The sequence below is a fragment of the Manihot esculenta genome, chromosome 3 (genome assembly GCF_001659605.2).
Source record: "Manihot esculenta cultivar AM560-2 chromosome 3, M.esculenta_v8, whole genome shotgun sequence".
Lineage (NCBI taxonomy): Eukaryota > Viridiplantae > Streptophyta > Magnoliopsida > Malpighiales > Euphorbiaceae > Manihot > Manihot esculenta.
The window spans coordinates 3,304,797-3,446,722 of NC_035163.2; the positions used below are offsets into that span (position 1 = coordinate 3,304,797).

General features: G+C 35.2%; 16 protein-coding genes, 1 long non-coding RNA gene and 1 other non-coding gene across 26 annotated transcripts; 11 read left to right on the forward strand and 7 right to left on the reverse strand.

Annotated features, from left to right (window-relative positions):
- Positions 1–6,631: 6,631 nt before the first annotated feature.
- Positions 6,632–10,962, forward strand: LOC110612414 (protein PLASTID MOVEMENT IMPAIRED 1-RELATED 1). Its single transcript, XM_021753195.2, has 3 exons — positions 6,632–6,868; positions 7,143–9,424; positions 9,528–10,962. The coding sequence occupies exons 2-3, from the start codon at positions 7,146–7,148 to the stop codon at positions 10,597–10,599; spliced, it is 3,351 nt and encodes a 1,116-aa protein (XP_021608887.1). The 5' UTR covers positions 6,632–6,868; positions 7,143–7,145; the 3' UTR covers positions 10,600–10,962.
- A 284-nt stretch (positions 10,963–11,246) lies between these two features.
- Positions 11,247–13,188, reverse strand: LOC122723338. The gene is made up of 2 exons (XR_006350280.1): positions 12,175–13,188; positions 11,247–11,799 (listed from the first exon to the last, which is right to left on the reverse strand). It is a non-coding gene; the product is annotated as an uncharacterized LOC122723338 (long non-coding RNA).
- Positions 13,189–16,841: 3,653 nt separating this feature from the next.
- LOC110610259 (alpha/beta hydrolase domain-containing protein WAV2) lies at positions 16,842–22,364 on the reverse strand. Its single transcript, XM_021750099.2, has 8 exons — positions 21,959–22,364; positions 21,090–21,125; positions 20,866–20,944; positions 20,703–20,757; positions 20,489–20,605; positions 18,779–18,943; positions 17,963–18,206; positions 16,842–17,227 (listed from the first exon to the last, which is right to left on the reverse strand). The coding sequence occupies exons 1-8, from the start codon at positions 22,194–22,196 to the stop codon at positions 17,211–17,213; spliced, it is 951 nt and encodes a 316-aa protein (XP_021605791.1). The 5' UTR covers positions 22,197–22,364; the 3' UTR covers positions 16,842–17,210.
- A 3,148-nt stretch (positions 22,365–25,512) lies between these two features.
- LOC110612221 (phospholipid:diacylglycerol acyltransferase 1) lies at positions 25,513–31,862 on the reverse strand. 3 transcript variants are annotated; one of them, XM_043955374.1, is made up of 8 exons: positions 31,138–31,263; positions 30,798–30,963; positions 28,986–29,208; positions 28,541–28,824; positions 27,991–28,315; positions 27,119–27,372; positions 26,309–26,800; positions 25,513–26,089 (listed from the first exon to the last, which is right to left on the reverse strand). In XM_043955374.1, the coding sequence occupies exons 3-7, from the start codon at positions 29,184–29,186 to the stop codon at positions 26,317–26,319; spliced, it is 1,548 nt and encodes a 515-aa protein (XP_043811309.1). In that variant the 5' UTR covers positions 29,187–29,208; positions 30,798–30,963; positions 31,138–31,263; the 3' UTR covers positions 25,513–26,089; positions 26,309–26,316. The 3 variants fall into 3 exon arrangements, with proteins under 3 accessions (XP_043811309.1, XP_021608625.1, XP_021608623.1); XM_021752933.2 differs by lacking the exon at positions 30,798–30,963 and having other exon boundaries at positions 25,513–26,115; positions 31,138–31,862; XM_021752931.2 differs by lacking the exon at positions 30,798–30,963 and having other exon boundaries at positions 31,138–31,861.
- A 6,156-nt stretch (positions 31,863–38,018) lies between these two features.
- Positions 38,019–45,156, forward strand: LOC110612104 (protein Brevis radix-like 4). Of its 5 annotated transcripts, XM_021752769.2 has the most exons (7): positions 38,020–38,328; positions 38,545–38,679; positions 38,768–39,162; positions 42,410–42,545; positions 42,880–43,274; positions 44,441–44,562; positions 44,943–45,156. In XM_021752769.2, the coding sequence occupies exons 2-6, from the start codon at positions 38,554–38,556 to the stop codon at positions 44,517–44,519; spliced, it is 1,131 nt and encodes a 376-aa protein (XP_021608461.1). In that variant the 5' UTR covers positions 38,020–38,328; positions 38,545–38,553; the 3' UTR covers positions 44,520–44,562; positions 44,943–45,156. The 5 variants fall into 5 exon arrangements, with proteins under 5 accessions (XP_021608464.1, XP_021608462.1, XP_021608461.1 ...); XM_021752772.2 differs by lacking the exons at positions 44,441–44,562; positions 44,943–45,156 and adding an exon at positions 43,741–44,294 and having other exon boundaries at positions 38,019–38,328; XM_021752770.2 differs by lacking the exons at positions 44,441–44,562; positions 44,943–45,156 and adding an exon at positions 43,921–44,294 and having other exon boundaries at positions 38,019–38,328.
- Positions 45,157–46,193: 1,037 nt separating this feature from the next.
- Positions 46,194–47,927, forward strand: LOC110611194 (protein BIG GRAIN 1-like A). Its single transcript, XM_021751357.2, has one exon. It carries the CDS (start codon positions 46,559–46,561, stop codon positions 47,666–47,668), a length of 1,110 nt encoding a protein of 369 aa, XP_021607049.1. The 5' UTR covers positions 46,194–46,558; the 3' UTR covers positions 47,669–47,927.
- Positions 47,928–51,764: 3,837 nt separating this feature from the next.
- Positions 51,765–54,616, forward strand: LOC110610519 (vacuolar protein sorting-associated protein 2 homolog 1). The gene is made up of 5 exons (XM_021750467.2): positions 51,765–51,967; positions 52,327–52,457; positions 53,162–53,266; positions 53,973–54,233; positions 54,330–54,616. The coding sequence occupies exons 1-5, from the start codon at positions 51,931–51,933 to the stop codon at positions 54,465–54,467; spliced, it is 672 nt and encodes a 223-aa protein (XP_021606159.1). The 5' UTR covers positions 51,765–51,930; the 3' UTR covers positions 54,468–54,616.
- Positions 54,617–55,077: 461 nt separating this feature from the next.
- Positions 55,078–56,167, reverse strand: LOC110612102 (RING-H2 finger protein ATL1). Its single transcript, XM_021752766.2, has one exon. It carries the CDS (start codon positions 56,007–56,009, stop codon positions 55,515–55,517), a length of 495 nt encoding a protein of 164 aa, XP_021608458.1. The 5' UTR covers positions 56,010–56,167; the 3' UTR covers positions 55,078–55,514.
- A 5,575-nt stretch (positions 56,168–61,742) lies between these two features.
- Positions 61,743–64,560, forward strand: LOC110610463 (mechanosensitive ion channel protein 10). Of its 3 annotated transcripts, none has more exons than XM_021750392.2 (7): positions 61,743–61,875; positions 61,963–62,948; positions 62,997–63,172; positions 63,262–63,421; positions 63,529–63,822; positions 63,897–64,099; positions 64,174–64,560. In XM_021750392.2, exons 1-7 carry the CDS (start codon positions 61,857–61,859, stop codon positions 64,457–64,459), a joined length of 2,124 nt encoding a protein of 707 aa, XP_021606084.1. In that variant the 5' UTR covers positions 61,743–61,856; the 3' UTR covers positions 64,460–64,560. The 3 variants fall into 3 exon arrangements, with proteins under 3 accessions (XP_021606084.1, XP_021606086.1, XP_021606083.1); XM_021750394.2 differs by having other exon boundaries at positions 61,963–62,852; XM_021750391.2 differs by having other exon boundaries at positions 61,963–63,172.
- A 6,284-nt stretch (positions 64,561–70,844) lies between these two features.
- LOC110610465 (mechanosensitive ion channel protein 10) lies at positions 70,845–73,352 on the forward strand. The gene is made up of 5 exons (XM_021750395.2): positions 70,845–71,856; positions 71,945–72,104; positions 72,196–72,489; positions 72,575–72,777; positions 72,872–73,352. The coding sequence occupies exons 1-5, from the start codon at positions 70,985–70,987 to the stop codon at positions 73,155–73,157; spliced, it is 1,815 nt and encodes a 604-aa protein (XP_021606087.1). The 5' UTR covers positions 70,845–70,984; the 3' UTR covers positions 73,158–73,352.
- Positions 73,353–77,366: 4,014 nt separating this feature from the next.
- On the forward strand, positions 77,367–78,051 carry LOC110611809. Its single transcript, XM_021752298.2, has one exon. It carries the CDS (start codon positions 77,497–77,499, stop codon positions 77,869–77,871), a length of 375 nt encoding a protein of 124 aa, XP_021607990.1. The 5' UTR covers positions 77,367–77,496; the 3' UTR covers positions 77,872–78,051.
- A 324-nt stretch (positions 78,052–78,375) lies between these two features.
- On the reverse strand, positions 78,376–81,778 carry LOC110611807 (replication protein A 70 kDa DNA-binding subunit A). The gene is made up of 2 exons (XM_021752296.2): positions 80,980–81,778; positions 78,376–80,420 (listed from the first exon to the last, which is right to left on the reverse strand). Exons 1-2 carry the CDS (start codon positions 81,237–81,239, stop codon positions 78,674–78,676), a joined length of 2,007 nt encoding a protein of 668 aa, XP_021607988.1. The 5' UTR covers positions 81,240–81,778; the 3' UTR covers positions 78,376–78,673.
- Positions 81,779–83,175: 1,397 nt separating this feature from the next.
- Positions 83,176–84,426, forward strand: LOC110611038. The gene is made up of 2 exons (XM_021751144.1): positions 83,176–83,868; positions 84,061–84,426. The coding sequence occupies exons 1-2, from the start codon at positions 83,176–83,178 to the stop codon at positions 84,424–84,426; spliced, it is 1,059 nt and encodes a 352-aa protein (XP_021606836.1).
- Positions 84,427–97,153: 12,727 nt separating this feature from the next.
- LOC110611870 (40S ribosomal protein S3-3) lies at positions 97,154–99,790 on the reverse strand. The gene is made up of 6 exons (XM_021752403.2): positions 99,631–99,790; positions 99,376–99,523; positions 99,116–99,287; positions 97,853–97,907; positions 97,620–97,751; positions 97,154–97,530 (listed from the first exon to the last, which is right to left on the reverse strand). Exons 1-6 carry the CDS (start codon positions 99,658–99,660, stop codon positions 97,354–97,356), a joined length of 714 nt encoding a protein of 237 aa, XP_021608095.1. The 5' UTR covers positions 99,661–99,790; the 3' UTR covers positions 97,154–97,353.
- Positions 99,791–106,400: 6,610 nt separating this feature from the next.
- On the reverse strand, positions 106,401–108,346 carry LOC110610799 (protein ELF4-LIKE 3). The gene is made up of 2 exons (XM_021750876.2): positions 108,077–108,346; positions 106,401–107,020 (listed from the first exon to the last, which is right to left on the reverse strand). Exon 2 carries the CDS (start codon positions 106,984–106,986, stop codon positions 106,642–106,644), a length of 345 nt encoding a protein of 114 aa, XP_021606568.1. The 5' UTR covers positions 106,987–107,020; positions 108,077–108,346; the 3' UTR covers positions 106,401–106,641.
- A 26,360-nt stretch (positions 108,347–134,706) lies between these two features.
- Positions 134,707–134,841, forward strand: LOC122723391. Its single transcript, XR_006350340.1, has one exon. It is a non-coding gene; the product is annotated as a small nucleolar RNA snoR86 (small nucleolar RNA).
- Positions 134,842–135,213: 372 nt separating this feature from the next.
- On the forward strand, positions 135,214–135,636 carry LOC110611042 (peptidyl-prolyl cis-trans isomerase CYP19-3-like). Its single transcript, XM_021751153.1, has 2 exons — positions 135,214–135,309; positions 135,424–135,636. Exons 1-2 carry the CDS (start codon positions 135,214–135,216, stop codon positions 135,634–135,636), a joined length of 309 nt encoding a protein of 102 aa, XP_021606845.1.
- A 4,692-nt stretch (positions 135,637–140,328) lies between these two features.
- On the forward strand, positions 140,329–141,380 carry LOC110610947 (stress-response A/B barrel domain-containing protein UP3). The gene has a single exon (XM_021751029.2). It carries the CDS (start codon positions 140,459–140,461, stop codon positions 141,245–141,247), a length of 789 nt encoding a protein of 262 aa, XP_021606721.1. The 5' UTR covers positions 140,329–140,458; the 3' UTR covers positions 141,248–141,380.
- Positions 141,381–141,926: the final 546 nt, after the last annotated feature.

The window sequence follows — 141,926 nt, forward strand, 5'->3', positions numbered from 1 at the left end:
AAGGGTGGCGGTTTCCGGGCTGTTACACAACTACAGTACGAGAAGCTCCCTTGGGCAAAGGTCTGTCGTCCTCCCCATAAAGCACCTCCTCACCATCAGAGTCTTCCTCCTTAGCTCGGAGTTCAGACAGCGGAGTAGAGGGAGCGTATCTGGCTGTCCTCAAACCTCTATTATACCTAGAGGCGAACATATGAAAGCCCTTATTCCATATGGCAACTTTCATTTCATCAGAGCCTTGGAACTCTGCAAGTCGTTTCTCACAGGCCTCAGCTATCTTGGCTTTAAATTCAGAAGAACTTTTATAATCCCGGAGGCAAGCATCACAGGCCTGCTCGATCTCTTTTTTCAGCTCAGGAGACTCTTTATATTCCATCAGACGCCTCTCACACTCCAGCTGGACCCTGTTTTCAGCAAGTCTGGCATCCTCGAGCAGGGTTGAGCATCTATGCTCCAAAGTCTCAACCTCGTTACAAAGTTGTTGATTAAGAAGTTTAGATTCCTCTACCGCCGAGGCCAGATCTCTGATGCGATCTGAACTCTTACTCAACTCCTGCTCGAGGACCTCGACCCGAGCTAGGGCCCCCTCTTTCTGGGCCTTCATCTTGTCAAGACAAGCTTGAGCTCCTTCAAGATCGGCCTTCATGGCATCGCACTGATGCTGGACCTCGTCCTTCTGGCTTATAGCCTCATCCCTCTCACGAAGGATCTCTACCATGGAGGACAGCTGCTTCAAGACTTCTTCACAGCGGACCTCAGCGGCAGCTGCCCTCTCGTTAGACTCCTCGAGAACCCTTCGAGCGTGAGATAACTCCTCTTCCAAGGACTTGACATGCTCCTGCGCCTCGGCAGTCTTCCCGTCAGCCCTTTTTAAGGCCTCCAGTGCTGTATGTAGCTCTATCTGGAGGGAACTGGCATGCTCCCAAGCTGCCGCAAGGTTGGCCCTAGCATCGCTGGTTGCAAACAGATTCTCCTCCAGGCACGCCTCCTCAATTCGGCGGTCTACAAATTCCTGGAGAGAGTGGTCACGAGCATCCACCTCTATAAAGAGGCCCATCACCTGATACAAAAAGACAACCATCACGATAAAGAGTTCAAGAGAGCTCACGCGAAAATAAAAAGGGGAGTAACTTACCATTAAGAGCATTTCCCTGATTGTATCTCCAAGCTCCCCCCGAGGTCGAGACCGGAATGCAACTTGCTCCCTAGTAGAACTGGCAAGCGTGGGTCTGAAGCCTCTGTGACACCGCCAAACATCCGCTCCTTAATGATTTCGGCAACAACACTCGCAGGAGACTGGTGAGTGATGTCCTCAGCGTTCAAAATGTCGTTGTCAGGAGCAGACAACAGGGGTACCACAAGAATATCTTTCTCCTTTAGAGAGGGGAAAGCAGGAGCTAATCCCTCAGAAGCTTCCTTCTCCTTTCCAATCGGAGGAAGAGCTGGAACTGATCCCTTGGAGGCCCTAGATTTCTTCCGAGTAGGAGCTGGGGCAGACGTGTCGGGGAGGGTAGGACATATGTCCCCAACCATTTCTGTGACTCCCCCGTCATTAGCAGGACCAGATCCAACATCCCCAGTAGGGGCCTCCTGAACATCTTCATCAATGAGAATGACCTCCTTGCTCTTCCCTGGAACTTCCCCCTCAATAATGGGGACCTCAAGCCCCACCTTGGGAACTCCCTCCTTAGCAACAGTAGGGACTCCCAGCCCCATATCAGAAGCATCCACAGGAGGAATGGCGGGATCCGCCCTCGCCGGCCCAGCGTCCACGGCCACTTCAGAAATAATCCTCGGAGTCTCTTCCGCCCTCTTAGTAGAACGTCGAGGTTGGGGGGCAGGAGAGGACGAGAGAGCCGAGCTCGATCTGCTGCAACTAGAAGGCCGAGACGACTTACTACGTCGGGAGCTTGGTCTAGGAGCTTGTGAGGAAACCGGAGGAAGAGGAGGTCGGGTAATCGTTCTAGAAGAAATAACCTCGGCCACCCTCTGTGTAGCCTCCCTTACAGATTGCCTAGCCAAGAGGGCATCAAGAGCAATGTCCATGCTCTCCCGAGACAGTACGAGATTCTTGGGAGGTTTAATCTGATCCATCTTCACCTCGGAGGCTACAAAATTAAAAATCAAAGCAAATCAGAACAGTTCTGAGCAAAGGTCACGTAAGCAAAAACTAACGCAAGCAGAAAGAATAAGATACTCGCGTCCTTAATATCCCTAAGGTTGGACGCGAACAAGCACTTTTCGACGTCATACTTTCTATCCACAGAAGTCAGTCGAAGGAACCTGACCTGCTCAGTAAGGCCCAACTGGGGCAGGTCATTGCAACCCAGGGAGACATTCTCCCAGTCAAGATTGAGCTCCCAAGCCAACCCCGTATTCTTCTTCAACTCCACCACCAAAAACCCTTCTACCCAACCCAGGGGCAAAGTAATAAAATTTCTGGCTCGCTTTGACTAGTCTGAAGAAACTGACGAATAGGTGAACCGTGGGTGTAAATCCCTAGCTCAGACACGCAGACTCAAAGCAAGACATGAAAAGAACGGAGTTGGGGGTTAACATCCGAGGAGTAATCTCGAAATATTGAAAGACCTCCTTGAAGAAAGACGAAAAAGGAAAGGACAGACCGTACTCTCTCTGTTTGATAAAGAAGACCAAACTGACGTCCTTTTGAGGGTCGATTAAGCCAGGGGGAGAAGGATCAGGGAGAATAATCCTCTCATTCTGGTAAGGAGTCCGGATGTGGTAAAGAGGGGTATCCAAGTATTCCCTAGAGATGAAACTCCTAATGTTAGACGGGGTGATGCTAGACTCCTGGTGGACGACATCGGGGAGACTAGAGCTATCCATGGCAAAAGAAGAGGCGTACCTGGAAAGTGATTAGGGCAAATGAGCAGAGAAAAGCAAAGAGAGCGGTAGAACATAGAAGAGCCAACGTTCTGGGGAGACTGACGGGAAGTGAAATCTGAAACAATAAAAAGCCGAAAAGATATTCCGAACAGTTTTGTCCTTAGGCAGCGCGGTCATGATGACTCTCGGTATTTACCCCCTCATCAGCTGGGCAATAACTGACGAGAAGGTAAAGGGGCAATTGATGACCGCTGGGTTTCTTCATCCCGGTCTAAGGCCAAGCCCATTAGGGCAGCTCATAATCTGAAGGCTTCTAAGCCCCCTCCAAGAATCAGGTCCAGTCCATTCAGTTCAAAGACCGGGCTCCAGTCCGTTTCTTCAAACAGGCCAGTGTAGCTCTGCCGGCCCGTTGGACAGAACCCCTCCGGGCCTAGTCTTAACCTCATCCTCCGGCCCAGCTCAGAACCAGGAAGGAGTTCAGCCCCTTCGCCTTGTGGGACCATCCGCATGCGCGCTCGGGGAGAATCAGGGGCCGTTACACATGGGGCAGAGATCTGATTCCCTTGTACGTCCGTATCAACGTGGCAGGGACAGGTGGCCCAATGACACACGTTCTGTTACACGTCGCTAGCGGACAAAAGAAAACATATAAAAGGAGAAGTACTCTCCTCTAGGTCTAGATTTTTTCTAGTTTTACAGAACCCATTGTAAAACCCTATTTTCTGGATCTCAGTTCATCAAAATTGGTTATATTTATATTAAAATATTTATTTTATGTAATATTTTATATTTATATTATATATATAGTATTTTTATAATAAAAATAATTTAATATAAATCATATATTTAAATAAAAATAATAATAATATATGAATAATTAATAATAATATATTAATAAATTTTATATAAAAAATTTAATTAAAATCATATAATTTAAATAGAAACTTCTTCAAATTCTCTCTCCCTTATTTATATATAAATTTATATATTTATTATATATACCTCAATTAATTTTGCATAAACTGTAATATAAATATTTAAATGAATGATTATTAAATTTAATATTATATTATGGATTTTATATTAAATACACTTTAAAATATAATAATTGGTATTTAAACAATAAATAATATTTAATGTTATAAATAAATATCAAAATATTAAATCTAAATAATAAAAAATAAAAGGATTTAAAAAAAAAAATTGCTAAGATTTGAACTAAAACCTTAAGAAATCAATAGTTAGTTAACCACTAAACCAGAAATCAACTTCAATCTATTTATAAATTATTTACCTAATCGAATATTTATAGTGATGGAAAATGAAACTCCACTATTTTAACGTGAATAACAATTCATTTTGGGTAAGATAAATAAATTATTTATAAACACAAACAATAACAAGTTTACAGGTGAAATCAGATTTTAAAAACACAGCAAATAAGACAAACCACATAGTAAATATAAAGCTCGCAGCTAACCCAACTCCACTGCCATGCCCAATTTTCCAACTTTCCAGTCATTCAATCCAAAATCTAAGAAAAAAATCATCCAATTTAAAGCTCATATTATAATTCCTCTCATCGGTTAAAGAAGCCATTTTCATGGCTTAGATTGCTTCCACCTCTTATCACTGTAATTCTGTAAATGTTTTTAAAAGCCATTATTGTTATAGTTTTGCGTTGCTTCTTGGTCCGATTCTTCATGCAACCTTTCATTTATATATTATATAAGATTAATCAAAGAGTGGGATTCAAAGAGAAAGTTGGGGGCGGTGACGTGATGGGACGGAATTGGCCAAAATAACTTATTTTGGATGGTTGTAAAATTTAGAAATATAAATATTTAATTTTAAAAATATTATTTATTAATTATGTTAAAATTTAAATATTAAAATATAATTTATTATTTATATATATATAATTTCTCTTCTAGTACATTCCAGCATCATCTCTAACAATTATCATTTCCATTTTTTATTATTTTTTTAATTATGCATTTTAAATTACGTTTTTCATTTTTTACGTGTCTACAACTTTTCTTTGCTTAAAAAATTTTAAGCACCTGGCATAGCAAGTGAATCCCTGGTGGCAGGCGCTATCCTGGATTTCCAGTTTTGCATGCCCCACCAATTGCATAATATTTTAAGTGAAATTTGAAATTTCAAACTCTCAAATGATGACGTGTACGAGTATTCAAATTGAATGATTATATTAGAGCTAATCATGCCATGATTGTGTGGTTAGCAATTTTTTTAATTATAATAATTAATTTATATGTGACAGTAAAAAATGAAATAATATTATAATTATGGAAAAATAGAATATACATTAAATCACAATACTTAATTTAAAAATGTCTTAAACCTAAAAAAAATCCTAAAATTGAGGAATGCATTGTTGTAAGAATAATGATAATTCATAAATTAAATAAAAGATGATGAAATTGATGCTTTTGTAATGAAAAATACTAAAAATTAAGGAATGTATGTATAAAGTGAATTTTGCAAAAGGCAAAAATCACAATTTTTCAAATAATTAAAATCCTAAAGCCATGGACGTGTGTTTACAGCAAGCAAAGTATTTGTTTTGAAGAGAGAGAGAGAAAGCAAGTGGGGCAGCTAAGTCTTGTACGTTTCTCAACGCTCCCAAGTGCGAACACGAGACAGACGTATCTTATTTTAGCTTTTTTTATCTTTCATCCACAATATTTTGGTATATTACTCACTGTCCACACTATTTTTGAATTATTCCACCCTCACCACGAAAACATTGGAATATTGAAAAAAGCTGACCTTTGAAAATTAATTTAGCCTCCCATTCTCAGCTCTATACCATATTAGCGAATTCAGATTAAAACCGATTCGAATTAAATAAATTAAAAGTTATAATAAATAAAAAAAATATATTAAATTAAATTAATTTAATTAATTTTTTTAATTTAAATAGAAAGAATAATTTAATTAATTAGGATACATTAATCATTCAATTTTTGTTTAAATTGTTTTTCTTATTAATTTTTCTCATGTTTTTATTGTATCATTTATTTTTGAATTAAATTGAGAAAGAAAAGAAAGAAAGAAAATAAAAGAAAATAAAATAAAAGCAATTACAAAAACAAAAAAAAGACATTAATAATATGATTAATTAGGACATAATGGAGTAATTAACAAGGCAAAGTATAAAAATAATTATTTTTCCACACGCTTAAATCACGCTAACCTTTGTATAAAAAAATTATTATATAATTTTTAAAATTTAGCAAAATTTACAATTTAATTCTTATTATTTTGATAATAAATAATTTAGTCTCTCATTTTAATGATAAAAAAAATTTAATTCTAAAATTTTATTTCGTTAACAAAATAACTTATCTATTAAAATTATCTTGCTAAATTATAATAATTTAATTTTAAATTTCACTTTTTATATCAGTTTAGTCTTTTTAATCTACAAAATTTATAATAGTTTAAATTTTATAATTTTAAAATTTATAATAATTTAATCTTTTTAATTATATTTATTAACAATTAACTAATAATAAATTCAACACAAAAATGATGTTATTAATAAAATAAAAATTCAGAATAAATTGTCTAATATTAAAAAAAATTTGTAGATTTTACTAAACTCTAGAAAGTATATTGTAAATCATTCATAAAACTATTAGGTACAAAAAGATAATTTCCAAAAGACATGGGCAAAAATGCCAAATACCATTTAAAGCGCTTAGTGTTGCTTCTTGCTTGGTAGTTGGCTTGAAACTTGGAATCAAAGGAGGCAACGGCAATTCTGAGAGAGAGAGAGAGAGAGAGAGAGAAAGAGAGAGAGAGAGCGAGAAGAGGAGAAACACTGGCAGAGCAGACGCTGTTCGTACACCGTGGCTCTCTTCCTCTAAGATGCTATTCTCCCATCTTGCTCTGTGTTCTTCCTAATACTTCTTTGGGTCTCTCTGTTACATCGAAGATTTTTGAATTTGAGATTGAGAGACGCTGTCCTTAATGTTTTAGGGTTCGCTTGGAAAAGGTAAGTTCTTCTGGGCTTTACGTGATAAATGTATTATTCAGTTTTTTGCATTCTTACATTTGAATTATTGGGTATTTTTCGGTTTTATTTAGTTGTGTTGGGTTTTCTGTAAATGTTGAAGATTGCTTTTGAATCTGAAGGCCTGAGATTTTGTTTATCATGTGAAGTTATGGATGTTATGTTTTTATAATAGTAGGTTTTGATTGTCTATCTGATTTTTGTTTTTTAAACTCTTATTTTCCCCTCTTATTTTTAAATTTTGAATTTATGGAAGGTGATGATGTCCAAAGCCGCGGTTAGAAAAAAGACTGTAGAGAATTCAGGTGATGTGAAGTTGTTAAACGAGATAGAAAACATAAGCAAAGCCCTATACTTGGAGAAAAACCCTTCCAGGGCTTCAATTTCTGCGCCTGGTAATCGATCAAAACCAACTAGAAAATCCCAGTTACTTGATCCTAAATCCAAGATAAAGCGTGGAAATGAAGATTCATCACAAAAGGATAAAAAGTCCTTTTGGAATTGGAAACCATTAAAAGCCCTTTCAAATGTTAGGAACCGTAAGTTCAATTGTTGCTTCTCTCTCCTAGTCCACTCCATTGAAGGGTTTCCCTTAAGTTTTGAAAATATTAGCGTTTGTGTCCACTGGAAGAGACGGGACGGGGAGCTGGTTACACGTCCTGTGAAGGTATTTGAGGGTATAGCTGAGTTTGAGGAGAAGTTGACACTTACATGCTTGGTCTATGGGAGTAGGAGTGGACCTCACCACTCAGCAAAGTATGAGGCGAAACATTTCTTGCTTTATGCATCTGTGATTGGCGTCCCGGAACTTGATTTGGGGAAGCATAGGGTTGATCTCACAAGGCTGCTTCCTCTCACATTGGAGGAATTGGAGGAGGAAAAGAGCTCGGGAAAGTGGACTACAAGTTTTAAGCTGTCAGGTGAAGCAAAGGGTGCCATGATGAATGTTAGTTTTGGGTATACTGTGGTTGGGGATGGTCAAATTCCACTTGGAAATAACCAGAATTTTCCAGACTCCATTAATTTGAACCAGAATAATGCAAGAGCAGTGAAACCCATTCCTAAATTTGGTCAAGGTGATGGGAAGAGCACAATTCGTCACGCCGGAAGTCTTCCTGGTGCTTTGAAACACCAGCGACATGCCTCATCTGGATCTGTAAAAGATATAAAAGAGCTTCACGAGGTCTTGCCAACATCAAAGTCGGAACTTGCCTGTCAGGTACTTATGCTGTACCAGAAAGTCAATGAAGAAAAGTTGGATTCTTCATTTAATTATAAGCCCGAGCTTGATGTGTTCACGGAAAGTCTTGACCCCATGAAGTCAAAGTTATGCATCGAGCCTAAATCCAGCCAAGACAATGCTGAAAAGGAGTGTGAAGATGGTGAACCTTCTGTGATTGAGCAGGGAGTGGAATTGTCTAAAGGGGAAGGGGCGAAACCAGTGGAAGTTGCTGTTAAGGCTGATAATGTTTCTTTACTAGAAGACAAAATTGATGATAGTTTTCATTCAAGTTCTGAAGAGGGTGGTAGGCTTCATCCCCATGATGCAGGAAATGACAGCATCAAAGATGAGCTCATGGTGCATGATTGCAGTTTTAAGGAGGATGAGATATGCTCAAAAGAGTCTGTGATGAAAGAATTAGAATCTGCCTTGAGTAATGTGGCAAATTTGGAAATTGAAGCATTTGAGTCTCCTGAAGAAAAAGAAAATTACATGGAAATCAAGAAAGATTATGAATCAAATACGGATGGGCCATCACTTAGTTTAGATGATGTTACTGAGTCTGTGGCAAATGAATTTCTTGATATGCTGGGGATTGAGCTTGGTCCATTAGGCTTAAGTTCAGAGAGTGAACCTGAGTCTCCAAGGGAACGCTTACTAAGACAGTTTGAGAAGGATGCTCTAGCTGGAGGTTATTCCATGTTTGATTTTGGTTTTGACATTGAGGACCAAACAGAATGTGAGCTCAACACATCAATTGTGTCTGATTGGGGAAATTTGTCTGAGAATTTTGATCTGTCATCAGTTATCCAGGATCCTGAGGAGCAGCAGATGGGATCTCAGGCAGAGAGTGGCAAGACAAGGGCAAAAATGTTGGAAGACTTGGAGACAGAAGCTTTAATGCATGAATGGGGCTTGAATGATGAGGCTTTTCAGTATTCTCCATCTAAGAACTCTGGTGGCTTCGGGAGTCCCATTGATATGCCCCCTGAAGAGCCATTTGAATTGCCACCTCTTGGAGAAGGATTGGGTTCATTTATGCAGACAAATAATGGTGGATTTCTGCGATCTATGAATCCGTCACTTTTCAGAAATGCCAAAAGCGGTGGGAGCTTGATCATGCAAGTTTCTAGTCCTGTTGTGGTACCTGCAGAAATGGGTTCTGGTGTAATGGATGTACTGCAGCAATTGGCTGCTGTTGGGATTGAAAAGCTCTCGATGCAAGCAAATAAGTTAATGCCTTTGGAAGATATCACTGGAAAAACAATGCAACAAGTAGCATGGGAAGCTGCAGCTTGTCTAGAGGGACCTGAGAGGTTTGTGTCTGAAAATAACTTGCTTTCTGAATTGTAGTATGAATTATTCTTTAATTCTCCTTGTAAAATTTGTTTGTATTGTATTGTTTGTTCCTTTGCATAGACTAAATTCATTGCAGCATGAACTGAAGAAAGAGGAACCTGGTGAGCCCAAGAATGTGAAGGGGAGATCATCTACACTTAGATCTAACAGGCTGAAGTCGAGCAAAGTAGGGAATGAGATGGGCACAGAATATGTGTCTCTAGAAGATCTTGCTCCCTTGGCTATGGATAAGATTGAGGCACTTGCGTTTGAGGGATTAAGAGTACAATCAGGCTTGTCAGACGAGGATGGACCCTCAAGTATCAGTGCACAGTCTATTGGTGAGATTTCAGGCTTCCAAGGAAAGGGCATCAATTTCAGTGGATCCCTTGGTTTGGAGGGAGCTGCTGGTTTACAATTGTTGGACATTAAGGACAGTGGTGATGATATTGATGGATTAATGGGTCTATCACTGACTCTTGATGAATGGATGCGGCTGGACTCTGGTGATGTTGGTGATGAAGCTCAAATAAGCGAGCGGACTTCCAAGGTACTTGCTGCCCATCATGCCAGCTCCTTGGACATGATTCGTGGAGGTTCTAAAGGAGAAAGAAGGCATAGCAAAGGATCAGGTAGAAAGTGTGGTTTACTGGGGAATAACTTCACTGTTGCTTTGATGGTGCAGCTTCGTGATCCTTTAAGAAACTATGAGCCAGTTGGCACACCAATGCTTGCTCTCATTCAAGTAGAGAGAGTGTTTGTTCCACCAAAACCAAAAATATATTGTAAGGTTTCAGAAGTAAGAAATGACAATGAGGACGATGATGATGATGAGTCAGAGATAGTGATGAAGGCAAAGTTGGGGGAGAAAACATCTGAAGAGGAAGAAATTCCACAGTTCTGCATCAATGAAGTACATGTTGCTGGTCTCAAGACTGAGCCCGGCAAGAAGAAGCTTTGGGGTACCACAGCTCAGCAACAATCCGGTTCTCGTTGGCTGCTTGCTAATGGAATGGGGAAGAGCAATAATCAAACATTTATGAAGTCAAAGACCATTTCTAACAAACCTGCAACTCTTTCGACAACAAATGCGAAGCGTGGCGATAAGATATGGAGCATCTCGTCTCGTTTATTTGGTACTGGTGCGAAGTAGGAATTGATGGCATTTGATCCACATAAACTGAATCCAAATGTAATCCCTAATGAAATTGACCTTGCATTCGGGTATGTTTGAAGCGACTTTCTCAACCATGTTACTGGAAAATGGTAGGAATCTCATTCTTCTTTTTCACAGAACTCGGGAAAATTATTTAGAATGCGAACCAACTGGTTATGGGGTTGCAAAGCGCGTTGCGGAGCGAATGCGGGCAGCACGCAGGATGATTCTTGAGTCCCTATGATGTTTATAAATTGTGGTGGAGTTCTTGTATATGGACTTCTGAAACATCCCGCTTATCTTTGTTGGTGTTATACCAAGTAAATTAAATTGAAGAGACTTGCGATGATTTTATTCCCATTTTCTAAAATTTTCATGTCTGTAATCATGCACATGCACTGTAATTTGTCCAGGGGTCAATTCTGGGAATAGCACAGTTGCTGTGTATTCTCCTCCAGGAATAATAAACTAGAACAGATGGAACTTGTGTGTTTTGTGTTCCATGATCTCGTGGCTTTTCTGCTTCGCCTCACGTAATACATGAATTTAAGAGATGGAAAATTCCTTGTCTGCCAATAGATGAGTGGCAAGCGTCAAGTATGAATGGATGTGTAACAAGCAGATCTCTAAATTTGGCTGTACAATTGGAGCATCTTTAACCGGAAACTTCATTAGTTAGAGAGTTAAAGCTTGCATGACAAATAACATGGGATTCAGACATTGGCCTAGAGCTGAGCGTGGGGTGACGTCTTCTTTATCTTTGCCTCTCTTGGACTCAACTTGTCCTCTCGAGCCTCAGAAGAACCTGCTGTGTCAGTAACTGCTTAAGTTGTTGCTTTGTAATGACCGCTTTGATCCTCTTTCACACCGCCAGCTGTTTGAGCAGTAGAAATCATTGCAGCAGAGTTTAAAATGGGCAGAACACGGTAGACTTGCCCCAACTTCAGCTCACAATCTGGTGGGAGATGCTCTGTTCCTTCCATCGATGGTTCTCACATCTAATGGCTGGTCAGAAGAGGGAGATCGGAGAAAGAGAAGTTTGAGGACGCTAAAACTTTCAAGGCTGACTCCGGCCAACCAACAACCAAATGGATTAGACCTCGGGATCTTCATTCCCGTCCCGCCAGCTTCGTTTTGACACCAAGCAAATTGGACGACTAAGGTGCTCATAAATGGCGGATGGTAAATTATTTCAATCTGCAACGATCAAAGCGATAGGAGAGACAGTTAGCAGAAAAAAAAAAACAAAGGTGCTAGAAGAGATAAAATTATAGAGTTTCTTTTTAATGTTGACGCATCTTTATAACTGATTGACTGACTTGTTGTAATAGAGATTTTAGATTTATTCGTTTGAGAATTTTTTTAAAAAAAATTAATAAACAGCTGAATAAGATCTATTCCGAACATTCATAATCAATAAAGCCAAAATTTCTTTCTTTATCTTTTCTCTCTCTAATTCTTTTAATTCTCTCTCTTTTCTTCCCTCAAATGTCCTTCTCTTTCCACTAAATTTTCATAACCACCAGATCTGTTAGGTTAACACCTAACAATTGATATCAGAGCAAGAACAACCTCCGATGAAAAGATTCTTTTGTAGAATTGAAGGATGACAAGATTGCAGATAGTGAATGCCGAAGCTGTGAAACTGATGCAGGTTGAGGAGCAAGTACAAGATCTGTACCAAAGTTTCCATAGGAATTCTAAGAAATGAGGCTGTGTATTCGAGAAGAGATAGCAAAAAACATAACTGATATCAAGACCTCTATTCTAGATGAATTAAAGGCCTTACTAATCCAGTTGATAAGAAGTAAAAGGAAAGATGTCGAAGGAGACAGGGTTAGTATTGAGAGCCGAGGAATCTTACTTATCCTTAAGGATTAGATGGCAGAAACTCAGAAAGATCAAGGCAGTAACACTCATCCAGGACCTGCGGTCAGTGGTACCAAACACTGAATCTAGAGGTAATCATCTTTCTAAAATTAAGTTAATTACTTCTGAAGGAACCGAGCTTAGAGCATAGATTAGAAAGTGCATAAACTATTTCGAGGTGTATAAGGTGTCGGAAGATCAAAGAGTGGGGATTGCTAGCCTTTTTTTGATAGATAGGATAGACGCTTGGTATCATAATTGGAAGAAGAACGATAGAGCTAATGTGTGGGAGGAATTTGAAAAAAACCCTGTTTGCGAGGTTTGGGAAACTTGAGCTGGAAGATGTGGTAGATGAGTTCATGCAGGTCAGACAAGATGGTAGTATTGGAATGTACCAAGACAAATTTGAAGAACTAAAGGTGAGAATGAAAACATTAATGCCGAATCTTGGAGAATCTTACTTTCTGTTTGTGTTTATTGGGGGAATCAAGAATGAGATCAGGCCAATGGTGAGGATGTTAAAGCCTAATTTGTTGTTATAAACATGTGAGCATGCTAAGCTTCAAGAACAGCTGGTGGAGAGTAGTAAAAAAATTAAGCCCTTCAGTAAAAGCTTTCAAACCAATGTACCACCTCACAGAATCAGTACCTATAATCAGAATTTCATTCCTTTCAATCGAAATTCTCTACCTAACCAAAGCTTCTCTTATCCACCCAAACCTCCAAATCTGAACACTTCTCAATCATGGAAGTCCAACTCCATATATCCCAACAAACTTATAAATACACAATCACCCATCAGTATTGGTTCAGTTAACCAAGACCTCACCTAGCAGTCCACTCAAACCTCACAATCAAACAAGAAAACTCAAAAACCTTACTATAGGTGTGGGAAGAGGTACTTTCCTAGGCATGTATGTAGAAACAAGACAGCCATGGTGGTCCAGATGGATGAAGCAACGAAGGAAATAGTGGGAGAAATAGAACAGGAAGGAGCCTCAGAGCAGCTGGAGGACAATACAGAAGAAGTTACAATGCTCTACAAGAGAGTCAAAAGGCTGATACTATTAAAGTGTTTGGTGAATACAAAAATAGGCAATTAGTCATTCTCATTGATAGTGGGACCACCAATAGTTTTTTTGGATCGAAGGGCAGCTGAGGAACTGAAATTGCCTTTATTAACTGCTGCATATGTAACAGTGGCAGATAGGAGAAAAATTCATAGCTCAGGGATCTGTACTGTCTTTGAATGGAAAATTCAACATTCTGCATTCCAATTTAACCTTAGAGTGTTGGATTTTGGAAGCTATGATATAATTCTCAAGGTGGATTGGATGAAGAGTTTTAACCCTGTTCTCTTTGACTTTGAAGCTGGTCAGATTTCATTCCAGAGAAATAGCAAAATTGTGACACTTAAAGGGCTGACGGAGATACAACCTACGGCTTTACTGTTGCCTTGTGAGACTCTTTCTCAGCTAATACATAAACGAGGAAATGACTTCATCAGCCCCCTTTTTCGCATTCAGTTGTAGGATCAAGACTCAGCTCTTTGTAGTTTAGGGAATACTAAGTGGGTACTAGCAAGGGATTCCTATTTTTCATCTCAATTGCAGTCATTACAGCAGAAATATTTGAAGCACCTAAGGGCTTGCCACCCTTTAGGACACATAATCACACCATTTCATTGCAGCCAGGGAGGTTATGGTTTCTGTCTCAGTTCTAGCACTTTCTGATTTCAACCAATCCTTTGTGGTGAAAACGGATGTAAGCAATAAAGGGATGGGAGTGGTGCTGCAGCAAAATGGACACCCGATAGCTTTCATTTCCAAAGCCTTTGGCCCGAGGACTCAATCTCTGTCAGATTATGAGAAAGAGTTGCTTACCATTACCTTTGTTGTGACAAAATGGCGACACGATCTTGATCAAGGAGTATTCTTCATCAAAACTGACCATGAAAGTATCAAGTTTTTATTGGAACAGAGGTTTCACACTTAATTACAGTAGAAAGGCATCTCAAAACTGTTGGGATTGCCTACAGAATATTGTACATAAAGGGCATAGATAATAAAGCGGTTGATGCCTAGTCAGTTGTCAAGGAGGCCTACTTCTCTCGATCACCAGCTATATAGCTTGGCTATTACCACTAAACCGACTTGGTTGCTCTCAGCCCTCAATAGTTATGAGGAAGACCCTAAGGCTGCTAAACTCATTCCTCAATTATCCATTAATGTTACTACTGCTAGTCCCTTTCAGTTGAAGCAAAGTCTATTGTATTATAAGGATCGAATCTTTATGGGAAACGCTACTGATTTAAGGGAGAAATTCATTTTCTTATACCACAGTTTGGCATTGGGAGGTCATTCAGGGGTTAATTCTACGTATCACAGGCTGAAGCAGCACTTTACTGGCCTACTATGCAGACAGATGTCCTGAGTTGGTTTAGGAAATATGACCAATGTGCTCGATGCAAAGGGGAGCGTTGCAACACACTAGGCCTCTTTCAGCCTCTGCACTTACCCTCACAAGCTTAGTAACATCTCACATTGGATTTCATTGAACAATTACCGAAGTCAAACAGCAAAGACACCATTTTAGTAGTTGTATGTCGATTTACTAAGCATGCTCATTTTATTGCCTTGTCTCACCTATTTACTGCTGCTTCTGTTGCCAAACTGTTTGTGGATAACATTTACAAGCTATATAGGGCACCCAATTCCATAGTCTCAGACAGAGATAAGCTTTTTACAAGTCTATTTTGGAAATAATTTTTCAAGATCTTGGGCACCACTTTCTGTATTAACACTGCATACCATCCCAAACGGATGGACAGACAGAAAGATTAAACTAGTGTTTGGAAGGGCACTTGAGGTGCATGACTCATGACAGATCTATCTCCTGGGCTAAATGGCTTTCTCTTGCAAAATGGTGGTATAACTCTACATACTACAACTCCATTAGGATAACTCCATTTGAGGCTCTTTACGGGTATTATCCCCATATGCTGCCAGCAATTCCTTCTGAGGGTACTTCAGTAGGATCGATGGAGGATTTTTTAAACAAAAGCAGCTGATGGCTAACATTCTGAAGGGCAATATAGAAGTTGCAAAGAATAGAATAAAATAGTAGGCTGACAAGAAGAAGACCGAGAGGGAATTTCAAGTGGGAGACTGGGTTTATCTAAAGTTTCAACCATATAGGCAGAGCTCAGTTGCTGTGAGGAAAGCTCTCAAAATTTCAGCTAAGTATTTGGTTCTTTCAAAGTACTATCTAGAGTAAGACTTGTTACTTATAAATTAGAACCGCATATGTCATCCACAGTGCATCCAGTCTTCTATGTCTTCTTATTGAAAAAGAGAATTGGAGATGAAGTAGTACCCTTGTGACAATTGCCAGTATTCACTAAAGATGAAGTGGTGATAGCTCCCCAGCAAGTCCTTCAAGCTAGAGTGATACTTTGAAATGGGCGATCGGTACCTCAAGTGTTAGTTCAATGTGTACCTTTCTCCGAAAGAAGCCACCTGAGAGGAAGTGTTAGTTCAATGTGCACCTTTCTCCGAAAGAAGCCACCTGAGAGGATCGATCCTTCATCATCTCACAATTTCTAGACTTTACATATTTCTTGGAACAAGAATGTGCTCAAAGAAGGGGTATTGTTATATATTAGAGGACTAGATATAGGAATAAGTAATAAGCTGAGTTGGCACTTATGTATAAACATATGAATAAAGCCTATTCATAGCATTCATAATTAATAAAGTCAAAATTTCTCTCTATCTTTTCTCTCTCTAATTCTTCTAATTCTCTCTTTTCTTCTCAAACGCTCTTTCCTTTCTATTAAATTTCTCTAATTCTTCTAATTCTCTCTCTTTTCTTTTCTCAAACGCTCTTTCCTTTCTATTAAATTTTTGTAACTGCCAAATTTGTTACAAAATCTCAGCCACAAAAGAGAGAAAGGAAGCACAGGAATTAATAGAGATATCAATTTATTTCATAATTTATATTAATAATTATTCCCTTCCTCCCATCATTTTTATTCAAATATACTTTTTTTTTATTAAATTTTTAATTATATTCATTTTAAATATATTAAATTTTTAAATTTTATTAAATACTAAAAAATATTTTGATAACAAAAAAAGTATTATTAAGGTTGCCAAGTCTCAAATATAAGTCCCAATTGAAGTCGATTGTTAAAAAAAAAAAAATTCCAATTGAAGCCCATTGTTCAAAGAAAAAAATTAAAAGAAAGAAAGCAGCATTTGTCTGTTTAAGAAAAAGTGGCCAGTACTTCTAGTGGTGAAAAACTACCCAAGGTCACTAGTGGGATTATAATATGCACACCACCCAATACAGAAAATTAATCAGTTGGGTGAACTTTAAAACGATCTAATTGTGTACTATGATACAAACAGTCCATTACATCAAATTCTATGTTTCAAATATCAGATATTTCTCATTCGTAAAATGAGAACGGTGTCAGAATTGACTAACTAACAAAGATGTATGTCAAAAAGTTGTACACAGTATACCGAAGGCATTCACAGTTTTCTGGCATCTGCTGAAGCTTCTAAACCAACTAAGTCTTCAGAGTAAACCAGGATGTGCAGGACGGTCTCAGCCAGCAGCAATTCCTCACTCAGATTTTTTAATCGCTGCAGCTTCCTTCAAAAATAAAAGGCATAATACTTGATACTGTGGTGAGCCATTCTATAACATCTCAAAATTTTACATGCAAGAAATCACCTCCCCTGCATATCTGGAATCAGAAATATAAGGGAGCCATCATTAACCAAGGGAATAAGCAATATAAGCTGCGCTGCCTACAATTTAAGCACAAGGGAATGAGAATTCCAAGATTAAATATTACACCCAGAAAACAATAAACTTAACCTTGAGCCCTCGCTCAACAATGTCACAATGACTGCCCATAAGACACATTTTGTATCCATGTTTTTTAGGATTTTGGTTGTCTACTAGTTTTTTAAAAAAAAAATTATATTATTGGAACTTGCATGTTTTTGAGAGAAAAATGGATCGTCATCATAAAAAGTGGTTTTCACTTGTGTTCCTCAACTCTTTTTTCCCAGATATAGAACTTTTAATATCGCAAAACCACCCAAAAAAATGGGATATCAAACAAGCCCACATTGTGTCTTAAACCAAAACCAGCTGTTTTTTTACCTATTTGATTTTATGCCTTTTGGTAAAAAAATATGCTTTAGGGAAAACCTTTTCCACAATGTGGCTGTTTGCACACCATAGAACCTAAAGTGTACGTTTTCTGATTTGAGTCCCACAACAGCAGCATTCCAAATCACCAAAAATAGTTTGTCTTCTCATTTTAACTGTTACACAGTAATACAGTAAAGAGGAGAGGACTTCTACGAGGTTTGGCAGCGCAGTTTGATCTTAATGGGTTTGTCGGCCAAATGCTTAACAAGGTTACCATGTTAGGTACATTATCATCAAGTTTTCAGAAGCTAAAGGTTACCTTGCTCTGTGTGGTATGACTCATTTTCCTTCTCCTCTGGAACATATTTTTCAAGAAACTGCTGAATAGTCCTCCAATAATGATCACCACCAGCCAGCCAGGTGTCCATGTGCATGCCAGTAGGAAATTCCACAAAGATGCATTCCTTATTATGAGCAGCTGCCTTAGCATACAACATTTCCATATGGGAAGGGGGTACCATTTCATCTTGCAATCCAGAGAGGAAAAGGATTGGCTGCTTAACCTGCAGTTGAAAAGGACAATTTCATGAGTTATGCACAGAAAGAACAATAAGAGGAGAAGAGGAAGGGGGGCCGGGGATTGTTGGAGAGAGGAAGCATCACCTAATTTTATTTTCATTTCCAGATATCATACAATGCAAGTTGGGAAATAGCTATTACAGCATCAGAAACCTGACTTGCATTAACATTTTCTTGTGTTAAGTTTTAATTCAACCAGAGAGATATAGAGGATAACTATGGCCTTTTTGGGTTCAAATGGCCTACTTCCTAGGACGCGAACTTACTAGAAATTAACTAACCGGGTCAGGGGAAGTAATAGAGGAGGTGAAAGCTTTGACATCCCAAGAAGTCAAGAAAAATGGCCTACTAAAGAGGTAAAATAGCATTTCCCGGGAACTTAAAGTTCCTGAATTGTGTTATCTCAAACCAAATAAGGCTTATATATATATATATATATGCATGGTGCGGGTAACTGCAAATGCATGGTATAGCTTTGAATCACTAAGATGCGCTATTGCAACAAATTTAAGAGGGTCGAGAATGGACGATGAGAGCTTCCAACATCCAGCCTCACCTGGTTTATGACATCAATAGTGCTCCATGGAGAACGTATGAGGAAATTAAGAATTTTAGGACCTTTTGAATAAGTACTTCCAATAAACCACTTTAAGAAAGGCAGTAGTATTCCAGCCATGTCCAGAATAGAAGTAAAAGTATTTTCCAGAATCAGACCAGCAACCTGCCACGAATAGACAAGTTAAAAGATGAATGCAAAAAACTCTCATAGCTGTCAGATAACTTGATGAGCTATAAAATAGAAACAAATAAAATCCTATAAACCAATAATGAAGGCAACTGGAATGAGAATAAGATTGCAATAAAATGCAAGAACTTAAATCAATTGGAAAGTTCAAGCATAGAACTTATCAAAATAAGAAGCTTTCAGAGAGGGATAGCAAAAGAGATCAAGGCGCCCGACAGAAACATGATACCAAGTGAATGCACAAATAGTATATTTACAATGCTTCCCTTCTTTTTTATAGAGCAAATCAATAAGAGGAAACTGTAAAATACCATAAAAGATCAGGTTTAGCATATGCCCAGCTAGAAATAAATGCAAAATGACAAGCAAACACCACAAATGAATGAAAGGAAGCTCAAAAGGAACTATAAGTCACGAACATTACACACATTTGCTTGTAGAAAGAGCCATAAAATTGATATATCCAAAACAATGAAATTAAGAAAATATGAGATAATATAGGCACTATTGCAAAATTACAATGGTTACCAAGAATTCCCCAAACAGTCTGGTACTAGAAACCTTAAGTTCTGTTTCTCAATTTACTTGCTAATTGGCCCTTAAATTATGCATGAAATTCAAGACAGCCCTCAGGCCCTTTAACTTCTATTTTTGCTCATTTTAGCCCTACTTTAATGGACTCCATTAATTTTCCATTAGCTAGACCATGTGGAGCCCGCAAAAAATATTCTCCAAGGAAAAAAAAAACTCAAGCCCATATTGGTTTTTCCTTTAAAGAAAATCTGCCCAGAATATATCTGCAAAAATATGTTCTTCAGAAATCTGGGCAGTAGATTTTCTTTGGATGAATAACAAATATGGGATTTTTTTTCCTAAGATAATATTTTAATATTTTTGTGGGTTCCACATACTCTAGTTAACGGAAATGTGTGGGGCTAAATTGAGCTAAAATAGAAGCAGAAGGACCAAATTGAATTTCCAGTTTTAGTGCAGAGTTCAAGGGGTTAATTTGATACTTTGGCCAATTCGCAATCTTAGTAAAAAAATAAAACTAAAACGAAACATTACCACAATGTATCCAATAATTTACTATCCTCTGATAACCCTCAACTAAGAAAGAAAATGCTTACTGTCTTTCAATGCCCATTAAACAGCTAAATAGACTGTTACTAGATTCGATGGTCTGTAGAGTCAATTTCTCAAGTTCAAAGGTCACCTCACTCACAAACCATAGAAACACTCCACTTCCTTTTCTCTCATGCCCTTACAGTGTATCAAACACAAGGCAACTGAAAAAGGAATGTTGTAGGAAAATCCATAACTCCCTCAGAAAAAATGGTAGTGATTTGGAAGACTCACTAATAGAGATAGAAGGGTTTGTTTGACAAGCAGGACAACTTGTTCAAGTATTATGGGAGAAGTACATATGAGATGGACAGAATCTTGGAGGGGAAAAAGAAGTGGTATACTTATTTTGCAACAAAGGAATGTAAACTAAGGGCAACATAAGTACAATAGTACCTTATCAGAGTTGTTTTTGACCAACAAAGCCCCAACTGCACCTCCAAGTGACCTCCCAAATACAACTATTCTAGATGTGTCAATGTCAGTCCTTTGAGAAAGATGATCCAGTGCAGCCTACCAGAGAAAGAAGGCATACCACAGGCCAATTCAGATAGCTAGAATCCAAACAGCAGTTATTGAAGTCAGAGAAAGATATAAAAGAAACTCAGACCTGAGCATCCTTTGTGATTCCATGTTGCGAAGGGTATCCGTCACTTGCTCCATAACTGTTTAGAACACAAAAGGAATGGAGTATTTGTTTTCACTCATGCATGGATGCGTATCCAGAATATATAAAAAATGAGAACTTTGACGCACAATTAGCAAATGCATACCCTCGGTATGAAAGCATGAAAACATTGCACTGCAACCTCTGTATCATGATGCGAACCATTTCAAGACGGTGAGCAATATCTGCAGGATGCTAGTTAAGGCTGATAGGAGAGAGTTTGGAGACATATATATATAATAGAAACAACCAATTGGCTATTGAAGGACTACATAACAAACATAGCAAACTGGTGATTAACCCATATAATAAAAACGATGATAAGGATGCTTCCTGCATTCTCCTGGAAAAACAAGATGGTTGGACCTGCAATAGCAACGGAATTACTAGCCTAGCTTTGAGAAAAAGGAATTAAAAGAAATAACAAATTGAAGGATGAGATTCATAAAATCAAATTTTTAGAAGAAAAACTAACTAAAAGTGCACCTTTCTGCATCAATTTATGGGGGAAAAGAACTTGTGCAATGTTTAGTACACCATATTGTAATGTAACACTACCAACTTTTCCATTGAAATTTAATAGAAAATTTGATTGCATAAACGAAGCATTAAATCATATGCATAAATCAGATTAGTTTACTTCCTCCAAAGACTTTGCATCAGAAACATGTGCTCATGTGTGAGCAAACATCTATCATAAAGAGTTGTGAAATGCCAACATGATGATCACAAACATTCAGCGCACAAATTAACCAGGGATCACATTACATCACATCTAATTCTCGTTTTTCTCATCTTCGAACGAACTTCTAGCGAAAAAGAAGCCTTAAAGAGCTGCATTTTCCATTTGCATTTGGATTAATCGTGCGAATGACCAAATTAAGCTAAGACAGCATTTGATTGCAGGAAAACCCAAATTAAACAAGTGATCAAATTTTTTTTCTAAATTCTTTCTTTCGCTAATTGATTCCAGTAGATTTAAGCTCCATGTGTTCCAAGCCAAACAGTAAAGTTACCATCACAAATTTTTTTTTTTAAAAAAAAAAAAAGAAATTCTAATTCCATTTCCACTTCTCCCAAACAGAGCTTTCACCTTCAGTACTAAGAATTAGTCTGAAACAAACCCTAGCTCAGTAAAAACAGAACCAATCACAGCGAATTGGATGAAGATATTCACAATTAAATAAAGAAATGCAAACCTCGGCATTCAGGAAAGAGCTTAATGAACCAAGCGTGGAGGCGAACGCCGTCAGAGGATCTGAGCCAAACGTCCTCATAAATGAGCCGGAGACGGGCAGGAGTTATAGAATATGACTTAGTGAGACCAGGCAAGACAGGGACGTAAACTAACTTCTCTTGGAAAGCCACGAGCAGCGCCATCCCCGCCACCACTATGCCGCCCACTCCGTACAGCAAGGCATTGACGTACGACACCATATTGTGGGAAGGATTGTCGTTTAGATCCTCTTTGTTTGTGTTCTTGTGATTTGATTTGATTTGATGCTTTAGCAAATATACATAGCGAAGCAGTAATATCTGCCGCTGTTGGTGATGCCTTTGAGCTGAGACAGAGTCTCTCTCTTTTGAGTCTTTTTTAGTTTTCTCAGCTGCGACGTGGTAACTTTTATTGGAAAACGGAAAACCAATGGGAAGAATGTGGGGTCCATCGTTAAGAAAGGTAGGGTGGAGTCTCGTCTATTCTTGCTTTTCTGCTAGATCTATCTAGCTCTGTTAAAATTATTACTCCATCACATAATTTTTATATTTTTTTATTATTATCTTAAAATTATTATTTATTTTTTATTTTATATTATAATAATATATAAATTAATTATTTTATTTTATTTTTAAATTTTTTAAAAATATTTTTTAATATTTAATAAAATTTAATATATTTAAGAAAATATAATTAAAAAATTAATAAAAAATTGTTTTTTTAATATATAAAAAAAATAAAGAGGACAAAAAAATTATATAATAGTTTAAATTTTTTAAAGGAAATTTTTTTTATTTTTAAATTATAATATAATTAATTTTTTATTTTTTTATTTTTAAAACTCAACACTTAAATTCTTAAAATTTAATTCCATCTAAATTCAAAATTTTCCCATATAAAACTTCCAGTAAATCAAAGTCTAATTAAAGAAAATGGATTAAAATATAATTTTAAAAATACTCTTATTTTTCTTTTTCTCTTCTACTCTTTCCCTTCTCCTTATCCTTTTTCCTTTTCCCCTCAAGTTGAACTCTCTCTTCTCTTCTCCCATAGTCGTCGCTGGCTCGTCATTGCCACGGCGAAAGAAAAGCCCTTGTTATTGCTACCACCAAAGGAACAACCCTCCTCATTATCAAGAAGAAACACCCCTCGTCATCTCTATTACCTTCATTATAGCCACGAAGAATTTCTCATCGTCATCGCCGTTCTCGTCATTATCGCTCGAAAAAACACTCATCATCCTCTTGTTGCCTTAGTCGAAGCCATGAAGCTTCGTCGTCTTGTTGCCCTCGTCGAAGTTGGGAATCCTCATCGTTGCCGCTAACTAGTAGAAGGCAATGGGAACAACAATCCGAACGAGAGGCGCAGCTAGTAGCAAGGGACAGGAATAGCAAGCAATGGATATAATGATGGATAGCATACGATGGAGGGATGAATGAGCACTCAGAAAGGTATTACTAAGCAATAATGGAACGAAATACCTGTGAGTTTGACGGAATTAAATTATAAAGATTAAACTGTTAAATTTTAAAAAATAATTATAATATTTTTTCTTTTATTAACAGCATTTTTAACTGAAAAATTTTTAATTTAATAAATTAAATTTTAGAATTAAAGTGTTAGATATTAAAAATAAAGGGATAAATTTGTTAGTTACGGTATATTTCAGAAAATGAAAAATTTTATTTTCTTTTTTAAAATTTAGGCTTCGTTTAAAATTATTTTTATTTGTATTTTTTAATGTTTAAAATATTTTTTAAAATTCACTCAAAATTAAGAATTTTAAAGTTTATATGGACAAGTGAAAAAGGGAAAGACGAAAGAAAACAATCTTTGAAAAATAAAGTAGAATACCTACTTTTTTTATTTAGATAAAAAAATAAAATAAAAATAGAAACGGAAAAAAAATGTTTATATATGAAAATGTGAGTAAAAAATTGTATAATAAAATACAAAAATAAAATATTTCTCCTTTGCTTATCCTAATACAAGGAAAGAAAATTTAAAAAAAAAAAAAAATTCTTATGTGTAGTTAACTTTCACGAAATAATTGAAATCTTAGATTTTGTTATATTTTTAGACCTAAAAATTTGTTAGCTATTTTAGTTAAATAATGTACTTTTTCCTCTTTATTTTTCTGACATTTTAAAAACTGAAAATTTGTTTATAAAAATAAATTTAATAATCCTGAAATATTTTTAAAGTAAATATTCATTTTATACCTTTTTGGGGTAGAGTGTTAGTTATATACATTTAATTGATTCTAAATAAATATTTAGCCTAAATGATATATTTAATCAACTTCTTCAGTGTGGAAGACGCCAATTTATTTACTTATTTATTTAATTTGGAGAAATTTGTTTTTTTTTTTTAAAAAAAAATCCCTCATATTTAAAAGGTTTAGAAATGAGAAAGTGAGAACCCACAAAAATAGAGATGATCATGGGAATGATTTTTTTTTTTTAATTTATCCAACCAATTAAACTTTCGTTTAATAATTTTTACATATTTTTTTATCATTTCAAAATTATTATTCATTTATTTTTTACATTAACATTGACTGTTATAATTTATTTAATTTTATCTTATTTTTAAAATAATTTCTCAATGTTATTTTTCTAAATCATTTTTTTAATATTTACGAAAATGTAATATCTTTTAAAATAAATAAAATTGAAAAGTTAATAAAAAATTATTTTTATTAATACTTGTGAAAAACAAACTGAGTAAAATTAAATATCATATAATTAAATTAAAATTAAAAGTAAAAATTATATTTTCTATATTGGATATTTATATAAATAATATTTTAAATATAAACTTAATATTATATTTTAAAAAAATAAATAAATAAATGAATTTAAATGTTATATAATATTATTCAATTTTTAAATAAATTATTAAATATATCTATTCATCTATATTACTATATATGTTTTACAAAAATTTATTTTAATAATTTTTTCTTTTTATCCTTCATAAAGAAAATGTCTGAAATAAAATAAAATCAAATGTATATTAGACTAAATTATTATGTATAAAAATATTTTTTTTAATTTAAACACTTAAAAGTAATTTTTAAAAATTTAAACATTTATTAAATTACTATTAAGATTGAAGGAAAGACATACAAGCATGTGTTTAATTAATAAAATAATATTATTCTACAAATATAATGAAAGGAAATTAATTAATTCGAAAATGCACTGATCAATGATTCATAATCAAAGCTTAATTCATTTTATCCTAATTTCATTTTATTCTAATTGTAAATTAATTAATCCTAATTTTATTTTTTTATTTAGTAATTTAATTCAGTCAAAAGACTTGATTCAAACCGAAAGAATCACCTACAAATACAAAATTAGTTTTATGTCCTAAAGCCCTAAATAGGGTTTGAGTTAATTTACACGTAAAAAAAAAGGCTTTGTTAGATCAGTTGATATCATTTTCTTTTTCCACTTTTCAATTTTTCACGAATTTCTCCATCATAACGCCAGCAAAGCCAACTCTAAATTGAACTATCCAACCCAGAAGTGGAACACGTAGAACATTTTTTCTTCTTTCTTTAAGGTAGAAAGCTGATGGATAATCCCAACGAAACAGATGGCCCCTGTCATCTTAAAACTCCGGCAGGACCGAATCTTGACAAAGCCTCATCAATTCCATTGGAATCAAATGATTTTAAAGCATTAAATCTCCATTCTGCTGGACCCAAAAACACCATAGATAAACCCTAAACACCAGGAAGAATGCATCTAAGGATCAAGTATAGTGCCCTTTAGGGAGGCGGGATCAAAGCCACAATAGCCCCAGGGAGATCAAAAATTCCAAGGAAAACCAGCCAAGCTTATAACAGATTTTATTCACAACAGCCAAATAAATTACAGGGTAACCAAAATTTCAAGCGACTGTAGAGCTTACGTGCACCAAAAAATGGCAGGTACAAGCGATGCGGGAAGTCTATTGATCATGTCAGTAACCTTTTTAGGTCATTCCCAAAACAAATGAAGATGGCATTCCTTGCAGAAGTCCTCTTCAATGTGAGCAAATAAAAGGACCTCCATAATTTACCAACAATGGCTGCACCCACAGCGTATTAGAATGTCTTAAACTGCAAGGAGAGAGTAGGTGTGATTTCTGCTGCCAAATGAGCAAGAGAAATTGCAACGTATATAAATAACTGCAAGTTCACATGACAAAGTAGAAAAGCAACACGATGAAAATATCGTATAACTATAAGTCCATATGCATCAACTGAGTCCATAATGATACTGTACTTTGTTCGTAGATACCATATGAATATATATGAGCAAAGATATTCGGTGCTTACCTTGTTAACTATAGCTGCAGGTTGATCTTTTCAGACCATTTGAAAATATCAGAATGAACTTGGTCTCCTCCCAAGTCCTCTCCTGTAGCTCCAGCTGCCACCCTTATAATGTCCTCTATCAATGCGAAGTTCCCCAGTATATCAACATGAGCACCACTTTGGGTGCCTCGGCCCTCTAGAAGATTAGCTGGAGGGGCGTGATTATATTCCCTTATGTAGGTACGAATGCCTGATGGATTGAATCTGGTTTTGCCTCGCCAACCCTTGGCACACATAAAACCTGCACTCAAAACAGGAACTGTCTCGTCTCCATTAACAGAAAAAACTCCATCCTTTAGACAGGAGTTCTCACTTCCACCAGTTACCGAGGTATCTATCTGAAAGGGAATTGAGCATTCAGCAGTGGAAGCTAGCTTGTAAACATATGCTCTTTCAGTGGGTATTCCAACTCCATACATAGAATATATCTCCATTTCTGGAGCATTCGGTAATCTGTAGAAGAAAATTAAGCAGCACCCAAAATGAAAATTTGATCAAAGTACATGAATGTCACAAAGCAGCACCCAGATGAAACGTATTTAGTATATAAGTTGGCAATTTACAGATGTAGGATTTACAAAATCAAAATTTTGTATTTTTTGGTTGTGATAAGATACCTGTTCCAAGAGGAGTCCCGCACATGAGCAAAATAAAAGCATTTCACAAAAGTAGAATATATCATGACTTTGATTTAGAAAAAGCAGAGAAATTAAATTAAGTTCATTTGTCATTAATTAAAAAATCTCAGTAACAAAAGATGGAAGTTCTCACTTTGTTTCTAAGGGGTTCGACCAATATTTGTAGTGTTTGTATTTAGGATCATCCAAATTGTCGGCAATCCCATGTGAAAAATGAGCACCTTCACGTTTCATAAGCTTGGGAGCAACAAAATGAAGCAGATCCAAAACTGATCCAGCTGTGTATACTTTGTAGTCCACAACAGCTTTAATACCTCCAACACCCATTTCTTGGTACTCTGTCCAGATGTCACAGTTGTTTGCAGGCTTTTTAACAGTAACAGCATCCTGCACATCAATGATATTTAAGAACATAAAGACCAAATCAATGCAGAGAATTGATTATTTGTTAACAAATGTTACAAACAACTATTAGTATCTCAACTCTCAATATGCAAATTGGCTAAATTGTCTTTATTATCATGGAAACGTAGTGGAGCATTTGAAAAGGAAAAGATTTGATAGGAATGATTAATAGACTAAGAACTAAATGCAATAGACCAAGAGTTGAACAGTTGACTTCTCAAGTAATTGCTTGTACATTCTATTCTAGCATATAAAAAATGAATGATTACAAATGCTTAAATTTGATGCACGAGATTAGAAGCATTCACTTCCACCAAAACATTTTCAAAATGTAGTAAAAAAGGCAGAATCAATGTGATCCTCACCAAAGGAGCAAATAATATCACAGTGGACTTGAGGCAAAGAGATAAATGAAGATGTACTAGCTGGACCAATAACCTTATCAATTGCGGCAGAATGAAATCCCTGTGCGTGCATGTGCATGTGTGTGTGCGAGAGAGAGAGAGAGAGAGAGAGAGAGAGAGAGAGAGAGAGAGGCGAACTGGAGAAGGCAGGAGAGAAGTATACATTTCATGTCCTTAACTGAACAGGAAGTATTACCCTGAAATCAATCCTCTCAATTTTGGAGGAATGAAGCTCGGCCGCATCTTTCCCAAATGATATAATCCTCCCATAGTTTACACCTTCTTTGAAACTTGACACCCCTTTCCCATTTGGAATTGCAGTGTGTGTATGATTATTTTTTGGCTTCCTTGCCCCACAATTGTAGAGTCCTTCAGGTGACCAATCAAGGCTACCCCAGATTGTATCGCCACCTTTTGGTATCATAGACATGGTTGAATCCCATGTACGAGTCATCCGCATTAAATGTTGCAGAGTTTGAAGACCAAAAACATCTTTATCCCAAAAACCTGGAGCGTAAGCCCTGTAAAATGATTAGCATTTCATCAACACCAAAATGTAAAGTAGCATAATCAGCAGATTAATTTTGTTCAAAAGGTTGGTGAGATTGATATAAATATGTCCAAATACTACCTGTTGCAAATAATTCCGAATCAAAAAGAAAAATAACAAGGAAATATGAATTCCTGGCAACATAAAAATAAATTGTTAATGTTTTGATTTTAGTACTTGGTAGTTAAAAGAAAACCTGGCAGCAGCAATATCCCTGGCTTCATTAGAGAAAAATCCCGAGACTGCTTTGGGCACACCTAAAAAGGGTCCACCAATATTCATCACTGCCTTTATATGCTTGGCACACCAATCTGTTCCACCCCCACCACCCATTGGAGCAGGTGCCTCGACCCATTTCATGAAATGCAAAAAGTAAAGAACACCCATTGAATGTGGAATAACAACCACCTTTCTCCCACCATTTGTAGCCACCATCAGCTCAATATTACTTTTTATCCTGCTCAGAGTTTGGTCCCTGACCTGATCAAATCAATTAGAAAGAAATTAGTAACTAATTGAGAAAGCAATACATATCAAAGGAGAAAAAAAAATATACAACACCTGAAAAAGTACAGAAAGACAGACAGCAAAACGACTCAGAAACTCCAGAAGAAAACATGTGACTTAAAAAAAAACCAAACCTCAGTGTTCTGAAATGATATTCTCCAATCATAAGCAGCCATATACATGGTTTTCTCCTCATATCCTATGCGAGCCAAATTAGCAATTAAAACTGCCCAGACAAAATAACCAGGTGCAAAATAATCAGCTGCAACGAGTCCAGATACAGGCCTGACCCTTATGCCAGGAGGGTCCAGTCCAGTTTCATTGTCCAGTGACATATGCTCAACCCAGCATAACGGTCTGCATGAAAGTAAAGAGAAACAAGAGAGAAAGAAACAAGCTTCAAATAGTCAATTCGACCACCATTACTGTGCAATCTCATAGTTATCTGGAAACTTAGCAAGAAATTTTAGGATATACTTGAAGTTCATCATTTCAAAACAGGAATTGATTTGTTGTGTTCGCCTAATAAACATATAGGAACAAGGAACAACAGCAATGACATCAAATAAGAGTGCATTACCTTCTTGAAATTACCAGGTTGAATTGGTAAAAATTGCCAAGGACCAAAAATACAATAATCATGGAACTTTACAGGCCGCTTTTGCCTTCAAAGATTCAAATAATGTGACTGAAATTGTGTATTATGAAATCCCAGTTTCAGAGCAGCATTTAAGAATAAAAGAATATTTTTCAAGAATTCAACTGCCTACAGGTCAAATCTACTAATGGTCCAAAGACAATCAGCTATTTTGGTTTAGTTACATGTATTTTTTTTGCTGAAAAAATCTAGATCAAGGTCCTCTTGGAGTACTGAAAGAGTGATGTCCTTAGATCTAGAGATATACAAGAGCATAGTAGAAATGGATCTCATAAATGCCAAAGTAATATACTGTTCAGAGAACTATCATATGCAACTACCATAGTGCAAAAGCTACGGTTGGTGGATTCCATGTAACTAAGGCCGGGTGACACATGTCATGACCTATTAGAAGTTTATCGCACTACTATGACATATCAAAATTTGACTAGAATTACTGTTATGCAAAATCCAGAAAAAGCAGATAGAAGCAGATGCCAACATGACACCTCTATTTGTTTAAATCTTTTGGATGCACAAACTTAAGAAGATTATAAATCATATAGAGAGTGGAAAAAGAGAGAAGCTAGGAGCCGGGTTTTTTTTTTCTGTTTTGGTAAAGCAAGTAGGGAATTCAATTTTAAACTGATTATTTATTTTGAAAGGCAAAACTAACATGGTACCCGCACACCAGCTAGTTGGGGGAAAAATTGACACAAAGTTAAACATTGAACCCGCTGATAATTATCAGCGGCTTTCAACTAGAAGTAAACTGCAAATTTATGTTTAAAAAAAAAAAAAGAAAAACAAAAGAAGATAAAACCAGAGGTATCCGACTATAACTGTGGAACCATCACTAAAAAACAAAATAAACTGTAGTTCTGCACACCTATGTTCACCAAATTCTTGGTCTTCTAAAATTTAACCCTAAAACACGGCGGTATAGAATTAGATTCTCTTTTAACATCAAATTATTAATCTAATAAACTTTCATGTCACATTTTTCATATAGAATTAGATTCTAATTGCATGCCAGCATGAAAACATGCTTGAATACTTAATAAGCGTTTGAATTGGTCACTACTATATATTCTAAAGCATCTCTCTGTTCAATACTTTACAAAATGGATTTCAAATGATGGACTTTTAGACAGGGTTTGTAACACTCTCGAAACTTCCAGTTCATCAACACCAACTGCAGACAAGTTCATGGTTTATAATCTTATTATGTTGAGACACAACTCTTCTTTATCCCATCTGCTTAAAGTATACAATAATAATGCAGATGCACCCACCAAAAATTTCTTACCTACTCAACTGGAAGCTAGTATTCTGGCTCAAAAACAACTCGTAGGTTTTAGACTATTCTAAAAGAATCTATAACAAGTTACTCTTGCGGAGACCACCATCACCAAATTCACGCCCACTTTTGATTAATCTTTACCAATTATGCAACCTTATCCAAGCCCAGGTCCCTGTTTCGCCTCATTTGGTAATTGGGAGAAGAACAACAGAAAAAGAAATGAAAAGAAAAAGAAATGAATATTTCCACATAATTGGATAGTCAAAGCCACTTGCATCAAACTATGAACCATTTACGAAGTAAGAAGAAAAATTAAAAAGGAAAAAAGCAGAGAAAAAAGGGGTACCTTTTGTACACTTCCCCAAATGTGCCACCCCAGAGTCGCTTTCTAAACAATCCGTCAGCACACTGGTGTCCCTCCCACAATTCCAGCCCACCGGTAACAATTCCAGGCACGAAAACCACCGGATGCTTTGCTGTTAGCCCTTCCTTTTTCAATTTAACGCCAGGTGGGTCCGGCAACGGCCCAGTGATCGCCTCCGTCAAGTACTGAGGGAAAGAGGAAGGGATTGCATTGTACAAAAAAAGCAAAAACCACCACATCGAGCATGTAAAACCAATGAACCAGCAACAGCTGTCCACGCACGTCCATTTCTTTATCCTCCTCTCTCCTCCGTCTTGCTTTCGCTTTGGTTTCTCCTTCCGTCTGTCCTTCTTATCATCCTCTCTGTCTTTCCCAGAATCAGAGAAATCTGAAGAATTCTGCACTTTTGACCTCCGCCTCAAAATCGACATCTTATTGAAGAATTACAAAGACGTATATCTGCTATATGTTCATGTTCGTGAATAGAAACTGAGCTGGTTCTGCTTTCAGTAGACAGAAGAACCCTAACCCTAATTTCGTCCCACACATGTATATTGCTTCAAATTAGGAAATCCCAGGATTGTTACCGTGAAAAGACGACGACCGGAGAAGGCGAAACCAGTCGGCGAGAGACGACGTGGAAGCACGTGATTGGGCCGTTGGCTAAATGAGCTTATGAGTTTTGAAAGCTATCTTGGTGTCTAGAATTATAAAAGTTTCGAGATCCCCTGCTGCTAGTGTGTGGGCCCGCCTGACAAAAGTATACACGTGGCGGAACAAGAAAGTTCTAGGCTTGTAGCTACTAGAGGATCTGGAAATTCCTGGTGTATTCGTTGAGTAGAAGCGGTGATCGCAAGGATATGATTTGATCGGACGGTGGAGAAGTTTTGTGGGCGAGAAATTGTTTTGACGGTGGACTATGATCATTGAATGTGGTTTCTATTTTGGTAGGCGCGCGGTGGGTGAGGTTTATCACGTGAGACGAGGACTGAAGAGTATAAATTAATTACAAAACGCTGCGTAACATCTTTAGCATTAATTTCTAATCTTGTTTTGAAAAATTGTACTTCCTGTTTCTAGCTTATGGCTCGACTTGTCTGCATCATTTATGAAAATTGTTAAATGCATCTGCGTGTACCAATTTGTACATTTAATTAATTAAAAAAAATTAAAATATTATATTTATTTATAAATTTATCATATTTCAAAATAATGTGACAATTTAAAATTGAATGATCACATTTAAAATAGATTCATTTTTCAAACATTAACGCCTATTATTGCATGGGAAATGATAGACAGCGGTGATGGATGGATTTAATTTTTAAATATGTAACAAATTTTTCACATGGAAAATGTTTTTGTCATTGTATGTTTGTCATCTCGAATGACTAATTTATCTAGTAAAATTTAAATTTTAAAAACGATTTTAACTAATAAATTTAGATAATTTCATTTTAATAAATGTTAGATATAATTATATAATTGTTTTTTTTATTTATTTAATTTTTTATCTTTAATTATCTGATTTGGTCGGCACGTATGAGTAAGCAAGGAGTATATTATATATTAGTATATTATATATTTCATTTGCTTTTAGAGTAAAAAAATGATTGTAATTATTAGGGATAAGCCGTATTCGATTCAGCTTAAAAAAATTGATTGAATCGAATTAATTTAAAATTTTATTATGATTTTTTATTTATTTTAATTTAATTTAATTTTTAATTTTAAAATTTTAGTTATTGCAATTCGATTAAATTTTTATTAGAAAAAAATTAAAAAAATCAAACTGAACTAATTAATAATAATAATATATTATTTTAAATAATATAGAGAGATTAAATTATATTATTAAAATATTTTAATTAAATTTTAAAATATTAAAAATAAAATATAAAAAAATAAAAAATTTATTAAAATTTATTAAAAATTTAAATCAATCAAATCGAATTAAATTAAATCAAATCGTTTTAATTTAATTTATTTTTTATTAAAATTAATTTAATTTAATTTTTATAAATATTAAAATTTTTATTTTAATTTATTTAATTTAATTTGATTTTAAATTAAATAAATCGAGCGAATGATCTCATCCTAAGAATTATCATAGATGTGGTTAATTGAAATTGTTGAAAATATGATTTGTGAGCATAACCATGTAGTGCGTCACCCTCTTTACTTGAAGGCATGATGCATGAATATTGAATTGGCTTCCAACCCGAATAAAGGAGTCCAACTCCAAGCCAACATCAAATTGTTATCGAAGCTGATGGCGACTGGGCACACAGTTCGAGTGATGTGCGGCGCGAGAGACCGACTGATAGCGGCATTTTGTCTTTTGTTTCCGATAATGGAGTTTTCAAATGAAGAAGAAGCGGCTAGAAAAAAGACTAGCCAACAGATTCCCATTTGGCAATATTACATCTTTTCATGAATATAACCCATTAGCAATATGATGCTTTTTTTTAATTATTTTTTATTTTATTTGTTTAGGAATTAAATCAGATTAATTCTTTTCTAAGTTTTGCTTTAGTTTTAAGTCGATCGATTCTCTTGTGTTTTTTTTTTTTCAATTCAAAACGATAATATATATATCTCATATAACATCATATATAAATTATCATTTACATTTAAAATTAATTATTGATAAACAATATTTATATAATGTTTAATATTTAATAAAATTAAAAAATTAATATTAATATTAAATAATCATTCAAAATAGATTATGAATTGCTTGTAGAAACTGTCAATATCATTTTTACTATTAATTTATATTAATTTATTTTAATATTATTTTTTGAGAATTTTAATATTAAAAAATTACAGTTTTATCTCTAAAATTCTATGATCCTGATACTAAGCATGGAGATCGGTCCCAATAGCACTAAGTTCGTCGTCAGAGTTGAGGTACTGACCGCCGAGTTAGTTGAAAATATTAGCAAAATAAAATTCCGAAGCCCAATGCATTATCCGGAAACTCGCACATTGACATAAGCACAATACGCAAATGTCATACCCACACCTTACACCAGCGTCCATTTAACACGTCCAAGCATTAGGATAAACCACTAGATTATTTCTTTGAATTATTACTAATGGCCCTGGAACGGGCCTCGAGATGGGCTCCACTGGGTCCACCACGCCCGAAAACTTTTTCGATGTTGAATCGAGAGGTAGAGGTGGAGAGGGGGCTAACAAGCTTATTTGTAGGCTATATCGCTGCTCACGTGTAGCCTAACGCATGCCTAGACCCTGGCCTTGCTGCCTCCCAAGAGTGAAGATTTGAACACTTTAAATTTCATTATTAAGACTCGACTTTCTCTTAGCATAAAATTAATATTAATAGACACATTCAAACGGATTTCAGTTATACTTATAATAAGGGAATTCCTATTTTTTTATAATATAAAAGAGAATGATCATAAGATAAAATTATGCAATTCTCTTACACAATTACTTTCAAATTTTACATTAACACAAAATTTAGTTAAAATCCTTATGCAACGATCACATTTAATTTTAATAAAAAAATATCTAAAACTCTTACATGAATATATTATCTCCGTTCTAAATCGATATGAAATTTAATATATTTTAAAATTTTTCAACATTCTTTATAAGATATATGGCAACTCTAATATGAGAAAACAAAATATATATATTTGTAATTTTTGAAAAGAAATTTAAAAGGTTTAAAAAATAAAAAAATTCATGCTGGAAAAGCTTCTCACTCATGCATTACAATGAAGGTTGATTATAGTGTTTTAACTCAAACAGGAATGAGCAGATCATGCTGCTTAATTTTTTTTTAACAAATAAAAAAATTGAAAATTTATTTTAACAGTTGGATTGCCTTAATTAGGACCAACTAGAATCATCCTTAAACCAAAACTAAATAGGGAATTGGGATCATTAGGAACCAAAATCATTGAAAATTGAGTTCTCAAGAAAAATTATATAACATCCCATTGTATATGGTATGTCTGAAAAAAATTTATACAAAAATTTATCATTTCGTCTTATAATTTTTATTTATTTTTCAAATTATTTTAAAATTATTATTTTTTTATTATAATAATATATAATTTAACTATTACAATCTTATTTTATTTTATTTTATTTAAAAAAACTCTCAAAATATTTAATAAAATTTAATATATTTAAAATGGTATAATTGAAAAATTAATACAAAAAATTATTTTTTTTAATATATATAAAAAATAAAGTATTTAACATTTTTATTTAAATCTTAAATTAATTGATGAAATTGACTCAATGCTTATTTGATCTTATATTTTAATTTAAATATTTAAATTTTAGATAAATTGAATCAATATTTATATTTAAATATAATTTTAATTATTTTTAAAATTAAAATTAAAAATAAACAACTAAATTGTTAAATATGTATGAATTTTATTATATAATAATAATTATAAATATTTTATTATATATATATATATTATTTAATTTAAAATAGTAATATATATAAAATAATTAAAAATAATATATCTATTATAAAATCTTTATAATTATTAGGTGTTGAAACAATGTATTATATATTTACCAGTCATATTACTATTATTTTTAAAATTAAATATATTATTTAATTATAATTAAATATAAATTGATATTATTTTTCTATATAGAATTAATTTACATTTATCATTTTACTTAAATTTTTATATTTTTTTTGAAATAGTTAAATTTTGATTTTTTAATTTTTAAAAATTAACTAAAATTATATTTAAATATAAATATTTGGTTAATTCATACTTAAAATAATTCTCAATTATTTGAACTAAATTTAAATATACTGATATTGTACATTCGATTGTATTACCGATTCACTTTAAAATTTCTAGTTCTCAAAGGCCTAATTTCAAAACATCATCGTCTAACCATGAATCCAACCAACGTATGTTGAAAATTTGATACTTGTAATTAAGTGGAAATAAAATGTAATGCCATATAATCTGACATAAGAGAAGGGAATTCAAAAATGGTTGGCGAAAGAATCATTTAAAATACACAATTGGGTAGGGATCCAAAATTGATGCAAATGGGCAAACACAATGGCTCGAGTGAGAAGTTTTTTGAGATAATATTCACATAGCCATTTCCCATGCAATATAGGCGACTAGTTTATTGAGGAATGGGTAAAATTACCTTAGATGTGTGTTCGATTCGATTTAAAATTAAAATAAAATAAATTAAATTAATTAAAAATTAAAAATGAATATACAAATTTTTATTAAATTTTAAAAATTATATTATAAATTATATCAATTCATTTGATATGTGCTCTTATCTATTATCAATAAAAGAAAATAAGGCATTTGTTGTTTTACCATTATAGTCTTGTTTAGATGGTAGGAAAATAAGAGAAAAATCAAAATGGGAGAGAAAAATAAACTCTCTTAGTTGGTTAAAGAGAAAAAATAAAAAGAGAAAAGAAAATAACTATTATTATACCTCTTTCATTGATCTCTCCAAATTTGGAGAGAAAATAACACAATTGGAGGAGAAAGTTATTGTTAACCATGAATTACAATTCTAACCTTACTTATTTTTAATTGAGAGAACGTTTAAAGGGTAAAATTGTAAACTTCATGTCATCTTTCTATTTTGCATTTTTTTTTCAAACAAAGTAAAATATTTTTATTTTATTTTCTTTAATTATTTTGCTCTTATCCAAACAAAAAAAATTGAGAATAATAAAATGATTATAATTTTATTTTACCTATATGTTAACCGGTATTAAGAAATTAATTATATTATTATATTGATTTTAAAAAGGAGAGTCCATTTTAATTTATATTTTTTAATAATAAAAATACATAAAGTTTAAAGTTTAAATTTTAAATATATGAAAATTTAATAATGATTTTAACCAAGCAAATTAATACAGAAAAAATACTTGCAACAATTACTTAGACAGATAATTGTTTAATATTTTTTATTTTTATTGATTAAAATATTATTATATATTTCGACTAATAAAATAGAGAGTGTTAGAGAGTTGTCTCTTTAAATTATTATCATTAACATTTCTCTTACTATAATACTAAACTTATAAATTAGTTTGAACAAATAAATTATTATATTTTTATTTAATTTTAAAAATTGATCACATATTTTAATTAATATTATTTTTAATAATTTTAATAATAAATATATTTATAAATCATTTATTAATAAGTATGTTTATTATTTTCACTTATAAATATACTATTTAAAAATAAAATTAAAATATAATTACATGTTTAACTTGATGATAAATATATATGAGCTGATTTTACTTTTTATTGCTCTAATTTCTGATTCTCATTTTAAAAAAGAAAAAATAAAATAAAATAAAATAAACATAACTTCTCAATCTTAATCAACCTGTATTTTAAATTTTTACAATGATTTTCAAATCAATTTGAATATTCTTGAACCAATTTGATCAATTGAATAGATTCGTTGAGTTCAGGGAAAATAAAGTAAATTTATAAATCGATTTTTACAGTTAAAGTTTTTTTTTAAATAAAATTTATTAGTGAAAGCATATATTTATTTTTTAAAAAAAGAAGAGAATTAATGGGTTTGAAACGGGTCGGGTTGGGAAGAAATTTCAGTATGATATTGGGCTTGCAAGATAAAAAAGAGGACCATCATGTGGGCCGAAAAGTCCATCAAGACCTTCTTCCCGACACAACGCAAGAGGCAGTAGACAGTTACCGTACACAAGACAACGCATGGGGAGCTACAGTTAGCTACAATCGCGGGTGTTATTCCCCGCTCTATTACAATCGGTAACCATCCGGTAGCAGGTAAACATGTAAAGCAGGCTCAAAGCCACTTCGACTGTCCCCATTATATCGATTAGCCATCACCAAAGCTCCAAAGCTCACCTGAAAAGGAAAAAAGATTCTTTTCTTTCCCATTTCAATTCTTTTGACCCATTTCTTTTTTCTTTCTTTCTTTCTTCTCTCCCCATCTTAATAATAATCACAATCATCTCCTTCTGCTTGTTTGTTCATGTAATTCACAGAAATTTGAGCAGAGAATTTCTGATCGCGTTAGCTTAAGTGGGCTGAAAACCAAACATGCATGGCCACTGCGTATGGGGAGCTTCTCCTTTTCTGCGCTGCAACAGCTAACCCAAACTGATTTCTAAGCGTATGAATCTCTATGCTCATCAATTTTCGTTTATCTGAATTAAATTCTGGTCATCTCTGGCTCAATTCAAAAACCCTGATTTTGAAAATTGTTGTTGCTTGCTTATATTTGTCAATATTTTGCGGCTTTGTATTGGAGGTGAAATTCGAGTCTGATTTTCTCGAAGTTGACAATGTGTTTGTACACTGTGCTTTATTGGTTTTTCCTCTTTCTCAGAATTGAAAAATGCTGACGTGTATACCTCGATCAAAGCAACCCGGTGATGAATCGCTGAGTCAACCCAATGAGTCTGCCGCCACAAACATTCCTAATGCCAAACACCACCAAGCGATCAAGTCCCTCACTACTCAGGTGCTTTTAAATTCCAAAACCCTAACCTCTGACTCCGTTTCTCTGTTTGGAAATTCAATGTTTAATTATATTTTGTTTTTTTTAATAGCTTAGGGATATGGCATTGAAGGCCTCCGGAGCATACCGGCACTGTAATCCATGCACGGCTCCAACAACTCAGAGCCGTTTCAGGAACAGCTCCAACGAGTCTGATGCAGAGTCAGAGAGGTTCCGATTGTCGTTACGGCGAACTGGAAGCTCGAGCTCGACGACCCCTAGGACATGGGGGAAGGAGATGGAAGCGAGGCTGAAGGGTATATCGAGCTCGAGCGGCGAGGGGACGCCAAACTCGCTAAACGGCAGTGGGCGACGAGTTGACCCGCCCATCGTGTTCGTCGAAGAGAACGAACCTAAGGAGTGGGTGGCCCAGGTGGAGCCCGGTGTTCTGATCACTTTCGTTTCGCTTCCACGCGGTGGGAATGATCTCAAGCGGATACGTTTCAGGTACGCACTCCTGATTGATTAAATGGACGGTCATAATCCTTTTTGACACTAGCGTGTCATCGATTTGATTTTTTTGGCAATTTTTGACCTTTGATCGGATGGTGTCTCGCTAGTCATAACTGAGAATTTCATGCGCATAGGCCATACGTTAAACTGTTTCCAGTTGCGGGATTCTGATAGAGAGAGTGGTCCACCAGTGGATCAGTATACGTCATTGACTGGCTTCCGGGTGATCGCTTTGGATTTTTTCAAGTGTGGCTATAGAAATTATATATATATATTAAGTAACTTTATATATATTTATAATAATTTTTTCTTATATATATATATATATTTTACTGTTTTTATTTTATACATTTAAAGAAAAAAACGTAAATATAAAAATATAAATATGTAATTAAGTGAATTTGAAATAAATATGAAAGATTTTAGATTCTATTTGTTGAATTCTCAAATTTTATTTTAAAAAAAAAATTCTAAAACTAAGATAAAAAGGAAGAGGAACATCCATTAATAAATGTTTTTAAAAAAGCAAGCGAAGGGAAACAAGGTGGTAGTTGGATATTTATGGTTTTAATGAATTCATAAATGCTTTTAATATAATTGGATCGACAAGAATAAGAGATTTTTTTTTAATTTTATTTTATTTTTAAGAAATTTTTTTTTGAAATGGATTTTTAAGAAATTTTTTAATATTTAATAAAATTTAATATATTTAAAATATGTGTAATTGGAAAATTAATAAAAAATATTTTTAATATATATAAAAAATAAAATAAATAAAATAAATAAAAATTATAAAAATAATTATTAAATTAAATATTTATATAAATTTATATATTTAAATTTATAAATTTAATTTTGTAAACTGAATTTAGTGGTAAACGGATCTGATTAGATTTTACTGCATCTGCTCAGATTTTACTTTATCGATCTAACTCCCGTTTAAAAAAAAAAAAATTATATATTTATTATATGGTTATTAAATTATTTTATATGAGTCGGATCTTATGTTGGAGTAAAAATAAAAGTCCATTGGGAGGAGGAAACATCCAGGGGGCATCTCGGACACGTATGTAGTGATAAAATGGGGGACCCACATCCTACAATAAAATTCACGCCTAGTGAAAAGCAATCCAAGAAAAGTCTAAAAGAGAACTCATTGTGCCTCATTAGTGGTGGTGGGACAGATTTGATTGTGTTGGGAACCTTTTTCACTGAGGGTTGTCGCTGTGTCGGAGAAGGCGCTTTCCTTTTTGTTTTTCAAAACAATTAAAAATAATAACAATTATTTTTTTTTTTCACCCTTTTTCTTCCACCTCTTCGTGGCCTTGTCGCTTTATGAGGCCAAGTTTTTGTCACGTTGTTTGTGATCAGCCCACATCCTCAGCCACTCCAAAAACTATATGCAAGACAAATTATGGCCTTCAAGTGAGCCAATGTTGGCAGCGATAAGGACATAGCTAGAGAGGGAATTGACCGTTCTTGTTCCGCAGGGGACAATGATAAGAACGTTCATGGCTAATAACATGTTTGGTACTCTGATTTCCGTTGAAAAAAAATGGCAATTCAATAAAAAGATTTATTGAGCTATAATAAAATTTTTAAAATTAGAAAAATATCAGATTTAATTTGAAATAAACTTTTAATATTATTTTATTAATATTATTAAATACTTACCTAGATTCAGTCCATGAGATTATTAAGGCATAAATAAGTGGGTTCTACCGTGATGAAAATGTCTGTTGTATCCATGGTGGACCGAATTCACTTAATAATTTTTCTATTAATATATTTAAAATAATTGTTTTTTCTCAAGTAATAAAACATCCTTTTTTTTGGTTGGAATTCTTTTTACTCTTCAAAGCTTATCTCAACTCCCTGTGCTATTATTCCAACCAATTTTTTTTCTTATTATTTTTCCTTTTTTGACTTTGCTATCCCAAAAATAGTTTCATGTTATGAACAATTTGTTGGTCTTATTGTTGTGTGTTAGTGGACAAATTCTAAAGTAAACTTTAGAAATGCTCTCTCTCACTCATGAAAGCTTGAATTCTCCTTCAAATACGAGAATTAACCCACATTTAATTATTAATGAGGGTGCATATGTACTAGATGCATTGAACAATTTCCCTTGTTAGTGTAAAGATAGTATTACACCATTGCTTTTGGTTGGTTTGAGTCTCCGTGTGTGTTTTGACTGTTTAGAATCCACGATTATGCTGTTGCCGCCTAATTATTTTCCCATTTGGATAAATTACTTTTTCATTTTTGTGTTAGGTTATAATTAACACTTGAGTCCATGTCTTTTTAAAATAGAATAAAACATCCTTTTAGATTTTGATTTTTTATCATATGTTTACATCCTTTTTCTCCATTTTTATCAATTTAATTTAGTCAAAGGGACTCGTAGAATTAAAGTGTTAAAATGATAAAAACTCAATAATGAAAATGTTTATAATGGTAAAACTAATGGGGGGAATAATAATTTTTCATAAGGGGTGTTATTTCACTGTGTATTAAATTACCATCCTACTTGCACTAGAAATCCTCTTAAAAGTGGCCCCATTCCTTTGTGGCACTAGAAATCCTCTTAAAACTTGGTTGCCTATTGCCTGGTATAATTAACAAAGGGTATATTGAAGGCTTCAAGCCACAGGTGTGTAAATCATGTAGAGAATGTTTTCTTCATTATAGATTTAATATTTTAATTAATATATTTATATTTATCATATAGTTGTATATCTTAGTTTTACATATACTACTAATATTTACTAATATCATGAACTTAGCTAATTTTTCAAAAAGATATTCTGTATTGCCTAGCTGTTAGTGTTGTATTATGGCTGTTATAAGCTTATTTCTTTTACCTACTACCATGATTGCTAGGGCATTGGCAATCGCCTATGCAGTGGCAACTGTGATTTAAAACCACAGTGTCAACAGCTGATAGGATGATGCATGCCCATATCATTCTGTATTTATATGTAAAAACATTTAGGACTTCCACTTTAATGAATTTTTCGTACAAAAATATTTCACCTGGTCATGCTTGATTTTTTATTATCAGACAAGCTCAACATCCAATTCACGTTTGGGATTTGCTGAATCACTATGTATTGTTTTTAATTGCCTTAGCTTTTGCATATGCATAGCATGAGTATTTCATGCCATCACTATTCACTGTTTTAATCATAATTTCATGAATATCAAGGCTTCTGAATGTAGTTAATTTTCTTTGCTACAGTCGAGACATGTTCAACAAGTGGCAAGCTCAAAGATGGTGGACAGAGAACTATGACAGGGTCATGGAGCTTTACAATGTCCAGAGGTTTAATCGCCAGGCTTTTCCCCTTCCAACACCTCCAAGATCTGAAGATGAGGTGAGTTTCTACAGTAGTTATCACTTTCCAAACTATGACACAAGGACATACATGATCAATGGAAGTATAATCATCTCCAATATCCATTTCAAGGCAATGGTAGTGTAGTTTACTTACAATTAAATTAATACCAGTGACTTGTAATGCTACCCCATTCTACTGAAAAACCAAATTAGCAATAGGGCAGCAAGATCTTCCATTGAATGACACCATTAGTGGTTGTGTGGGATGCTGGCGTATTGGGAATGATATACCTCCTTGCATACTACACCTATGGAATTACGAATTCAAATAATGCTTATTGATGCTAATGTCATCCTTAAAACCTGGACAGAACTCAAAAATGGAGTCTGCAGAAGAGAGCCCTGTAACACCACCACTGACTAGAGAACGGTTGCCTCGTAATTTGTTTCGACCAACAGGGATGGGCTACTCATCCTCAGATTCGTTGGATCATCATCCAATGCAAGCCCGACATTACTGTGATTCAGGTGGTCTCACTTCGACTCCCAAACTCTCTAGTATCAGCGGGGCCAAGACAGAGACATCATCAATGGATGCTTCCATAAGAAGTAGCTCATCAAGGGAGGCAGATCGCTCTGGAGAGCTGTCAATAAGCAATGCAAGTGATATGGAAACTGAATGGGTTGAACAGGATGAACCAGGAGTTTACATAACCATCAGAGCCTTGCCAGGTGGCAAAAGGGAACTCAGAAGAGTTAGATTCAGGTAAGATTCTGTGATCACTCTATGACAAGGTGATTGATAATTTCTCAGAAAGCCATGTGGAAACAACGAACTAGTAAATTAATAAATTGGATATGGGATGTGATATACGAACATGCTTGCACAGGTCATCTGCATGGTCATGAAATTATGAGCTCCATAAATGAATGCATCTTTGGTCGCATACTAGCAATCTATGTACCGGGCTTATTCTTGGATCCTTGGATTCATCACTATTGACCTTTTTGCTAGTTGACATAGAGGAAATAATGGTCTCCAGCCTGAATTCTAGTCAATTGAGTTTTCTTATGATTAGCAGCTAGGGTGGTTGGTGGAGAGAAAACATGTTGTGTAGAATATACAAGTACAAGTGCAAGATCTTTTAATCTCCCATATGAACTGTTGAATCAGTCAATTACATCTCAATTAGATGACCATTTACCCATGTATTGTGGTGTGTTGTACCCAGATAAGTGATCTGATTCAGGCATTATTGCCTACTTATCAAGGCCGTGTGTTGATGCATGATGGTAAACTGCTTCTAACTGTTGGCGGTGCATTTTGGATTTTTAATTTCTCCCTTTGCAATGCTATCAATTTAAATACTTATAGATCTCGAAAAGTTATATGAGAATTAATAAAAATGAAGATCGTCGTACAAAGATTGTTGAAAGCGGACAAACGAACAAGAATATAGGGCCACGAGAAAGAAGACAGGCGGGGAGGGAGTCCTGCAGCTACGGAGCAGTACGGAGAGGGAAGGAGGCATTGCGACGGGAGGCGAAGAGGGGGCAAGGGGAGGGGTTAGACTAAATGAATATCTGGATATACAATCTACATTGTTGGCAACACCTTTCCCCTCTCAAGATGACAAGTTGATGATGCTCCATGAATAAGTTCTTGTGTGGATTTGATTTGCCTCAATGCAGATTTTTTTTTTATGATCGTGAATGCTGAGGCTATAATTGAGCCAACTTTCTTACAATTATGACTTGAATCAACAACTTGCTAATTACTGTGATCCATCATGTTGCTTGCACTGATTCTTTCTTGTGTTGCTGAAAAAAAGTATCAAGTTTAGCATGAATTTACCAATGGCCTTTCTATTTTGTTTATATAGTTTAGAATTGTACTTATTGATCAACTTACTGTATGCAAATGTGGTGCAGCCGGGAAAAGTTTGGGGAGGTGCATGCTAGACTGTGGTGGGAAGAGAATCGAGCCAGGATACATGAACAATACTTGTAATTAAGCAAAAACAACAGCTGCTGTTGCTGTCTAGATTCTGGGGGTGTGTTTATCTCTTCTTTATCTTTGAATCATTTTTCACCTCCCTTCTATACTAGTAGAATCTCTTCCACAGAGAATCTAAATAGGTGCTGCTGGCACCTATCCATTTTTTTGGGGGTGGAAAAGTTTCTTACTTATCAAGTTCTTCAACTTGGTATATGCAAAAAGCATACCCTAGTGGGATTGGGATCATATCCTTAATTAATCTATATTTTAACAATTTCTTTTAATTATGGGTGGATAAAAAGGGGCCAAAGTTGTGTATTGGCAGTTTAATTACATGGGTGGTCAACACATCTTTATCAATGAAAGAATGTAATTTTCTCTTTCCTTCTTTTCTCTCTGTTTTGTGTTTCACGCAATGATTCCATTTCCATGTAGATTTGTAGATCTCATCCTTCATTCCAATGACAAAAACAGGGAAAGGGGAAAGAAAGGGTGAATTTGGAGCTCTGATTTTGAACTTTTTGAAGCGTTATCCACTTGTAAATGATTGATTAGTAATTTCTGAGTTTGAACTTCTCGTTACCAATGATAATAAGAAATGCTAGCGATACAGTTACTTATCCAATAAAATGAAATACTTTCTTGAAAATTGGATTTTTATGTGTTGGACTTGGATTTTCGATTATTTAATAATTCTGTACTTGATTGTCCTGTAGACTTTCAATGCATAAATATAAAAATATTTAAACTAAAATTTTACATTAATAATTTATTTAAAAATATAAAAACATATTAAATAAATATAAAAATATTATAAACAATATTTAAATTAATCATAATATTCATCCTTATACACTATAAACACTTTTTTTTTGAACTGGACACTATAAACACTATTTATATTCATAAAAATATTTTTAATATTATATTTTAATTATTATATAATATATAATAAATTAATAATTATATATATATATATATATATTATTAAAAAAAATTGATACTAATTTACTCTAGAAATTACTTTCGTCTAATATTTTAATAAGAAATCTGTTATTTTTATTTTAAATTAATGTAAAATTTAATAATTTTCTCCCTTAAATGAAATTGAGGTTCGGAATTCTTATTTGAATCAAATTTCTTGCTTCTCAATAAAGCTATATGGAGCAATCATCCGCAAGATTCATCTTACTTCGAGGCCTTTGTTGCATATTATATTTTCATTATTGAATAGCTTCGATCTTGCTTTCCATTTATACTTAATTTCTTTAACTTTCATTTGGAATTAAAAATCATATAAAAATTAATTTAATTATTTTCTCTTCTAATAATTTTATTATTTTAAAATAAAAAATTTAATTATTTTTAATTTTAAATAAATAAAAATTTTACATAATTTTATAAAATTTCATTTTTTTTTTCAAAATAAATTATACTAAATAAATGGTATTAACTTATCATTTACCTTAATGCAATTCCATTTCAGTTACCCCCAGTTTCTCAATCATCATCATCACCAAACTCAATTTTATTTATTTATTTTTTTAAATCCTACATCACATCATCACCCACCAGTAAAATAATAATAATAATTTATTTATTTACTTAATTAAAAATCCCAAGTACAAATTAAAGAAAAAAAAAAAAAAAAGCAATTCCCTGCACTCAACACTGACCTCAACCGCCACCCTGTCAAAACTCCCGACTATAATTCACCCGCACGCGCTCTCTTTCTTTCCTCTGCTTTTTCATATGCCAAAAACAGCAATCCTCCTCTGCTGTTTCTTCTTTGTCTTCTCTTTTTCCTTTGTTTATTCAAATCTCAGTCGCCCTCCAACATCTTCCCCTGCTTCCATAACCCAATAAGGAAAAAAATTTCCCTTTCTGTACTCTCTCTTTCACATGACCTACTCCATTGATGTCTCTTGCAGCTTTTGACACTCTCTTGGCGGACACTGTAACCCTTTTCATCTTCTTTCTTCTTCTTCACCCTTCTCTCTTTATAAGCCTCTGTTAGTTTCTTCTCTGTATATATATGTTATCAACATTTAATGTCTTTAAGGGAAATGGAGAATACATTTTCTCAAAGGAGAAGAACCCCATCTTTCTCTTCTTCCCTTCTTGATGCAATTTGCCGTTCTTTTGATGAACCCAATTGCCGTGAAGAGGAAATTTTCAGTCAATGTAGAAAAACTACAGTGATCAAGAAACAAAGCATTGTTAACTCTGTTTCTACCACCCGGCGTGATGGGTTTGTTGAAGAAGATAAAGAGATTTTTGATCTTCGACGAGCTATTATGATTGAAAGCTGGATGGAGAAACAAAGTACTCGTGGTTCTGTACACTGTAATTCTACTTCTGCTTCTTCGGATTCTAGCTCTGCAACAGGAAGAAATGGTGGAGTTTTCTCTCCCTCTGAAGCTGAGTCTAGTGTCAAGGATTTAACCCCACAGAGAAACAAGCCAATTTCAGAAAAACAACAGAAGCCCAAGTGTGAAGGAGGATTCACTAAGACAAAGCTACAAGCTTTGAGAATCTATGGCGAATTAAAGAAAGTAAAGCAACCAATTTCACCAGGAGGTCGCATTGCTAGCTTTCTCAATTCTATTTTCCGTTCAGGAACTGCCAAGAAAGCAAAAATGTGTTCGATTGGGGACATGGGTGATGCGAGTTACCAGCGTAAATCAAAATCTGCATGTTCTTCAGTTACATCGTTTTCAAATTCTTGTTTCAACAAAACGCCTCCTTCAAGAGAGAAACAGAGCGATGGGAATAAAAGATCAGTAAGATTCTATCCTGTTAGTGTGATCGTTGATGAAGATTCCAAACCTTGTGGCCATAAATGTATCTATGAAGATGATCCTGGGTTGATGCCAATGCCTGTGCCTAAAATTTCAAGGGGTTCTTCTGTAAAGCAAGATGCTGCTAAAGGAGGAAGTTATATCAGGAATTATCAGAAGAAGAATATCAGTGAATTTGATTTCAGGGGATTTCACAGTTACGTTGAAGACAGCAATGACGATGATAGCAGCTGCTCAAGCTCTGATCTTTTCGAGCTGGATCATCTTATTGGGATTGGAAGGTACATAGAGGAGCTGCCAGTTTATGAAACTACAAGTTTGAAAACGAATCAGGCCATTGCTAATGGCTTCAGCCTGTAGTTGATGCTGTAATCTGCCAAATGTAATTATTTTGGATAAGGAATCAAATTCGTTAATAACTTGAAGTCTCTCCGTTATTTAGTTAAAATCCTACCATCCTAACTAACTTTTAATTAAAGGATACAAATAAAAAGCTTGCCTTTGCCATCTACCATGGATGGATTATATGGGCCAACTAGTGACCCCCGGCAGCCACCATCTTTATTTTACGATCTATAGGTTGAGACCGGAGCGGACCGAAGGCGACAATTCACTTCCATCTCTATTCATAAAATAATCTATTTCAATATAATGTTGTTGTATCTAACACGTAGGATTTACGGTGGTATAAATTTAGATGAAAAATAAAATATTTCTCCTTTTATTTTTGTTTGTCTATTAGTGATGTCTAACTGTTTTTGTGATGCGGTCACCTATATTTATCACTCAGATCCATGCGTACGGATGTATCAAAATTCTTCTTCATACTAGATGACCATTTAATTTCTTCTGATGTGCATGTGGACAGGGTTGCGAGGTGATTTGGTCTCATATTCTACCATTTGTCATGTCACTGAGCTAAACTTCTTTCAGATGGGTCCGCGCGTGTGACATGTCCTGCCTAATTCTCATCATTGGATTAGGATGCGTTGCGTTGGGCTGAATTGCTTTGAGAAGTATTTGATGGATCTCGAACCTATATTTTTCTTTAAGGATCGGCTTTGTCCACATATAAGAAATTTGATGGTCATCACAATATATAGAAAATGATCATATTAAATATCAAATTGATCCAAATGTATTGCAGAACAATTAAGAGTATCAAGATAAAAAAAAAATTAGAAAAAATTTTAAAAGGTTAATATAATAAAAATTCAAAATTATTTAAATGACTATTATTGAAACAGGAATTTGGATCAAGTTGATTTATCAAATTTATTAGAGTGAGTTTCGAGATTTTTATTGGTTCGCATAATAAAAAAGAAGCATCATGCTCCTGTTGAAAAATGGCTGATAAGGTTGAAAGAGTGGTTAGAGTTGAAGCATATAAGTACTCAACAACTGAAGACCAGAAAATTAAGACGAAAGGAAAATCAAATTCCACTAGTACTTGGCCAGAAAGCAATAGTGGGTGTGTTTCTCACCAACCAAACAGCATATCTTGGCCATACCAACAGTGCTCTTTGGATTCCACTTTCTAACAAGCCCATGTGGTGTGGTGCCTTGGCCTTCAGGATAGTCCTAGCCATAGTCCGTTTCAGTCCACTAATAGAATCGAAATTGATTCAATTCGATTCAAATTTAAAGTCAAATTGATTAATAATTTTGATTTATGAATTGAATGGTAACCAACAAGCATTCACATTTTAGTTAAAATCAAAATTCATCTATTTGAAACACTAATTTTAAAATAAAGTTATATATATTAAAAATCGAAATTCATCAATTTGAACAGCTAATTTTAAAATAAAGTAATATATATATATATATAACTGTTAAAATAATTTTATATTTTTTTTTAATTAAATTTTAATATTTTAAAACTATTCTAAATATACTCTAGTATTAGACTGTTCCAGAATTGGCATGTCAATAAAATTTAAAATTAATTGCCAAAAAATATCTATTCTTCAATTTTATTATAATTTTATTTTATACTTTTTCTTTTTGCTAATTAAACATTATCATTTTAATATTTAATCACTTGTGCCATGGGAGAAAAACAAAATTGCTAAGTGACCCTTTTTCCCTAGTAATTGTTTTTAAAAATTACTTTTTATATTATTACGTATTTCTTTAAAATTTTAATTAAATTCCAGAATAACAATTTAATTTTATTTTATTTCGAGTCATTCTCGACCGAATTTTTTTTAACCTAAATGATATGCTTACGTTACTTTTAAAACTTTTGTCAAGAAAAATAATCTTTTTAAATATACTAGTTATTATTGGTTTTAAAAATATTAAAATAATAAAATATTTTTTCTACACTTTTTAATATGTATTTTTCTAATTTTTTTAATTCTTAAATATAATACTAATAAATATTTTTTTCTAAATTATGCTAATAATTAAGGTGGGTTTTAAAAAATTAATAAAATATAAATTAAATTAGAATTTTATTAATATAATAGATAATCACTAAAATTTTTTATCCTTTGATTTTGTTATAATTTTATCATATACGTTTTTTTTCAATTAAATTATATTTTTCTAGTAAAATTAATAATTTTAACCTATAGTTTTAATTATTATCCATGACATGACAACAGCATTTTGGCTCATAACTGTTTTGCTATGTAGCTGTTTTTCAATCGAACTTGGCTCAAAGGGTACGTGAAGCCCGACGAATTAAGTTAACGATTCCAGCTCAAAATCATTAAATCAAGAACCAGCCCATGGCTGGCTGTATCTACTTGAGGATTAGCCAGCCACCGGCCCCAAGGATCTCTCTCGCCACTTCCCTTTGACGATGGGTGCTATATTTGGTCACATACATTGCCTGCCAACCACTGCTTTCAGTTCATGTATACGCTGTACGCTTTGTACTTTTCTAATTAAGATTCGTCACTAACTCAAAGCTGTCACTTGCCCATGTTTTTGTGCTTAATCCCTTATTGTCCCCTTCCTATTATTAAGTTTAGCCAACTTGGAATTACTCATTACATATATGTTAGCATTAATAAAAGAAAATTATAATTGAAAGTAAAATTTTCTATTACGAATATAAATACGTGGAATTCCAGTGGCAATGGAGTAGAGGTTAATGAAGGTACACACGTGGAACAAGAAGACAAGGGAAAGCAGCGCACGTGATGAGCTGGACTGTAGGCGTGTAGCAGTGGCGAATGTTGTTGAAAAGCCGAATCATCCCCACATGCACTCGTGTGCACCGCAATTCATGTGTTGATCGTGTCAGTTGAAATGAGGTGGAAAAGGTGATTTTCTCGCGTGGGGTTTTTACCTTTAAGCCAACTCAATCGATTTTGTCAGATGAAAAGACGCTCTTTTCACTGCGTGTTTTTTCATGGCAGCGTAAAGTTATTATTATGTCTGCGTACGCGTTGCCTTTCTGATTTTCAATACGCGCTTTGACGGGAAAAAGGCCAAAAAAAACAACAAGAGAGATTATCGGACCTTATTCGTCCCAATTGCGTTGATGTGATTGATTATCATCAACAAAATCGAGTTCTTAATTTGAAAGGGAAGTTACGGAATGAAGTTACGGAATCGAGTTCTTAACTTAACATTTTTAAATAGGATTATGAAATTTAATTTATAATAAAAAGTTTCTGTAGTTCTGTTAAATATTGCTAATTAATCATAATTTTTTAATATTTAGTGAAACATACGTCTTAATTCATATGTTTTTAAATTTGATCCTTAAAGTTTTATTTAATTAATAAAATAATTTTTTAATTTAAACTTTATATTTTTAATTAAAATGCATTTTATTTTTTTAAAATTAATTTGTAAATATTATAATTAGTAATAAACTCTTATTGGTTTATTAAATTTTAATATCTAAAAAATAATAAAATAAAATTTAAATAAAAATCTGAATTTTTAAGAAAGAAGAAAAATTAAACAGAAAATAAATTTTCATTCTCAAATTTAGATGTATATTGTACCATGATTATTTATTTAATTTTTAATTTTTATTATTTTATTATCAGCAAATTACAATTTACCTTAATAAAAAAAAATTTTAATTGATTTTTAAAAGGTACGAGAAAAAAAAGTCTCAATTTTCTAGCAGTTGAAACTATATAATTATTTTTATCAGAAATTAAATCATAAAATCTTACTTTATAAAGCTCTGAATAAACTTTTTTTTTTTAATTAAGCCTTTTTTTTTCAACAAACTCAACCCCGACGGGACCTTAAATGGAAAGGGACTCGGAAAAGCCCATGGATAGGCGTAATGGCCTCGTACTCTTTTTAAAATTTGCATGGCATGAAAACAAAAAGGCCTAAGCCCAATAGCATCAGTGAGCCAAATCCACTAATCTCTACTGACAGAAAAGAATCAGAGAAAAAGCAATGGGGCCTACCATAATGGGCCACGTGTGATTTCGAATGGTTGTCTGACTATTCCTTAACCTCTACCGTCTACGCGTAAACGAGACGAGAGAGGAACGAAAAAAAGCTGGACTAGTACAGCATTTCGACGATTAGCACCTCTTTCAAGCAATCTCTCAATATCTCAGACGCCATAAAATTCGATCGTTTCAGTTCTGGTCACTGCTTGCAGATTCTGAATTGTTCATCAGCACTGAGACATGAGTTTCCTCTTCGGCAAGAGAAAAACTCCCGCAGGTTCCTTTTTTACTTTTTCTTAAATTTTACGTCCTACTTTATTTGATTGATCTTCTCGTTTTTATCTGTTTTTGCGTTCGTTTGTGCCTTTGATTAAGTTAGGGCTCGGTGTTTGAATCCGTTTGGTTAGGATTATGATTATTGATACGAATTGAAACATGATTGAGACGTTTGATTCTATTTTCAGACCGAGTTTGATCAAGGACATGCCTAATTGATCCGGATTTTTTGATTTTTTTTTCTAAGTGAATGAGAATATTTGATATAGTTGATGCAATTACAATATTGTTTTATTATTGGCTATTTTCGATTAAACTGTTCTTTGTATGATTTCAACTGAGATACGATTTGTCTTTCAGAACTTTTGCGGGAAAATAAGAGGATGCTGGATAAATCTATTAGAGAGATAGAAAGGGAGAGGCAAAGTCTACAGACTCAAGAAAAGAAACTAATTGCAGAGATAAAGAAAAGTGCTAAGCAAGGACAGATGGTGTGCTACAATTTCTTTGCTGATTAATTTCTGGTTTATTTAACATTAAACTTCTCTTGGTGTTTCAATTATTTTTATCCGCAGAGTCTAAGCTGATGGAGAATATAGCTTCCTTGTAATTATGTTTTTCTTAGTGCTAGAATTCAAAGTTTATACATTTTGTTATATGTTCATTACGACCAAACATACTTTTAAATAAATAAATAAATAATATATATATATATATATATATCTGACTAGTAATATCATGTTGTTTCTTGTTTCTGTTAGTGATTATATATGACTTTGCGTTGGAAATGTTAATATTTAATTATTGATGTCTTAGAAAAATATTATATCAGCCTGATTGTACTTTAAGTAAAAGCTTGTTAATGTAATGTGTCACAAATTGTATTGTTGAACCAATTGGTTAGATGTTTTATTGATAAAGTCAGGACTCAGGAGGATATTCTGATTGTAATTTCATTGTAATACAAGCTTATGTTATTAATCTGGTAAGCAATGCTAAAATTTGATCATGGATGGATTTGTTGTAATTTTTCTTGTCTGGAAGGATTTAATTTGGGGATAATTCGTATGTTTAAGGTCTTTCCCCCCTGCTCTCCTTGATATTTTTCATTTATCCCTTTTTTAGAAAAAAAAAATTTGAAAAAAAAAGGAGTTGATACCTAATATATATTTGATTTTCTGGGATAATGTTGCAGGGAGCTGTGAAAATAATGGCAAAAGACCTTATTAGGACAAGACATCAGATTGAAAAGTTCTATAAGCTGAAGTCACAGCTTCAGGGTGTTTCTCTTAGAATTCAGGTATGTTTTGCTTGATGGTACCATCATTATTCTTCCCTGTTCAATCTAAGGCCTGATGCCTGCCCTTACAAGATTCATGAGCTTTTAGGTTATTTTATGACTTTTGAGATTAGACCAGCTGATTACTTAGTTGATTAATAACTCAGTTTCTTCTTCTAGACCCTTATTTGGAAGAACAATTAGTTTTTGCCTTGTTTTGTGGTATAAATCTGCTCAACAATACAAATTGCTTTATTTTTGGGATGGCTTTGCACGCAATCCGTGAAGTCTTATAGGTAGGTTGCAATTTGCAAATTCATCATTTAAAAGTAACTTATGCCGAAGCGTCAAATAAGATAAGGATAGATGGTGTGGATCACAAGAAATCATCTGTTTCTTGATATTAATCTGTTGAGAAACAGACTTGTGCAGTCTAGCAACTCAAATTAAGAAATCAAAAGCTCCATCTGCTTGCAGTATCTGATTGAGAATACAAGCGACATTTTAAGTATAATTTTGATGAGCTAATACCTGGAAAGTCTATAGAAAAAGAAGTATAAAATATTGATCTGATGGAACTGTTCATTCCACCTCTTCTCTGTGTCTTGAGATAAGCAGTGTTGTTAAATATTCAAATTTACTAACTTTGCTTTTGTAGAAATTTAAAGATTCTTTTGTTTATGTTTCTTAATGATTTAGTGAATTGAATTTTCGAAATACCTTCCAGACCTTGAAATCAACACAAGCAATGGGGGAGGCGATGAAAGGTGTGACAAAGGCAATGGGCCAGATGAATAGGCAAATGAACTTGCCATCACTGCAGAAAATTATGCAAGAGTTTGAGAGGCAGAATGAGAGGATGGAAATGGTGACTGAGGTCATGGGAGATGCAATTGATGATGCTTTGGAAGGGGACGAGGAAGAGGAAGAAACAGAAGAACTGGTGAATCAGGTCCTTGATGAAATTGGAATCGACATCAATCAAGAGGTATTCTGTTGTGACAGCTTTTTGTTTTACATGCACTTGGGCATGAAGATGAATCAAACCATAATGACCCTTTTTTTTGTTCTTGTTACCTTGCAGCTTGTGAATGCACCATCATCTGCTGTAGCTGCACCAGCTGCAAAGGGCAAGGTTGCACAAGTGGAAACAACTGGGAATGATGACAGTGGGATAGATAGTGAATTACAGGCAAGGTTAGATAATTTAAGAAGGATGTAATCTATATCTTGTTACACTTGTAAAATATTTATGAAACAATAGTTTTGTCTGCGGAATGCCAGTGATAATTGTTCCAGGATTTTTAACTCCTGATTTGGAAGTTCTACAAAATAATTTTTTTTAATGGCTATAAAATGTATTTTTGGACGTATTTGTACACAAATTTCTGCAATGCATATGAAAAAATAACTAACTTTTCCCCTTTGTCTGTATTCAAACCTGTATGCGTTTGCTGGTTTTGCCAATTCTAGCCTGTCTGACATTGAATGTTGCTTGTCATCACGAGTTCTTTTGATTACTGCTGCCGAAAAAGTAGCGAGGGCAGAAGATCACAGCAGCTGAAAAGTAGTTAAAAATTAGTGTGACCACGTTTACCTCCAGTATTGAGTACAGAAGCAGCCATGGACGGATAATTTGTTACAATGATAGATCATTGAATGCGACAGCTAGAAAATTACATGCTAAACTCTTAATGCCTTAAAGAAAATAGAGTGTCTTTAATCCCTGTAATTAGTCTTAAAAAATAGTAGCACATGATATTATGAGTAATTAGATTTGGAATAGAGTTAACGAGATCAGCTATTGAAAGCCATCAACACTTGATACGATAAAAGCCATTAACACTTGATATGATAAAAATCTGATGAAAGGAAATACAATATAATTTAATTAAATACTATTTTATTAAAAATATTTAAATCCTTAATAGTTTAGTGCGTTTCCGAAACAAAATAAACAATTTAGGCTGCAGCTTACAGTCAACCGACCAACTTTGCACCAAGACTCAAGTAAATTCTATGTACAAAGTGGATTGCTTTGGCTGTCCGTATCGACTCATTAGCACAGCCTCAACTTAATACGCATCTGTTGAAAAATGGTTCACCAAACCAAACAATCTTAGTAATCATCGCGCTCGTGTCTTTAATTGAACACAAGCCAGGCGCAAATTCCAATTAAATTAACTATTATAGTAAGATATAAAAAAAAAAATCCCAAGAATTTTCCGGCGCTGGAGAGGACAACCCGATTAGCAATACAGCCAAAAGTCTAGACTAGGGGCATCAAATGAAGGTTTTCACCGGGCAAATTTTCTCGAGAGTCCTCAGGCGTATCTGCCACAACATGTCGCCGGCAAGAGGAAGCAGCGTCGACCCGGGAACGGCAAAGTGGGCAATCAGAGTGAGAAAACAGCCACATGTCTATACAAGAAGCATGAAAGTAGTGGTTGCATCCTAGCAATTGCCTGATCTCTTCTCCCTCTTCAAAAGCCGACAAGCAAACAGCACATTCGTAGTCGATTCCGTGGCCTTGGGCGCCCACTTTATCATCCTTCCTGAACTTGAAAGTGGACGAATTTAGACTGGCGCCACCTGCTGTTGCCGCTATGAAGCACGTTGGTCTCTGGGCTGACTGTTCCCGACGTCGACGATTCGTGCACTTGAGGAAGATAAGATTGTAAATGGCTAAGACTACAGCTGCAATCCCAACTATTACAAGACCATAATACAGCATTGGCAAGCTGGGTTTCAGAGAATCACCCATATTGAATTTTGTTTTTTGGGATTGAAAAATGGGTAATTAAGCAATTTTTGAATGGAATTGAGAAGCCATATTTAAAAGAAAACAAATGTGTCAGTATTAAAATAATGTTATGTAGGTAAGCTAAAATGTGTGGTAGTCATTCAGTTAAAGAAAGAGAAGTTCTTGTAATCTAAGGGTTTAGAAAGAAGACAAAAGGATGGTAGGCTGCTTAACGACTTAATTGATAGACATTGAATTCCTAGGAAATGAACCATAGAATGAGGACAAAAAGTACAATATAAAAAAATAAAATACAACAGTTGATACGATTGTGAACAACGATGATAGATGATAATCCAGCAAGGTCAAGCATGACGTTAGCAAAATTGATACCCAACAGCTGACTGGCAGGCTGCATTTTATAAGAAATATATTTCACTGGATTTTTTTATTAAAGGAGGCACAATATTCAAATATAATTAATTATCTATACAATTTGAAATAATATTTTTTTATAATAAAAATAATTTACCAAATTTTTGAGTGAATTAAAGAAAATCCACGTGAATTAAAAAAAAGATAATGTGCTCCTTAACAGAAGATAATGTAGCTCTGGAGTATTTTGATGAAGTAGAAACTTAAGACAGCTTTTATTAATAAAAGAAAAATCTAATGGGCATGAAATTACTTAATTAAAGACTTTAATTTCAATTGAATTAATAATATCCTATGAGAAGCTACTGACTCGGCCGTAGAGGAATTGTCTACTGGGGAAAAATACTTTATCTTATTGACATCACAAACTTCCTTTCTTCTAAAAATAACCACTTAATTTTCTACAATTACATTTTCTTGTTTTGTTGAATCAATTAATTAGTCTTTTTCTTTCTAAATCATATCAACTTCAACACTTTTTTCTCATTCATCCTTGAAAATTCCTTTGTGATAGGATAATGTGCTGCTTTTCTTTCTCAAGATAGATTTTCAGAGTTATCATTGGTCTTGTAATTGCAATTTTTATTTCTGAATTCTGATGATGACAGTTTGTTAATTCCAGGCCTGCACAGTACATCTACTTGAAAGACCTACAGAAATACGTCAAATACAAGGAAGTGAGCATTTCCGAGAGCTAGCAGAAGATGACAAGTCCACAGGACAGAAACGGATCAAAAGTTCGTTTTTCAGAAAATGGGTGGTCAGATTTCTATCAGTTTATGTATTTTTCTTTCCATTTGGAAAAATTCTTTGCTAAACTTGTGCTTAACAGAAATTGATATTATACAGGTTGATGTGTATAACATCCATGAATCGCTGAACTGCACAATAAAATATTGCAAAGTTGCTGTTGACAAATTAAACAAAATATCTTTCATGTTGCTTTTTGTTAAAGTTGGTTTAACTCACTTTTAAAATTAGGACATAACTCACTTTAAAAATTAAGAGAAAATATCTATGATTCTTATAAATGACACATTACTCTTATTTCAAAATGATATAAAATTCAATACATTCTGTCATGTCTGATACTATACTAAAATGTGAAATATTTAGAGGAAGTCCAATATTGATAGAAAAACTCTGATATCATGTTAAATTTAAGTCAGACTCACTTATCACTTGAACTAACTTTTGAAATGAGTTAAATTTGATCCTTTCGATGCTATTGTTATTGTTTAATTGATTTACACGAGTTGTTGATAATCAAATTGCTTGTTTTTGTAACATCTAAACTTGACAGTCTTAACTTTTATGTCCGAAAACATTGCAAAATTTGTGTTTTAAACCATTATTTTTATGTTTTTGTACACTCATTTAATAACGGTGATAGTTACATAATTGATGGAGTTTGGATAAATTCTATTGTTTATTTATTTATTTTTAAATTTAAATTAATAATATCTTATTGATAGAATACATATAAATTTATTTGAAGAAGTATATTTTATATTATTAATCATCATGCATAGAGACTTTACATACGATGGTCGAAGAGATGATTATATTTATGACAATCTTAATAAAGTCTGATGGTGAGAAAATATATTATCCGAATTCAGTCTTAATCATGAAATCCATCGGCAACCTCTACAGAAGTCCACCGATGAGCGACTCTGTGGAATTTACTATTGATTTTTCTACTCCCAAAACAATTATAGATGAATTGAAAAAAATAAAAAAATAAAAAAAATAAAAAAAATAAAAAAAAAAACTTGTATGTATCATTTAATTACAGTCGTTCTATGTTTTTTTAGAAAAAATATTTTTATTTATTTATTTTTTATTTTTTTAAATTAAATTATTTTATTAAATTATTTCCATTGATACATAAATAAATTAAATTCTCAAAATAATTAAATTTTTTTTTTTGAAAAATGGAGAATAACTCAGAGCAATTTTTCATTAAAACGGCCAAGTGCAACTAGAATAATTATCAATAAAAGTAACAACATACTGAAATCTCAAAATTGTAGTGATACGACTTGAACCCCAAATGCCTGAATAAACAATGTCAAATATCGAAGTGGTCCTATTATTAACTCGCTTGGACAATGAAGCCCGAATTTGTTTTTCAAGTTGACATGACTCGCATGATAAAGAACACAGAAGAAAGACTGGGGACGATTTTCTGCAATTTGAGAAGACTAAAATGTCCCAAACGGTTATGAATAAGCTCAGCAGACGTGGTACAAACAAAAACAACTTGAAATGTGGTACAATCCTTGTGACTCAGATCATGTTTCAATCATTCTCCCAGTACTCCGGTCCAGAGATGTGATCAGAAGTATCAAAGTTTAGGATCCATGGACTAACAGGTGAAAACTTAGTTAGTCAAGTAAAGGAATTAACGGAGTAAACAATGCTGGAAGATGGAGGATGTTGCTTAGCTCATTAGAACTGCAAGTATTCTTTATAGTCCTCTCCAATTAAAGCAATTGAATCTAGGTCCTGAGATTTATTGGTAGATTGTAGAAGCAAGCATTCTTCATTAGATTGGGCAAGATGAGCTACTGACTTGCCAGTATTATCAGGTTGATTGGGCCGTGGTGGTCGGCTATGTAGTGCCCAACATGCATCATGTGTGTGATCTTTCTTATCACAATAGGAGCAATGAAACTTCTTCTCTTTACCTTTGCGATTGCCTCCTTGTCCTTGATTTCCTTGCACAGCCAAAACTGAGAATTTCATATCTGTAGCATCACTCTTACTAAGGGAAATACGTAAGAGCCTAACTGATATATCTTCTAAAGTTGGAATAACTGAACCACTGAAAATTTGATCTTTCACATAATGCCAAAATCATAAAAAAATTTATCACGTTGTTCTTCTTGCGTATCAACATCATCAGGCATAAGAGAATTAAATTCATTTTTCAGAGTTTCTACTTGACCCAAGTAATTATTCATATCCTGATGATTTTGTTGTAAGTGAACCATATTTGACACAACCTTATAAATGCGTTGTATATCATTATTATACAATGTTTTGGCTTTAGTCCTATATAATGTTTTGGTTTTAGTCCAAACCTTACAACAAGTTTTGCAAGATTGAAACAAAGTAAGCAATTTTGGATTTAACGAATGCCATAAAAGACTATATAGTTGAGTATAAATTTTAACTCAGTTGGGTCTATCAGTGGCATTTTTTATTGAATGATCATTATACCCTTGTCCTACAAACCATAATTCTGCAGATGCAGTCCAAGACACATAATTATTACTCCCTTGTAACTTCACCGTAGCAATTGAAAAAAAGGCTTTAAGAGACTCAAAACCTATATTAAGAGTGTTTTGCTTCTTAGACATGTCGGGAGAGATTATGAAACAATAAGAAACCGAGTAGGGATCCAAATCTACAAAAAGAATAGCCGAATCTGCCAAGAAAAAGGACCCACGCTGTGAACAGTAAATCTGACATTACTGTTCACAAAGGGCGTGTGAAGGCGAGCTGAACAAGCGGCCGGACCTACTGGGTTGGAGTCGCCGTCGTTGGATGATGCACGAGGAAGAATCGCCGGCGTAAAACGGTAGCTGAAAGAGGGTGCAAACGCCGGTGCATGGCCGGAGACGGGCTGGTTGGGGCGGCGCATGGAGACAAATTTGAAGGCGGTGCTTCACCGGAAAGTAGATCGAACGCCAGCGTGGAGAATGGATTAGGTGGTGAGACTAACTTATTTCCAGAAAGTCATCAAAGTAAGGTGGTAGATCTGCCACTTAGAGGTGAACTAAATTTTTTAGCTCTGATACCATGAAACCTTTGATGAAAAAGATAGATAGAGGAGAAGTTTTGAGAGAAGATGCTTTTAAATAATTAAGTTTAAATGTATTTTTAACTTATAAAAAATATTATTACACTTAAATGTAATATTATTTTATTTTTTATATATATGTAAATAATGCATTTTATATAATTTATTTATTAATAAAACATTTATTTAATATATTTAATATTTATATTTATTTTTTTACATTTTATTTAAGTCTTTTACTTTTATTTTTTTTAAAATTAAAATCGAATTAATTATTTATAATTTAAATTTAATTGAATTGAAACGCTAAAAATGAAACCATAAAAAATTAAAATTATTTCTAACTGATTCTAATTTAATTTGAAAAATATATAAATCACTGATTTTAAATCAAACCGGCATACCCTACGCAACACATCTCAATTGAATTCATGGATGCCAAAATTGGTTTGTTTTATGAAAAATATTTTTATATTTTTTTATCTTTTTATGTTTAAAAGAAATTTAATTAATAAAAAATATTTTTCTTATCAAGATAAAATTAAGTAATTATATATTTTGTAAAAATTTTATTAAAATTTTCATATATAAATTTATTAATATATTTTTTTAAATTAAAATTAAATGGTAGAGAATAAATTATTTTATTGAAAAATATTTTTCATAAAATATTTTTTATAAAAAATATTATCTAAATATAAAATATCTTTTACAAATAAACGAAGTCGTTTTATCTTCAGCTCATAATAACGGTTATTTTAAAGATTTTTTTATTTCATATTTTTTTTTGAAATGGTTTTTATTTCATATTATCTATTAAAAAATTTAAGATCACATTGATTTTTATGTTTCATCTGTATCCTTATTAATAATTTTTAGTTATTTAAAATTAATACATAAAAAAGTATAACCATTTAAAGGGAATTTTAGATAAATTGTTATAAATTATTTTAAAAAATTAAAATTATTAATTACTTTTATTGATTTGAATAAATAAATATATTCCTTTCGTTTCAATTAATTATATTCATTTTAAATTAAAAATAAAATAAACTAATAAATAAAAATTATAAAATAAATAAAAAATTAAAAATTAAATCTGAAATCTCTCAAAATTTAATTTAATATACTTAAAAAAACAAATAAATATTAAACGTATAAAGTAGAATTAATATTTTTTTTAATATAATTAGCAGATTAAACTCATTTACGGTAATTAACTAATTAATTCATGAAACTAAATTAATTATTAGCAAATATGTTGACTTGTATATTAAACAAACAGAGAAGTCGTTGATCCCCCATAGAAAATTAAACACCAATTTGCAAGTTGTTAATAATAAAAAAATTATAAGTATTTATTTATAACAAGTGATATTAATTTTATGATTTTGATAAAAAAACAAAAAACAAATAATAAAGTCCATGCACATGAAACATTATTTATATTTTTTAATATTATATAAGCATTTGTTATTGACCAGCATTGTACTAAGGTAAAATGTCACGTTTTGTTTTCATATATTTATCATCTTGAACTGTCAACCTGTTCGAACCTGGCTCCTGGCCTGGTCCTAATTATTACAGGGTTGTTAGAGAAGTCTTGTGTCCCTTCATATTAAATGGGAACGCTATGGTCTGGTAGAGTAGAGTCTAATTATTAATGTTTTTTTAGTCCTCCTTCCATCTCTCCACTGGTTTCCTCACTCTTTAAATCCTTACTCGCAGCTTCCTCTCCAACGCAAGCAAGAACAATGGCAGAGAGAGCCGATGATTTCAGCATCCAAATCTCTGATGCTACTCAAGATGCAGTCATCTTACTGAGTTCCCAAATGGGATCTTCACTTCCTCAGTCTAGAGAGACTGAGAATCTTGGAGACAGAGATCCATTGTTCTCAACTTCCAGTAAGTCTCCAACGAGTTCTCTAATTCAAAGAAAGTCAGCAACCAGCTCTCCACATTCAAAACCCCTTAGAGCTACGCCTCCAGCCGATGATTCGGAGTCAACCGACCAGAAAAAGAAGTTACCTGTATCGCCGTTACCCAACAAGGAGGAGGAAACCCAAAAGAAAGGTATGAAGTCATGGGAAAAGATCGTCATATCCGTCGAGACAACTGCGTTTTTGTGCGTTATGGGGCTTTTGATTGCCAGCTTGACGGCAGATAGGTTTCAGAACTCCATGATTTGGGGTTTTAAAATATGGAAATGGTGTTTGCTATTATTGGCTATTGTCTGCGGTAGATTGGCTGGTTTCCTGATCACAAATTTTCTCATGTCCTTGATTTGGAAGTTTTGGCTTGATGAGAAAGTTATTTACTTTGCTCACGGAGTGAAGAAGAGCGCTCTGTTCTTTATTTGGTTAGGTCTTGTTACTCTAGCTTGGGGCTTGCTCTTTAATCATGGGGACAAGAGAGAGGTGACCAGAGGTCTCGCAGGTTGTCTCATAGGATCTACACTATGGCTACTGAAAACTTTACTGATTAAGTTAATAGGTTCAGTCCATGCAACGAAATTGTTTTCCAAGATTAAAGAGGCAATACGTAATCGGAAGGTACTAAGAGCTCTATCAGAAATGAAGATAGAGAACACGAATTCTGGGATACAGAAAAAAGATAAGGTTTCTGTCGTGAAGAACACCAATTCTGGGATACAGAAAGAAGATAAGGTTTCTGTCGTGAAGAACACCAATTCTGGGATACAGAAAGAAGATAAGGTTTCTGTCGTGAAGAACACCAATTCTGGGATACAGAAAGAAGATAAGGTTTCTGTCGAGACTATGAGAGAAATAATGGATGCAATTCGTGGAAAGATGCTTGTTCCTCTTTTCTATGTCCATTCTGATGTTGATGAAGTCAAAAAGATCACTGATGAGGCAGGAGCAAGGATAGCTTCTGATGAGATTTTCACCAGGCTTGCAGGGTCAAATAATAAAGATGGGTAAGCAAGGAAAATTTTAATTCATTAGCACTGTTCTGCTCTATATAATCTCCCTTTTTTAATTTTAATTCTGTTTGATGAACTAGCAGGTTCATGGATTTCAAAACGCTAGTGACATCTGTGGATGATGAGAAAGTGATTCAGCATTTTGAAGGGGTGGCAGAAGATAAACAGCACATCCCTGGAGCTGAACAGAACAATACAGAACAAGACAAACGGATCAAGAAATCAGTTTTCAGGAACTGGGTGGTAAGATTTTTATTGATTCCTTTTTCCTATAAACTTGAATCCTCATGGGTCATGATTTATCTTCTTTTGCTTGAGCTGGGTGTGTACAATTGACAATTATACTGCAGGTTGAAATTTACAAGGACCATGACTCGCTGAACAGCACCTTACAACACAGCAAAACAGCCATTGACGAGTTGAACGTGATTGTTTCTGTGATCATACTGTTTATAATTGCGGTTGTGTGGCTGCTTTTCATGGAGGTTTTATCCACCAAATTACTCGTTTTCATGTCTTCTCAACTACTGCTGGTGGTTTTCATGTTCGGTAACACTGCGAAGAATGTTTTCGAAGCTGTAATTTTCGTGTTCGTTGTTCATGCCTTTGATGTTGGTGATCGTTGTGTCATTGATGGCGTACAGGCAAGTCCTTAATGCGTGCTTGTCTTCCTAGTATTGTGGGTTTGTCTTACTAAATAGGAATTAAATTTCATCAGATGGTGGTTGATGAGATGAACATATTGACTACAACTTTTCTGAAAAATGATGGGGAGAAGGTATACTATCCAAATTCAGTTTTAGCTTTGAAGCCAATCAGCAATCTCTACAGGAGCCCACCAATGACTGATTCTTTGGAATTTGCTATCAGTCTTCGCACACCAATGCAAATTATCAATGATCTGCAAGACAAAATAACAAAGTAAAGTCATCAACAACCTTATAAATCATGATCATATGAATTTAATCTGGTTTAACAGAGAGATATTTGTACAGGTATTTGGAGATAAATCCGAGAAAGTGGCGAGCTGATCACAGTGTACAGTTCAAGGAGATTGAGGATGTGAATAAGATGAAGGTAGCTCTGTATGTTAATCATACAGTAAACTTTCATTATCTTGCAAAGAGGACAAAGAGAAGATCAGAGTTGGTGTTGGAGATGAAGAAAATTTTTGAAGAGCTTAAGATTGAATATAATCTTCTGCCTCAACAAGTTAATTTAAGCTATGCTGGGTCTGCAGCACCAGCACTTCCATTGGCATTTCCTGTGAAGGGATCTTAAGATCGGAGAAGAACTCCAAATGCTCATTTGCAGCACAAGTGTATTTGCAATGACATGTCTCATTTTCAGTTTTTGAAATCACCAGCCATCTTCTTCTATTTGCAATGCCTTTTGCTATACTTTCACTACAACTGCATTTTAATTCTTCTTTTTTTTCAAATAATTCGAATAAAACTCTAACTCTAATACTATATTTAATAAAATAAATTAACCTTAAACTGTATTTTTAAAGACTATATAAAAAAAGAAAGAAATTTCTAAATCTGAATTTTATGTATAAATAGTTTAGTGTATAAATTATAAAGCTCTTTTCATATAAATTAAAGCTTACTATAACTTTATTATTATTAATATTTTGAGATGGACGTTTCAGGCTGGGGACCCAATGAAGAAAAAGGATGTTTGACAAGAACGGCACATCATGAATAGGGATGGTTCACAGATTTCTATTGGATCAAACTGGCAAAAGGCTTAAGGCTCTGTCCTTTCAGAAATATTATAGAGTAACATGATTATATCATAGATGACACTCTTCGGAAAAAAGAAATAAAAATAAATGACATAAGAAAAATTCTTATATATTCTTAGGGAGAAAAATTCTTATATATTCTTAGGGCTATAAGTTAATTTGGATATTCAACCCATTAAAATTTAGAACATCATGCTAGCGCTATCATATTTTAGATTGTTTTTTAATTTTAAATAATGTGTCAGTTTTAAATTGATCGAGTGCATACACGTGGTGCGTGCACATAAATTTTTCAATATAACAAGATGCGGATAAATTTATATAAAAATAAGAGAGATTTACAATTTAGTCCCTAACTATTGTCATTATTAACAAGTCAGTTCATGTATTTTTAGAAACCTATTAAAACGTCATTATGTTTTCTTTCCGTCAACGAAATAATCATTCCGTCCTCTTTTCCGTTAAAATTAGATAAAAGAGGAGAGAGAAAAATTTTAAAATCCAATTTTACTCTCAAATAAAACTATTTATTTAGTATTTGGATATTACTATTATTAACAAGTTAGTTCTTACATTTTTAAAATCTATTAAAATATTTTTATCTTTTTTCATATCTATTCAAAAGTCCTTATCGTTTCTTTTCGTCAATAAAATAGTCCGTATCTTTTCTCATATCTATTAAAATGTCCTTATCGTTTCTTTTTCCGTCAACGAAATAGTCCCTCATCATCATTTCTTTCTGTCAACGAAATCGTCCCTCCCTATATTTTTAGAAATCTATTAAAACGTCCTTATTGTTTCTTTTTGTCAACGAAATAGTCCCTATCTTTTCTCAAATCTATTAAAACGTCCTTATCGTTTCTTTTTGTCAACGAAATAGTCCCTATTTTTTCTTTCCTCCTTCTCCTCCTCTTCCTCCTCCTCCGAAAAAGAAGAAGAAGAAGAAGAAGAAGGAGAAGAAGAAGAAGAAGAAGAAGAAGAAGAAGAAGAAGCAAAAGAAGGAGAAGAAGAAGAACAAGAAGAAGAAGGAGGAGAAGAAGAAGAAGCCGAAGAAGAAAAAGAAGAAGAAGCAAAAGAAGCAGAAGCAGAAGAAGAAGTAGAAGGAGGAAGAATTGATGAAGAAGAAAAGGAAGGAGGAGGAGGAGGAGGAAGAAAAGAATGGGGGGTAATTTAGTCATTTACTCTATTTTTAACGGCAAAAATAGACGGAAGGACTATTTCATTGACGAAAAGAAAAGATAAGGACATTTTAATAGGTTTTTAAAAATATAAGGACTGACTTGTTAATAATGGCAATACTTAAGGATTAAATTATAAATCTCCCTAAAAAAATACTTCTTCTTATAAAAATATTACTACCTCCCTTTCATGATAACCTTCACTTAAAAAAAAAATTTCTTTCAAATTATTTATCACTTTAAGAATTTAAAGATAACATAGTTTTTATATTATTTAATACTAATATATAAATATAGTATTTAAATATTTTAGATAAATTATTATATTTTTTTTAAAAGCATGGCTATTAATTAATTGCTAAAATAAAGTTAATGATGTGGTTGAAATAGAACTATATCGTAATTGGTCAATTCTACAAGAAAAAGAATGTGAGGTAGTTGGTACCTACTGCAACTATTTCGACATTTAAGTCAGTAAACTGAATAATGAGCCGAGTATAATGAATTGTTTAGAATTTAAGAGTAGTAGTGTTAGAATTGCTTACCTTTATTTCCGTGGTCCTTAGTTTTTATATTGTAAAAAGACGAAATTAATTATAGTATTATCTGAAAATCTAGCTGGTGCCAGCTAAATGATGGGAAATCCCACCGGCTTATTGATCAGTGATTCTGTAATTATAGGTATAATGGAGATCTGCTGGATCGTACTTGTTAATGGTAACATTATGTGAAGACTCGACCTCTACAGGAGAGGGCGAGTCTTGATGAAGAGTCAAGTGTTATGGTATTTAGATTTCTTTCCATGGGTGGGACCGTGTATCAGCTTATCAGATACTTGCCACATGGTTCAATTGACAGCTCATGGCTCATTTTGGGCGATTGTTATATTATATCAAAAATCCCCTACTGGTCTTGGATTCTTCAAATTTGAATATGATAGTTGTCCTCACGATCTATGACACAGTTAAATTAAATTGGCTTTTCTCCGTTCACGTCGTTTCGCTTGCTCTTATCCATCAATGATGACTGCCCTATTTCTCAAGTCATATTTAAAATCTGCTGTTAAAACTGTCGTATAAGAGCCCTTCCCCTGAAAGTCAAGAAAGATGCCTCCCCCGAATTTTGTATTGCTCGAAAGTAACCTGTAACTTTTTTATATATTGAAGCATTTGCTCATTACTCGGATTTGATATATGCTTCATTGACAACTGTCAGGAGTGGAAGAAATAATAACGCACTAATTGGTAGCAACAACCTGAGCGGCAGCTCGTGAATTGCTGACCATTTCGAGAGAGAAAAAAAAATTATTTTTAAGAGAAAGGGACAAGAGATTGATTTTAATCCAAATAAACAAAATAGAATTCAATAGATTTTGCTGAAATAAAGTTGATTATGTGGCTGAAATAAATTGAATTTTTCTTTTTTTTTTTGCAGATTAGCCAATCAATATACAATTTTGTTTTAGTCGCATCATATAAAAAAAATTATTTTATAAAATTTAAGTGGAGTGATTTTGTTAAAAAAAATTAAAGTTCAATAATGAAATAAAATAGATTTCAAACTTAAGTAAATATGGATAAAAATTATCTTAATATACGCCATTAGTGTCCTTCCATGTATATTTGTATAATATTTAAAAATTTTATATGGTAATTAAAAATTAAAATAATTAAATTATTATATGATATTATTTTTTACAAAATTATAATATTATATTACTGTCTAAAATTAATAATTTTTTTACTAATCTACTATTAAAATGTGAAAGAATTAAGGAATAAAGGGGAAAAAATGATAATATTGAATTTAGAAAATTGTGAAAATGTTTATATTTTTTAGTAAAAAAATAAAATAGAAAAATGATTAAAAAAAATTTAGAAAAAAAATTATATCTAGATCATGTAAATACTTAAAACTATCGAATATCCATCAGATAAATGTTTTTACTTAAAAAAAAAAGGTCAGAAACATTAATAGTTTAGGGTGATAACTTGCTTTGGGGGCTTGTCCAGGTTTTTTAAAAAAATCTAAGCAACGTCTTCTTGCTTTATTCAGAACTTCTAAAAAAGTCATTGTTGTTGTTTGAAAATTAGAGCATTTCTACATTTTCAGATACATCAAAGAATGAAACATGTCATTTGCAAAAGCTCATCTTTATCCTGCCATTGAAAAAGAGAACTTTCAATCAACTTCCAAACATCTATCATTGAATAGATAAGCAACATAGAGGAGCGAAGGCGAAGTGGAGAGTGTAACCAAACTGCAATAGCTTTTGAACATTCAAAGAATAAATGTAGCAAAATTTCTATTTCTCCACAATAAGAGTAGTCCAAATCAAAATTATTTGACTCCTATGAAAAAGAAAGTTACAGGTCAATTTTTCTGAAAAAAGACTAAAGAAAATTTTTAATTTTTTACGATGGAGAAAAATTTTAAAAATACTTCTAAAAGAGAGAGTTTTGGAAAATAGAATTTGAACAAGATTACCCAAATCCAAAAAAAAGAAGTGAATGTGGCTGAGTTTGCTGTTTCATAGACTCGATAATTTGATTAAAATTTTTTTTAAAAAAAAATTCATTGTTATCGAGTTCATTGAGCTTGGTAAAAAAGAATTTAAAATTTTTTTTAATTCAATAACTGTGTTAAAAATTTTGCTGGTTTGGTGAAATTTTTTTAAAAAAATTATTATTATTATTGTGTCGTTGAGATACCGTAACAACTAATAATAATAATTGATAGAATTTAATTTTTTTTAATTATGTTATCACACTTTTATGATGTAATTAAGGAGGAATAGTATTTAGTTGAAATTAAAAAATTAATTAGATTGAGTTAATTTAAATTTTTAATTTAATTTTAATTTAATTTAGTTTGATTTATTTTTAATTTTAAAAATTTTGATTATTTCAATTCGATTTGATTTTAATAAAAATCATTTTAAAAAATCAAATTGAATCAATAATTATATATTATTTTATAATATAGAGATATTAGATCATAATTAAATTTAAAATATTTTAATTAAATTTTAAAATATTAAAAATAAAATATAATTTTTTTTAAAAATTTTAATTGATTAAATCAAATCAAATTAAATTGAATTAAATCGATTCAATTTTTATTTAAAATTAATTTAATTTAATTTTTATAAATACTGAAATTTTAATTTTTAATTTATTTCATTTAATTTAATTTTTAACTATTAATCCACAATCCTAATTCTAAATGTAATGACAAGGGATTTTATATAACCTCCTCGCCCAAACACACGCTTCTAAACTAATATCTCTCTCCTCTCCTCTCTTCTCATCTCAATCTCCTCTCCTCACTTAACCCTATCTCTTGTCTCCATCTCTCGATTCTCTCCTCCTCACCTAGGCCCCTCAACACAGCTCTGCAGACAAATCAATAGTTCTTCCTCTTTTAGAGGTTAGTTAAATTTCACTCAGAGTTGTTCCATATATTGAATAATAAATTTTTTTTCTATTAAATTCGACTCAATTGAATTTACGAGATAAAACATAACTTATTATATTCTATAGACTCGATTCGATTATGAGATAAAATATAACTTACTGCATTCGATAGACTCGATTCAATTACTTGATAATTCGCTTTGCTGTGGGAAAATTTTCTGTGATTAACTCATCCAAATAAAAAGCATGCTTTGGTTTTCATTTGTTAGATCAAATTAAATTAAGATATGTGCAAGTATTCTGATTTTTCTAATTTTTAATTTTTTTACTGTATATATACAATAAATTTGAAAATATACTTTCTTTAATAATTTAGACCATTTCTTTTTTAAATAAAAATTTAAATATAATCAATTTGATGGTTGGTTGAATATTTTTCCTTTATATGTAAAATTAAATATTTAATTCTTATTTATAAATGGAATAAATACGGATCGAGAATATTTTATTTCAAGAATTTGAAATAAATAAAATAATATATATTTTTATTTAAAAAATATAGTCATTCTATGAAATTAAAAATATATATAAAAAATAATAATAATGATAAACAAAATACATGCCTAAAATGTTTTTTTTATCAATAAGTTATTTATATAATATTTTAATAAAAAAATAATTTTTATATTATATATATGAACATAGTGAAATTGGATATAAATGCTATAAATATTTTCATTAAATTTAAAATATAGTACTTGTATGAAGTAATTTACTATTTTCTCTTTTATTTTCAAGTGTTTAAAAATATTGCTTGATAATTTTATTTTTTTATATATTTTAAGTTTTATATTTATTTCATTATTTTTATTAATGCACACATTTTCATAAATATAAAAATAGTATCAATATCTTTATATAAAATTTCTTAGATGCATTCATAATTTATTTCGTTTTATAATTTTTATTAATTTTTTTTAATTATTCTAAAATTATTATTCATTTTTTAAAATTATAGTAATATATAAATTAACTATTATAATTTTATTTATTTTAATTTTTTTTAAATATCTCTTAATATTTAATATTTTTAAAATAAATATATTTAGAAAGTTAATAAAAAAAATATTTTTTTAATATATGTGAAAAAAAATAATTTATTTTAATTTGTTCATTACAAATTAAATTATTGATATGAAATAATGTAATAATTAAAATCCCATTTCAAAAAAAAAAAAAAATGTAATAATTGAACTGTAAAGTTGTTTGAACCAGGCTCATGCCCTGGTGTGTAATTATAATAAGATTGTTAGAGACGTCTCGTGTCCGTTCATATTAAACGGGAACGCTGTCTGGTTGAGAAGCGAAAGAAGCAAAATATTTCTTGTAAAACTCACCAATTTTCATTTCATCACTCTGTAAATCCTTGCTTGCAGCTTCCTCTCCAACGCAAACAAGAACAATGGCAAAGAAAACCGATGATTTCAGCGTCCAAATTTCGGATGCTACGCCTCCAGCAGATGATTCGGAGCCAACTGACCAGAAAAAGCAATTGCTTGACTCACCATTACCCAACAAGGAGGAGGAAACCCAAAAGAAACGTATGAAGTCATGGGAAAAGATCCTCATCTCCGTCGAGACAACTGCATTTGTGTGCGTTATGGGGCTTTTGATTGCCAGCTTGACGGCAGATAGATTGCAGAACTCCATGATTTGGGGTTTTAAAATATGGAAATGGTGTTTGCTAATATTGGCTATTGTCTGCGGTAGATTGGCTGGTTTCCTGATCACAAACTTTCTTATGGCCTTGATTTGGAAGTTTTGGCTTGATGAGAAAGTTATTTACTTTGCTCATGGAGTGAAGAAGAGTGTTTTGTTTATTATTTGGTTAGGTTTTGTTACTCTAGCTTGGGGCTTGCTCTTTAATCATGGGGACAAGAGAAAGGTGACCAGAGGTCTCGCAGGTTGTCTCATTGGATCTGCACTATGGCTTCTGAAAACTTTACTGCTTAAGTTAGTAGGTTCCGCCCATGCCAAAAAATTGTTTTCCAGGATTAAAGAGGCAATACGTAATCGGAAGGTTCTAAGAGCTCTGTCAGAAATGGAGATGAAGAACACTAATTCCGGGAAACAGAGAGAAGAAAAAGTTTCTGGCGAGACCATGAGAGAAATAATGGATGCGATTCGTGGAAAGAGGCTTGTTCCTCTTTCATATGTCTGCTTTGATGTTGATGAAGTCAAACCTACAGTTAAAAAGATAAGTGATGAGGCAGGAGCAAGGATTGCTTCTGATGAGATTTTCACCAGACTTGCAGGGCCAAATAAGAAAGATGGGTAAGTAAAGAAAATTTTAATTTATGAGCACAGTTTTGTTCTAGATAATCTTTTTCTTTTTCACTCCCTCTCTTTGATGAACTAACAGGTTCATGGATCTCAAAACGCTATTGTATTATGTGGATGATGAGAAAGTGATTCAGCATTTTGAAGGGGTAGCCGAAGATAAACAGCACATCGCAGGAGCTGAACAGAACATTACAGAACAAGACAAACAGATCAAGAAATCAGTTTTCAGGAACTGGGTGGTCAGATTTTTATTAATTTATTTCTTTTCCTGTAGATTTGCATCCTCATGATAAATCTTGAGCTGGGTGTATGCAATTTACAATTATACAGGTTGACGTGTACAAGGATCAAGACTCACTGAAAAGCACCTTACAACACAGCAAAACAGCTATTGACGATTTGAACACGATTGTTTCTGTGATCATACTGTTTATAATTGCAGTTGTGTGGTTGCTTTTCGTGGAGGTTTTATCCACCAAATTACTGGTTTTCGTTTCTTCTCAACTACTGCTAGTGGTTTTCATGTTCGGTAACACTGCGAAGAATGTTTTCGAAGCTGTAATCTTTGTGTTTGCGGTTCATGCCTTTGATGTTGGCGATCGTTGTGCCATTGATGGCGTACAGGCATGTCCTTAATCTTAACTCGAATAAAGCAGTAACACTCCTACTAATTGGGAATTTAAATTTCATGCATAATTACAAATTGCAGATGGTCGTAGATGAGATGAACATATTGACAACAACTTTTCTGAAAAATGATGGGGAGAAGATATACTATCCAAATTCAGTTTTAGCTTTGAAGCCAATCGGCAATCTTTACAGAAGCCCACCAATGAGTGATTCTTTGGAGTTTGCTATCAGTCTTCGTACACCAATGCAGATTATCAATGATCTGCAAGACAAAATAACAAAGTAAAGTCATCAACAACCTTATAAATCATGTTCATACGAATTTAATCTGGTTCAACAGAGAGATGACGATGGTTTTGTTCAAAAATATGTGCAGGTATTTGGAGAGAAATCCGAGAAAGTGGCGAGCTGAACACAGTGTACAGTTCAAGGAGATTGAGGATGTGAATAAGATGAAGGTAGCTTTATATGTTAATCATACAGTAAACTTTCACTATATTGCAAAGAGGTCCAAGAGAAGATCAGAGTTAGTGTTGGAGATGAAGAAAATTTTTGAAGAGCTTAAGATTGAATATAATCTTCTGCCTCAACAAGTTAATTTGAGCTATGCTGGGTCTGCAGCACCAGCACTTCCATTGGCATTTCCTGTGAAGGGATCTTAAGATGGAAGAAGAACTCCAAATGCTCATTTGCAGCACAAGCGTATTTGCAATGACATGTCTCATTTTCAGTTTTTGAAATCATCTAGGCCGTCGACTATGTTTTCTGGTGTGTACTTAGTACTGGGTATATGAAAGAGCATTTGTGAAGGTGACGAAGTTTTAATATAAAATATAAAAAATTATTATTTCGTTCCTGTAATATAAAAAAATTTATTAATTATTCCTTTAATCTTAAAATATATATTAAAATATTGTTAACGTTTTAATAAATCTATTAATTAATCTCTCTATTGATAGAAATATAAGTAACAAATTAAAAAATTTTAATTATTTTTTTTTCTTTAGATAAAATTTAAATATATTATTTAATAAAAATAAAAGTAAAAAATTGGAAATTTTAATCAACAGCTTTGTCTTTCCATTCTTTTGATAAAATTAAATAAAAATTTGTGCAAATATCTTTATTTTTTTAAAAAAATTTTACTGTATATATACAATAAATTTGAAAACATACTTTCTTTAGTAATTCATGTCCTTCCATTTCTCTGTTCTTTGGAAAAAAAATTTTCCTTTATTTAATAAAAATTTATATACATTCAGTCATTAATTGAAATTAAAAAAATATATATATGAAAAGAATAATGATAAACAAATACACACCTAAAACATTTTTATCAATTTTAGCTGATTAAGAAACTAAAAGTCTAAAATAGTATAAAAGTATCAAAATTTTATTGAACACAGCAATGAAATAAATCGCATTCATAAAATCAATAAAAATAATAATTATAATATTTAAAAGCATGCATACTATATTTTTTTATCATTTTTTATTCCTTATTAAAAATTTAAAAAAATATATTATGGTGTATTCAAATTTTATTATAAACTTATACTATCTTCCACTTTAAAAATTATTATTTAAAGAGTATTTTTAATAAATTATTATAAATTTTGATAAAAAATTGAATCAAACTCATTCGGTTTGATCGGTTTCAATTTTTAATATTTTTTATTTTTATATTTTATTTTTAATATTTTAAAATTTAATTAAAATAATTTAATTTTAATATAATCTAATTTCTCTATATCATTAAAAATAATATATTATTATTATTAATCGGCTCGGTTTAATTTTTTCAATTTTTTTTATTATAATTAAACTGAATCAAAATAATTAAAATTTTTAAAATTAAAAAATAAAATAAATTAAAAAAATAAAAAATTAAATTAAAATTTTAAATTAATTTAATTTGATTAATTTTTTTAATTTGAATTAAATATTAGTCACTCACCCACCAACGAACGGTAGATTTTTGTAGCAACGTAACAAAAACAAGCAATCACGAGTTTTCCCGTCATGAATTATTGATCGCTTAACCAACCCAATTCATCGCTTTTTTTTATAAAAAAAAAAAACAAAAACTTTTAATCAGAAAGAAAAAAAAATATATATATATATATACTTTTTGAATCATTCCGTAATAATTTGGTCGTTGATATATATGATGGGTAGTTTGAGGATTTCCGAATCTTAAAAGCAGAGATATTGTCCTTTTACAAAGTATTGAAGCTAGCCTATGTTGTTTTTTTTTTTTTTTTTTTTTTTAAATAAATAAATAAATTATTTGACACTTCATTCAAATACGGGATTTTAACCCATGTTTAAATATATTATTTTAAAGTTATAATTTGTATCGTTAGTTTTTAATAAAAATAATATATATTTAAATATTATTTTTTTTTCATTTAAAACTATATGTAATTATATAAAACTAAACAAAAGCATAACTAATCCACTAACATATAAACAATAAAAATGATTCATTATAGATATCATTCTATAAGAGAGGAAGTAAATACTCGGCATTTATATACAGTCACTCTAATATTTAAATTAATAAGTTATCAAATAGTGCAAATATAAGTAAATTACTTGAATTTAATAAGGGTGAGTAAGAATGCAAGCCTATAAATCTGTGTATTTTGCTATTATTATTATATAAAAAATATGATTAATTAGTGATTTTTTAAAAAATTCGATTAGTATCAACTAATGGATAAATAATTTTGTGATTATATACGTAATGGAGATTTATTGTATAATATTTTTTAATGGTACCTTGAATACCACGAGAAAAGTTTGATCGAACACAAAAGAGCAAATCTTTTACCATTTCGGATGTTGATCAGCATGATGATTGGATCTTTTTTTTATGGTTGAGACTTATATAACTGAGTATTACGAATTATTAGATTTTTGTCACAATAGTTTATTGTATAGTAATAACGCATAACACATTTTAAACATATAAAGCTAAAAATCTAGCTCAAGATTAGTAAAAGTAAATATTTGCTTATGAAAACTATTTCAAACCTAATAACTCTAATGAATGGAGACATTAGCTTGAACTAGGAAAAAATCAACATACGATGTTCACGAGGTCCTCGTTTAGTTCAAAAAAATTCTGACTATGCTTCATCTAACTATGAAAAAGAATTTATATGATAAATCCATATATCAATACGATAATTATTAATTCATATATATCCAAATAAAATTTACATATTTACTTTTATTTTCAATCATTTATAATTTTTTGTAGTATAAAAAAAATTAAATAATTTTATAAAAATTATATAAAATTTAATTACTCAGAACATCATCTGATCTGAAGGATGGCCATGTACCTTCTAAAAGTATGTTGATGCATTTTTAAATAATTAATATAATCTATTTATTACTAATATCCAGCATATGACGCTATTTAAATATAAAACCTCTTAATTACTTAATTTCTCACGAATTAAATATTATATTATTAATTATATTTTATGTGACTCTTAATTACTACCAAGTATATTTCGTTAAATTACATAATTAGAAAATACCATAAAGTATTTCTTTATTAATCAAACTTCAATAACGCATACAACAATATACTGACACTTTTTTTTATTAAAGTTGAACATTATTTTAGTACGACGATGCTTTTTATTAATGTTGAAAACGTCTCTAACGTATTCACTTTTGTTTTAATGAATACGATAATATTTTTTTATTAATATCCCATTAAATTTTTCACATTGAATTGGAATAAGATTATTGTGTTTCTTAAAACAAAATGTTGAATATTTCTTTTTTAAATTAAATTTAAGATTCGATAACCTATAAAATATCATATTCGCTATAATCAGAATACGTATCTACAGTCTGATCATGTTTTAAGACAATAAAAAAAATTAATTTCGACAAAGATCGAGCACAACCAAATATAATTAAGTCAATAAAAAAAATTAATTTCGACAAAGATTGAGCACAACCAAATATAATTAAGGATAGGTGCAAGTCATCACTACCATGGTTGATTTTTTGTAACCCTCCGAAATTTTAATTGCATACGTTATATATTCAACTACTCTGACGCAACAAAAAATATAAGATATGGACTAATCAAATTTATTAGTTGACTGTTGACTATTAATGAGCCATTTTCCATTAAACAAAAAAATATCAGAACAATCATGATATATATATATATATATATATATTCCTGAGCTAATCATATTGAGACATCACTCACCCATCTCTTCAATATCCACCATTGAAATTTCTACTCAAATCTTAACCTACTCTAATCCGCAATCAACTCTATTAATTTTCAACCATCCATTCAGATCCATTAATTTTTCTACAAGATCGAACTCTTATCCACGCGTTCACTTTCAAGAGAGTCCATCGAATCCTGACTTATCAAAACTGAAATAAAAAAATTATTTTATATAATTATTATATATATTGTATATTAATTATTAATTATGATAGGATTTATATACAACCCATAATCAAAATGTATAATATAACCATTGTAAAAAAAATGGTCATATTATAAAATTTCTCCTACACCCGTCACATATTCTTAAGGACCCTTAGTTCTGTAGTTAGCGGGACTACAAGTGCAAACATCTAACTCTATATACGGGCAGCCCAAAAAACAGCCCATTGACAACCCAAGAGGCAAAACTTGTAATCTAGACTGAATCACCGATGCCACCCAACAGAAGTGGAGAACTCTCTTACCAAATTTCTAACTTGATGGTGATTAGGCAAATTAGATAACCTTATCTACCAATTCCTAACGGAGAAGCTGCCACATAGGAAAGCAATCAAGATGACTAGTCCCCTTGATATCTCAAATTTCCACCTCTCATTACATTCCCTCCCTCTACTCTCAAAAACAGCCTTAAAGAGCACCATCTCAATTTGAACCCTAAATTCAAAGACAGAAAGAAAGGTGGTGTTGTGAAGACACAGCAGAATCAGAGATCACAGAAAAAAATGGCCTCAACTTCAGCTGTTTCTATGGCCATGCCATTAACTTCTGCAAGCCCTAAGAGGGTTCTTCAAAGCTCAGAGGCCTTCTTTAATCCACTGTCTGTGAGGACATCTAAGGCTATGGTGGCTTCAAAATCAAAATCCAGTGGGAGGTTTCAAGTCAAGGCTTCCTTGAAGGAAAAGGCAGTCACTGGGTTGACAGCAGCTGTACTCACTGCTTCCATGGTGATTCCAGAGGTTGCCGAAGCTGCTGAGTCTGGGGTTTCCCCATCTCTCAAGAACTTCTTGCTCAGCATTGTGGCTGGTGGGGTTGTGCTCGTTGCTATTGTTGGTGCTGTCATTGGAGTATCCAATTTCGACCCTGTCAAGCGAAGCTAAGCGATGTATAAAAAAAGATTCTGAGATTTCTGGGAATTCATTTTCCTTATTATTATGTTAATGTATCTTTATGACGTTTCCAGCGATAATCCGTCTTTTAATTCTGTGTTTGTTTTGTCCGTCTCTCCTTAAGCTGTAATTTCACCTGAAACCTGCAAATTCTGAAATTTCAATTTCTAATTTGGCCCAACACAACGAAGAAACACAAATTTCCAGGAAATCACTGCTGTAAGTTTCACAATTTTTCGCAGATTTCAACTCCTACCCAAACAAATAACCGGATTTGATATTCTGTTCTATTCCATTCTGTAATATTCTAAAACCATTTTGGTAATAACTTTGTGAAAGATTTCTTCATTATTCCTTTGGGGTCTGGGGAGAACTGAGAGGAAGACATTTCTCGATCCTTTGTAATGAAAAGGAGAGCTTTAAAAGTTATTGATGTCCTTTGTCCATAACGATTCAACTGGTATGTCCTGAAAGAGGAAAATGCGCACAAATAATGGAAAAACAAAATAATGTTTTCAATCCTGTAGATTTTGCTGGAATGCTTTATTGCATCAGGAATCAAACATCCTCCAGAGAAATGCAGATCGTGAACATTGACACCACATCCAATTTGGATGCGATTTACATGTTGTCACACCACAGTTTGGAAGGAAGTGCCAACGCGTGCATCTCTGATAATGTTGATAAAAATCACTAAAAGTTTTAATTTTGCATCAGCTTCAATCAAGCGTACAAGAATTTTGAAGAACCAAAAGTACTGGATCTAAAATCAGTTGCTTTTGGTTCAGATTATTCAGTATCTAGGACATTTTGAAATAAAATCAAGAAGATATCTACTCTCTGAAGAATAGTTCACCTTATCTGCCTTAACAACAGTCATATTCACCCTTTGTTCATCACCGTACATTTCCTCTTTGATCTTAAGCTTGAATAGATACTGGTGGAATAATCTGCCCCGAACTATATCTGCGAATCTGGTATCATCCTGCAATTCATATTTCATCAAGTACAATTCCCTTGCAGGGTAACCTAATATTTCTTCTCCCGCCTCCTGAAAAGCTGTTACCCAAGTCAATCCTGTATGGTCTTGAATCTGAACTTGAAGAAGATACCTATAATCACACTCATCCAATTCTTGATTGCATCTGTCACATTGCCATCTTGAGTTTCCTGATCTTATCACTTTCTTGTTACATTTTCTATCACCAATCATCAATGGGCAAGCTGTATAACAGAACGTATCAGTTTTGACAAAAGTTATTCTTGCACTCACTGTGACCCAGTCTGGCCTATCTGATCTTCCAAGACCTTCATTCTTGATCTGAGAAACTGTTTTACGTATCTCATTCTTAGATCCTCCTGGCATAATGTCCCTGGAAATGGACAAAGAAGCAGCATTGTGCCCCCCTCGATCAAACCACTCTTTCAGGCCATGAGCCTCAGGAATATCTGGATTTATAATGAGCTGAGTAGAAGAAATTGTCCCTAAGGATTTCCCACTGAAGTCACTAACCTTGCCTGCTTTGACAGCTAAAACTGGAAAAACCCCAGAGTCAACAATCTCTTGTAGCTTTTGACCTTCCTTATTGCAGAAATCCCCCCAAAGGGTTAGCTCAACATTCCTGCCAGAACTATCCTTCAGATTCAGAATTCTTCTTTGAGTTTCCATTCCATTCTTTCTCAATATAGGAACTGAAGGGTTAACAGACATTACAATACCAATGACGTCAAGTATGGCATTATTTTCTGCATTCTCAATTTCACTGATGGGTTTGAAGGCGAACTGCTGTTGTGGTATAGAACCATCTTCATCAGGACAAAGATCCACAGTTGAAGTTGCCTCCAAAAATATCTCCCACTCATTATTCAAGTGGTTGAAATTCTTCTGTGCAGGTTTTAAGCTACCCTTTGAAATCAAATAGACTCTACCTACCTCAATAACATCAAAAAAGCGATCAACAACAGCATTGAAGCACGTCACTCGAATTTCACCTCCACTAGAGTCAAGGAGGTCAAAGGAGAAGACCTTCCCATCTCCCCGGGCATTATTGTAGCGACGGAGATCCCCTTTAGCAGTTACCCTAGCCTTGATAGCCCATCGCCCCTGATAAGGATTCAGAGCAGTAATGGGGATTATGCGTGCTGGTGCCTCATTCTTCATGATAGCACCATGATTTCTATAACTTGGAGGTGGTCTATACGGAGGTTGAACAGTTGGTTGGAAGCTCTGTGCATTGTTACCATGATTTTGGGCACCCAAAGTGGAGCGGAAACTTTGCATATTATTGCAATGATTTTGAGAAGTAAGTGGGGGCCTTGAACTATGCACAGTATAGCCCAGATTACTCAAAGGAGGCTGGAAACTCTGCATATTATTGCCATAACTTTGGGCACTAGAATTGTTATAAGCAACCCCTGCTGACTGTATTGAGTTGCCATTAGGTAATGCCTTCTGAGCAGTCATATCAGTAAACAATTTTGGATTTCCAATTATTTCACAGTCTGGTATTATAGTCTCCATGTTCAGCACAACAATAATCCTGTACCAAGATGCACAAAAACAGAACAGATCAGGGTCAATCATAAACAAGTGCTAAATACATTTGAGTCATAACCAAATGATGAGGAAACAGTAATCATTCCCCAAAGAAACAAACTCTTTTGTTTTTCCTCTCTTCACAAGAATTTTTCATCAGAACTACACGGTGAACACAAGTGAAGCAAATCTTAGGACCAGAATAGAGATAATTATCACAAAGAGAACAATTCAATTTCACGTAAAAAGGCCTAAAACATCTAAAATTACAAACTCACCTTCATAAGTTTGTTTCGAACGAAACAGCCACCTACTCTAATTTTAAAATTTATAGTTTCACATATGAGCATGTCAATGCATAAAATTTTGAGAGAAGGTTGTGCAATTCTCTTTTGTGATTGCAGGCAGTTAATTTAACCGCCTAAAATTTGCAATGCAACGCATATTTAATCCAAATTAAATTTGAATCTGAAAACTGAACCAAATAAGAGCATTTGATTATATACTTCAACCAAAAATAGTCATAGTAATTTATTATGATAAGAGAGATTAAGCAAACATACTTGCGCTTTTGAACTTCGCTGCAAATGTAATCGATCAATTGAATAACAGATCCTTTCTTGACGGAGCCGTCCTTGACTCGGTCGTTGAGCTGAGTGGCAAGCATTGCATGCTGAGTAGAGGTAGAATCTGATATGAGGAGGCGATACCTCTCTTGTGCGCTACCTATCTGCTTTATATCAACAACCTGCACCAATGGCTTCGAATTCACATCGCCGCCGTTTATTATCGCTATAGCGTTTGGCGTCAAATTCACAGGCATTGTTTCAGATCTCGCCAAAAAAAAAAAAAAAAACTAACGAAATGAATGGAGAAACAAAAATTTGAAGGGATTAGGGGAAAGCAAAACCCTAGAAACGGAGATGTGAGAATAAGAGAGGAATTGGAGGATTTTGCTTCAGCTCTTCAATGGAGAGTCTGGACGGTGAGGATTATAGGGAGGGGAATTTAAACGGCTAAGAAATGACATGAAAAGAATAATTGGTGGTGGTTAAATTTGGAAGAGAAGAATGGCGCGTTGAAACTTTATACGACCGACGTTATCATTTAGGCTAATTTCGAGCTACGTGCATACAAAGTCCACATGTCTATCATTTAAGTCCTTCAATTTTATTATTTTAACAAATTAATCCTTGTGTTTAGAATAACTTCATTAATTATTTTTTAATTTTAAAATTTGTTTTTTTGACAAAATAATTCAAGCTCCTTCATTTCCTACCCATATATAATTGGTAATGTTATATCTATCACCACATTAAGAAACAATTTGATAAAAAAGGCGGTGCTTGAGCCTTAAACATTTAAATAAAAAATTATATATTAAACAAATAAGCTTTAACCTATTTTTTTTCATCATATATAAGATCAAGATTATGAAAAAAAAAACTTTTTAAATATAAAGCTTTAAACAAACACATTTTACCCTTAAAAACTCTAAAAATATATTAAATTTTTTAAACCTATTTATATTTTATATATTACTTGTATTATAATGGATAAACTTTGTTGACCGCTGGATTTCACCATCCCGTTACGAGGCCGGACTCATAACGACGGTCCCCATTTTAAGACCTCTAAGTCTTCTTAATGGGCCGGCCCAGTCCGTTCGGTCTTAAAATCAGACCTCCTCTGGGCTCCAGTTCTAATCTCATCTTCCAGCCCAGTCCGGAGGGAAAAAGGTAGCCAGCCCATTCGCCTAATGGGTCCATCCGCATGCGTGCCAGAGAGAACTAAATGGCCGTTACGCATGGAGCAGAGATCTGATATTCTCGTACGTCCGTATCCGTATGGCAAAGACAGGTGGCCCAATGGCAGTGAGGCCGTTACACGTCACTGACAGATAAAGGAAAAGAATAAAAGGGGGGAAACATTCTCCTCTCAAGAAAAGACTTACTCAACCCTCGTAAAACCCTACTTTCTAGATCTCAGATCATCAATTGGCGCTGTCTGTGGGAAACAAAGGAGATCTTTTCATCGCTGGAGTTCCACTCTTATAATACCCACTGAGATCCACAATGGCCAACCATAATGAAAACAACCTCGTTAATACCCCAAATGACCTGAGCTCTGCTCAGGATGGACAACAGTTCTCTTTTTCCAGTCCCACAACCCCAAACAACCAACCACCAATCCCCTTCAACCCCTCGCCGAACTCGGCAGGGAACATGCCTAGAGCTGCCTTATCCAACCAGGACCTCCAAGCCATGGCCCTTCAACTACAAAACACCGCCCACTAGTTGGGGCAGATGATGCAAAAGAGGGGCCTCAATACCCCAATGAACGTGTTGCCTGTGGTAGAGGAACCCCGAACCAATGAACCCAAGCCTACCTTTAACCACCCCCAAACAAACAGTAGAGAAACCGGAGAAAGAGGTAGGAGGGCCGGGGAAGAAGAAGAACCGGAAGCCAGAGTTCGTGGGAGAAGGGTGAGGGAGTTGATAGAAAAAGACAAGGCAGACAGTTATTCTGCCAGAACAACCAGGAGAACGGAGGAGGATGAATGGAAGGAAGAAGATCGTTTGGAGAAGCGGCCCAGACAGGAAGAGGAAGGTATGGATCAAAAGCTGCAGAAAATGAAAGAGCAGCTCCTGGCTGAGTTGGGAGCGAAAGATCATAACTAGGCTCTCTTGCCTACCTCTTCACCTTTCTCGAAATGGGTGCAGCAGGAGACCGTCCCCAAGAAGTTTATGATGCCACCTATGGCGGCTTATGACGGAGCGGGAAACCCAAGGGAGCATATCCTCAACTATAAGATTTTCATGGAGTTGCAGACTCTATTGGATGCCTTGATGTGTAAGGTATTCCCCACGACGCTCGCAGGGCCGGCACGGGCATGGTTTAACAGCCTGGAGGCTGGAAGCATCAGAAGCTTTGGAGATTTGGCCACTATCTTCATCAGTCGGTTCATTGCCGGAGTACCTGCGGACAGAAAGACAAGCTACCTGGAGACAGTCCGTCAGAGGATGAATGAGACTTTAAGGGAGTATGTCGCCTGTTTTAACACTGAGGCCCTACAGATCCCTGAGCTGGATGAAAATCGAGCTGTGGAAGCAATGCAAAAAGGGACGACCTCCCCAGAGTTCTTTGGCTCGTTAAGCAGGAAACCGCCGACCTCGCTGGCAGAGCTGATGAAGAGGGCGGAGAAATACATAAGGCAGAACGATGCCTTAGTAACAAGCAGATTCGCCAAAGAGGCGACGGATAGGGGAAAAGCCCCAGAAGAAAGGAGGCCGGAAAGGCAGGAGAAAAAGCAAAGCAAAAGGCCTGAGCAGTACAGACAGCCCTGGGATCGAAGGGACCAGAGACCCTTCCCCCCTCGGGTTCCAGAACAAAAGCCGTTTCCCCAGCGGATTTCAGAGAACCTGACCCCATTCAACGCCTCTAGAGCCGAGGTGCTCATGGCAGTCCAGAACAAGGAGTTCCTCCAGTGGCCGAAACCAATGAGGGCTGAGGCGAGCCAATGAGATCCTGACAAGTACTGCCACTACCATCGCACGCATGGCCATGACACCAATAACTGCTACTAGCTGATCAGTGAGATCGAAAGGCTGATTAAGAGGGGACACTTGCGAAACTTTGTGAAGAAACCAGAGGGAGAAAGGCCTCAGCCAAACCCTACACCAGAAAGACCCCGGAGAGCTGGAGCAGGACCGGTGAATGACGGCTCCAGTGGGACCATCAACATGATTGTGGAAGGAACTGGAGGTCAGATGAGCCGAAGGGGAAAGAAGAGAGGCCGAGACGGGGAGGGCAGCAGTGCCGAGGTCATGCAGGTAGTTGAACATTCTCCAGTGACCATCTCCTTCTCTCTAGAGGATGCCCAGGGCATTCAGATGCCTCACGACGATGCTCTTGTTGTCGAAGTCGTCATCCACAACTACCGAGTGAAGAAGGTTCTCGTCGACGACGGAAGCAAAGTGAATTTATTACCATACAGGGTCTTCCAGTAGATGAGAATCCCCAAGGAGCAGCTGGTTCGGGACCAGGCCCCAGTCAAAGGGATCGGAGGAGTCCCAGTACCTGTGGAGGGAAAGGTGAAGCTAGCCCTCACTCTCGGAGAAGCACCTCTGGCTCAAACGCACTACGCGGTGTTTCTAGTGGTGAACCCCCTGAACTACAACGCAATATTGGGAAGACCTATGCTGTTTGATTTTGAGGTCGTAACCAGCATTAGATATCTGGCTATGAAATTCCCAACAGAAGCAGGAGTGGGAGTAGTCAGAGGAAGCCAGGAAGAGGCAAGAGCAGTGTACCTGGCCACGGTATCAGAGCCGAGCTCGGCAGGGGAAAGGTTTGACTCAGAAGTTCTGAAGGTCCGAGATGAGAAAAAAGAGGCCAGAACAGAGCTGATCGGAGAGTTGGAAACCTTCCCCTTATCAGAAGCAGAGGCAGACAAGGTTTTCAGCCTTAACACCGGCCTGACTGAAGAGCAGAAAACTGAAGTCATGGCCCTGATCCGAGGTCACGCATCAAGCTTCGCCTGGAAGCCTTCTGACATGCCTAGGATAGACCCTGAAGTGATGACTCACAAGCTGAACGTCCTTCCAGAGGCCAGGCTGGTGAAGCAAAAGAAGAGGGTGATAGGAAGAGAGAAGCAACAGGCTACCAGGAAGGAAGTGCAAAAGCTAGAGGAGGCCGGGTTTATTAGAGATGTTATGTACCCACAATGGCTAGTAAATCGTGTATTAGTCAAAAAAGCCAATGGCAAATATAGGATGTATATAGATTTTATCGACCTCAACCAGGCATGTCCCAAAGATTGTTATCCCCTCCCCGATATTAATAAAATGGTCGATTCTACGGCCGGTTTTGATTACATGGCATCTTTAGATGCAATGTCTGGTTACCATCAAATTCCTATGGAAAGGTCGAATGAAGAAAAGACCTCGTTCATAACAGAAGATGGGACCTACTGCTATAAGGCCATGCCTTTCGGGCTGAAGAACGCCGGGACAACATATCAAAGGCTAATGAACAAAATCTTCAAAGACTAGATCGGCAGAAATGTAGAAGTATACGTGGACGACATGGTGGTGAAAAGCCCCACTTTTCAGCAGCACTTGATAGACTTGAGGGAGGTGTTCGAGGTATTAGAGCAGTACAGAATGAGGCTGAACCCAGCAAAGTGTGCCTTCTTCATCAAGGGAGGAAAGTTCTTGGGATACATGGTGAGTGGAAAAGGCATCGAGCCCAATCCTGAGAAGGTGGAAGCCATCCTAAAGATGCCCGAACCAACCTGTGTAAGAGACGTCCAGAGACTTACTGGAAGGGTAGTAGCACTCAATCGCTTCATGTCGAGGTCGGCTGAGAGATGCTTGCCGTTTTTTAAGAAGTTGAGGAAAGTTCCAAACTTTGAATGGACTGAAGACTGTCGAGAGGCTTTCAAAGAGCTCAAAAGCTATCTTAGCTCACCTCATGTACTCAGTAGTCCGTTGGAAGGAGAATGTAACGACCCGAAAATCGGTACCCCTTAGTAACGGTCCGAACCATCACTGGCACTAGGATCCAGATCGGCTTAAGGCCGCCGGGACCCGTAGTCAGCCAACTATACTCTCTGTGTACCTGATAAATCCTATACATGATACAAAGCCACTCAGCAATCCTGTAAAACTCTGTAGGCTTAACCACTGCTACTCAGATATGTCAATCTGAAATGGCCCTCAGGGCCTATACCAGGGACTACTATCTGCTGTGGGTCAAGGGATTGAAACCCTTTTAAGCTGTAATACAATCCACTGGTATCACATCAAAGCCATACATTAAGCCTAATACACACATTTCTCATCAAGAAACGTAAAACAGGATTCATGTACAAGGGATTAATCATACATCACACTATAGCCACGACACTAGGGAAAGCATAAGTCTATCCAATAGATGACAGTACATATCTATACATTACATTACAACTAAGCTTTTAATTACATCATGTCCACTATGCTATTACAACATACATTCATGCATAACTTTCCTCTGTACTCTTGCTGACTTTGACTTCCCATAGTTATCTCAGAACCTGCAAAACTGGGGTTAAGGGAGTGGGATGAGCTCTAGAGCCCAGTGAGGAGGAACAATAAAACCATTCATTAATTACATGTTTTCATGAAATGCATCACATCACAAACATATCATCTCACGGATGAATTTGTCACCAATAGCCCTCAACTACATGTTATAATATGACCAACTGTGCCAAGGAGACTATGTCATCACCTGGCCTACTCTTATCTCTGATATCATAACATGACCAACTGTGCCAAGGAGACTATGTCATCACCTGGTCTACTCTTAACTCTGCTCTGTCCATAGTACCAGGAGCGACCTGGCCTATCCAGGGGCGACCTGGTATGGCTATCTCATGCCATAACTCTGTATCTGATCTCTATCAAGGGCTAAGGATCATCCAACATTCATCCACAGGAACAACATCTTATGCAATGCATCATATTCGTGAATTCTAATGCAACACACCCTAATACATAACATGGCAGTTTATGATGCATGAATCATGCTAGAACCGTGTCATTTCTCAAGGTAAAATATTAAGTTTAGTTCCACTCACCTGCAGCCAAACAGTGGCTAGCTCTGGGCCAATTCTAACTCTGAAGCAGCAACTACTGCTAAACTCTTCAGTTCCTCGGGTCCAATCCTACAATGGAGGACGCAAATGAGGCACCAAACATACTCTATACAACTGAGAAAATAACTCCCCAAAACCCCTCTAGAACACCTCAAAACATGCATGCAAAACAAGCAAAGGAAGGCTGGACAGGGCACCTTCGGCAGCACCTTCGGCGGCCGAATGTCTCCTCCAGAGACGAAAGTCGGGCATGTTCGGCGGCCGAATCCTCCTTCGGCTGCCGAACCTGAGTTCATCCAGAACTCAGCTTCGTGCATAAACACACCTCCCTCACCTTCCAAGCCTTCACCACATGCATTTCACCTCTCTAACTCCTTCATAACTCCTACACCAAGCATATAGGAGCTTAAGACCCCTTAAACTCCAACAAACAAACATAAAGCACAAAGGGTCCATAAACCCTACTATGCACAACTCATGCAAACTCAAGTATTAACTCCCCTTCCCTTCATAAAACTTATAGAAAACAGTATAAACACCAAGGATCTCCACTTACCTCTTGAAGAACAAAGGCTGGTGTGATCCAAACTCAAAGATATGGAGATTCAAGCTCCAAACTTCTCCAAACTTTCAAACTCTTCAAAAACATATAAAACTTGCTTAAAACTTGGTTAACTTTGAAAGATTTAAAGAAAGACCATGAAAACAAACCAAGGAGATCAAGAACTCACCTAGACCAGGGGGAGAGACGAACCTCCTCTCTGTTTCTGGACTCAGTGCCCTATATAGATGAACAACCGCCTCAGCTTCGGCAGCCGAAACTGCATGCGAAACCATGCAACGTTCGGCGGCCGAACATTGCCTTCGGGGGCCGAATCTAAAGGACTTTCGGCGGCCGAACATTACCTTCGGCGGCCGAACATGGCAAAATGCCTCCTTGGCCTTTTCTCTTCAAAACTCAATCCTTTTCCATTCTAACCCTTTAAAACACTTGAAAACATTTAGAAAAACTTTCTCTTACCCTTCCAGAGACCTCTGACATCCTCGAATTCCACCGGACGGTAAGAATTTCGATGTCTGAATCTCGCCGGGTATTACAGAGAAGAGCTCCTAATCTACTTATCAGACTAAGAGCAAGCTGTCAGTGCCATATTGGTGAGAGCGGAAGGAGGAGAACAGAAGCCAGTTTTCTATGTCAGCAAAGTGCTCAAAGATGCCGAGGTGAGATACCTGAACATTGAAAAAATAGCATACGCTCTGTTGCTGGCAGTTAGAAAATTCAGAGTTTACCTAGAAAGCCATCAAGGAGTAGTAATGACAGACCAGCCGCTGAAGAAGATTCTCCACAGACCGGAAACCTCAGGTCGAATGCTTGCTTGGTCTATCGAGATCAGCCCGTACTGTTTGGAATATCGGCCTCGCACTGCCATAAGGTCTCAAGCCCTCACTGACTTCATAGCAGAGTGTTCTTTCAGTGAGAAACAAGCAGGACTTGGTGAGACACCCCCGGAAGCACCAGAAGAAGAAAGAGAAAGACAGTCCCCTTGAGAATTCAACTGGAAGTTGTATGTGGACGGGGCATCCAGCGCTGGGGGTAGCGGTGCAGGATGCTAAAAGGACCTGAGGGTTTCAAAGTCTGTTATGCACTGCGCCTGGAATTCAAAGCCTCTAACAATGTAGCGGAATATGAAGCCCTAATAAATGGTATGTTGATCGCGATGGAGGTAGGAGTGACCAATCTTGAAATAAATAGCGACTCCCAGCTAGTGATCAATCAGATAACAGGGGCATATCAGGCAAGAGACCAAACCATACAGAGCTACTTGGCGAAGGTAAAAGCCATAGAATCCGAGCTCATTGAACAGGGGATTATAGTATAGTACCGGAGGATATCCCGGGAGGACAATGAGGAGGCAGACCTGCTTAGCCGATTGTCTAAAGAGGAGCTGGAACAACTCCCTGACGAGGTATACATACAGCATATTAGCATACCTGCTTTTGACAAAACGGCCACTGTAATGCAGGTTGGACAAGGCCAAAGCTGGATGACCCCATACTTGGAATACCTTGAGAAGGGAAAGCTCCCTGAGGACAAGGATGAAGTAAAGAAAATAGCTGCTCGAGCTGCCAATTACCAAGCAGTAAGGGGGACCCTATACAGAAAAGGAAAATCCACTCCATGGCTCCGATGTGTAGGCCCAGACGAAGCAGTCAAGGTACTGGAAGAAATACACCGGGGAATGTGTGGAGCTCATGAAGGAGCAGGAACGTTGGCGAATAAAATTTTTAGACAAGGCTATTACTGGCCCACTGTTAAGAAAGAAGCTGAGAAGTTCGTCCGAAGGTGTGACATATGCCAACGGTTTGCTAACGCCATCAACGTACCGGCCACCCCTCAGTCCAGCATATCTAGCCCATGGCCGTTCTCACAGTGGGGCATAGATATCTTAAGACATTTTCCTAAAACCACGAGGCAGAAGAAGTTTGTAGTGGTGGTCGTGGAGTACTTCTCAAAATGGCCAGAGGCAGAGGCAATCTCCACAATTACAGCCAAAAAGATAATAGACTTTGTCTGGGGCAACATCATCTGCAGGTTTGGGATACCAAGGATACTCATTTCAGACAACAGCAGGCAGTTCGACTGCAGAACCTTTAAGGAGTTCACAACGAACATGAGAATATGGCACAAGTTCTCTTCAGTTGCTCACCCCCAAACCAACGACCAAACAGAGGTCACTAATCGGGCAATTCTCCAAGGACTGAAGAAATGATTGGATGGGGCAAAGGCAAATTGGGCAGATGAACTCAACAGCATCCTGTGGGCACTCTGAACTACCCCCAGGACGTCCACCAAAGAGACGCCCTTTGCACTCGCATTTGGCACTGAGGCCGTAGTTCCAATCGAACTACAAGTCCCTACACATCGAGTCCAGTTCAATGACGAGAACGCCAACAACGATAAACTGAGAAGTAACCTGGATGCCTTAGAAGAAATCAGGGAGGAATCTCAAGTCCGTACAACCGCTTATCAACAAAGAGCGGCTCGTTATTACAATCAAAGGGTCAGAGAAAGAAGCCTGAAGGTAGGAGATCTAGCCCTGAGAAATTTGGAAGCCACTGGAAAGCGAGCGGCAGTAGGAAAGCTGGCACCGACCTGGGAGGGCCCGTTCAGAATATTCAAAGTGGTCAAACCAGGGGTATATCGAATTGAAGACATACAGGGAAACCTGGAACCCTATGCTTAGAATATCCAGCATCTGAAGAGGTACTTCCCTTAAAATATTTGTAACATGAAGAGAACTCTTGTACTCTGAAAATATGAATGAATTGAATAACACCATTTTTAGCAAGCAATGTTATTTCTATTATTATGCATCTCAAATTCTCTTTGAAAAAGAAAGAACAGATGCTAGAAGAGCTCAGTGAGGTAGGTGACCGGGCTCCCCAAGTGCCCCCGGCACCACAAAACCGGCTGAGATGACGATGCGACAGTAAGGCCACAGTGCCTGAATCTTGCGCGAGACCTTAGTGAGGTAGGTGACCGGGCTCCCCAAGTGCCCCCGGCACCACAAAACCGGCTGAGATGACGAAGCGACAGAAAGGCCACAGTGCTTGAATCTTGCGCAAGACCTCAGTGAGGTAGGTGACCGGGCTCCCCAAGTGCCCCCGGCACCACAAAACCGGCTGAGATGACAAAGCAATAGTAAGGCCACAGTGCCTGAATCTTGAGCGAGACCTCAGTGAGGTAGGTGACCGGGCTCCCCAAGTGCCCCCGGCACCACAAAACCGGCTGAGATGACGAAGCGACAGTAAGGCTACAGTGCCTGAATCTTGCGCAAGACCTCAGTGAGGTAGGTGACCGGGCTTCCCAAGTGCCCCTGGCACCACAAAATCGATTGAGATGACAAAGCGACAGTAAGGCCACAGTGCCTGACTTTTGCACAAGACCTCAGTGAGGTAGGTGACCGGGTCCCCAAGTTCCCCCGGCACCGCAAAACCGACTGAGATGACGAAGAACAAGGCAGACCTAGGGTGCCTAGACCCCATTCAAGATAAAAAGGGCCCAAACCCTGAGCAAACTCAAAAATCAAAAAGAACAGAGCAGGTCTGGAAAGAGCTAAAACGCGAACTAAGACGCACAAATCTAAGCTCAAGCAAGAAGAGAGCCGAGCTCAGGAAGCCCAAAGGGCAAGTCAAAAGTATGAACTGACGAACAACACCACAACCTCAGTTCCACTCAACACAAGACATAAAACGAGCTTAGGAAAACAGATTCATCATAAGAAGGTACTTTACCTTACTTACTTTGATTATACAAAAATTATATGTCCGAGCTTGCATTATTGATAAGTCAACAGGATAAAAAATAAAGATGTAGTCCCAAGATTATAAAAATTCACAAGTTAAAAGTTCAGTCAATTGCTAGAATTTCAGCCCTGATTGACAAGGGCGGGAAATAAAACAAGTAGTATGGTTGATTCCTTGGAAAAATTATTGAGCACATGGTTTAAGAGTTTTATCCTTAACGTATTGACAGATTAAGCCAGGTAGGCCTTCAATGGATTAAGTCAATTAGACTTTTAGCAGATTGAGTAATTTGATAAGGACAGAAAAATAAATAACAGTGGAAATAGCTCAAATATAAACACAAATGAAAACTGGATTTCATTAAAAGGAAAATAAAATTACAACTTGTTCAGTCATCTACAACTCCTGGAGGAAAAATTGTCCGTAAAGGACTTACACGTCTAGGCGCATCGCTATTTACACTATCTCTATCTACACTACTACCTACGAAAGGAACAATTTCTCCTCCTTGGGGGGCCCTGCATTTTCCCCCTGAGACTTGGCATCAGCCTCTGTGGACTGGCTGTTTCCTTCTTCACCTTCCTCCCCCAGCTCGGCATCTTCTTTATGAGACCCAGTTGCAGTGTGAGGAGCTCCTTTAGGCAAGGGTTTGTCGTCCTCCCCGTAAAGCACCTCCTCGCCATCAGAGTCTTCTTCAGCAGCTCGGAGTTCAGATAGAGGGGTGGAAGGGACATACCTGGCTTCCCTCAGGCCTAGATTGAAACCGAAGACGAACATGCAGAAGCCTTTTTGCCATATTGCATTCTTCATCTCGTCAGAGGCTTTGTATTCCGCAAGTCGCTCCTCGCAGGCCTCCGCTATCTTGGTTTTCAACTCAGAAGAGTCTTTATAGCTTTGGAGACAAGCTTCACAGGCCTGCTCGATCTCTTTCTTCAGCTCGGCTGACTCCTTATACTCCCTCAGCCGCTCCTCACACTCCAGCTGGACCCTGTCTTCAGCAAGCTTAGCATCCTCGAGCAAGGCTGCACACCTCTTCTTCAAAGCCTCGACTTCTTGGCTGAGGTGCTTATTTTGGAGTTTAGACGCTTCAGCTTCCGAAGCCAAGTCTTTAAAGCTATCAGCACGTTTGGCTAGCTCCTGCTCGAGGACCACAACCCGAGCTAGGGCTTCATCCTTCTGAGCCAGCACGGCATCGAAATCTGCCTTCAACGACTCGTGCTGGTGCCGAGCCTCGTCCCTCTCCTTCTGAGCTTCTTCTAAGGAGGACAGCTGCTCCAAGACCTCATCACGGTGGACCTCCGCAGCAGCTGCCCTCTTATCAGCCCCCTCCAGAACCTCCTTAGTATGGACCAGCTCCTCTCTAAGGGTCTTTAGATGCTCCTGTGCTGCTGCAAGGTGACCCCGGGCGTCGCTGGTTGCGATTAGATTTTCTTCAAGACGCGCCTCTTCAATCTGGCGGTCCACTGTGCTCCGAATGGACTCGTCCTGGGCGTCTACCTCCATGAAGAGGCCCATTAGCTAACACAGAGAGAAAAAAATATTAGAATGACAAACAACAGAAACCAAATGAAAGAATTCAAAAGTAAGAAGAATAACTTATCATCAGGAGCATCTCCCTAACTGTGCCTCCGAGCTCCTCTCGAGTCCGAGACCGGAATGCTACTTGCTCTCATGTAGAACTCGCCAAAAGGCTAGTGAGAGCAAGCAGACGAGGATCCGAAGGTTCTGTGACCCCGCCAAACATCCGCTCCTGCAAGATCTCTGCAACAACGCTTGCCGGAGATTGATGAGTGATATCCTCCGCGTTCAAAATGTCGTTGTCGGGGGCAGACAGCAGAGGCACCACAGAAGTCTCCTTCTTTTTCTCGAGAGGAGGCAAAGCTGGAGCTGGTCTTCTAGAGGCCCGAGACCTCTTGGGGACGGGAGCCGGGGCAGGCGCTTCAGAAGGAGGAGGACGCTTTCTCCCGACCCTCTCTGCAGCACCCTCATCATCAACTGGCCTGGGCTCCACTCCCTCAGTAACAGGGGCAACCCCAATAGGAACCTCCTGGACACGTTCACCAGCCGGGATAACCTCCATCCCCCCTTCAGGAGCCCTCTTCTCAATTGCGGAGGACTCAAACCTCTCCTCAGGAACGTCCCCAGAAGGCAAGGCAGAATCCGTCCTCACCAGACGTCCCCAGAAGGCAAGGCAAAATCCGTCCTCTCCAGCTCGGTGCCTTCAACCGGCCTGGCCCTTGGAGCCTTTTTCGCCCCCTCAGTAGAAGCCTGTTGGGACCTAGGGGCTTGAGAAGACTGGGGGGCCGAGCTTGATCTACTACGGCTAGAGGGCCTAGAAGACCTAGTACCTCGGGAGCTCAGCTTGGGAGCTCGGGAAGAAGCCGGAGCAGGAGGCCGGTTAGCCGACCTGAAGGAAATGACTTCAGCCACCCTCTGGGTAGTCTCTGCCACTGATCGCCCAGCTCGGAGGGCGTCCAAAGCGGCATTCATGCTCTCCCGAGATAGCATGAAGTTCTTCGGGGGCTTGATTTGGTCCATTTTCACGTCGGAAGCTGCAAAGATTCAAAACCAGAACGAATTAGAACAGCCCTAAGTAAAAATCACAGACAAGACAAAACAGTTAAATGAAATAAAGTACCCGCGTCCTTAATATCTCGAAGATTAGACGCGAACATACACTTTTCGATATCATACTTCTTTTCAACAGAAGTCAGTCGAATGAATTCGATCTGCTCGGTAAGGCTCAGCTGGGGCAGGTCGTTGCAGCCTAGAGGGACGTCCTCCCAGGAGAGATCCACCTCCCAAGACAACCCGGACTCCTTCTTCAGCTCAACCACCGCGAATCCCTCCACCCGAGAAGATTGACAGTCCCCCGCGAGGGACAAAGTAGTAAAAACCTTGGCTTGCCTTGACTAGCCTAAAGAAAGTGACGAACAGACGCACCGTGGGTGTGAACCTCCAGCTCAGACAAACAGATTCAAAAGAAGACATGAAAAGAATAGAATTAGGAGCTAGCATTCGAGGGGTTATCTCGAAGTACCGGAAGACCTCAATAAAGAAAGGAGAGAAGGGAAATGTCAAGCCATACTCCCTTTGTTTGGCAAAAAAGACCAGGCTAAGGTCATTCTGTGGGTCTATTAGACCAGAGGGAGGAGAATCAGGAAGAACAATCCTCTCATTCCGGTAGGGAGCCCGGATATGAAAAGGGGTATCTAAATATTCCCTAGAGAAGAAATTTTTCAGGGCGGACGGAGTGATGCTAGACTCTAGGTTAATGACGTCGGGGAGATTTGGGTTATCCATGGAAGAATGAAGAGCGTACCTTGAAAATAATGAAGGCAGAAGAACGGAGCTAGCAATGCGCAAGGAGAACAAAGGAAAGCAAGAGTTCGGAAAAGACTGAGAGAATTCAAAATTTGAAACAACAATAAGACGAAAAGATGTTTTAAGGAGAACTGTCCTTGGGCGGCGCGGTCATAATGACTCTCGATATTTACCCCCTCATCATTCGTGCAATAACTGATGAGAAGGTAAAGAGGCAATTGATGACCGCTGGATTTCACCATCCCGTTACGAGGCCGGGCTCATAATGACGGTCCCCATTTTAAGGCTCTAAGTCTTCTTAATGGGCCGGCCCAGTCCGTTCGGCCCTAAGATCATACCTCCCCTGGACTCTAGTCCTAATCTCATCTTCCAGCCCAGTCCGGAGGGGAAAAGGTAGCCAGTCCATTCGCCTAGTGGGTCCATCCGCATGCGTGCCAGAGAGAATTAAATGGTCGTTACGCATGGAGCAGAGATCTGATATTCTCGTACTTCCGTATCCGTATGGCAGAGACAGGTGACCCAATGGCAGTGAGGCCATTACATGTCACTGACAGATAAAGGAAAAGAATAAAAGGAGGAAAACATTCTCCTCTCAAGAAAAGGCTTACTCAACTCTTATAAAACCCTATTTTCTGAATTTCAGATTATCACAATCAATAGGTATTTAGATTCAAATTGATAAATTCCTCAGGTATGTTTGATTATTTTCAACTAAATGTTGTGTCAGAAGCTAACAAAGACAAAACAACTCAACTCTCCTTCTCAAACAGAAAGCATCGAACTCAAAGCCCCTCAATGACATTTCACCTAGGGGTGTAAACGAACCGAGTCGAGTCGAGCTTCAGCTTGATTCGTTAAAATTTTTTCGAGTTCGAGCCGAATTCGAGCTTTACTCATATTGAACTCGAGCCGAGTATTAAGAAGTTCAAGCTTGGCTCGTTTAGCAAACGAGCTTTTATCGAGCTGAGTCGAGCTTTTATCGAGCTGAGTAATTTAATTTATTTACATGTATAATGAGTTTTAGTTTAAAACTAATAAGTTTAAAACTAAAGTAATTTTAGTTAAATTAGTATATCTACAAATTAGCATGTAAACTTATAAAGATGAGTTTTTAAATCTTAATAATCCAAATATATGCAATTTTAAGAGTGTAACTAAACTATATAGAGCTGAATTTTAAAAAATTTAGATTTTGCTCATTAAAGTATATGCAGGGTTTAAGTTTATTTCTCTTATGATAGTAATTTCAGTTTGCTTAACGAGACCGTTCACGAGCCTATTCGCGAGCCTGCTCATAAATTCAGAAATGAGCCGAACTCACGAGTCTTAACAAGCCGAATACTATGGAGTTCAAGCTTGGCTCGTTTACCAAACGAGCCTAAAAATTAAGCTCGAGCTTGGCTCGTTTAGAAATCGAGTCGAGCTCGGTCGAGCTTTTATCGAATCAAACCTCGAATAGCTCACGAACGGTTTGGTTCATTTACACCCCTAATTTCACCCAATAAGAAATACAAGAAGCAGGTCATCGTCAAAACTCAGAAACACGAGAACCACCTTTGGAAGAGCATATCCACGGTTGAAGGAATTGGGTCTGATTAAAGACCACCAAAAAAAAGAGCTTGACCACAGAAAGAAGATCGATCGGCCAAAAATAAAAGCCATCAGATCCGTTGCCGCGAGGAGGCACCGAATCCCTCCCTTTCACAGATCCGATGATTCAGGATCACCATGGTGGCTTAGAAGCCTGATACCAACTCCAAGATATATTCACCGCTAAACAGAGCCCCTCGTCCATTATGCATGTCTTAAAGTCAAGCAGGAGTCGAAGGAACTCGCATGAAGCATAACCTACGCAAAAACAAAGAAAAAGGAAAAACCAGAAAACAAGCAAAGAATGAATATAGTATATACACCCTCCATTCAAAGGTGGAAAGGAAATCCTCACTTTGAGAGAAAAGGAAGACGACTCCCCCACAAAAAAGGACATAAGAAACTCCTCTCCTGCAAACAAGCGGGTTCTTTTCTAAAAAAACACAAAACCAGAGAAAAGGGACGTTCTCACTTTAGAACACTAGAGAGGGAACAGTGTGCATCTTATTAGTTGTAATAAACTTATTACAATTTAAGTACAATTGTAAATTAGAACCAATTGAACTTATTATACAAACTTAAAAATTAAGCCATATTTCGACCAATAGTTTTTATAAAATAATGTACTAACTAAATAATAATTAATTAAATGTAAAATTTAGAAACAAGTACTGTTCTGTTAACCAAAAAACAGAGCCTAAATTACTTTAAAGTCACAAGCAGTTTCAAACGGGAAATACAACTTTATGCTAACCAAGGGTTAGAATCGTTATCCACTACGCGTTTTGTTAGCCTTGTTATTTCTTTGTATTTGAGATTACACACGAAACCCGTACCTACCATTCAACAACTAAAGAAAGATTAAAACAAAACTGTGCAACTAATGTAATAATCTATTAAAACACAGGTTCAGTAACTCATGAAACAAAATCGAATATCTCCTGAGAAGGGTATCAAATGTCCAGCCAAAAAACTCGAAAAGGTACCAAACGTTGCAAAACAAGATAATTAAAGCACTCTAGTGACATTTATAATAACGACATCAATATCAATCAAGACACTGACGCTAAGGACTTTAAGCCACTGGCACCGGAACCTCAATCTCGGTTGCCAATGCAGGTGGTGGTCGTAGGAACTCCTCTTCCTCCTTGGGGGGATGGATTGTGACCAAATCAGGCAGAGGAGTTGTTGGGCCCTGCTTTCCCTTGGGATCCCAATCAAGCATAATCTTGACCTTGATACCAAGAACTCCCTGTATGACAGTCAAAGACTTGATCAGTGAGAGGATCACAGAAACAATTCAGATGAAAGGATTGAGCAAACCAAGCAAATAGAACAAACCTGTCGTAGGAGGACATGTCTCACAGCAGAGTCGATATAATCTTTCACTGGCTGACCAGATGAAATCATGTAGCCGTCCTTGAATTTCATAGATTTTGCACGCTGTGCCCTTAGCTTTCCACTGACAATCACCTGATCACAAGCAACTACCATTAACAGTGGTAACACCAACAACCAAGTGTAGTAGTAACAACAGCCCAAGTCATCGAAAAAACGAATGGATACCGACGAACCTCACATCCCTTGGCACCACTCTCCATAACAAATCTCAGCACCCCGTAACATGCCCTTGAAGATGTAAAAGGGATCAAGTGAGTTTTCAAATTGCACAATCATAACAACCCACAAAAGAAAACTATATGATGCAGTAGAAATATCCAAAAACACTCAAGAACATAAAATCATACAATTATATATTTCTACTAGAACATTGGCAAACAAATAGCAGAGGACTGCCACTATAAAACTAATACCATATTTGCCACATAGAGGAAATGTTAAACAGACAGAATATGATTCAAGACAAACTCATATATACAAAAGAAAACATAATATACCTTCAGCAAGGTTACCGCATGAAAACAAGAGAGTTTCATGAGAATGATAGCATTGACGGGCTTAATTAATTTTGTCATCTTCCGACACACAGTTGGTAGGAAATGACCAATTTGCTTTATAGATGACATAACAAATACATAAAATGGGCCAGAACTAAAGGAGGGTGAGAGCTGATAAAAAGAATGAAAAGAACACAAGTGAAGGGAAATCTTAGCAAAAGTAGTTGCTATCAGAAAGCATAATTCATCTCAAAAACCATCTAGGAATTTTTTAGCTAAAAAACCAATTAGTGGTCTCACAACTCCAAGACAAAAAAAAAATTATGACCAGAGGATCTAGATGATAATCAGTTCAATAAAAGTATAGAATGAATAATAAAAAGCTTAATAAAAGCCAGCAAAAAGTAAAATTTGTATTATATAGAGAAAACAGGATTAACAATAATAAAGAATAAAAACTATATTCATTTATAACATATATTCTCCCTAAGGTTACAGCATGAAAATGAAGCATTTCATGAGGATTATGCATGGAAGAGTGCATTCAATTTTGTCATCTTCCGACACAAACTTGGTTAGTATAGACCAAATCTGCTTTATAGATGACATGAGACGATATTACAGAAGAAACTTCACGCATTTACAGATAACTCCTGGAACCCTTTCCAATTCGATCATGGAACTGATCTTGATACCCACATCCAGTTATTAAATTGGGTATTTCACAAGTTAAAAAAATTATTTGTTGCAGAACAAGCATGCTTTATCTAGATAATAGATATAGAGGTCTATATATAGAAACCGAAATATTAAGAAAAACAGAATACATTAAGCAATAAATGGATTCAAACACCGGAACTACCAATCAGATGCAACTTCAATCATTAACATCTCCACAGCTGCTTATCGCAAATCAACCAGTATTATAGATGTATATACCTGCGAACAGCGAGACCACCAAGAAGCTTGTAGCGAAGGGACTCGGCCTGAGCAATAGCGCAAAGCCCTCTGTTGTTAACCTTCTCTGCATAGAGCTCGACGCTATTCTCTGGGAATTTAAATCGCTTTTGTACCACAGAGGTAAGCTCCCTGATCCTCCTTCCCTTCTCACCTACAATAGTCAAATCCAATCAGTAAATCCCTCAAAATCCAAATCACAAAACCTAAAGTAAATAGATGTAAATCGAAACGGTTATTACCCAGAACATTTTGGGTGCGGGTAGCTCTAATGATGATCTCAGTGCGCATAGGGGTGACCCTAACCTCCACGCCTGAGTATCCATCCTCAGCAAGCTCTCTGGTCAAGACCTCGTTAAGCTCGGCGAAGAAAACTCCGTCGGCGACGAACTGTATAACCACAAACACAAAAATAGCAAACCCATTAACAGTAAGGAAAGTGGATTGAGCAATTAGCTTGAATCCAAAAACAAGGTAAAGAAGATTAAGGGAGAGACCTTTCTCTTCTTGCTTATTTGGGTCGCCATTTTGTAGGAACGATTGCGGCGGCGTTACTACTTGCAGAGGTGAAGATCTAAGTGCTGTGGCTGGCGCTCTGCAAACCCTATATCTCGAAAGAAAGAATGACAAAATATAGCGAGTTTATATGTTAGAAGGGTTTGGATCGAACGGTGAGCGTTGATTCTAGGGTTTAGTTGTCAACGGATGGGATAGTTTGGGGGCTTTGCTACTTCAGTCTTATTTGGTGTTTGGAATTGGAATTGGAATTGGAGTAACTTACTATTGCTTTTCCTGAATTTGATTATTATTAATATTTTATTTTAAAAATAAATTAAATAGGTTTTTTGTCATAAAATTAAATATGTTTTTTAAATTTTAGCTTTATTTATAGAAATTTTTCCCATTTTGAGTCAATTATAAAGTGTTTGGTAAAAAAAATTTTTTGAAAGTTGTTTGGTACACCATATAATGTTTGATTTAAAAAAAATAAAATAAACCAGAATTTATAAATATGATATTTTTTGTTTCATTTATTTTAAAATTTTTATTAATTAAGTTAAAAAATACATTTTTTAAGTTAAAAACTAAATATAAATAATTTAACTATTAAAAATTAATAATCTAACAATAATAATTATATGTATATAATATTTTACGATTTAAATTTATTCCATAATTACACTCATAAATTACCGCTAATACTCTTCCGATCTCCTGTCCTTATTTCAATAAAAAAACTTAATTCTATAATTTTTACAGTTAAAAAGCTTTCTTTAAGTGTGAGATTTTTTAATATGTTTGGGGAAAATGTATACTGCTATCATTTTTCAGATCCAACGAGCACCGAATCGCACAAGTTGACTACCGATTGGCCCATTCCTGTGACATAATAAATAGGAAACATGAAGAAAGTGGAAAGAGATGGAGATTTAAGTAAATCGGTGAAGTCCATTAGCACATAACTCTGACATTGCCAATTCTTTAAGTAGAGAAAGGTGCAGGCTCGGCCTTGGAGAAGCAGCTATGGCCCAAATTGGGTAATTCGGTTGCGGCCTCGACCACTAAATGTCAATTCTTCAAGTAGAGAAAGGCGCAGGCTGAGCCTTGGAGAAGCAGCTATGGCCCAAATTGGGTAATTCGGTTGCGGCCTCGACCACTAGCCAAATGCACCGCTTGCTAAACTACTCCCAACTCAACTCATCTACAATCAAATTAATTTTCAGTATTTATCAAACTTTTTTCTCAAAGCTTGATAAAAGGCCAAGCCCAACATACAAATACTAAACAAAGGTATCAAAGCTAAAATACAAGAGACTTCATGATACAAAATCTCAATAAAAAAAAAATTCACAATCCCATTTAAACAAATTCTAAATATCAACAGGATATGCGAAGTAGAGTAGAGCGTAAAAGAATCAAGTGAGATTGAATTTTGATAAATTCAAACTTAATTCGTTATAATTTTTTTAAATTCAAGCCGAATTCGAATTTTATTCATTTTGAACTTAAATTGAATATAAGTCAATTTAAATTTAGATCATTTAGCAAACGAGTTTAGATGAATTGAGTTTTTATCAAGTTTAATTTTGAATATCTATTCGTTTAATTTATTTAAATATATAATAAATTTTCGTTTCAAATTAATAAATTTAAAATTTAATAATTTAATAATACTTATATATATATTAGCTTGCAAAATTATAAAAAATGAACTCACGACCAGAATATTATGAAGTTCAAGTTTGTCTCGTTTACTAAACGAACCTAAAAGTTAAGTTCAAGCTTGCTAATTTATAAATCGAATCGAGTCGAGTTCAGTCAAATTTTTATCAAGTCACATATCGAATAGTTTACAAACAGTTTAATTCAATTACATCTTTAAACAGCGCATTATTTTTGTCCCGTCACTAATTGTAGCAAAGCTATGAGAGAGAAACCAAAAGCCAACCACTAAATAGGATAAAAAATGATAAAAAATGATGAAAAAAGGAATTAAGCGAGTTGAAGATGGCCGACATCTCATAAGGAGTCATATTGTAAAGGCCACCAAGACCAACTTGTTAGTTATAAACTGAAAGAGATTAGCGAAGGCTCCAAGACTCTTATTACACATCTCCCTAAGTGATTTATGTATGCACACTAAATGGAAACTCAAACCTACAAATAGGAAGAGATCACCAAAGAAAAACAACAACAATACATAAACAAAAGCATATCAAAAGAAAATTTCTCACTCCAAGCTCATGTTTGCAAAATCAAAAATCAAAGACAGCCTTATTTAGATACAACCCTGCCTGAAGATATGGGAAAAAGAGAAACCAACTCTCCAGACTTGCTTGGTAGACTTTTAAGTTTCTCCATATGCGGCCATAAAAATCCCTCTTATATTCACTTGTACAACTAATTAGCAAAGAGAAAGAGCAATGGCAAAGCATTTTTAATTCCAAACAAGAAATAAGAGTTGAAAGGAAGTATCACCGGAATAAGGAGCCAATTTATAGACCAAAAAAGAGAAAAAATCAGCACGAAAATATTTAATTCCAATTTCTACGGTTCATATTAAAGAATCAAGATGTAAGAACTAAATCTAAGATGGAGCCAACTGTTAATGAACTTTGAAGTTCAAAAGCGTACAAGCTGTTCAACAAGAAAAAACTTCAGAATTTAATTCTGCTTTTTCCTCTCGCTCTCTGGTGCATCTTTGTTTTTTCGTAAATTTTAACTTCTTTTTCCCTTTAACTTTATGTGTTAGGGTAAAATTGTCTGCGAACCCGTATGTATCGATTCAGTTCAAAATTAAATTAAAAATTAAAATTTAAGTATTTATAAAAATTAAACTGAATTAAAAGATAAATTTTCAAATTAATTTAATTTAAATATTATTTGAGTTTACTTCTAGAATTGCCCACCAAATACAATAAAATCCAAGAAAATTAATACTGTTCATAATTATGATCATACACAGATGGGCTTGGACCATCCTCCACATTAGAGAAAAGTCCAACCCACTAAATAATTTATAAACAAAATTCATTTATTTACTCCAAATTCCACTTAGCTTCTTTTTATTAGAAACTTTTATCCATGGATCCTCTTACCTCCTCGTCCTTCTTCTTTTCCCAAAAAATAAGAAAAGCAAGACAAGGAAGGAATTTGTAGGAAACAAGGTGATATTGGTATTACTATGTAATAAATCCTTTGTTGAAGATGAAATTTAGTGATGTACCATCATTTAAAAAGTAACACACAATTTTCAAACGGTTCTTTGCGTGATCTACCGTAACTCAAATTTCAATCAAACATCATCACCGTTGCAAATTTTCTTGCTGCTTTTCCTCTTCTCTCTATTAAAAAAGTATTAATTTATTTTCTTTTAATTCTTATAATTAAAACAAAATTATTCAATTTTTTTAAATTTAAATAATAAATATAAATTAAATCAGAGAACAAAGTAATAGTTAATTGTAAAAAACAAAAATAAAATCCAGAAAAGGTGGACCATATGTAATGAACATAACATACTGAATCACATGACACGTGCTCAATAATTTAAGCAGAAATTAAATCGATCTAAGCAAAAGATAGTAAAATTACTCATTAATCAAATCAGTTATGTAGATAAAATTACTATATAGCCCTTAAATTTTAACTCTGGCGAACCTTAGTCAATTCATCTGATTTTCTTCTAACTAATTGAAAAATTATTAAAATAACTTTAATTATTTAAATGTTGAATTAACTAAGATATTAATTTTTTTTAATATAATATAATGTAATCATTTATATAATGTAATAAAATATTACTGTTATTATATTATTAAATTTAATTGCATTCACAGATTTAATTAATGATAAAATATATTTAAATAAATTTGAGAAGTTATATATTTTATTTTTTTAATTTTTATTTAAAAAAATATATATATAATAAAATGAAAATATATTAAATTTATTTACATAAATAATAATTAATTATAGTAATAGCAGCGACAACGTTAACAATAATAAAAGTAACAGTGATAGTGGTAATTATGGGGATAGCAATTAAAGAGATTAGTAGTATTTAATTGTGGCGTTAGTCGCGATAGTGTTAATGGGTTTTAACCCTACCGTCAACTTCCATAAATGAAAAGTTGTTTGTCCTAATACGGAGCCACATGGAAGACAGACAGCAAGATGAATTATAAATTGAAAAATGGTAAGATTCTGTCCTAACAAACTATATCATTTAACCCATACTTCTTAAAAAAATAAATTTATAGTAAAAAAAAAAAGACAATTACATTGGTCTTTTTATTCAAAAAAATTAATTAATATATTAAAAAATATTAAATTTAGAACCGATCAAATTTATTTTAAAAAAATAATTAAAAAATAAGAATATTTATGACATTTAAAGAGCTCACGTTGAAATATTTATAGATTTAATTCGGTGGTAAATGCATCTGAATAAATATGAGAGATTTTAAATTCTACCCTTCAAGAAAATGTCAATTTCATATTATTTTTATACTAAATTGTATGAAATAAAATGATGATTATTATTATTATAAATTGTAATTAGGGCATAATTGGTGAGTTGAAGCATGGGCAAAGGCATATATTTATGATTATTTATAGTTGGATTACTGTGTTTGGGTCCAACTTATGATTTAGATGATTTGGTTAAAGTAGAGCTGAGCTCAGTTTCTTTCCAATTTATTTTTACTGGAAATGCAAGAAACTAGTTGGACAAGAAAGGAGTGCAAATGTCATGTTATGACATGTTTATTTTTATTTTGTCTTGGCTTGCCTTTCCTCACATTCTTGCTTTTCATGATTAATTGTACCTTAAAATTAGGGCAATCATATTTTGTATCTTATATTTTTAATGAATTTATTCAGCATAAATTTAAATTAAATATATTAAAATACTGTTATTGATAATTTATTTCTTTTTAAAATTTTAAAAAATATAATATGAACAATATCAATAATAAAAGAATTTAATTTTTTTAATTTAAAAAATTAAAACCATAATAAGAATTAATTTAAATTTATTTAAGAATCTTCTCTCTTACCTTTGTTTTAATATTTTCTTTTTTCAATATTTTTTAGGTACATCTCTCCATATTTTAAGTGTAGCTTTGTATATTACTTTCATTATAATTATTTTTATTATATTAACGCTTTATTCTTTTTATTAATTTAATTTAATTTAATTCGATTTAATTTAAATTAAAAATAATTATTATCAGCAAAATCGCATTAAATTAATTAAATTGTTAAAAATAAAATTTAAAATAATTACAAATGTAAAAGAAATGCACTAAAAGACAAATAGATTGCATACATCAGAGACTCCTCAAATCTAAAAGCTAAATGACATGAATGCAAATTGTAGAATAAGAAACACTCTTACCAACACCAATCACTGTTTTGTGGGCCTCTTTCTCCTTGAAAGATGAGAAAATTAGGCTGCTATAACTGGGCCCACCAGGACAATACTACAACATGACTTATTCTTCTCAATCAGGGAGGAGAAAGCTGCTCAGGTATTGGTCATGGTCGGTTTGAAATTAAGACTCAAATCACACCAATCAAAATTTATCTAAAACTGTTAATCAGTTCATGGTTTTAAATTAATTTTGGATCAAAATCATTAAGAGTTGAACTCCATCCTTCACCCACAAAGACATGGTCGTTGTGAATTTTTACAATTAAAAAATAAATATAAATTTAACATAATTTACTAATTTGATTATATCTAGGGTTTTTTTATTTTTATGTGATTTTTTTAAAAAAAATTAAGAACATATTATATATTTTTGTATGCATAATAAAAAAATATAAAATTATAGTGAATCATCCATTTGAAGGAAGCCATAAAGGATATTGAATGCAAAAAGAAAAAGAAAAACAAAAAGAATTGCAGAGTAAGAGAGAGAGAGAGAGAGAGAGGGAGGAGATAAGCATGGGGAAGTAATTTGAGAGGGGCCTTGTCATGTTGTTGGGGGTCACTGTTTCTACATACCTGTCTGTCTCTTGAAATAGTAGTGCTTTGTCTTTATAAACTAATATATAAATATATATATTAATTTCCTTTTCCAATAGCATCCCAGAGTGAGAGACAGTAATTGGTTATAACAGATTAAAAAACTAGTCAAAAAGCTCATCATCCCTTATCTGAGATTCTGTTTCCTGTGGTGGGGTGTGATTGGAAACCATAAAGATTATCTAAAGCTGCTTTCTTCCTTATTGTATCAGAGCATCTTCACAGAGATGTATGCAATGCATGTTCACTTCTTCACTCACCCATGAATAAACAAAAGCAAAATGAACTCTACTATGATAGAAAAAAGAATAGAGAGGATAAAAAAGTTAAAAAAAAAAAAATTAAAGTAACAAAAAAACTTCATGGGAGAGGACTGAAAACAGTATCCGCAGCCTCTCTACTTTCAGTTCTCAGTTAAGGTCTAGATGAAATTGCTTTGGATTAAAGTTTCAAAAGAAAAAAGGGAAAAATGAGTAGATTATGAGCATTCAAGTAAAAGAGATTGAGAGAGAATTGTGTAAAGACTAATAATAGATATCAGCCTTTGACAGACAGAAAAAGTTAAGAGAAGCTAAAAAGTCCTGATTTTTATCCAAACCCAAAAGCTAAAGAACTAGGTACTTTGCATAGAACATTTCTGTAGAAACAGAATTTAAATTTCTAGAGGATAGAAGGGGAAAAAAAAAAAACTCTGCAGAAAGATCTTTAAATATGCATTAACAAGAGCAAGAATAAGCACAAACATGCTTGATTTCAATTAGATCAAAGGCTACACAGTTACAATTGAACAGAAAATGTTGGCCAATTATTTCTCTAAGAAGTAGAAGTGGAGAGAACTAAAGACAGGTCAATAATAAAAAAGATGCAGAATCTAATAATAATAATCATGTTCTGCTACCTCAAGGCAATTTGTGAAATTCTTCTTTCCCCACTGTGCAAAGAATGAAGATTTTGAAAACATGAAGTTTCTCTTCTATGCAGGCCTATTTCTCTTGTGACCAGCTTTGGCATCAGATTTCAAAGCCCCACTTGAATCTCCTTCAGAGGAAGCTTCCATGGATTTAGTGAAGGAGCTTGAAAGATCAGCATAAAGGTCAACAACTCTTCTGATATTATTGTTGAGCTCTCTAATCAGACCCACATTTCTGCTTAAGTTGTCAGGGATCTTAGATTCATGATTCTGGTTTATCTCATTGATGAGCAGCCTATTTTGATCTAAGATGTTTTGAACCTGAACAAAGTTTTTCTGAAATGTCTGCAAGATCTTGCCATCTATCTGAGTGCCATTGCCAAGTCCTGAAAATGTATCACCCTCCATTCTGAGTCAGAATTCTATCAAATCAGAACCAGTCCTGCATCAACAACAAACCAAAAAGATAAAAAAGAATTTGAGAAAGCAACAAAAGATGAGACAGTGTTTGTTAAAAACTAAATGCATCTTTTTTTAAAATAAATAAATAAAGACCCATAATCATATCTTCCAATATGTGGCTACTCTAACCAAAACCCCAGACAAAACATGAGAAGCCTTGTATTTGTTTAAGGCGTTTTTGTTCATATGAGACAAGAGTCTGTAGTAGAAATCATGACCTCCATGGGTTCCACTTTTCACAGAGGGATCTGATAACAAGCAACCAAATAATTATATTATTATTATTATTATTTACTATTTATTATTTTTTTATTATTACTCCTATTTATGATGATGTGAAAAAGCAGATCACATTTCCATAAAGGGGAACCTTTTTTAAGTACAGAGAAAATACCCATCTAAAACTCAGTTTCAAAGAAGAATCTCAGAGACCCCCAAAAAAACCAGTCAATGATGCAGAGAAGAGTATACTGATACTGCACAGACATCATTAATCTTTACAATTTTTTTAAAAATTATTTGTATAAAATATTCTTTAAACAAAAAATCGAAATATTCATCATATAAGTTGACAAATCCAAATAAAATTTACGTAAAATTCAGGAATATCAGAAACCAAAGAACAATGCCCAAAATCATTCATGAAAACTTGCACTTCCAGAAGCACGAATTCCTAAAATAGAAAAAATAAATTAAAAACAATTAAACAAATATCCCATTTGAAACAAAAATCTAAACAATTAAATTTACCATATGAAGATCCTCAAATTTAAAAAAAAATCACCATTATTTCGAATTTCACAGAGGAAAGAGACAGTATTAAACAAAAACAGGAAGCAGAAGCAGATAAGATCAAAGTCATTTAGTACGAAAACAAAATTAAAAATTAAAAAACAAAAATTAAAGAACCCATCAAATTCAATAATCCATGAAACTCAAAATAGGAAAAAAAAAAACAATATGGTATTATTTTATTCTGCCGCCTCTCTCTCTTGTGTTTGTGTATATATAGTAGTGTATATTTATGTATTGGTACCTTGAAAAATCTGGAACACTACATTCTGAAAGAGAAGACACAGATTGAAGACGAGGAATTCCCGAGGAAGAGTGGAAAAGGTCGCCGATTGTTTATGAACTGAACTATCTCAGAAACCAGGTCTCTCTCTGAATTGTGAAAATTTACAGGTGAGAGAGAGAGAGGGTAAGAGAAGAGAGAGCTATTGTCTAGAAAGAAACAAACTGAGGAGAAGAAGAAGAAGAGGAGAGAGAGAGAGAGAATATGTAGATTTGACAGTCACGCTCGGATCCCTCTGTCTAAAAATATTTTAGCTTCCTTAATATAATACATATATATATCCACCTGTTAATTTCCTATTTGTTGTTTATATACAAAAAGCTACATTTTTATCCCTAAATAATGTTAAGAATAAAGAAAAATTATTATTGAATTTTTAAATTAAAAAAAAAAAGTTTTATCTATGATGTTAATAATCTACCAGTATTTAAATTATATACAAATATTTAATTATTAATATAAAATTATTTTTTAAAACCCATTACTATAATAACATTAATATATATATCCATTAATTAAAAAACAAACTCGTAAAAAATATGATGTAATTATAAATTTGATTATTTTATTTAGTGATATGAAAAATTATATAATGTAAATACAGTTTAAATAATATAATAATCATTACATTATTAAATAATTTAATAACAATTACTTATTTTAATTTATCTCATTTATCCTTAATCATGCTTAAATACCACTTAACACTACTAATACTATTATCATTAGCATTATGATGACCGATATAACCACTGTTATTCTTTCCGACGACTATCGCTATAATTGCCACGGTCATTATTATTCTTGTTATTACTAATATAGTTGTTATTGCCCTTATCACTGTTATAATTAATTATTATTCATATAAATAAATTTAATGTATTTTCATAGTATTATATATTTTTTAAAGAGATTTATAATTTAATCTATAGATATTATTATTATTAATAAGTCAGTTTTTATATTTTTAAAAATCTATTAAAACGTTCTTATATTTTTTTTCGGTTGACGAAATAGTCCTTTCATTTATTTTTACTGTTAAAAATATAGTAAAATACCAAATTATCCCATTTTCCCTCCTCCTCCTCATGCTTTTTCTTCTTCATCAATTCTTTTTCTGTCTTCTGCTTCTTTTTCTACTTCTGCTTCTGCTTCTTTTGCTTCTTCTATTTCTTTTTCTTCTTCTTCTTTTCCTTCTCCTTCATCATCTTCTTTTTCTTCTTCTTCTTCTCCTTCATCATCATCATCTTCTTCCTTTTTGAGAAGGAAAATGAGGAAGAGGGACTATTTCGTTGACGGAAAGAAACGATAAGAAAATTTTAATAGATATGAAAAAAGATAGAGAATATTTCATTGATAAAAAGAAACGATAAGAACGTTTTAATAAATATGAAAAAAAATAAGAACGTTTTAATAAATTTATGAAAATATAGGGATGGACGATTTTATTGAAGGAAAGAAACGATAAGCACATTTTAATAGATATAAAATAAAATAAAAATATTTTAATAGATTTTAAAAAATGTTAATAATAACAATATCCAAAAACTAAATAAGAGGTTATATTTGAGGATAAAATTAAATTTTAAAAATTTTATCTCTCCTCTTTTATCTAATTTTAACGGAAAAGAGGATAAAAATATTATTTCATTGACGAAAAAAAAATATAAGTACATTTTAATATGTTTATAAAAATACAGAAATTGATTTATTAATAATAAAAATATCTAAAAATTAAATTATAAATCTCTCCATCACTGATTTTGCAACTAAATATAGTAATATAATGATAATGATATTTTATTACATCATCTCATTATCTCATTCTCCGCTGCTTTTCAGTATGCTTTGTATGATTTTGACTAATGTGTAGGAATTTCTATTGGATTTTTTTTTATTCACAGAGGTGATTATGGTTTTTTTAGCGACGGAAAAGAGACATCTTTTTTAATTTGTTTTTAGTTGGATTTTTATATTTTGAGATCTATAAATCTATTTTAATTTATAATTTAGACCTTTAGTCTTTTAAATGATATTTTCTGTATTTTTTTAAAAAAAATAAATAAATAATTACATTATATCATATTAAATACCATTAACACTAACAGCTATAGCTACAATTGCCACTGTTATTATTATTTCTGTTATTGATGACGCGGCTGTTACAATTAATTATTACTCATATAAATAAATTTAATATATTTTCATTATATTACATATATTTTATTTTACAACTAAATTTACATTACCTCATTCATTACATTAAATAAATGATTAAACTATCCATTTCAAAAGAAAAAATGAATAAACTATATCATATTAAAAAAATTAATACCTTAGTTAAAACATTTAAATAATTGAAGTTATTTTAATAATTTTTCAATTAGTTAGAAGAAAATCAGATGAATTGACAAAGGTTCGCCCAGTTAAAATTTAAGGGCTATATAGTAATTTTATATATATTATTGATTGATTAATGAGTAATTTTACTATCTTTTGCTTAGATCCAAGGCATGATTTAATTTCTGCTTAAATTATTGAGCACGTGGCATGTGATTCAGCATGTTATGTTCATTACATATGGTCCACCTGTTTTTGAATTTTATTTTTATTTTTATTTTTACAATTAACTCTTACTTTGTTCAAATCGATTTCTGATCAAAATCGAATCGATTTTTATAAATACCAAAATTTTAACTTTTAATTTATTCGATTCAATTTTAAATCGAACCGACCGAATTTTCACCGTAATAATTTCATCCATATCAGAAATCTCAAAATTTAACAATTTTCTATTGAACCAATCACTGTTATAAGCATCCATCAATAGTATCAAAATGAATTCAATTTGGATGAATCACCTATGAGATATCATAACAGGATTTAAATGACCAATTTACCCTTTCATTTTTTTCCATGTAATTGTTTAGGAACCAATTTACCACTCTTTTAATTTCTAATTAAAAAAAATTAATACACTTTTGAATATTTTTCTCATATATATCATAGTTTTTCTTTATAAAAAACTTAGATTATTCATGAATAGAATCATTTGATATTGGCTGTATCTCTCTTCAATCGCTTTATTCTGGTGAAAGTTTTCAAAACTTATCCATTGTGCTAAATCAAAGTCACCTTGAAAAATCAATATTCTTAGCTCATACTAGTGATTAAACTATTAAATTAATATATTTAATTCACTTTTGACATGATTAATAAATTGTTCAAATAATGGCTAAAACGGGGCATTAGGGACAGAATAGTAAATTTATGTGGCAGATATAATGGGTTTGCATCCATTGGGTGGATCTTCGTTTTGGCCGAGAATAGGAAGCTGCCGCAAATTTTCAATCAGAATTCACCCAATAATGAAATTTGGCGAACCCGTTGTTTCGAACCAATAAATAAACGACACGTTTAAATTGAGGTTTGAGAAATCTACAGGCTCGGATCCAAGCCTGTGAGAACTGTCAAACCTAGGCATTGATTATAGGATTTACCTTAGCGCTGCAGCTAGGTTTTGTTTTGTTTGTATTCATCCGTTGTAAAAAGCGGGACCCACGATTAGCGTCAGTCACAGTAATTATTAAAAACATATGGTACTGATAAATATATAAATTTGTTGTACATGGATAGTGCATGATGTGTACGATATTGCCACGTGTACTGAAAAAAAACGAATGACACAATCTCCAACGCTGATGTTTGTGCTCCTGAACCTGATTGTACCGAAAACACGCTTGCGTTACACACCCCTGTCACTTTATCCTCCTCCTGTTATGTTTTGTTGGCTTAAAATATAATATCTATTAATTGAAACAAATTATAATATAAATATATATATATAAAAAAAAATTTCACACATTACAAATAATATATATATATTTTTAAAAAATATATTCAAAATATCATGTAATTTCATTTATTCTCATTTCAAAATTTATAATTTAATTTATATTAAAATAATATATATAATATAATACTACTAATAAAAATTAAAATTTATATTATTGATTTTTGATTGGGTAATGACAGCAATGAAATAATCTTTAAGGAATTAAATTCCAATTCCTTATTAAACCAAATAATTTCTTTTTGGATGTCAATTTTATTTATTTTTTTAATTTATATTTTCAATTTTTTGAATTAAATGGACGGCTCTTAGATTTTTCATAAACGTTTAGGAAGGTAAATTGAGAGTAGAATTTTCTGAGAAGATTCTAACTTTTTAAATGTTTAGAAAAAGTAGAAAATGAAAGGAAAGAGATTCTTCTATTGGGTTCACCAATATTTTCCTCCCAACTCCGATGAGAAAGTGACATGAAAATGAAGGAATCTTTATTTAGAAGCTGTGACCTGGGAGTCGTTTTGTCTTATTTTAGCTTTTTTATCTGAAAAGTGAAAAAAAAAAAGAAAAACATTAATTTTGAAAAAATGTACAATCTCATTTTAAACTAAAAAATTATTAATTAAACTCTGAATTATTGAAAATTTTCCTAATTACACCATTTTATAAGGTTGTCCATTGTCGAGATAATATAATTGTCACATCAATTTTTATTTTTTAATAAAAATATTTAAATGATAAAAATTTAATTTTAAAACTGAAAAATAAATCCAACTTTAATTTTTTAAAACAATTCTTAATTTTTGGATTTTAAGGTTAATATTATGTGATTTTTTATAATATTTTAGTTTTATTTAATTAACTAAAAAATTAAATTTATTTTTAAACTATATATTAAAAGTTAAAAATATTTAAAAAAATTTATACATTTAAGTTTTATGGGTTGACTTCTTGACTTTATATATATATATATATATATATATATATATATATAAGGACAATTTTGTAATTTCATCATTAAAATAACGTTTTTCTTCTTCTAGTTTTATTCATCCATTTTTTCTTAAATTCAATTTTATTGTATATACAATTGATACTTTGAAATTTAAAAATTTAAAAAGAAGAGTTTACGGTGGTGGTGTAAGTTTAGGGGTCTCCCCTTTTATTTCTCCATTTTTATCATTTAGATTCATACGTACGGAGAATCTATATTCATATTAAACGGCTATTTAATTTTCTCGATACGCATGCGAATATGATTATGAATTAACTGGACCTGCTTTTTTTTCTTTGGTCACATCACCATATTAAACTGTCCGCTAAAGGATTTGCGTATGAGATTTGTTCAACTTGCTTTCTCGACTGGATTAGAACATACAATCTGGACCGACTCGCTTCAATAAGAGTTTGGAGGATTTTGAGTCTATCTTTCTTATTTGGATTTGCTCTTGTCTTTGGAGTAAAAAACCCGATGGTGATTATTAATTATAATAATTTCTTTACAAAAATAATTTAAAAGGAGACTCATGGTGTTAAATAAAGATATAATATCATCTTATAATAATTCTAAAATTTTTAAAATTTTTACTAAAAAAAACCTACCTTATGGAGTTACGTCTAAATTAAAGATTTAATAATTTTCAAAAAAGAATTATAGTATTCGTAATTATTAATATATGTGGTGGTAATGCCCATGTATTAGGCCGTGAAATATCTTCTCACATTGGCTAATTATCAAAGGATATACTGTAAAATTTATTTTAAATATTTAGATTTTAGATAAATTCATTCAATATTTATATTTAAATATAATTTTAGTTAATTTTTAAAATTAAAATTAAAAATAAACAGACTAATACATGGGCAAACGTTGATCCAATCTTTTAAAATTTAAATATTTAAATTTAAAACAAAAAATCATGACATAAATATTATATTTTTTTATATATAATTTAATTTAAAACTTTTAAATAATTTAAATTAATTATATTAAGTTCAGTGAAAAATAATCTAAAAATTATTTAGATTAATTTTAATTGAGCAATTAAAAATTAATTAGAGGATTTAGTTAGAAGTTATCCAATTGATATTGGAATGAATAATATCCAATTAAAAATATAAAATTTATTTTATATTCAATAAAATCATAACATTTTCTTTATATTTTTTATTATTTGTAAAAAAACAATTAATTTATTATCTTATATTTAATAACAAAAATAAAAATAATCATTTTCAAATTATTAATATTGACTTATTATTACAGTTAAAATATATATGACAATAAATTAAACCTATTGCATTAAATTTATTTTTTAATAGTGTATATTCATTCTCTTGTATAATATTTAATTAACTTTTTTAATTTTTTAAAAAATATCAAATAATTTGTTTGATTTTTTGTTTAAAATATTAATAGTTAATTAAATATTATACATGAGAATATATATTTATATATTTTATGTCTGTCATATTAATAAAATAATTTAAAATTTTGTTATTACGAGTAGAATGCAGTTTTATTATGTTACTTAAATAGAAATTGAAAGGTTTTTATATTAGAAAATGAAATTTATATAATTTATTATTATAATCTCTAAGTTGATATACTGTTTATATACATTATTCAATTTTACAGTGGTAAAAATATTAAATTTTATTTTTTATTAAATTTATTTATAAATTGTTATTAAGAGGTTAAATAATGATTCAAGCAGTTTCGTTAGGAGCGGATTCTAGGGAATGATATTACAAATTCAATTTAGCCGTTTAATAAATAGTAAATATTGCAAATTCAAAACCTATAGTTAGAACCCAAAAGAAAAAGAAATTACACAGGAGAGCCCAATAAGAAAATCAAATTTGCAACTAAGGGCTTCAAGATTGACCCAATAAATAACACAAATAGCCCATTAAGCTCAATACCTGAAATCAGCAACCCAGGAAAACTAGTCTTCTGAAAAATCTATAACTCATCCTTCAAAAAAAGAAAAACGGAGGGCAGGAAATGGACCCACACAAACCGAATGGAAGAAAGGACGTCCACTACTCAAATAGGGCAGGACACAATCGACGACTACGGCAGACGAAGAGGACGACGCTTTACTGAATAAAAGCCAAAAGGCGAGAGAAAATTTATAGAGAGAGGTTTTATCTCATTTTCTTTTTCAGTTTTTAATTTAAAACAGAAATATTTAATGTATTAATTTTTTAAATGATATACAGAAGAAATAGTCAGGCCATACGCACTATTTTTTTTTATGTAAAACATTAAATATGACGCAATATCAACTTCAATCTTTTTTAACATTAAAAAAATATTTTATTTATATATTTTTTAAATATTATATTATTTATTTTACTTTAATTTTATTTACTCATTTCATTCAAAAATTTCATATCATTTTATATATTTACTCTATATATTTATATATTTTATATTTTCATCCCATATTCAAATATTTAATTATATTAGAGATAAGTAAAAATATATTAATTATAAAAATACATTAATTAAATATTAATTGTAAAAATATATTCATGAAATATTAATTATAAACCTATATTAATTAAATATTAATTAGCAAATAGTTTCATTGAAAATCAAACTGAAAATTTTCTATCATCTTCAATAGGTGTATTAAGGTCACATTCATTTTCGATTGTCATATTATGCAAAGATAGTACGTGTAGTTAATATATCATATAATATTTTTTTTAAAAAACGTGTTGGCCCTGTAAGTATTGAAAAACATGACTACAATACTCTGAAAGTACATTCAATAACTTTTCGACATGATTCTTGTTTTATTATAAAATACCTCTTCTTCCTTATTTGTGGTTACAAATAGTTTGCATAATAGTTGACAACTTCGAATATATATCATCAGCTAAATAATAATTCATATTATATTTTTTTCCTTTAACATAATGAGCAAGAGGAATAATACTTTTAGCAAGGTCGGAAAATAAATGCAATAACTTCAAAATATTAATATCGTTATTGGAGTCAGCCATTCCAAAATATGCATGTCATATCCAAATGTCATAATCAGTTACAACTTCTAAGATACTTGTTGGTGATCCACTACGACCTGTATATTGGCCAACCCATGTAGTGATATAATTTTTTCATTTCCAATACATGCAATCAAGACTACCTAACATTTGTAGATAGCCACATTGCTCACCAATATAAAGAAGTCTTGCAATAGTTGGTGATCTCAGATATTACTCACCAAATACCTCAACGGTAGTTTGGTAAATCTCTTTAGACTTTCAATTACAGTGGACTCCCTAATTTTTACATATTCGTCGGTAGCATCTGTCGACAAACCACACGCTAGCATTCGAAACACAATTGTAATTTTTTAAAAAGTAGATAATCTAATTTTATTTACTGTATCTCTTTATTGTTCGAAGTACGTATCATGCATTTTTATTGCATTGACAATATGAAGGAATAAATTTTGAGATATTCTATATCGTCGACGAAATATTACATCACTGAAGCATGGATTATCTGAAAAATAATCCAGAAAAAAATTATAATCAGCTGCTTTACGATCTCGATTGATTACTAGATGACTTGGAACAAAGTCACCTTTAGAAACTCAGTGTTGATCTTGTATTTGCTGCAAAACCATCTTATTTCTAAGAATTTGTTGATTAACTATTTGTGCTTCTACTTCAAATTCATTATCATCTGAAATATAATTATCAATATCTGAAAAAGATGATGATAAATTTTTAGCATTATTATTTGATATACCTCCAACATAGAAATCTATTTTAAGTAACAATCTGTATAATTTTTTTAACTCGAATTTAAGAGAAACTAGAAAATATGAGTTATGTTTATATCTTAGAATAATACATTATTTAATAAGAAAATGTGGGGAGAAGGATGCATACCATTCAAAGGTGTAGATTTATATGAAATCCATCAAACGGTCGATTTTAAGATGAAATCTATTATGATACTGTTGGTTTAATTATTATTAAAGATTTCATTTGACTTTATTGCAAAATGTGGGGATAAGAATATATACTATCTAAAGGTGAAGATTGAGATGAAATCCATCAAACAGTCAATTTTAAGATAAAGTCTATCAGGATACTGTTGGTTTAATTATTGTTGAAGATTCCATATGACTTTGTTGAAAAATGTAGGGATAGGGATGCATACCATCCGAAGGTGGAGATTGAGATGAAATCCATTCAACGGTCGATTTTAAGATGAAATATATCAGGATACTGTTGGTTTAATTATTGTTGAAGATTTCATCTGATTTTATTGAAAAATATGGAGATAGGAATGCATACCATCTGAAGGTGGAGATTGAGATGAAATCCATCCAATGATCGATTTTAAGATAAAATCTTTCAGATACTGTTAATTTAATTATTATTTAAGATTTCATCTGACTTTATTGAAAAATATGGGGATATGGATGCATATCATTCAAAGGTGGAGATTGAGATGAAATCCATCAAACGATCGATTTTAAGATAAAATCTATCATATACTGTTAGTTTAATTATTATTTAAGATTTCATCTGATTTATATATGTTGGAATGCCAACATCTACGACTTATCATAAGTTAGCCATACCCTTCAATATTTAATCACTCTGTAAACTATGACTTCAAGATTTGCAGGATATTTTATCAATGAAGATGTGCTATTATGCGAGATTTATTTAGATGTTTCACAAGCTCCCGTTATAGGTAAACAACAATCTAATCAATATTTTAGAGTCGGGTGGCAGAAACATATGAAGTTGCAAAGGATGAGTTTTGGGAGTCCCGCAACTCACAATCTTTGCAATGTCGAATGTAAGTTATTGAGAATGCTATAAGAAAATTGAATAGTTGTTATCGACAAGTTAAAAACTTACATCCTAGTGGTACTTCAGAGCAAGATTTGGTGAGTATTTATTTGGTAATTACTTTGTATATAAATCTTAGAATCTTCCTTAATATTTTCCAAATTAAGCAGCTCAATGAAGCTAAAACTTTACTCATGCAAGATCCAAACTTTAAAAGGGATTCAAATTTGACCATGTTTGGAGCATGATGAAAGATACTGAGAAGTTAAAAAATAGTAGCTCTAAAAAAATTATTTCCAAACCAAAGTTCTTTTTATGTGTCCTAAGAGCCAGACAATCCTACCCTTGACTCACCCATAGTACAATCTCCAAATTTATCAACATTTTCAATTCATTTAAATAAGGATATTGCAGGAGATTATACATCATCTGTAATACCCGGCTAGACTCCGGTATCGGAATTCCTACCGTCCGGTGGAATCTCGGATGTCGGAAGCCTCTAATAGGGTAAAACCATGTTTTCATAAAATGTTTTAATGTTTTTGATGATTTTAAGTAAAGAGGAAATGAGTTTTTGCATGAAAATAGCTTTGGAGGAAAACTCAGGTTCGGCCGCCAAACCTCAAGTTCGGCCGCCGAACATGCATGCGTTGCGGGTGTGCTTTAGGCCCCCGAAAGCATAAGTGAGGGAAGTCCAGGTTCAGCCGCCGAACCTCAAGTTCGGCCGCCGAACATGGCATGCATGCGGAGGCACATTCGACCCCCGAACGTGGTCTGGCCAGCCACTATAAAAGGGTCCCTTAGCCGAAAACGGGCGAGCTTTTCCCCATTTTCGGCCAAGGTGAGCTCTCCGCCGTCCCTCACCCATTTTTGATGTTCTTCCTCTAAATCTTTCAAGATTTTCACTTGTTTTAACTTGGTTTTGAAGATTTAAGCTTTTGAGCAAAGTTTTGGAGCTTGGAGGTTCAAGAACCAAATCTCTCCCAACTCCGAGTTTTTGGGTCGTCTCTCTCGATCTTCAAGAGGTAAGAGCCGATCTTAAGCTCGTTTTATGTTTTGAATAAGTTTTATGCAAGATCTATGGGTTAGAATGCATGTTTAGGTTATGGTTGTGTTTATGGGTATAAATGTGTGTTCTTGAACAATGTGGATGCTTGATGTGTTGTAGATGGGGTTTATGATGGTTTGAGACCCCTAGGAACATGTATGCTTGCGTTTGTGTGTTGTAGAATAGGTTTGATGCATGTTTGATAAGTTTGGAGGCGAAATGTGCATTGGGAGCCAAGTTTCTGCCCTTTGGCAGAAACCAGGTTCGGCAGCCGAAGGAACTTTCGGCCGCCGAACATGACTGGGGAGGCAGCCTTTCGGCTGCCGAAACTTGCCCCCGAAAGGAGACTTTCGTCTCTGTCTGGCAGTTTCGGCCGCCGAAGGTGCCGCCGAACATGCATGAGTTTCGTCTCTGTCTGGGAGTTTCGGCCGCCGAAGGTGCCGCCGAACCTGCCTGACTTTCGGCTCTGGAGGGACTTTCGGCCGTCGAAAGTGCCCTGTCCAGGCCTTCTTTGCATGTTTTTGCATGGTTGGTTCATGATGTTTTAGGGGGTTTTTGGGGAGTAGTTTATAGTTATGTTCAGGTATGTTTGGTCCCTCATCTGAGTCCACCTGTGTAGGTTTGGACCCGAGGAACCGAGTACCCCAGCAGTGAGTTCAGCTGCTTCGGTGTTGTCAGAGTCAGCCAGAGGTGAGTGGAACTAAACTTAATCTTTTAAATTAAATGTTTTATCATGTTTCATGCATCATGATTATGCAATAGGATGATTGCATTAGTTTCACGAATATGCCGCATTGCATCGATTGTTGTTGATGTGGGTGAATGTTGGATGACCCAATTAGTCCATGACAGGAAGACCAGGACCCCATTCTACGGCCTGGCACTATGTAAGGAAAGACCAGGACCCCATTCTACGGCCTGGCACGGTTATGGGACTCGAAGACCAAGAGCCCAGAGGAGGCCCTGGGGCAAATGGTAAGTAATGTATGTTATGACAGGAAGACCAGGACCCCATGCTACGGCCTGGCACGATGGTAGCTTGGACTAATTGGTGACAAGTTCACCCAACCCTTATGTGAATTGTCTGTGTTATGATGCATTTCATTGGAGCATAGTGTTAATATGTTTTATAGTTCTGCTCACTGGGCTTTTAGCTCACCCCTCTCCCTTTACCCCCAGGCTTGCAGGTACAGGATAGAGCAAGAGTCCGGTTAGAGTAAAGAATTCATGTTTATGTAATAGCTAGTAATGGACATGATCATATTGTAATGTAAAGTCTTAATCAGTATAGTTATGTAATGAGATGATGTATATGGATGTTAGTGGTGTGCTTGACCATAGATTGTTGTATCCCTTCTAATACATGATCTTAGAGATTTTTATGATGTTTATGTAAACCAACTCAACATATGTTATGTCATCCCATTTGGGGGCATTGATGAGATCCCACTGAGGGATCAATGTTATGTTTATGTATATGCACAGGTTGAGTTTGGTTGATGTGTATGGAAAGAAAAGTTTTAATTTTTATGTATGTTGTTGATCATGTATGGGATTAAGCAGGTTCACAGGATGCATGTTAGGCTTGCTACGGGTCCCGGCGACCTTAAGTCGACCCGGATCCTAGCGCCGGTAGTGGTCCAATTTTCGGGTCGTTACAGAATGGTATCAGAGCCCTAGGTTCATATGGTCGGACCTAGAGTGTCGGGCTCATAGATGTTATAGAAGGTCAAGCACAATAGGAAAGATCATGTCCACTAGGATAGGATGTGGAGTCCTGTCTTGTATGATGATGTGAAATGCCATGATAATAGGCATGTGCATTAATGATATGCTATGATATGTGGTGTATGTGATGCGGGTTCATGTGTGCCCACATGAACCATATGATGCTAATGTTTGCTTGTGATGTGTACTGTTTTTCAGAAAACAGGATGAGGGGAACTCGTCGATCAGCCAGATTGACTGGAGTACCACCTGAGGATGAGGGCATGAGCGCCCGTCCTCCAGCTTTGCCTAGGGCAATGTCTAGTAGGTCTAACCGAGATAGAGCAGCAAGAGACCCTAGAAGGTCTCTGGATCTGGGTAGAAGCAGATCAGTCAGAGGAACAGTTCAGGGAGGAGCGTCAGAGGACGTGGGGGATGATATGGATGTAGAGCAGAGGAGGGATGGCAGTCTGGGAGTTAGCATGTCGGAGGAAGGTATGGGAGAATCCCAAGGAGGCACTCAGGCCTCGGGATTTGTTCAGCCACCTTACTACCCACACTTCTCACAACATCCCGGGTATTCGATGGGAGGTACATCGGATTACCCTAGCTTCACCCCTTATCCCACACAGATGCCATACCCACCATACTACCCACCATACTCACAGTACCCAATGTATCCACCCCCAACTTACTATCCAAATCCAGCAAACCCTACCTCAGAAAATGTTGCACCACCTCCACCACCTACAGAACCAGCAGCCCCAGTTACTCAACCTTCTAGACCTAGCTCAGCCAGTGGGAGCAAGGTCAAGATGACTGACTACATGAAACTGGGTGCTCCTCAGTATGAAAAAGGGGATGACCCGTTTGTATATCTGGAAAGGGTTAAAGTGATCACAGAGGAGATTGGGGCTGATGACAGTAGAGCCATTCAGATGGCTGGGTTCACGCTTAAGTGCAAGAAGGCACGAGAGTGGTTCAAGAATTATGTGAACCCGAGAGTGGACAGCATGTCCTGGGAAGAGTTTGCAAACGAGTTTGCAGGTTGGGCTTTTCCCGATAGTTCAAGGGAGCTGAAGATGATAGAGTTTGAACAGTTGAGGCAGACGGATGAAATGAGTGTAGAGGAGTACACCGACAGATTCTTGGAGCTGTTGCCTTTTGCTGGGCAGAGTCTGGATACAGATTCAAAGAGGTCAAGGAGGTATGTCATGAAACTTCATTCCAGGTATTCCTCCTTGATCCAGTCAGTGGACAGGGAGAGCTTCCATGCCATAGTAGATATGGCCAGGAAAATGGAGGCCAGTGCCATCGTTCAGGGGACAGTTAAGCAGTCAGTGGCACAGTCTTCCGGTTCTAAAACTCCGGGTGGGGGAAGATTAGATCCTTCTACCCTGAGTGCAGCAGCTTCAGGCAGTAAGAGATGGGGTAAGCCCAAGGGTAAGAAGAACAAGTTCTGGAATAAGGTTAAGTCCAGTCTGGGATTTGGGAGTGGCTCAAGCTCTGGTGCGGATAATGTAGTTTGTGCGAAGTGTGGTAAGCCACACAGGGGAGTATGACGGTTTGGGACGAACGCCTGTTTCAGATGTGGTCAGGAGGGGCATATGGCTCGAGATTGTCCAAGAGCAGTCCCGATGGCTCAGTCCCAGCAGACAGCTTCAGGCAGTGTAGCGCAGCCAGCAGCTCCAGCCATGACTCAGGCCAGTGGCAGAGGCAGAGGGAGAGGAGCAGCCTCTTCTTCAGCGGGTTTCAGAGGTGAAGGTCCATCAGCTCCAGCACGGATCTTCACAATGACACAGCAGGAGGCAGATGCATCTAACACCGTGGTGGCAGGTAACTTAATCATTGGTTGTTCAGATGTGTATGCCTTGATGGACCCTGGTGCATCTCATTCTTTTATTGCTCCGAGAGCCCTGGGGAGGTTAGGTCTGATGACTTCTGGGTTAGAGTGTCCTCTCTGGGTCAGTGGACCCAAGTGTGATCCATCAGTGGCAGAGTCAGTCTGCCAGTGTAGTCCTGTGTTTGTTGAGGGAAGATGCTTGTCCGCCGACCTAGTGGTTCTAGATTTGACAGATTTTGACGTCATTCTAGGGATGGACTGGTTATCTACCCATGGTGCTACCTTGGACTGCAGGGACAAGGTAGTCAGGTTCAGAGGTCAGGATGGGTCTGAGGTCGTCTTCAGAGGAGACAAGAGGGGTACACCTAGAGGTCTGATATCAGCTCTTCAGGCTCGTAGGTTGCTCAGGAGGGGATGTCAGGGGTATTTGGCTCATGTGAGAGAGCTTAGCAGTCAGGTTAGAGAGCCCGCCTCGGTGCCAGTGGTTAGGGAGTTCTTAGATGTGTTCCCAGACGAGCTGCCAGGTTTACCACCTGCTAGGGAGATAGAGTTCGAGATAGAACTGATGCCTGGAACCCGACCGATCTCTATCCCTCCCTACAGGATGGCGCCAGCAGAATTGAAAGAGTTGAAGGAGCAGTTGCAGGAGTTGGTAGACAAGGGCTTCATCCGACCGAGTACCTCACCCTGGGGTGCTCCAGTTTTGTTTGTGAGAAAGAAGGATGGATCCCTTAGGCTTTGTATCGACTACAGACAGTTGAACAAAATCACTACCAAGAACAAGTACCCATTGCCAAGGATCGACGATCTATTCGACCAGCTAGCAGGAGCGGGTTGTTTCTCCAAAATAGATCTGAGGTCCGGGTATCATCAGTTGAGGATCAGGGAAGAAGACGTGCCAAAGACAACTTTCAGGACCAGATATGGGCATTTTGAGTTCCTTGTGATGCCGTTCGGGTTAACCAACTGTAACGACCCGAAAATCGGACCGCTACCGGCACTAGGATCCGGATCGGCTTAAGGCCGCCGGGACCCGTAGCAAGCCTGACATATAACCTGTAAACCTGTATAATCCCATACATGATCAACAACATGCATAAAAATTAAAAATTTTTATTCCAAGAACATCAACCAAACTCAACCTATGCATAAACATAAACATAACTTTGATCCCTCTGTGGAATCTCATCTGTGCCCCCAAAGGGTAGCATAATATCTGTTGAGTTGGTTTACATAAACATCATAAAGATCTCTAAGATCATGTATTAAAGGGATAGCACAATCTATGGTCAAGCACACACTAACATCCATAAACTCATTACATAACTATACTGTACTTTTACATTGTAATTTGATCATGTCCATTGCTAGCTATTACATAAACATGACTTCTTTACTCTATCCGGACTCCTGCTGTATCCTGTACCTGTAAGCCTGGGGGTAAAGGGAGAGGGGTGAGCTAAAAGCCCAGTGAGTAGAGCTATTAAAACACATTAACACTATGCTCTATGAAATGCATCATAACACAAACAATTCACATAAGGGTTGGGTGAACTTGTCACCAATTAGTCCAAGTTAACTCTGTGCCAGGCCTGTAGAATGGGGTCCTGGTCTTTCCTGTCAGAACATATTTTACTTACCATTTCCTCAGGGCCTCCTCTGAATTCCTGATCTTCGAGTCCCGTAACCGTGCTAGACCATAGGATGGGATCCTGGTCCTTCCTTACTCTGTGCCAGGCCTGTAGAATGGGGCCTGGTCTTTCTTACTCTGTGCCAGGCCTGTAGCATGGGGCCTGGTCTTCCTGTCATGGACTAATTGGGTCATCCGACATTCACCCACATCAACAACAATTGATGCAATGCGGCATATTCGTGAAAACTAATGCAATCATCCTATTGCATAATCATGATGCATGATACATTATAAAACATTTAATTTAAAAGATTAAGTTTTAGTTCCACTCACCTCTGGCTGACTCTGACAACACCGAAGCAGCTGAACTCACTGCTGGGGTCCTCGGTTCCTCGGGTCCGAACCTACACAGGTGGACTCAAATGAGGGACCAAACATACCTGAACATAACTATAAACTACTCCCCAAAAACCCCCTAAAGCATCATGAAAACATCACATGAAAACATGCAAGAAATGGCTGAACAGGGCACTTTCGGCGGCACCTTCGGCGGCCGAAAGTCCCTCCAGAGACGAAAGTCAGGCACTTTCGGCGGCACCTTCGGCGGCCGAAAGTCCCAGACAGAGACGAAAGTCTCTTTTCGGGGGCAACTTCGGCAGCCGAATGCTGCCTCCACAAAGGGGGTTCAGCGGCCGAAACTCCCTTCGGCGGCCGAACCTGGTTTCTGCCAGAAGGGCAGAAACTTGGTTCACATGAACCCCTTGCCTCCCAAAACTTCAAATCAAGCATATATCTCAACCAAATCATGCATACAAGTTTCTAGGGGCCTCAAAACATCAAATACCCCAACTACAACACTTCAAACATACTCAAACAAGCCACATTGTTCAAAACATCAATATTAACCCATAAACTCAACATATACCCTAACATGCATTTCTACCCATAGATCTTGCATAAAACTTATTTAAAACACATAAGGAGCTTAAGATCGGCTCTTACCTTTTGAAGATGGAGAGGGAGACGACCTAAACTTGGAGATCCACAAAAATGAGCTCCTGAGTTCCCAAAGCTCCAAAACTTGGTTTAAATGCTCAAAACTTGCAATGTGAGTTTAAAACTCAAGAAAAATGGAAGAGATTTGGAAGAAGAACACAAGAGTTGCAAAAGGGAAGGTCGGAAGCTTGCTGTGGCCGAAAATGGGAGAAAGCTCGCCCATTTCGGCTAAGTGCCCCTTTTATAGGTGGCTGGCCAGGCCACGTTCGGGGGCCGAATGTGCCTCCGCATCCATGCAATGTTCGGCGGCCGAACTTGACTTTCGGCGGCCGAACCTGGGTTTTCCTCCAAAGACTTTTCATGCAAAAACTCATTTTATTTAATACTTAAAAATCATAAAACACATTAAAACATTTTTATAAAACATGATTCTACCCTTCTAGAGGTCTCCAACATCCGAGATTCCACCGGACGGTAGGAATTCCGATACCGAAGTCTAGCCGGGTATTACACCAACGCCCCTGCAGCATTCATGGATCTCATGAATAGAGTGTTTAGCCAGTACCTGGATCACTTCGTTATTGTTTTCATAGATGATATCCTAGTGTATTCCAGGAATGCAGAGGAGCATGCCCATCATCTGAGGATGGTTCTACAGACCTTGAGGGAGCATGGCTTGTATGCCAAGTTCTCCAAGTGTGAGTTCTGGCTGAGGAGCATTTCCTTCTTGGGGCATGTTGTAACAGCCCGGACGTGATCCCCGGCATTGTTACCGTTCACACCTAGGGCTATCCCTCGCCTGGCCTCTTGCCACCTCGGGCTTTCCACTGGCGTATGAACAGCTCTTAACATCCCTTCACCCTCACGGGTTCCGGGCAGGATTTGTCCCCTTGGGTTCTCGCATCGCATCCTTCCCCAAGTGGATTTGGCCCAAATTTCCCTTTTGAAATTAGGTCGCCTCCCCTACTACTCGAACCCTTGACCTCCCACTTTAAGGGAATAGTCTGGTGAGAGTGAGTACCAATTGTGCCAATGAGGTGGATTGAAAGTATCCCACATCGGAAAGAGGTAAGGAGGGGGGACGCCTTATAAGGGCAAGCCCCAAGAGACCACAGTAGACGCGTTTTGAGGGGAAGGACGCTTGCGTGAACCCTCAGAAACAAATCCGTGAGGGGTAAGATGGGCCGAAGGTGCTCTCCCAAAGCGGACAATATCTACTGTTGTGGGCCCAGAGGATGTTACACAGAATGTGTGTGCTAGATTTTGGCGGTTCTTGGAGGCAACATCTACCCTTGGTGGAGTTCGCCTACAATAACAGCTATCATGCTAGCATCGGGATGGCCCCATATGAAGCTTTGTATGGGAGGAAGTGCAGATCACCCGTCTGTTGGGAAAAAGTAGGAGAGAAGGCCCTGGCAGGGCCTGAGTTAGTAGAGATCACCAGCAGGGTGGTGCCCATTATCAGAGAAAGAATCAAGACTGCTGCAAGCAGACAGAAGAGTTATGCAGACATCCGCAGAAGACTAGTAGAGTTTCAGGAGGGGGATCTAGTATTGCTCAAGGTGTCTCCAATGAAAGGGGTGGTTCGGTTTGGGAAGAAAGGTAAACTAGCCCCGCGGTACATCGGACCCTTTGAAATATTGCAAAAGGTCGGGAATGTGTCGTACAAGCTGGATTTACCTGCTTCAATGCAAAGAATCCATCCGATTTTCCATGTTTCCATGTTGAGGAAGTTTGTGTCAGATCCGGGCAAGGTTCTTAGTGAGCCTGATGTGGAGATCCAAGAGGATCTCACCTATGTTGAGCAGCCAGTACGGATCATAGACACCCAGATCAGAAAGCTAAGAAACAAGGAAATCCCGATGGTGAAAGTCCTTTGGAACCACCACAATATAGAAGAATGCACCTGGGAGACACGGGAGTCCATGCTCCAGCAATATCCCCATCTCTTTTAGAGGTTAGTATCCTTGTGTGCTATGTGTTATGTATGTATGTTATGTTGTTTTGCTATGCATGTACTAGTTGAGGAATATTCGGGGACGAATGTTCTTAAGGGGGGGAGAATGTAATACCCGGCTAGACTCCGGTATCGGAATTCCTACCGTCCGGTGGAATCTCAGATGCCGGAGACCTCTAGAAGGGTAGAATCATGTTTTATAAAAGTGTTTTAATGTGTTTTATGATTTTAAGTATGAAATTAAATGAGTTTTTGCATGAAAAGTCATAGGAGGAAAACCCAGGTTCGGCCGCCGAAAGTCAAGTTCGGCCGCCGAACATGCATGCGTTTTGGAGGCACGTTAGGCCCCCGAAAGCATGAGTGAGGGAAGTCTAGGTTCGGCCGCCGAAAGTCAAGTTCGGCCGCCGAACATTGCATGGATCCGGAGGCACATTCGGCCCCCAAACGTGGCCTGGCCAGCCACCTATAAAAAGAGGACTTAGCCGAAATGGGCGAGCTTTCTCCCATTTTCGGCCACAGCAAGCTTCCGACCTTCCCTTTGCAACTCTTGTGTTCTTCCTCCAAATCTCCTCCATTTTTCTTGAGTTTTCACCTCGCTTTGCAAGTTTTGAGCATTTTAAACAAGTTTGGAGCTTTGGAAACTCAGGAGCTCATTTGCTTGGATCTCCGAGTTTTGGTCGTCTCTTTCTCGATCTTCAAGAGGTAAGAGCCGATCTTAAGCTCAATGTATGTTTTAAACAAGTTTTATGAAGTGCTATGGGGTAGAAATGCATGTTTAAGTTAGTTGAGCTATGTTAGGTTTTATGTGATTTATGGACAATGTATGTTGTTGATGTGTGTTTGAAGTGTTGTAGATGGGGTATATGCTAGTTTGAGACCCCTAGGTGTAATGTATGATATGTATGCATGTTTTAGAACAAGTTTATGCATGATTTGAGGTTTTGGGAGGCAAGAGGTTCATGTGAACCAAGTTTCTGCCAGTTTGGCAGAAACCAGGTTCGGCAGCCGAAGGAACTTTCGGCCGCCGAACCCCCTTGTGGAGGCAGCATTCGGCTGCCGAAGCTTGCCCCCGAAAGAGGACTTTCGGATCTGTCTGGGACTTTCGGCCGCCAAAGGTGCCGCCGAAAGTGCCTGACTTTCAGATCTGTCTGGGACTTTCGGCCGCCGAACCTGCCGCCGAAAGTGCCCTGTCCAGCCTTTCTTTGCATGTTTTGCATGGATGTTTTGAGATGTTTTAGGGGGTTTTTGGGGGATGTTTTTAGAGTTATGTTCTAGTATGTTTGGTCCCTCATTTGAGTCCACCTGTGTAGGTTCGGACCCGAGGAACTGAGGACCCCAGCAGTGAGTCTGCTGCCCCAGTGTCTGGTCAGAGCTACCCAGAGGTGAGTGGAATAACTCTTATGCTTTTAAATAAATAAATCAGTTTTAGCATGATTCACGCATCATGAATGCCATGAGATATAATAGGGTGCGTGCATTAGAATTCACGAATATGTTGCATTGCATATTATGTTGATGATGCGGATGAATGTTGAATGATCCTTTAGTCCTCCTATGTTATGATATGATGATGATACGGTACGGAAGACCAGTGAGGCCCATTCTACGCCCCTGGCACTATGTAAGAGAAAGACCAGTGAGGCCCATTCTACGCCCCTGGCACTATTGGAATGTGTAGAGGACTATTGGTGACAAATTCATCCTTGATGTGATTAGCTGTGATGTGATGCATTTCATGTTATCATGTGTTTTAAATGTTTTACTATTCTGCTCACTGGGCTTTGTAGCTCACCCCTCTCCCCTAACCCCAGATGTGCAGGTACAGGGTAGACCAGGAGGTCAGCCAGAGTTTTGAAGCATGTTTATGTAATAAGTTAGATTGTGGACATGATAATTGTACTATGATGTAATGTAAGAGATTATAATATGTTATGTAATGAGGTATATTGAGGTTATAGTTGTGCTTGACCCTATGAGTATTGTAATCCCTTGTTGATACATGATTTTACTGTCTATTGATGCTTATGTTTTACCAACTCAACTTATAATGTATCGCCCAGTGGGGCAATGATGAGACCCCACTAAGGGATTAATGTTTAAGTTATGCTATGATTAGTGAATGTACAGGTTGAGATTGTTTGATCATGTATGGGATTTACAGGTTTGCAGGTTATATGTCAGGCTTGCTACGGGTCCCGGCGGCCTTACGCCGATCTGGATCCTAGCGCCGGTAGCGGTCCGGATTTTCGGGTCGTTACACATGTGGTGTCAGAAAATGGTATAGAGGTAGACCCCAAGAAGGTAGAAGCTGTGGCTAACTGGCCTAGACCCACTTCAGTGATGGAGATCAGGAGTTTCTTGGGTTTGGCAGGTTACTACAGGAGGTTCGTTCAGGATTTCTCGAAAATAGCAACTCCTCTGACCAGACTAACCAGGAAGAATCAGAAATTTCTGTGGACCGACCAGTGCGAAGAGAGTTTTGAAGAGCTTAAGAAGAGGTTGACTTCAGCGCCAGTTTTAGCTCTGCCATCTAGTGATGAGGACTTTACAGTCTTTTGTGATGCGTCCCGTGTGGGACTGGGTTGTGTACTGATGCAAAATGAGAGGGTGATTGCTTATGCTTCGAGGCAGCTAAAGAAGCATGAGTTGAATTACCCCACACATAACCTTGAGATGGCAGCAGTAATCTTTGCACTCAAGATGTGGAGGCACTACCTCTATGGGGTAAAATGTGAGATCTTCACAGATCATAAAAGCCTGCAGTACATCCTGAGTCAAAGAGATTTGAACTTGAGACAGAGGAGATGGGTAGAGTTGCTGAGTGATTATGATTGCAAGATTCAGTATCATCCGGGTAAGGCGAATGTCGTGGCAGACGCCCTAAGCCGGAAGTCAGTAGGCAGTCTATCCCACATCACGGCAGAGAGGAGACCAGTGGTGAAGGAGTTTTACAAGCTCATTGAGGAAGGTCTACAGTTGGAGTTGTCTGGTACAGGTGCCTTGGTTGCTCAGATGAAAGTGACGCCCGTGTTTCTGGAGCAGGTGGCTCAGAAACAGCATGAGGACCCAGAGTTAGTGAAGATTGCCAGGACTGTTCAGTCAGGCAAGGACAGTGAGTTCAGATTCGACCATAAGGGGATCCTCCGCTATGGGAGTCGATTGTGTGTACCAGATGACATAGGGCTAAAAGGAGACATTATGAGAGAGGCTCATAATGCAAGATACAGCATTCACCCCGGAGCACCAAGATGTATCAGGATCTGAAGAAAGTTTATTGGTGGCCAGCTATGAAGAGAGAAGTGGCACAGTTTGTGTCAGCCTGCGAAGTTTGTCAGAGGGTGAAGCTGGAACATCAGAAGCCGGCTGGAATGCTTAACCCGCTACCTATTCCAGAGTGGAAATGGGAGAATATAGCTATGGACTTCGTAGTGGGGTTACCGGCGACGTCCGACAGATTGGACTCCATATGGGTGATTGTGGACAGACTCACCAAATCTGCTCACTTCATCCCTGTCAGGAGTGGCTATTCTGTGGACAAGTTGGCGCAGGTGTACGTTGATGAGATAGTCAGACTGCATGGGGTTCCTGTTTCTATAGTGTCAGATAGAGGACCCCAGTTCACCTCCAGGTTTTGGCGGAGTCTGCAGGATGCCATGGGTACTAGATTGGATTTCAGTACTGCCTTCCACCCCCAGACTGATGGACAGTCAGAAAGGACCATCCAGACTATCGAGGATATGCTGAGAATGTGTGTGCTGGACTTTAGCGGTTATTGGAGGCAGCATCTACCTTTGGTAGAGTTTGCCTACAATAACAGCCATCATGCTAGCATCGGGATGGCTCCATATGAAGTTTTATATGGGAGAAAGTGCAGGTCACCTGTTTGCTGGGAGGAAGTTGGAGAAAAGGCCTTGGCAGGGCCTGAGCTAGTAGAGATCACCAGCAGGGTGGTACCCTTAATCAGAGAAAGATTCAAGACTGCTGCAAGCAGACAGAAGAGTTATGCAGACATCCGCAGAAGGCAAGTAGAGTTCCAGGAGGGGGATCTGGTATTGCTCAAGGTGTCTCCAATGAAAGGAGTGGTTCGGTTCGGGAAGAAGGGTAAGCTGGCTCCGCGGTACATCGGACCCTTTGAAGTCCTGCAAAGGATTGGGAATGTATCGTACAAGTTGGATTTACCTGCTTCAATGAAGAGAATCCATCCGGTTTTCCATGTTTCTATGTTGAGGAAATTTGTGTCAGATCCGGGCAAGGTTCTTAGTGAGCCTGATGTGGAGATCCAAGAGGATCTCACCTATGTTGAGCAGCCGGTACGGATCCTAGACACCAAGATCAGAAAGCTAAGAAACAAGGAAATCCCGATGGTGAAAGTCCTGTGGAACCACCACAATATGGAAGAATGCACTTGGGAGACACGGGAGTCCATGCTCCGGCAATATCCTCATCTCTTTTAAGGTTAGTCTCTATGTGTTTTTTTGTTGTATGCCTTGCATGTGCTAGTTGAGGAACATTCGGGGACGAATGTTCTTAAGGGGGGGAGAATGTAATACCCGGCTAGACTCCGGTATCGGAATTCCTACCGTCCGGTGGAATCTCGGATGTCGGAAGCCTCTAGTAGGGTAAAACCATGTTTTCATAAAATGTTTTAATGTTTTTGATGATTTTAAGTAAAGAGGAAATGAGTTTTTGCATGAAAATAGCTTTGGAGGAAAACTCAGGTTCGGCCGCCGAACCTCAAGTTCGGCCGCCGAACATGCATGCGTTGCGGGTGTGCTTTAGGCCCCCGAAAGCATAAGTGAGGGAAGTCCAGGTTCAGCCTCCGAACCTCAAGTTCGGCCGCCGAACATAGCATGCATGCGGAGGCACATTCGACCCCCGAACATGGTCTGGCCAGCCACTATAAAAGGGTCCCTTAGCCGAAAACGGGCGAGCTTTTCCCCATTTTCGGCCAAGGTGAGCTCTCCGCCGTCCCTCACCCATTTTTGATGTTCTTCCTCTAAATCTTTCAAGATTTTCACTTGTTTTAACTTGGTTTTGAAGATTTAAGCTTTTGAGCAAAGTTTTGGAGCTTGGAGGTTCAAGAACCAAATCTCTCCCAACTCCGAGTTTTTGGGTCGTCTCTCTCGATCTTCAAGAGGTAAGAGCCGATCTTAAGCTCGTTTTATGTTTTGAATAAGTTTTATGCAAGATCTATGGGTTAGAATGCATGTTTAGGTTATGGTTGTGTTTATGGGTATAAATGTGTGTTCTTGAACAATGTGGATGCTTGATGTGTTGTAGATGGGGTTTATGATGGTTTGAGACCCCTAGGAACATGTATGCTTGCGTTTGTGTGTTGTAGAATAGGTTTGATGCATGTTTGATAAGTTTGGAGGCGAAATGTGCATTGGGAGCCAAGTTTCTGCCCTTTGGCAGAAACCAGGTTCGGCAGCCGAAGGAACTTTCGGCCGCCGAACATGACTGGGGAGGCAGCCTTTCGGCTGCCGAAGCTTGCCCCCGAAAGGAGACTTTCGTCTCTGTCTGGCAGTTTCGGCCGCCGAAGGTGCCGCCGAACATGCATGAGTTTCGTCTCTGTCTGGGAGTTTCGGCCGCCGAAGGTGCCGCCGAACCTGCCTGACTTTCGGCTCTGGAGGGACTTTCGGCCGCCGAACCTGCCGCCGAAAGTGCCCTGTCCAGGCCTTCTTTGCATGTTTTTGCATGGTTGGTTCATGATGTTTTAGGGGGTTTTTGGGGAGTAGTTTATAGTTATGTTCAGGTATGTTTGGTCCCTCATCTGAGTCCACCTGTGTAGGTTTGGACCCGAGGAACCGAGTACCCCAGCAGTGAGTTCAGCTGCTTCGGTGTTGTCAGAGTCAGCCAGAGGTGAGTGGAACTAAACTTAATCTTTTAAATTAAATGTTTTATCATGTTTCATGCATCATGATTATGCAATAGGATGATTGCATTAGTTTCACGAATATGCCGCATTGCATCGATTGTTGTTGATGTGGATGAATGTTGGATGACCCAATTAGTCCATGACAGGAAGACCAGGACCCCATTCTACGGCCTGGCACTATGTAAGGAAAGACCAGGACCCCATTCTACGGCCTGGCACGGTTATGGGACTCGAAGACCAAGAGCCCAGAGGAGGCCCTGGGGCAAATGGTAAGTAATGTATGTTATGACAGGAAGACCAGGACCCCATGCTACGGCCTGGCACGATGGTAGCTTGGACTAATTGGTGACAAGTTCACCCAACCCTTATGTGAATTGTCTGTGTTATGATGCATTTCATTGGAGCATAGTGTTAATATGTTTTATAGTTCTGCTCACTGGGCTTTTAGCTCACCCCTCTCCCTTTACCCCCAGGCTTGCAGGTACAGGATAGAGCAAGAGTCCGGTTAGAGTAAAGAATTCATGTTTATGTAATAGCTAGTAATGGACATGATCATATTGTAATGTAAAGTCTTAATCAGTATAGTTATGTAATGAGATGATGTATATGGATGTTAGTGGTGTGCTTGACCATAGATTGTTGTATCCCTTCTAATACATGATCTTAGAGATTTTTATGATGTTTATGTAAACCAACTCAACATATGTTATGTCATCCCATTTGGGGGCATTGATGAGATCCCACTGAGGGATCAATGTTATGTTTATGTATATGCACAGGTTGAGTTTGGTTGATGTGTATGGAAAGAAAAGTTTTAATTTTTATGTATGTTGTTGATCATGTATGGGATTAAGCAGGTTCACAGGATGCATGTTAGGCTTGCTACGGGTCCCGGCGGCCTTAAGTCGACCCGGATCCTAGCGCCGGTAGCGGTCCGATTTTCGGGTCGTTACATCATCGGATCGACCTCTTAGTGTCAAAAAAGCAAAATTAAAGAAAAAACTTGATGAATCTTTTTCATTCGCTATGAAATACTTATATGCTGATAATGAAAAGTTTGTGGAATCATTGATGAATGCAACTGCAGAAAGGAAGAAGAGAAAGCTGATGAGAAGTAGAGCTTTGAACTTAAAGAAATTTAAAGAAAAAAAATAAAATTTTACTGTTCGATTTAAATTCTATTTTCGATCCAATTGCTTGTGAAATGTTTCGCCAAGAAAAATTTTGAATATCAGAGAAAAAAGCTCAACGTTAACAATCACCACCATTATCTGCCTCCAATGTGTATGGTTAATATTTCAATAATATTGATGGATCCGGATTCGACTTGCCGGATATTAAATATTTAGCGTGTATTGTTGCTTATTGTATTTTCAATTAATATTCAATTATAATATACGTGCAACCCAACTTATTCTATATAATATATTATAAATAAATTAATTTATCATAAATACTATGATAAATTATATTTTAGTTCCTAAATTTTAGCATAATTAACGGATCAGTCCCTCTATTTTTAGAACCGAATACTTAAACTCTTGTATTTTTATTTCGTCCAAACTTGAGATCCTTCTATCTTAAAAATCTATTAAAAATAAGAGAGGAATATTTTAAATACTAAAATACCCTTTACCAAAATCTCACCCTCTCCCTCCTCCTTTTACTTTTCCTCTACATTAACTCTGTCTCTCCACTCTCTCTCTCTCTCCAAATCTTCATCTTTGATCTTTCTTCCTTTTGTTACTTCACATTTTTCTTTCTCTCTCTCCACTAGCTTGGCACTTTCGACACAGATGAGGAAGCGGTCTTGGCTTATGACAACACAGCTTACAAGCTCTCAGGTGACTTTGCAAGGCTCAACTTCCCTAACCTCCACCATCAAGGGTCTCACATTGAAGGTTGGCAATATAAATGGCAATTCTCCGTGCCTATCAAATTGCTTAATTTCATTTTGATTATGGCCTCGAATAAGTTGCTACAATTTTTTCTACTGCACATTTTCTTCAATTCCTTTTTCGTTGAAGAAGAATTAATGAAAGACATCTTAAGTTTTTTTTTTCTTCCTTTTTTAACTATACAACTCAATTGCAGTTTACTATCCCATTTTTGTATTCAAAGATATCAGTAATAAAGCCGTTTTATGTATTCTATGATTGCATTGCTAAATATTTCTTTAGTTGGCTGGACTATCTGAATTGGTTCTATTTTCCATTTCAACATAAGCACCTACTGTTTGTTCTGGTGTCAATATAAAATGTCGGATTAACATATGGTAGATTATGATTCTGGGCACTCACCTTCTGTTGATTTTTTCTTTTTTATATGATTAACAGGATTTTAATTAGTGATTGAAAATGTCAAATCCAAAGGTTTTCTTTGATGTTCTTATTAGCAAGATGAAAGCTGGTCGTGTTGTTATGGAGCTCTTTGTTGATATCACCTCAAAAACTGTTGAAAATTTTTATGCTCTCTATATTGGTGAAAAAGGGATTGGAAGATCTTGAAAGCCACTACACTACAAGGGCTCTACTTTCCACCGAATCATCCCCAACTTCATGTGCCAGGGTAGGGATTTCATAAGAGGGAATGGTACTGGAGGAGAATCAATCTATGGCATGAAGTTTGCAAATGAAAACTTCAAGCTAAAGCATATAGGACATGTTGTTCTTTCAATGGCAAATGCTGGTCCAAACACCAATGGTTCCCAATCTTTTATTTGTATTGAGAAGACCTCATGGCTTGATGGAATGCATATTGTATTTGGTAAAGTTGATTAGAGTTTTTAGATGTAAAAATATTTTTTAGATGTGTTGTACGGTGTAATAAGAGTATTGTGGGAAGAAAATTTTTTTTTTTTTCAGAGGTTTGACCAGTTATTTATCTTTGAACTAACAGAGAAATGGATGAACGAACTATACATTCGGACGGAATGAAAATAAAGGGGTTTGAGTATTCGGTTTTAAAAATACAGTGACTGATCTGTTAATTATGGTATAACTTAGAGACTAAAGTGTAATTTACTCTAAATACTATTTATAATTGATAATATATTAATCCATATTAAATTTTTTATAATTATAAAAATATAAAATAAATTAAAATAGAGAGAAAAAAAGAAACTAATTGAAAAATTTTAAATACTCAAATAGAAAGGACTTTTGTGAAAAAAATTATAAATTATTGTAAATTAAAAAAAAAAAGGTTAAATCGCGCTGCTACTAGGGGTGGCCATGGATAGGTTACCCTATCTATTGTCCATTTTTTGTAACCTATCCGTATAAATCGGTTAATGAAGCTTAGTGTCCTTAATCTAACCATTAAACATCGATTAACCAATTATCGGTTATCGAATAAATCAGTTAATCTAACCATAATCCATCGGTTAGCCTAAAACATAATCCAACAAATACAAGGTCATAAAAATTTAATCCCAAAATAAAATTAAAAGTCCATAGATTAAAATTAAATACTGTAAATAAAAGTATTCTTCAAAGTTATAAAGTTACAACCATATTAAAAGTGCTTCAACCAACAATATCAAGCAGCAACATTAAAAAAGTTACAATCAAAGTTACAAGTTACAACCATAAGTTACAAACATTGGAAAAGAAACAAGCAGCAACACATTAATCATCAATGTTGACTAAGGGATGCTCTTGAGTGACGCATGATTTTTCTGCATAAAAGAAAGTACAACATTAGATGATAATAAAATAGAAACTAAACATGGGTAAGAAATAGAGAAAGTAAAAAAAAAACAGAATTCACTTTACATATTTCAAGACTCTCAAGTTTTTTAATGACCAAGTTAAGAGGAGGGCTGGGTTAAGAACTACCAAATGATGACCTAAGCCAATCTTGAGCACAAATAAGTGCTTCAACTAGCCTAGGAGTTAGAGAAATTCAAAATTGGTCGAGGACACATCCTCCCGTGCTAAAGGCAGATTCGGAGGCAACCGTTGACACGGACATAGCCATCACGTCTCTAGCCATCAAAGCAAAAACTTTATACTTAGTTGCATTCACTTTCCACCAGCTCAATATATCAAAACCATTGTTGTTCTCTTCACATTCATCACCCAAATACTTATCCAATTCAGTTTTTTGCTCTCCACTCCCTTGACTCACCTTTTACTTTTTGTACATATTACGAATAAGAGTAAATGCATCATTTTGCACTTCAGTTATTGGAGAATTAGACTCACTAACTTCTTCATTTAATTGGACAACTTTAGATGTAGTTTGAGTACTATAAAACTTAAACATGGAAAACAAAACCCTTTTCACCTTTGCTTTCAACTTTTGGGCATCATTAACATCAAAAGATTGTTCAACCATAAAATCAACATAAGACAGCTTATAATGTGGATCAAGGACAACAGAAATAAACGACATTACATTCAAATTATCAACTTCTCCCAATATTTTCTATATTTCATCCTCATCCTTATAACCATCAATTTTAAACTCTCATTCTCACTTTCACACCAAGCAGAAATCATCATCCCAAGACCAAAAATCATATTTATATACTCATTACTAGTACAATAAAGTGAACCTGATAATTTATTTATGGTATCATAAAATATTCGAAGAAAAGGCAGCAATGTGTTAGCATATTCCCAATCTCTTTCAATTGGTAAACCATCTTTACCAATAAGATCAGCCACATACTTACTATCCTTTGTCTCTAGCAAGTCAAAAGCTTTTTGAAATTTTAAAGCTAACTCCAACATCAAGTATGTAGAATTCCACCTAGTCTCTATATCTAAACAAACTATGCTTTTAGTATCTATCTTCTTCGTCTTCGCACAAGTCTTGAACCTTTGCAACCTATATGGAGAAGACCTCACATACCTCACTGTTGAAGGGATCTTTTTTATAGAATCACTATACTTTTTTAAGCCGTCTTTGACAACCGAATTCAAGATATGGGTAGCACATCTTATATGCAAATAATCACTTTGTAAACTTCTCTTCCAACTATTGAGTCTTCTTTTCAAATACATCATGCCCACATCATTTGAGCTTGCATTGTCTACGGTGATGGTAAAGATCCTATCAATTTCCCAATCAAGTAAGCATCTTTCAATCGCTTTACCAATTATCTTACCTGAATAACTAGAAATAGGACAAAAAATTATAATTTTTTTATGCAATTTTCAATCAGCATCAATGTAATGTGCAATGAGACACATATTGCTCAAGTTTTGAATTGATGTCCATGCATCGGTTGTGAGATAGATTCTTGAAGGTAAGGTCTTAAAATATTTTTTCAATTTTAGTATTTCTTCTGCAAATTATAACAAAATATTTTTTACATGACTCTTGATCAAATTTCCAAGGTTGAAGTGTATGTTCAGGTGCAGTCATAGGTTGAAAATCTAAGATTTGTTGGGTCTTATCCCACCTCTCGTGAGGATACTTTTTACAATACTTTAAATGCTTACTTAAGAAACTTGTGCCATTAGTTGCAATATATAAAAGGGCTTTTGAATAATAATTACATGTGGCTTTTGGCTCGCTGCCTTCTTTAGGTGGATCTTTTTTAAAGTGATCCCAAACCTACGATTTCTTAGGACGTACCTTTTTTGAAGAGCTTGAAAGCGATGGTTTTCCTAAATTATTATTATCATTGGAAGGAATTGACGAATTTGCACTGAATTATTGATAATAAGAGATTCACACATGTCACTATCATGTCTAGAGTTTGACATCTATAAAAATTGAAAAATATAACACATCAATTTACATATTAACTAATATGAATGATAAGACTATAAAAGCATATTAACTAATAGGATCTTCTAATAATAATGCTAAAATTAAAAAATCCAACAGTAACATGACACAAATCTTAACTCAGATAAACAAAGCATATGTTAGTCTATTTTAAATACATAAAACAGAGCTCATTGCAATTGCCTCTTTTACATCCAATTTCAATACACAAAAATCCAGCAGGCTTGGAAAAAAAAATAAAAAATAGAGCTTGGAGTTTAAATTTTGACAATGTATATAAATTCACAAAAGCATAAAATAAGGCTAATTCATAATTCAGAAAATAAACTAACAGAGGACGGGTTTATGTTTTACCTTAACAAAAACTTCACAACAAACAAATAGGTCAAAAGAAAATGCAAACAAATGAAAGTCATGAATGGATCCAGTAATGCCATTTAAAATGGAGTAGAAAAATTAAAACTTTAGAGGAAATGCAATATGGGATTAAGGGAAATGGCTTTGATCTTCAGAGCTTGAGTGTGGGCGGGAGGCTGTAGCACTGCTGAATTAGTTTTCAATTTTTAGAATTTAACCATTTAGCCATTTAGGTAATGCCATAATGGGTAATTGGATTTGGGCATTGGACTTATAATTGGACTTTACTAATATTTCTATTTTACCTATGTTTAATAAAAGAAAATATTTTACTATATATATTCTTATATTAGCTACATATTTAATATAAAAATTAATTAAAAAATTAAAAAATTACCATATAAATTTATATATATATATATAATATATACATATATTTTATCGGTTAATCATTATCTAATAGATAATGAAGATACGAGAGATTTATATTTTAGTCCTTAGATATTGCTATTATTAACAAGTCAGTCCCTGCATTTTCAAAAACCTATTAAAACGTCCTTAATTTTCTCTCCGTCAACGAAATAATCCTTCTATCATCTTTTCTGTTAAAAATAAATAAAGGACGAGAGAGAAAATTTTTAAAATCTGATTTTGCCCTCAAATAAAACCCCTTATTTAGTCCTTAAATATTGTTATTATTAACAAATCAGTCCCTATATTTTCAAAGATCTATTAAAACGTTCTTATCTTTTCTCATATCTATTAAAACGTCATTATCATTTCTTTCCATTAACGAAATAGTCCATTCTCCTCCTCCTCCTTAAAAAAGAAGAAGAAGAAAAAGAAAAAGATAATGATAATGATGATGAAGAAGAAAAATAAAAAAAAAAAGAAAAATCTTCTCATCTTCCTCCTTAAAGAAGAAGAATAAAAAGAAGAAGAATAAAAAGAAGAATAGAAGAAGAGAAAGAAAAAGAAGAACAAAAAAAGAAGAGGGAGAGAAGGAAGAATCAATGAAGAAGAAGAAAGAGGTAAAAAATTGGGTAATTTGATTTTTTGTTATATTTTTAACGAAAATAATAAATGATTGACGGAAATAAAAAATAAAAATATTTTAATATATTTATGAAAATGTAGACACTGACTTATTATTACTGGTAATACGTAGAAACTAAATTGTTAATCTTTCTTAAAGATAACTATCCTATTCTTAACTATTAATCTAAAAATTCTAAAATCACTGATCTTAACATTAACCATTAGTTTCAATTAATCTAAAAAATCAGTTAGAATACGATTAGGGTACGGTTAAATTTCAGGTCGGCGGTTAATTTGGCTACCCCTGCCTGTTACTGTAGTAAAACACTAAAATGACGCTGAATTTTATTCCTTGCAAGGCCATCTCCAACGCTAATTAGGGCATGCTGAAAGCGTGAGGAATGGTCGCTTAACTATTGCTCATCTGCTGTCGCTATCACTGCTGGCGCTTATTACGTGACGATGCTGTGTTTGGTGCCCGCCCGCACATTCTTTTCTCCCCCACTTTCCCTCACTTTCTCATCGCCCAAACACCATCTCAATCTCTCCTCCTCCTCCTCCTCCTCCACCTCCAAGCGTTATTCTCACAAATCTTCGATCAAGATGTCAACAACAGCCATCGAACACATTGTCCTCTTCAAAGTCAAAGACGACACCGACCCCTCCAAAGTCAACACCATGCTCACCTCCCTCAACGCCCTCGTCTCTCTTGACCCCGTGCTCCACCTCGCCGCCGCTCCACTCTACCGCACTAAATCTTCTCCTTTTCCCTTCACTCACATGCTTCACAGCCGTTACTCCTCCAAAGATAGCCTCAACGCCTATTCTGCACACCCTAGCCATGTCACCGTTGTTAAAGAGTCGGTTCTCCCGATCTGCGATGACATAATGGCGGTCGATTGGGTCGCCGATGATCTCCAAGGGCCGATCGTCCCACCTCCGGGTTCCGCAATAAGAGTGAGCTTCCTGAAATTGAAGGAAAATTTGGGCGAGGAAGACAAAGATGAGATTCTGGCATTCATTAAAGGGATTAAGGGGAGTATTGGAGAGATCAATCAGCTGAGTTGTGGAGGGAATTTCTCACCTGCGAGAGCCAAAGGTTATTCAATCGCGTCGCTCGCTGTTTTTCCAGGAGTGAGTGGATTGGAGGCGGTGGATTCGAACGAAGAGCTTGTGAATTTGCAAAAAGAAAAGGTTAGGGATTATCTGGAGAGCGTTATTGTTGTTGATTATGTAGTGCCATCTCCATAACTTGCAAGTCTTTAATATTCACATGCATGACATGTCTGATATTTTTGTGCTAAGAATTGAACTAAGATTTGCTCTATCATTGATTTTGCATAACAACTTCAGTATTCCATAACTATGGATTTTTATTTTTGTCTACATATTTGATTATGCTTCACATTTGATTTTAGTTATGATATTGTTTTTGTTGAAGATTTTTTTTTTAAATTTCTTTTTTCGAAGTTGTTTCCATTTGGGTCTTGGAAAATCATTGGACGGCTTTTGCTGTTATTTGTGGTCAGTCTCTCTTGTTGGATTTTGGAGTTTCATAGTTGTTTTTGCTTGTGGTCAGTCTCTCTTGCTAGATTTTATGCCCTTGAGACTTAAGAAAATATTTTTCCAATGATGTTTTGGAAGTATTGGAAGTAAAATCTAGATATTCAATCCTAATGAGTAAAAAACTGGATACTGCCTAATAGATAGTTGCAACTTCTATGGTTAAAGCTTGGAATAAGGAAATTTCAGTTTTAAGTTTTGTGCTTCTCTTCCATTCTGAACTAGAGAATAGCCATATAGTGCTGCTTAGCGGTGAGTAAAATGTTGACAAGCTAATGAGAAGCCCATATCATGGACGATGCTGTTGTGTGTCTTAAAGTAGCAAACTTGTCTAATCAATCTATGCTTTGCTACTCTTCTGTTGGCC

Bases quoted from the DNA above. Each gene is read 5' to 3' on its own strand.
- LOC110612414 (XM_021753195.2), top strand. From the start codon at position 7,146: ATGATGTCCAAAGCCGCGGTTAGAAAAAAGACTGTAGAGAATTCAGGT. The intron at 9,425-9,527 runs GTTTGTGTCTGA...TCCTTTGCATAG, and splicing joins TGTCTAGAGGGACCTGAGAG to ACTAAATTCATTGCAGCATG.
- LOC110610259 (XM_021750099.2), bottom strand. From the start codon at position 22,196: ATGGTGTCGTACGTCAATGCCTTGCTGTACGGAGTGGGCGGCATAGTG. The intron at 20,758-20,865 runs GTATGCATTTGC...TGTTCTAAACAG, and splicing joins TTCATGCTTTCATACCGAGG to TTATGGAGCAAGTGACGGAT. The intron at 18,207-18,778 runs GTGAGGCTGGAT...TTTCAACTGCAG, and splicing joins CTATTGATGTCATAAACCAG to GTTAAGCAGCCAATCCTTTT.
- LOC110612221 (XM_021752933.2), bottom strand. From the start codon at position 31,586: ATGTCGATTTTGAGGCGGAGGTCAAAAGTGCAGAATTCTTCAGATTTC. The intron at 28,825-28,985 runs GTTTGGTTTTTT...TGATTTGATCAG, and splicing joins TATCATTTCAGAACACTGAG to GTCAGGGACCAAACTCTGAG. The intron at 28,316-28,540 runs GTTTTCTTTTAA...ATCATTTTACAG, and splicing joins AGGGATATTGCTGCTGCCAG to GGCTTACGCTCCAGGTTTTT.
- LOC110612104 (XM_021752769.2), top strand. From the start codon at position 38,554: ATGCTGACGTGTATACCTCGATCAAAGCAACCCGGTGATGAATCGCTG. The intron at 38,680-38,767 runs GTGCTTTTAAAT...TTTTTTTAATAG, and splicing joins TCAAGTCCCTCACTACTCAG to CTTAGGGATATGGCATTGAA. The intron at 39,163-42,409 runs GTACGCACTCCT...TCTTTGCTACAG, and splicing joins CTCAAGCGGATACGTTTCAG to TCGAGACATGTTCAACAAGT.
- LOC110611194 (XM_021751357.2), top strand. From the start codon at position 46,559: ATGTCTTTAAGGGAAATGGAGAATACATTTTCTCAAAGGAGAAGAACC.
- LOC110610519 (XM_021750467.2), top strand. From the start codon at position 51,931: ATGAGTTTCCTCTTCGGCAAGAGAAAAACTCCCGCAG. The intron at 53,267-53,972 runs GTATGTTTTGCT...AATACCTTCCAG, and splicing joins GTGTTTCTCTTAGAATTCAG to ACCTTGAAATCAACACAAGC. The intron at 54,234-54,329 runs GTATTCTGTTGT...GTTACCTTGCAG, and splicing joins GAATCGACATCAATCAAGAG to CTTGTGAATGCACCATCATC.
- LOC110612102 (XM_021752766.2), bottom strand. From the start codon at position 56,009: ATGGGTGATTCTCTGAAACCCAGCTTGCCAATGCTGTATTATGGTCTT.
- LOC110610463 (XM_021750391.2), top strand. The intron at 63,823-63,896 runs GCAAGTCCTTAA...AAATTTCATCAG, and splicing joins GTGTCATTGATGGCGTACAG to ATGGTGGTTGATGAGATGAA. The intron at 64,100-64,173 runs GTAAAGTCATCA...ATATTTGTACAG, and splicing joins CTGCAAGACAAAATAACAAA to GTATTTGGAGATAAATCCGA.
- LOC110610465 (XM_021750395.2), top strand. From the start codon at position 70,985: ATGGCAAAGAAAACCGATGATTTCAGCGTCCAAATTTCGGATGCTACG. The intron at 71,857-71,944 runs GTAAGTAAAGAA...ATGAACTAACAG, and splicing joins GGGCCAAATAAGAAAGATGG to GTTCATGGATCTCAAAACGC. The intron at 72,490-72,574 runs GCATGTCCTTAA...TACAAATTGCAG, and splicing joins GTGCCATTGATGGCGTACAG to ATGGTCGTAGATGAGATGAA.
- LOC110611809 (XM_021752298.2), top strand. From the start codon at position 77,497: ATGGCCTCAACTTCAGCTGTTTCTATGGCCATGCCATTAACTTCTGCA.
- LOC110611807 (XM_021752296.2), bottom strand. From the start codon at position 81,239: ATGCCTGTGAATTTGACGCCAAACGCTATAGCGATAATAAACGGCGGC. The intron at 80,421-80,979 runs GTATGTTTGCTT...ATCTTGGTACAG, and splicing joins AGCGAAGTTCAAAAGCGCAA to GATTATTGTTGTGCTGAACA.
- LOC110611038 (XM_021751144.1), top strand. From the start codon at position 83,176: ATGGCGGCTTATGACGGAGCGGGAAACCCAAGGGAGCATATCCTCAAC. The intron at 83,869-84,060 runs GTGCTCATGGCA...AACTTTGTGAAG, and splicing joins TCAACGCCTCTAGAGCCGAG to AAACCAGAGGGAGAAAGGCC.
- LOC110611870 (XM_021752403.2), bottom strand. From the start codon at position 99,660: ATGGCGACCCAAATAAGCAAGAAGAGAAAG. The intron at 99,524-99,630 runs GTCTCTCCCTTA...GTGGTTATACAG, and splicing joins AAATAAGCAAGAAGAGAAAG to TTCGTCGCCGACGGAGTTTT. The intron at 97,752-97,852 runs GTTCGTCGGTAT...GCTTGTGATCAG, and splicing joins GTGGTGCCAAGGGATGTGAG to GTGATTGTCAGTGGAAAGCT.
- LOC110610799 (XM_021750876.2), bottom strand. From the start codon at position 106,986: ATGGAGGGTGATACATTTTCAGGACTTGGCAATGGCACTCAGATAGAT.
- LOC110611042 (XM_021751153.1), top strand. From the start codon at position 135,214: ATGTCAAATCCAAAGGTTTTCTTTGATGTTCTTATTAGCAAGATGAAA. The intron at 135,310-135,423 runs GTTGAAAATTTT...TTCATGTGCCAG, and splicing joins TTGATATCACCTCAAAAACT to GGTAGGGATTTCATAAGAGG.
- LOC110610947 (XM_021751029.2), top strand. From the start codon at position 140,459: ATGCTGTGTTTGGTGCCCGCCCGCACATTCTTTTCTCCCCCACTTTCC.